Source organism: Ictidomys tridecemlineatus, chromosome 5 (genome assembly GCF_052094955.1).
Source record: "Ictidomys tridecemlineatus isolate mIctTri1 chromosome 5, mIctTri1.hap1, whole genome shotgun sequence".
NCBI classification, from domain to species: domain Eukaryota; kingdom Metazoa; phylum Chordata; class Mammalia; order Rodentia; family Sciuridae; genus Ictidomys; species Ictidomys tridecemlineatus.
In genome coordinates this window covers 83,812,049-83,956,227 of record NC_135481.1, presented here as the reverse complement: position 1 = coordinate 83,956,227, position 144,179 = coordinate 83,812,049, and the positions used below count along the sequence as shown (strand labels likewise).

General features: G+C 37.5%; 1 long non-coding RNA gene across 1 annotated transcript; it reads right to left on the bottom strand.

Moving 5' to 3' along the window:
• Positions 1-43,426: 43,426 nt before the first annotated feature.
• LOC144377852 (uncharacterized) lies at positions 43,427-123,528 on the bottom strand. Its single transcript, XR_013439047.1, has 2 exons — positions 123,218-123,528; positions 43,427-45,907 (listed from the first exon to the last, which is right to left on the bottom strand). It is a non-coding gene; the product is annotated as an uncharacterized LOC144377852 (long non-coding RNA).
• Between the last annotated feature and the right edge of the window lie 20,651 nt (positions 123,529-144,179).

Below are 144,179 nucleotides of genomic sequence, written 5' to 3'. Positions count from 1 at the left end.
AGTACCTCTATCATGCCATAAATGAGCAACAAAGATGAAATATTCAAGAAGAACTTTTTGACATTGTGATTTGATGCATTTATTTTAACAATCATTTTGGCATAAATGTTTTGACGCCAAAATGGCACCATCAATATATAAAATCACTATTTTTTTTGTTGTGTCCTCATCACCAATTAACACGTGAAACTAATATCCCTGACCCTTACTGTTATACCCTTAGCTCTCACTATTGATACATATTTTAAAACACTGAAAGTCAGAGGCTAACATACTATGTAAAAGTCATGTTTCCACGTTGACAATTTCCTTGCATCAAAATGACTATGCCAAAGCAGCCAGGTCTGAATGTCATAATATAATTACAACTTGGAGGTGAGGTGGTGAGCATGGTATGAGAACTGACAAGAGAGTTCTGAGGGGGCAGCCCTAGCATATTCCTGGGTCTCCAGATGTTAGAGAAGACACTCAAGAGAAATCATGATCAGTAGATAATAATTCCCAAGGGAAAAAAATATATTACAAGGTAGATTTGTAAGGCACTTGTCCCTCCATCAAAGAGTGTTTTTCATGAGCTTAAAATGGGTGGATATTTGGACCCCCTTGTAATGGTGTAAGTCACCCAATGCTCCTGTATCCATCACAGGTCACACCTCAGGATGAATGTTCCTCCATTCTCCGGAACTAGAAGCACAGTTGTAATGAGAGGAATGTAAGGAGAGTCCCAAAAGCATGGTCTTCAGTTTTACCAAGAAGGTGTTTTGTATTTCTTCAACATAGTTTCTCACAGACAGCTAAATTATTTTTCACCCTAATTCCATCATATCTATATCTAATGTGATACTTGTTCAGTGTTGACTGAACAGATGAGTTATTTTGCCCTGTAAATCCAAAAAGAGCTGTCGTTATTTGAGAGGTTAGATCTCCTTTCTCTCTGACAGAAATAATAATAATAATAGTAATAATAATAATAATGTGGGTGGGTAGGGAGCGAATTTTGTGTGTCAAAAGTATAATTTTCTTGTTCATGTATTTACTTGTTTATTGCCTATTTCTCCCACCCTGTTGATCACTAGAATGTCATTTCTAGGAGAACTATGATGCTGTGATACTCATTGATGTTGCCTCACTACTTTTAACAGTGACTGATGCAAAGGAGATATTCGGTAAATAATTACTGGATAGGTAATTATTTTTCCACTAGGAAAATAGGGTCTTTTAGGACTATAGTCTCCCTCCCCCAAATAATTTGGTCCATTCCAACACAGCTTTGTGATTAGCTATGTTTTTCTCTGGGCCTTTTACTGCTCAGAATTCCTGCCAGGAAAGAAATGCTAAAGCTCCCGTCTTTTAAATATGTAGATCCCTGACATTTGGTTGCTTCATGAATTTTGCATTGCATAATGACAAGTGTTTAATTTTATAAACTGCTCCTGTAATAGATCGTTTTCAAGGAGAGGCATAATCTGGAAATGCAGTGTAAAGTGCTGTTGCCGAATTAGACAAATGTCTTCCCTGAGCCAGCGATCCTTTCCGTAGTAAATGTTTTCAAGCATTGACGAATTGGAAGCCATGGAAATAGTCTCAACACCCAGATGGCTGCCTGAGTCAGAAATGAGATGGTCCATGGATGCTTCTCTCTTCCAGGCTAGTGTGTAACAACCCTCAGAAAATCTCAGGAGTGAAGTAAACACAAACAATTGACTTGTTCCCTGAGGCCTGAATGGCCTTGCTCAGTCTAATTCTTTCTCCATCACCACAAAAATTAAAAGGAGTGAGGTGGGGAAAAGAAAGTATTATTTCTGGGTTCTAAAAGGAAGAGTCTGATGCTCCACAGTCTACCTCATGCATATGTACAATACCATCAGGCCGTGGAAAGTGTCCCTTGGTAAGATCATATTGTTTTAAGGTTAGAAGTGGAGGAGAAGCCACACTAATGCAGCAAGTTGTGAACAGTATGTGCTTTGTGTCCAGTGTTTCTATTGCTGTTTGTTATCAGCAAACTCACTGACTCTCTCTGCTCCTTGGTTTCCATGTCCAAAAAAATAAAAAATAAAAAAATAAATAAACATGCTTAACAGTTTCCCCTCTTTTACAGAGAAATTTAGATTATGAAAAATTAAGATTAACCTTCAAAAGTAAGGGGTTGTTAAAGCCATACAGCTGTAAAGAAATGAGTCTGGTTTCATAAATTAAATACAAAGATTGTTCATTACAAGTGTGTGAAGCAAGGTCATACTTATTGTGAAGACACAAAGTTCAGTAGAAACATTGAGCAGAAAATGCAGTATGTCCAGGGTTAAAGACCTAAATTCATAAGAAACACAGGCCAAAAGAGTCACTATAACTGGAAAAAAAATGCACCACAAGAGACTTTCACTAATCCAAAAAGTTTGGATTAAATTAGATATCTAATTTTGAAAGTCTTTCATGTATGTAAAATTTTAAAAATTTTATTTAATGTTTCACTAGAATGGGTAAACCATTCTGTTTCCTTGACAGAATATATCAATATGTCTTCCTTTGACTATTATTTATAATGACTATTATATATACTATATATGTAAGTATATATATATGAGTGTGTATATATACACATACATATATATATATATATGTAAGCAGACTGAAAGATATCTATCTATCTATCTATATCTTTTAGTCTCCATTTTCCCCTGACAGCCCATCTGTGCAAACTTTCTTACTTCTAAGAATTATTATTCTCCTGTTATTTTGCTTTTTTTTTAATCCCTTGGCCTAGTACCCAGAGAAACCATTCCAAAGGTAATCTTTAGTTAAATTTTCTGAGATTGTTTTTCCTAGAACTCTCCTTTTTCACTTGACAAAATTTATTTAACTTTTACTATTTTTTCCCCATTTGTCTATTTAAAGGAAAATAGTGGTCATCTTTCTTTTTTGAAGAACTTCCTCTGCAGCTCCACCTAAGGAAAACCTGTTCTATTATTTCTCCTTTCTCCTGCGTGTTCCATCTCTTAATCTTCTCTCCTTTTGTCAACTTAGGGGGCTGTAGCAGGCCTAGATATGCAGTAACATGGTTGGAGATCTCCTTTGTGCCAGATACTATATCAGATAAAATTTGCATGCATTATTTTCTTTAGATATACTTCACAGCAACCTCAAAAGATTTTATTACTGCTATTTTATATGAGGTAAAATTATGCTTAGACATATTAGGTGACTTGTCCAAGGTCATATAGAAAATAAGTGGGTAGCTCCAGCTTTAACCCAGTTTTGATTCCAACTTGCATGTTTTTCTGCTGTATCTCACTTGTTTCTTAAAATAAATAAATAAACCCTTGCAACCCTGCTGCTGCTTTAAGCTCTAATTTTGTCTTTCACTGACAAACTTCAACTAAATACTGCAAGTGTTTATTAAACACCAGTTATGTGCAAGTGACCAAGGTATATGCTTCCCCCAAGGGAAGACAGAGATGAAAAACAAAATCTTTATCTGTCAGAAGCTTCAACCTAGTAACCTGATAAGGGTATCAAATACGTACAAAAGACAGAAAGCTTAATCAACTTACTGGAATTTTCTGTGAACACAGTAACAGGAAATAAGTCTAAGCGAGAAGTAGAACAGAGAATTTCATAAAATATTAGTTATAGTGTCCTTCTCGAAGGCTACAAGCCACTTTCCCAACGGACCCTCAGCTCCATTCTACCCAACCCTTCCTTTCCTTTCTGTCCTCTCACTCCCAACCTGTACTATATCATGTGGCCTCAGAATCAGTCTTCCCATCTCAACGCCTTTCCATTTTCCCACTTTTCCTACGAAAGATTCTTTTTTCTGGGTACCCTTCTAGTTTGGTTAGTTTTTACATCACTGTGACCAAAAAACCTGACGAGAACAACATAGAGGAGTGTAAGTTTATTTTGGCTCACAATTTCAGAGGTTTAGGCCAGAAGTCAGTTGATTCCATAGCTCTGGGCCCAAGGTGAGGCAGATCATCATGGTGGAAGTCATGGCAGAGGAAAGCAGCTCAGGACATGGCAACAGGAAGTAGAAAGAGAGTTCCACTCACCAGGGATAAAAAATAAACTCCAAAGGCTTGCCCAATGATTAACCTTTTCCAGCCATCCTCACCTGCCTACAGTTACCTCCCAGTTAATCCATGAGATTAAGGCTTTCATAATCCAATCATTTCATCTCTAAACTTTCTTACATTGACTCACACATGAAATTATGGGGGACACCACATATCCAAACAATAATATCTTCATTATGCTCAACTCAGATTCGTTACTCCTTGAATAAATGCTTTCTGTGGCACTCTGATGCCTGCTGAGTAGGAGTATATTCATTAATTTCATTAATTAATTATCAGGCCCAACCTATGGAGTTGTTATGAAGATCAAATGGAATAATATATGGACAAAAGATGTGAAAGTCATAAATCATTCTAGAGATAAACAGTGCTTAATATTATTATATACCCTACATTTGGGCCAGTGTCTATTCCCTAAACTTAACCTTGGCCTCAGCTCTTGTCACTCCTCTTCCTATAATTTAGAACTCTTTCCTTATTTCTAATTCTAAAATTCTATTCTATGTGTCTCTCAAGGCCAGTCCATAAAAGCCAGTTATAAGAAGAGATTTTCCATTGTCTCAGTGAAAAATGTCCTCTGGCTTCTCTAAGCATTCCCAGAGTTTTACTTCCAACTTTTCCAATGTGTGCGTCACAGCAAGTTAATGGCGGAATGTATGCTATTGCTTCCTTGGTGGATTATACATTATTTTTAAGGCAAGGACTACTCCATTCCTCTTGATAAGATTTATATGCCTAGCATAGATTTTTATGAAAATTAGGCACTCAAATATCAGTTGAATGAAAGAATAAATTTGGAATTCATGTTATTCTACTGGAATAATTTCACCGGAATCAAAGGGAGGAATTTCCTACCCACACCTCAATGGGATGCAAAGCAAGGCATGAGGAGACAGAACATGGTATGTGTCTGTACAAAATAGCCCCATTTTGGTCATCATGATGGGAAGAAGGAAAACCAAAATCAGCCAACCCCAATCCTGTGTTGGCCCTTTGAATCTTTATCTTACAGTATCAACGAGCCACTGAAAAATTCTAAATAGAAATCATCAGATTTGCCACCTTTATCTCAAAAATTCCAAATTCAGAAGTAGGGGCTATTTTGAAAATCAAAATAAGTAGATGAAAATCAGAGCAAAAAAAAAAAAAAAGCGCACATTTTTCTATTACTCTCCTCAGTTCTCTCTCTCCCTCTGTGCTGTTTATCTCAAGTAACTAGGGGAGCTAGTTTAAGCAAAATCTTGTCATAAACAGTTAAATCAAATGATGCTACTAAGGAGAAAGTTGGGCCCAAAGAGATCTGTGACTATGCTGAAAGCCAAGGGCTTCCTTTGTCTGATGTACACCACAAAACTCCGTCCAGCCTGGCTGTGACTCAAACACCAGGCAAGAAGCCAGAGGATATCTGAGCTGTGACTCATGTAAAGAAAGGACAGTGCCAAAGGCCTGCAGCCAGCCCCAGGTGTGTAGACAGAGCGCTATCTACGGGTTCTACCATTCCTGCTGCCATAACTGTCATGTTTGGAGAGCAGATGCCTCCTTTCCCCACACTGTCAGATGCAGTTCACAGGAAGGCTGGAAGGTGGGTCTCTTCAGCCTGGGGTCTTTCTGTTGTAGCTAGACCTTCTTGATTGATTTCAGCTTTTATTATCATATCATCTTCTCAGAAAATTTAAAAGGTTTCTCATCTGTCCCAATCCCAATCACTCTACGTTCTGGGGGACCCCTAGCAAATCCCTCATCTATGGGAAGTGTGATGTTTTCCACCTCTGCAGAAGTTGGTAAGATAGTCAGGGGTGGTGTGCAGTTCTCATTTTCTGTTCATATTTTTTAAGTAAAATTAGATTTTAAAAATATACAAGCCTTCATACCTGGGAACAGAGTCAGCATAAGGAAATAGAACTTTTATCCAAGGACCTTTTTGTTTACCTGGGCTTCCTTCCATTTTCCACATTGCAGCAAAAAAATCAACTCCCAATCAGCTTCTTACCAAAAACCTAGTGAAGGGCAGGAATTCTGCCATAGAGAATGTCAGGGAAAATTTCTGAACCCACAGTGGCAATTTGACAGTGTTATTCCTGCCTTCCAAACAGATCACAACTGCATGGACTTATTGCAAAAGATTTAGATGTATGCTAGGCATAGAAGGGATGAAATGAAAGCATTTTATTGAATCTCAGCTCAGTGGTTCTAGAAATGATACGCTTTCTAGCTTTCAACTATCTAAGAATCCTGTTCCTTAAAATTTCCTGATCTAGATTGCTGGTCACTGGATGATATAAACTTCTTGGGACCTCTGACATTTCTGAAAAACCTGGTAGCAATTGTTTTGCATAGATCAATCCTTAGAGAATGTCCATGACTATCTAGCACTTCTATGAGTCACCAATTATTCTCCCTATGTGGACCTGTTTTAGCCTAATGAGGTTTCAAGGGCCTGGCTCTGCCCCTTCCTCCTAGTTGAGGATTTTCTTCAGTGGAAGACTGAGCCATGAGCCATGGAGTCCCCCTTGAGTTTCAACTGGGCCTTCACTGAAAGATTTATAGAGTTGGAATTACCTCCAAATATCCCATTTCATTCCTTAAGAATTCTGGTACCCAACATGGGTACGACAGAAGATTATAATTCACTCGCTTGAGTTGAGATAGCTTTTCTTCTTAATCACCTGAGTAAACATCTTGCCACAAAGTCTGAAGCCCAGTCGCTGATGATGGGTCTGCACAACCTGGCAGCACTGATTGAAGTTGGACTATCTGAACTGTAGGTAAAATAACCCAGGCATCCCTGGGAATCCACCCAATGCTCTCCCTATCTACTTATGTATACTGACTACTCATATTTTGTGAAAATGTTATGAGATAGCCTCAAAAATACATACAGTAAATTATGCTAAAATAATAAGAGGAAATTGCAGAGGATAGAGGGCTAGGGAAAAAAAAGTAGAACATTTAAATAAAGCCAAGGGAAAGGTTAGCATAGAGAAATGCAATAGAAAATTTGCACATCTCCTAGAGATGAACTATAAATATGGCTAAGAGTCTGTGAGCAGCCAGATGGGGAAAACATAACGTGATTCATACTGTCCACCATAAAAAACAACACGGTTGTCATAAAGAAGCCATATCTGTCTTAGTACTGAAATCAGAGAAATATGTCCAAAGAGGCTTCAAGTGACTTTGTCCTCCACCCTCCCTCCAGCCAACGGTTGGCACAACAGCAGGCACAGCTCAATAAAAGCAGATGTCCAGATTTAATCTTGAATTAGAAAAATGAATTAGTAAATAAAATTCAGGAAAATAAAACTACCTGAGAGGGTAAAAATAATACACAAACCACCTAGCTCCTGTCATTGAAATTGATCCTATTGGTGAATAAAAATATATAAAGAAATGAGTCATCTGGAAATCCTTCAGGCCATTCTGTGTGGCCACTCTCTTTCAGCTGAGCATTCAGTAAGAGTTGGGCAACAGAAAGTTTGAGAACATCATGTCTTCAGCAAGAAGCTGAGAAGACAATACTCGCTCATTAACAGCAGAGCCATAAACTTTAGCTATCAACTAAGCAGAGGCAGGGGAGGAACAGCTTGCTTAATTTAAAATTAAAAAAGAAGAATCTTTTCTAGGATATGTGATAGACTAGATGACCATAAGGAGGTGAGCCAAACAAGAGTGGGAACTGGTACCAACATAATTGTGAATTATCTCTCTGTCTCCTTAAACCAGTTCTTTAGATCCAAAATGCTTAGTTAATCCCAGCTCCAATAAAGGAGCTAATGCTTTTCATTTCCCATGGCTATGTTTTAAGAATGACTGTATTTTAATTATAGGCAGGATGGTATTTCGGGACATTGAGAAAGATATCTATAGCTCTTACATCTATTCAGAGGAATTTCAAAGTATCTTAGCTTCCTTTAATATAAAAGTATTGAAGGTGCTATGTAAATGTAGGGTTTTATTACAATTTAATGACATTTCTCTCAAACAAAAACTGCTAAAATCTGCAAGTTACAGAATGAAGTACACACATTGCCTATTATTTGGGGGTAATTAATTAACAGCACATAAACAAGGTACTCAGTCACAGGAAGATAGCTAATAATAATAAACATGTGGGCCTAGATATTCATTTACAGTAGCTGTCTTAGCTCCCCATAGCAGACAATACTGAACTGACTCCCCTCCTACCCTCTTTCCTCCCTCCACACCTACAACACACACACATACTTTCACACCCCCTTAAGACTTGAGTTTAGGGCTGGGGATGTGGCTCAAGCGGTAGCGTGCTCGCCTGGCATGCATGTGGCCCAGGTTCGATCCTCAGCACCACATACAAACAAAGATGTTGTGTCTGCCGAAAACTAAAAAATAAATAAATATTAAAATTCATAAAAAAAAAAGACATTGAGTGCAGACGACTGGGGTTGACATTCCCTCTGACTTAGGGAAGCTATGGATACAATCTACATCAAGCATGAATTCAACCCTACTCAAAAGGTGCTTCATCTGTGAATCTGCTTAAACAGTCACAAATGGCTGCCTGTGGCCATTCTCTACCATCCCTCCTAATGATGAGAGAGGAGGCCAGACAGTAAATTTAAAAAATAACTGAAACTTTTTTTAATGTATGAACTTGTATTTGACTTTGGAATGCAGGAGCTTTAGACATTAGAATTGTTTTATCCTAGGCAAAGTATGTAATTGGGAGAGACAAACTGGAATTATAGTAAACAGAGCAAATTGCTCAGCCTTCGATGAACCATTTGCAATAATCTACATAATGTATAATCAACCTTGGTGGAAAATGTAGAGCCTCCTCTGTTTCAAAACCGTGCAGTTATACAAAGACCTGCAATCATATAGGTATAAATGAAAGATGGTTATATATGGCTCCATTTGAGTTTGCATCTGAAATTGTCTTTCTCCAAATCCAATTTTCCAAATGTGCTTATATCTAGTAACTTTTTTTCTCCCTTATTTTGTTCAGTCTTCCTTTATTTTGAATGTGTCTATAGTAAGTGGAACTGGTTTAGTGGTCATCATATTAATCCAAGAATAAGAAACAAAAAAAATGATTCATTTCCCATTCTACAATTTTAAATACAAATTAACAACAAAATGAAAAAACTCCTCTAAATCTCCCTTATGGATTTCGATGGTTCAGAAAAATGCAGAGCACTTGAAAGCAATAAAAGAAATAACCTAAGAAAATTAAGCAAAATGAATTTGCAATTAGTTTGTGAAATTGCGATAAATGCATTTTGAAAGCAAAGAGTAAAATGTAACTTTCTTCAGTATAATTTGAAATTGCCTTTTGTGCTTAATATAGTTCACTTATAATTAGATGAAGATTTTGTTCTGGTTTGAAACATTCAAAGTTCCATCTTGAGATTGCTATGTACTATGTACACAGAACTTTTCAGCAAGAAAGTCTGCCGCTGCTGCCGCCGCGTTTGCTTTGACAGCCTTTATCCTAGTTTTATAGAAATGAAAGAGTGAAAGAACACAGCTGGTTGGAACAATGGAGCATGTTCAACATTAGGCCAAACACTTTAGATATTGCAAAATATTGCAGGCTATATTTATAGCTCTTAGCAGGTTTTTGAAATTCATGCTGATACTGCCTTACTCCTGCTTATTGGACCAAATTGCCATTTAATGATTAACTCATCTTTTGGTTAAGTTTTTTTTTTTTCTTTCAAAGGCAATGGCACTTAGACTAACCTCTTGGCAGTATCAAAACAGCAATGACTTGAAATCCTTTCTAAAGTATTTCAAGATGTCTTTGAAATTCCTCCTAGTTACTGCAAGTTTAATACTCTTACATTGATCTGCCTTATTTTTTCTGTAAAGAAAAGGAATATCCTCCTTCTGATGACCTCTCACAGTCATGAAACTATGCACTGACTCATATGCCAGCACCTTCCAGAAAACCTCCCAAGGGAAATCAGAGAACAGGGCTTCAGGTAATTGCTTATGTTTAAACTTTCTCCTTCCATAGCAGTTATTTTTAATAGAAATCTCTTGTTTTTTAATAGAATTCTGTGACTTTGGGGAGTGCTAGCAGGGGCTCATATTCTTTCACATTAATAACATGAGGAACAGTAAAAAAGAAGTGGGCAGTGGTTATAAAATTTATGACAATAAGCTGAACCAGGCAAAGTTTTGCAGGACAATGGGATTTCTGCAGGTTTTTTAAATGCCCACAGGCTTCATAAGCTAGCTCCAATGCTACTCTATAATCTAATACAAAGTGAATGTCTCCTAGATTCCCATGGCACCTGTTTGTTAACCCATTATCATTGATTACCACTGCTGTTAGTAAAATCTTTGAATATATGCACTTTGCCTCCTGATCTAGTAATGATTATGATGAGAGTGACCATTTAGTAAACACCTGCTATGTGCCAAGCAATACATTAAGTATTTTATGTATATTTTCTAGAAAAAATTATTAAAAGAAAGTGTTTTGGTCTGTTTTGGTTATATATTGGTACATAAATATACATGATAAATATCTCCAAAACTTAGTAACTTGTTATCTTCACACAATCTTGGGTGTTGAGTGGGTGGTTCTTATGCTGGTCTCATGGAGGATCTCCCAGTGACTGAGTCACCTGACAACTTGACTGGGACCAGAGGGTCCAAAATAGTCTCATTCATATGTATGGAAGATGGGGCCAGCTGTCAGCTGAGGGTTTTCTGACTTGAAGCTGGTATTCCTTCTGTTGCACAGTGTAGCTTCTTATTAGCAGAAGAAAGTCTCTCATGGCTGCATCCCATCAATCTTGGACATTGGCTACCATCATAGCTATTAAGAGATCTTTGTCAATTGAAGGATTGAGGGGAACTGACAAACTGCTATAGAATTGTGAGGAAAATATTTACAGACATTTTTCAGTTGACCCCAAACTGATCCAGCTGGTTCTTCCTAGAATAGTAGGGCTTGGTAAAGTCATACTTCCTACCTTAGAGGAGTAGTCTGCTCTTTCAGAACCAAAGAGCTACCAGAACTCAGAGGCCACCCAGTAGAGCACTCTGTATTCCTCTGACTCATCTACTTCTAAGAATCACTTCTGAGTGCTAAAAAAGAAAGAAAGAAAGAAAAAAAAGTCTCTTGCTTCCTTCTTCTTAAATAAGAATCTCACAGGGTAGGGCCAGGATCTGAAACTAATTTCCTTCTAGGTCACTAGAATCCATGGAAACTTTGGAACAGCTGGGAACCAACTCTACAAGAGACAGAGATTCAAGTTTGCAATTTAATATACCCACCCAAAGCATGAGTTGGAAACAAGTTGTAGTTCTGATTATGTGAACCACAAAGAGTTGCTGGTCCACCAAATATTGCTCTTGGGAGTCACAGGAGCAAACCAAACAGGCTCTACCACCCCTACGCTGGATGGTTGATGGTAGAAATGAGCCAGCAGTGGTGTTCTAATAAGAGCTGTCACTGATGTGCGAAACAGGAGAAAACCATCAAATTGTCTTCTCCACTCAAAGTACTCAAATCTCAGAAATAAGGAACAACTACCTCAGGTCCTGAGCTCACACAGTGGCTAGGACACCATGCTGTTATGCAATACAACAGGACTTCTTTGAACCTTTCAAAATCAGGAGATGATGCTTTGTAATATGAATTGAAGGTTTACATTTGAACAAAAAATATTTATTATATCGGTTTTCCTGTTTTATTTCTATGAAGACTTTGAGAATAACTGTGTCCTTTGCCTTTTTATTTCACATTGTAACAACTACATAGAAGGTTCCCTCTACTATTTTTTTTCTGATAGTTTAAAAGATTATTACTTTCAACCATAGCATTTTCATTTCATTCCTCTGTAATTCTTAACTAATTCTGCCTAGGGCACAGTCATTTCAGTAGCTGTCTAGCTCCCAACCCACCCCCATTCCTCTCATTCCCAACTACAACACCTTGAGGGCAGGAGCTGTGTCTTTTTTTCCATCTCCGAATCCTCCAAACTAACTGGCAGGGTGACTGTGACGTAAGAAGTACTCAATAAATGATTTTGATTTCAAGCCTTCTGAAAGTGTTCATAAAAGCAACTCTGTCAGAAAAAAGCTCAGAGTGTATGTGGAGAGCTGGTGGCAAAGGTGAATAAAACTTAAATACTTTATATGAGCACACCGAGGCTCATGAGTGGAATGAGATTTGTTACCAACATGCAACAAGAGAGAGTACCTAAAAGGAGAACTCACTTCTTTGGGGATAATAATCAGAATCACAAAGCTTCATTCTAAATTGCTTTCTATTTTTCATTTGGATGAATCTGTCTTTCCTCCTGGTCTGCAAGCCCCTCATGAGCCAAAATATTCCTGATGATATCTGATGTTATACATCAGAACATATTAAACAATATTTGGTAAGTTAAAGAAGGGAACATGCATGACAAATAGGCAAGGGAATCTTGTTTGTCATACTTTATAAGTAAATTACAAGATACCAGAATGTTGATACCTTAGGACGGGGTTCTGGACTACCATCTGTAAGACTGAAAGAAGAGTAAAAATATGCATATTTGTGGCTCTTTAGATCTACAGTGTATTTAACAAATTAATAGTAGTTTTTAGCACTTAACTTATTCCAAAACTTAATTTATTCCCAAACTTAGGTCTTTAAACATTACCAGGGTTTGCCCATCAGTATTGATGCTGTGGTTCACCTAAGAGAATCATTGCATCATTCACGCACTGACCGAGGGAATAACTTAGTAGAATTATTTTTCCTGTTAGATTTAAATGAGGGAAACTGTGCATATCATTTATGCTGATTTTATATACAAATCATAATCATATATTAATCCCACAACATGAAATAGAGGCATATTTTCAAGAAAATAAATGTCTTTGTAGAAATTCAAGAAAGAAACTACTCCTGTGTGATTATCCACATTAATATAGAATTCAACGCTACTGTCAGAAAAGGACACCATTCTTCAAAGCTCAAAATAAAGGATAGTCATATTAATACTAATAGGCCTTCACAATGCCATTTCCTTTGCTTCATTTTTTTCCCTCATTCTCTGCCTTCATGACAAAGATTAAATGCCACTTTCTTTGTGAAATATTATCTGACTTTTACTCTCTACTCAAAAATAAGCCAATGTTTCCTCCATGGTCCCACATTGTGTTTTTCATATTTTACTCTAGAACACCATTCATGAATTTATCCCTTTATTCTGCAGGCGTGATGTGGCCTGCTGTTCATCAGGTGTCATGCTTGGCATCAGGCTTCCAGCTGGGAGCATGTTGCTGGCTCCTCCTCCTGGTGGTACGGTGATTTCTCTCTGTCTCCCCTGTACCACAAGCTCCTGAGGTGTGAAGACGTGTCTGTTCAATCAACTGATCAAGTGAAGGGCAGCAGTGACAAGATGTGCTGGGAAGCCCACAGCCCTGTCTACAAGGTCTCTTCCTTCTCTTATCAAATTCCTTTTTCTCCCCAAGCTCCAAGTCCATATTCCTACTACTGCCTAACTTCTTTCTTGCAACCATTCCTGAAATACTTTCATTCACCAGGCAGAAAATCGAATCCACTATTTTTCTCTACCAACTCTTTGGTTTCCCTAAGATAAAAAGCCAGGGTCTTCTTCAAATTCCCTCCTTCTCTAACCTTTCACAACAACTAAAACCTGGTGAGTCTCCTCTTACCTTATCATTGTGTCCAGCCCTTCTCTCCATCCTCACTGTACCATTTTAGTTGCCTTTTCATTTTCTGCCTGGACTCTGCCCACAGCATCTTAACTGGTAGCACCAACTGAAGGCTATCCCCACAATCTTTTGTTTTCTACTTTATGCCAGAGTTGTCTCTCTAAACTACAAATCAGATCATTTCTTTCTCACCACCCCTCCCCTTGTTAAAAGTCTCTGATGGCTTTTCCTCACCTTAACAATAAGGTGCTGAGATCCAAGCCACTTTCTTGCAGCATGTAAGACTCTTCATGAGCTGGCCTTGCTTTTTACTGAGCTTTCTAAACTCACACACAGCTCACTCCCTCAGCTCAAGAACACTAAAGGTAACCAGTGTTGCCATTAGGAAAACATAATTATAAAATGCAGAAATCATCTCACATGTTATGTACCATGCTGCCTGGGGAACTTTTATCAATCTCCATCCAAAAGAAAATGATTCTGTTCCTTGTAGACATGGATATTCCAATTACTGTAATAGAATAAGGAAATAAATGAATATCATAAATTGCCTTGGGGCATCTTTTGAAAACTTTCCTTCTTTTCCAAGGCACTCAGCTCTTATACAGAATGTTTCTATGTTGTCTAGAACTGAATCAAGGAATTTGAAAACCAGAGAAAGTACTAAAATAATCTAATCCAATTTCCTTATTTCATAAATGAGAAAACTCAAGACCAGAACATTGAAACATTTTTCCAAGCTCATATATCTAGTAAGTGTCCTTCCCTTTCACCCATCTCCAACAAAAATAAAGAGGAATAGATTTGATCAAATTAAACAATAGATCCTTATGTATTTTTCTGAAGAGCAAACTCATCTGTATGCTAGGGCTTCTCTTCCAATGTGGTTTCACTGCTAAAACTCACTTCTTATTTTGCATTTTCAATTAGACACAAGGTGAAATGTCTCTTTATGGAAATCTTGACTCACTTTTACCTGTCGCTGTGGGTGTATTAAAGTATATGAAGTTATAAAAAGATATGAAATATGAATATAATCTAGTTTAATTATTTCTATCTTCCAAAGACTATGATTGCAGTTGGATGTCAGTGAAATCTCCAGTGGTTGAAGTTCATGCTTAGAAAAATAGTGAGCAGAATAAAAGGTACAGAACAGGGAGTTGAGTGAGGACTACCAAAAAAGAACATTTATCTCACCAGGAAAAAAAAAATTTTTTTTCCATGATGGAAAAATTGCAGCTTCATATAGCAGCAGTGAGTCAAAGATGATGACAACATTCAACAAAGTTAAACCAATACAAGTTCAGTCAATATATACAGAGATCATTGAACTACTTTTTAAGTGAGAAAGCACTTAAAATAATTTTTATTCGATAACCTTACTTAGACTTCCTGTCTGTTCTTTTCTGTTAGCCAGAGAATAAATCTTTTGGTAAACAAATCACAATTGCACTTGAGACAAACTGGCTGCCCAAGTGCAATTCTTTGAACAGGCTGTGTTAGCAGCCCTCTCTAATTTTTAGTATCATCTGCTTCATGATAGTAACTTCCCTGAATTTTAAACCTCCTCATTTGTATCCATCATTTTTATCTTGCCCATACATTTTGATCCCTGGCTATGCCAGGCCAGGCATCAGGAAAAATCAAGATTTTTCCAAAAGTCTGAAGGAGCTGACATTATGGTCACTACCTTCTACATCTCTCAGACTATGAAAGAGTTGGTTTGATCCTGAAAGGAACAAAACACTTTTTGTCTATTTCTCCTGGCCAAACTCTTCCCCCATTCCAAACACTTCTCCTGGACTAATGTTTCTTAAACATCAACCTCAATATCAAAAGTGTGTTTTCTAGGTTCTACTTCCTGTGATATTTCCACTTCCTCTGGAAATATACTTAAAGTACTGTGTGCCTTCCCTTTCTTCTCCTTCACTTTCATCTTCTGGCCCTAAGAGCTTCTTCACACAAACACAAACTCTTACCATCTTCCCTACCTCCATGTCCAATGTGTAGGTCTGAAGAGATGGCTATCTATGCCATCTCATAGAAGATACATGTTGTGCAAGTCTCTACTCACACCATTGTTCTCAGGTCTTGACCTAGGAAGAAACCTGGCATGCAGATCTATGTCCAAAGCATAAATATGTGTGTATGGGGCGAGGGAAGTATTGCTTTGCTATAATCTGAGCTGCAAACTTTGGAGAGAGCCTTCTATCAGGATGTATTACTGACCCAAAGAGACAACTGATTGGAGTAAAAAATGAAATTTATCTATGACTATTAAAATGACTTGAAACTCCACATATTTACAATTGACCTACCACCTCCTTTGTCATCACCAAGGCAAAATGACAGTACATTTCTATCTTCCTTACATGTCCCCTCTCTAAAATTGCTCATTGACGGATTACTTTGGACTTCTTTTTCACTTCAAACCTTCCCTCCTTCTTGTTTCATTTCAGCATTTCATGTGTATATAGACAAATGTTGAAGGGTTGGTGGTGAGTAATATAACTTTTCTAGACTCTTTGCCTTTTCCTGGAGGATCTCAGCAGGTAGGACATCTAGGCTGTCCCATTCTGCACTCATCCATAGCCCAAGTCCTCTTAACTGGAGCTGGGTGAAATGTAAACAGGATCTGGATTCTGATACTGTGGCCTCCAGCCATTCTGGGGGTGTCAGGAAATGGAAAATAAAGACTCCAAACACCACTAAAGTCTCATCTCTCCTGAATGACTTCTAGATCTAGATTACAAATCTAGATCCCTAGGCTAATTTTCTAAATTTGCTTTTTGCCCTGAAGAATTTTAGAAATCAAAGCAATGGCAGTGCACTGATCCCATTTTCTTATAGAAACTTCTCAGGCTTATAATTAACCACAATATTAAAGTACATATATTAAATTAAATGTATAACCCATATTTTAATAAAGAAGAAAAATAAACCTGCTTTTTAATCTCATATCTGAGATGGAGAAAACAGTATTTGCCTCATAAGGTAATTGTGGGAGTTAAATAAGATAATATATTTAAAGTGCTAAGATTTAGCATTGTGTATACCTATGAAGGTATTTGCTAATGTGCTAATGTCATATATTATTATTGAATCAAGGGTTTGATAGCATTTAGTGTCTGTATGTACCACTAATAATGGATTTCAATGGCTTATTCCTAAAACACAGAATGAACACACTGATGCCTTTTTTATGGTATCAAAATAGCTAGGTGATTGACCTAATTTTTCATTTTTCAATGAGTTGATGTGGCATTATGTAGACCCAGCCTAAGTGGACCATTTATTCCAAAATAGCTGAATGATGAGCCCACACACTTGACCTGCTTTCAGTCTCTGTAACAAGAGTGACAGCAGAAAGTTTAGAGTTGAGTCCATTTGGCATTTAGGCACTCATGAACATTAAAGATCTACAACTGAGTCACACCATCACTTCTTAGCTTGCAAGTGAGTCTGTGGGATTCGTAGCTCTGCTCCCAGTGGGGTAGAAACAAAAATTGCCTGGAAATTAAAGAGCAGCATTCTAGTAGTTCAGAGCCAATATATGGGATAATGCCACAATTTGTCTACAGGATTGCTCTCTAAGGAGAATTTATTCACAATGTAAGTTCTCTGCGAAGCAAAAACTATTAATATTAATAAAAATGTTAAAGACTGGCATAATAATAACCATATTCTCAGTGGTACCAAAAAATCTTTGGCAGCAAATAGGTCTGGCTTCTATAATTAGTAGCTATATGATCTTGAGAAGGTACTTACCCTTTCTTCTTCCCTCCTTTCCTCCCTCCCTCCCTTCCTTCTTTCCTTTCCATTTCTGTCTTTTTCTTTCTCCCCAAAGAGGTCAAGTTAAATCTAGGTGGCAAATAGGCTTCCTCTCTCTTAACAACTCTGATCAACTGCGAGTGTCTTCCTGAAGACTTAAACTGGGAAGGTTGAGTAGGGATTCATCAGGAAAGATTTCTATAATCGATTAATGATGTCTGACATTGGAGAGGAAATTAGAGTTATTCCAAAATCTATTTGCTAGATTTATCCTAGATTAAAGAGTTTCTAAATCTCTTCCAACCAAAAAAATTCTGTTAGCCATTCTTAAAAAGAGCCACTACAAGAGAGAAGCCCTGCTTTGCACTATGCTAACAGAAGTACTTTAAATGTGTTGTATACACACATTTTGTGCTTCAAGGGTTGGGAAGGAAAAAAAATGCCCAAATTATGGGGGATAGACTCTTATAATAGAAAGACAAGTGTTTCATGTCTTTAGTAGGAGGAGTACCTAGATTACCTGTGATGTGGTATGCTTGGGCAGGTGGGTACCTTGGTATATGGGTTTGGAAGAGTGGATTTCTAAGAGCCATGATTTTAGGGAATCAAAAAACAACAACCTATTATTCTGGTATTATTTAGAATGATCCTGGGCATCTTTACCTAAGATTAATCATGCTTCCTCCATTCTCACTTCATTTTCTCTCCCAGATAACCATCCTGTATCCAAGGGCCATAGAGGTTGGTAAAGTGATTTGGTCAGTAAGGATCACCCTGGCTATTGTCTATGTAGGGCTTTTTAATAGCCATACTGTATACCAATGAGAATTAAAGGTAGAAATGTAAGAACCAAACCCCATGTTTATCCTAATTAGATAGGAAATCCAGATCTATAATTCTACTAGGGTGTATAAACTCCCAGGAATAGACACAAAAAGAAAGTGCATATCTTTTGGAAGAGATATGGATATCTTTGTCCCCAGAATTTCAGAACCAATTTTTATAGGTTATATTGAAACAGTAACTTAGAGGTAGATCCTGGTTATCTTATAATACTGTTTCAATACTTACCATAGAATTAGCTTCGAAATGATTCTTAATATGCTTCTATTGCATCTGGTCGATATCCCTTCCCTAAGTCCCTGTTTCTGTCACCATAGATAAAGGCTTAGTTGAGGTTACAACTCAGAAAGGTTGGTGTCAGTAATTAGTTGACTCCCAGATCTAAATACCTCATTCATTCCATCACCAAATCTCCTCCCTACCATTCACATATTATCTTTCAGATCTCAGTGTATCAATCAAAATCCAATCTGCTGGGTCAGAACTGTTGTATGGAAGTGCAGAAGGAGGTGTATAGCCTAGTGCTAACCACGGTTACTTTTTATTAGTTGATAAAAATCTAATAGTTGACACAAAATCTGAAGGCCAGAAGAGAGAGGATTTAATGTGAGACATTGGGATAGGGAGAGGTTCAAAACTGGAAAATAGGAGAACTATACAGAAGATAGCAAACATGCTCTGCCTAGAGGAGAAATTATTGACACCTGAGAGGTGGTAAAACCAGAAAATAGAGCTTCAATTTCATTCACTTGTGGGTTGGGATTTCTCAGACCTATTTGTCAGGGTAGTGATACTGTGTGAAGAGACTTAAAAGAAATTGCTTAGCAGTGTTTTAATTTTAATTCAATTCAACAAATATTTACTAAGTCTCCATGCTCCATGCACATTGTTGAAGATGTTACTGGAAAAAGAGGAGAGGATGACAATAAAGGAAGTGAATGAATTTCAAACAAAAATATTAATTTCTACTTACAGGTGCTGCCAACCAGAATTTACCATGATGATATCAACCTCTTTCCTCCCTTAGTATCTACTCCACACAAAATTAGCACCTTTTCTGCATTTAAAGCAAATCAATTTTGTGCCTTATCAGTCTCCCCTTACCCCCCCTTCCTCTTTCTCTTTCTCTCTTCCTTTTCCTTTCCTACCTCCCTCTCCCCCTTGCCTCCCCACCCTCAGCTAAAATTATTGAATTATTGTAACTTCTACTAATAATGGGAAGTGTTTTCAAGAAATTCAGCCTCCCTTCCTTCTTCCTTGCCACCTGCCCTTACTCTATCTCCTCCTCCTTTCATTTTTACTCCTATCAGAGTTGGGTGACTGCTCAGGTCTCTCCTTTAAGGATTTACTTAATTCATAAGAACTAATATGCTGACTCTCCATGGGTATTGCATTCTTACAGATGCCAAAATCTTAGGCAAAATCAATAGAGCTATAATGGCACATTTGAAATCACTGGAAAGCTGACAGAAAAAGTCCTTGTGATCTCAGAGGAAGTTTCCCCAAATCCCCTAAAATATAGCTGGATCTCCAGTTCCATTATTGAGAGTACTTCTCTGTTATCCAAGAGGTGCATGCTGGAATTTCCTGGTGCTAACTTGGAGACTAGCCTATGCTTTTCCCAAGCGCTGTTCTCTCATCAGAACTAGAGCTGCTGGTCCCCAGGATTCTCCAGGAGTGGCAGTAATTCTTCTGCACACTCAAAAAACTTTAATGCCTGGAAGGCTTGGGAATGAAGGAGTTAATACTCCTAAGTGCCCATCAGGGCCAAGCTAATGGTCTTAACAGAAACCTGAGCAGGAGACTAACCACCTGCATTCAGACTGACTACTTTTCTGTGGAATCCTGGGTGGTCCGCCTAAGCAGGTTTTCCCTGTGCTCTGGGGGGGAGGGGGTGCTGAGGCACTGAGAACAATTCAGTTCAATAATGAGCAAAAGAATGATTAATAGTGCTTCCTGCCCTCAGGTAGAGGTGGGGTGTACAGCAGGGTGCTGGAAGAAAAGCAAACAGCTGGATATTAGGTTGCAATGTGAACAAAAACCACTTACATTTTAGATTTGATATCATTCTGGTGACTGAGGGATGGAATAGAAGCCCACTCTGCACCAGCAAGGCAAAGAGTAAGTTGTTGTTCCATTTTTATTAATTTTTTGTTATTTTATTCACTTATTAAAGAACTTTTTTAACCCTCAGCATTGTCTTCTATATTATCTGAAAAGGTACATTAACTATTTCATAGCACATTTATAATTATTTTAAAGAGAAACAGAACTGCATATGTGAATACGTGGACTTTTAAATGACTGCACATTTATTTATTTTTAAAATATTTTATTAGTTATTAATGGACCTTTATTTATTTCTTTGTATGTGGTGCTGAGAATCGAACCCAGTGCCTCACACATGATAGACAAGTGCTCTACCACTGAGCCACAACCCCAGCCCCATGCACATTTTATATATATGCAGAATACACATGTATGCATATATATAATGTAGAGGTTATAAAAAAACAAACTAATTCATGCTTTTAAGTGAATTTTCACAGGCAACGTAAGGGTTTGGAATGATGTAAACAGTATTGGTGCTTTGGGAAGAACTGAGGGTGGGGTGAGATGGAGGCCTTGATAAATAAGATTCAAAATCATTTTTCTAGTTCCTTTCTGATGCTTCCAAATGAATTAAGGTTGTTTATGATATTACAGTTTGTGGTTTAAGCAGTCACAAAAGAAATTAAATGAGAAACAAAGTCAATAATCCAGAAGTAAAATTTACATAGGAAATCCCATTTAAAACAGAGAAGTCTCAATATATACAGGGAGTGTGTATGTATTGTGTTTGTGTTTGTTATCTATGCGTATTTGTACACACATACACACAACACACATGCAGAGGTGTCACTTTACTCAGGAGTACATCCTTGGTAGATCATTACTGGATCCAAAGCTAGCTCTGCTGCTATCTGGCTAGTGAAGTAATGAGGCAATTCACATCAACTCTAAATCTTCATTTATGCATCAATATAATGGAAGAGATATCCTCATGATCCCTTACAACTTTAGGAACCTAAACATTTGGTAGAGGAGGTCATTACTAACCAATCATGAGAAGTTCCCCTGTTTAATCGGATCCATGACTCCACCCTTGTATTAACATTGTGGACGTTGGATTCATGGAGAATTTATAGCTGTGCAGAGAAGAGATCGGTATGTGGTGAGTAGGAAGGAACCACCCCCAAGGAGAACAGAAGAAGTTCCATGACCACAATGACCAAGTACAGGCCTTGTGACTCAGGAGAAACATCTTTGGGGTACATAATGGACTGGGGAGAAGGATCTTTCTCCAACCTGACTCAAAATGGTGGAAGAAAGAATAGAATTTGAAGTCTGATGGGTTCATGTTCAAGTCCCATCAATACCAGCCAGTAACTATGTGTCCTTTGGCCAGTTACTGTACTGCTCATCCAGAAAAATGATGATCATAAAGCCCATCTCAGTAAGCTCTTTTAAGGCTTAAAGGAGAATGTAGATGGTATTTTCAAATAGTGCTCAGCACATAGTAAGAATTCAAAGAGATAGTGCATATGTTTGTATGTTTCTGATATATACCTATTTATGAGTATAAATGTATATTTCTCATATTAAATATTTATTATTAATGCTCTGACAAATTTAATTCGTAGAAATTCATGGGGGAAAATACCATTGTTACTTGGCAGTGGGAAAATAGAAACCAATTATTCATGAAGGATAGGGGTGTCATTTTCCATAGAAAAGAAGATTTGGAATCTGGGGAAAAAAAAAACACTGAGAAGAAATAGGACACTATACTTTAGATAACATGGTCAATCAATGAGAATTATTCCATGAAACGTCCTTTTTTATGTCACGTCTACTGCTAATAAAATGCATGGTTGGAGTTACCTCTCCAACCTCAATGATAAATTCTCAGAGATTAAGGACACTATGCATCCATGTATTTGCCAAATATTTTTTTTATGATTTCTCCAGATGAAAGCTCCAAAAAAGGCCTTGTCTATCTTATCCAGTGCCCAAAACCTGGTACAGTGACTGACACATGGCGGTGCTCAACAAATACCACACTATATAGACTTTTATGTACTTGTTCCATAATCTCTTATCTGTCCCCTCCTGCTAAGATGTAAGCTCCCCAGGCAGTGAATATTGCTTTGCTTATTGGGGGATCCTGTATGCCTAGAAGGGTGCCCAGCACATTGTGGGTGCTCCATAAATGTTTGTAGAATGATGACTGAAGGAGGTAGAGAGTTTTTCAATTCCCACAACTTAGAAACATTAAAGTCTCAATCATCCAGGCTGCTCCAGGAGTTTCTTAACCTTTAGTTTGAAACAGAGGTTTCAAGGAAAATGACTTCCACTGCCCCTTAAATGCAGAGCATTCAGCTAAATAACCAGACCTTTCAGAGGTTTCTGAGAAGATGAAGACAAGGGGGAAAAATTCAGTTCCATATCCATGGTTGCAAAGGCTGCTCTGCATTCATACAAACTCACGCTCTCCTACACTGGTTTGTCAAATCCTTTATTTAAATATCTCATTATCTAAGACAATTTTGTACTTACTGTCATGAAGGCTTATGAAACCTGCAAACCTGTCTCGCTGGAACAGGTACAATTTAAGCCACTGATTGTTCCGGAGAGAAAGAAAAGGTGAAGAATGGCACCATTGTAAAGATTAGAGCAGGAAGGTAGACAGCCCTCGGAGCTAACCTCTGTTCTCTGGGGTGTTTGTTTAGGCTCCTCAGACAAAGCATGTAGCCTAAAGAAAGAGGGAGAAAAATTGTAAGTCTTCATGTATAATTTTTGTTGTTATATCTAAACTGATAGTTGAGGGCTAGGAGCTGAAACAATATTTTATAGAAGTATCATGTTGAAGTTTTTGCAGGTTTCAAAATATTTAAATATGTAAATTTCAATGGAGAGATGTTCAGATTTTTTGATAGTCTAATGATTTTAAGCATCTCATTTCTAGTCACACACTGACAAAAGATGTTCAGATTGCAGTGTGAGATGGTTTCTATGGTTACAGTTGTTTCCTAGCATTTTAGTGACATCTTTTGTGAGCATTGGCTGCTTCACTTATTTGTCACTAATGTATGTGTAGAACTATAGTTAATAGCCTTGGGCGGACAAAATTTTTTTTTTTCTGAATGGCTGTATTGTTTTTTAGCAGCATTTTTCAATAAGGTGACAATGCATTAGAATACTAATGGTATGTATGGTATTTTAAGATGTCAAGTTTTCAATAAAATGATAATGAAAATTTTGCATTTCATTTAATAGTTAAATATTCATGAATTTTCACAGCATGATGAACTGAGTGAAAAATAAAGAAACTGTATAATGTATAATACTAAACATCATAAATTAAGTTTCTTTTCATAGAAGCTATTCAAGAGTGTTTAATATATGGTTCTTCATGGATTTAGACCAATGTGAGCTAAATTAAAGGCATCTAAAAAGGAAACTTGTTTAAACCAATTTAACATATTTTAACACAGCATGTTTACAATGTAACAATATAAAGGAAAATGACACATTACAAACAATATATACATTATATAAAAATTATGATGACTAAGTGGGGGATATAATACCCAGGCAAGAATATCTTGATGAAAGGCTGTGAAATAGATGATGGACACAAGGGAGTAGACCCAGATGACACAGCCATAAGTAGCAGGATAAAGATAAACTGAATTTAAAGGTTCTATGCAATGATGATCTGTTTTAGGCCTTAAGCTAAATAAATGCTGGAGGACCTGGGGGTAAAGACCATGGCTCCTTTCTGGTCCTAAACCTGTCTAGTCCTGAAGCAAATGTTCAAAGTAAGGAAAAAATTTCCCCCCAATATTAGAGGATAAAAGACCTTTCCTCCAAAATGTATACCAAAATTCCTTATAATAAATGATTGCATGGGCACATGTAAGTACATCTTATGTATTCTGCTCTTCTATGTAGCGTATAGTAGGGTTAGTATCATACATGAGTATTTTACTTCATTACTCACATATTTGCTTTTCTCTATGTGTATATGTATATAAATATATATGTATATAATGTTTCTACTTAATGTATACATAAAGGAAAAATTACAGGCAATTACAAGTAATGGTCTTAGAAAACAGCCTTAGAAAAAATTAAGAATTGTACAAAAAAAGGGGAGGATTGTCCAACATGAGTAATAAAACATCACTAATAGAAAGCCCAACAACATGCGAAATCCTAAACAAATATCCTAAAAATAAAAAAATTAAATATGTGTATTAATCTCTTATCTAGGGGTTAAGTCTCCACATTGCCAAACTAACCATAATAAAACTCTAATATAATACTTTAAAAAGCCAACTTGTTTTATAGTAGCATGCACTCCTACTACTTGTTATAAAGGAAGCTTCCATGACTAAGTACTTCCATATGCTGTATATGAAGTTGGGCTATCAGAGAGGAAGTGACTAATGGAATTCTAATCACTTATGTGATATGAAAGACTGAGAAACAAGATATTACTTGAATCTTTATCAGAGAGATATTGTTAGTCACTGGCTAACCCATAACCTACTAGGTGACAATTGTTCAGCTCTACCCTGCCGACTGGCCAGGTCTATTCCATTGACCCATTCTACAAAGACTCTTGGATGGAATTGAGAGAATCCTTACACTGAATTGGCTTTGACTGAAAGGCAAATTGAGAGTAGAACCAATAAAAGCAGACAGAAAATTGTAGCCTGATAGGGGCTTCTGGTCTACCCAAGAATATGAATTTAGGATGTGAACCTTTAAATTCCTACAAGTTAAGAGCATCAACACAATACCATTCTGCCTATATTAGGACTACCTTGTTATTACGTGTCTTCTCATAGTTATTACTGTCACTGATTTCCTTAATGTCTACCATGCATGTATAACACAAACTCAAACACATAGCTAAGGATCAAAGATAATTCTTTAAAAATTTTTATACATTTGAATACTAATGCAACCCTATTATTTAGCCAATTTAGTCTTATCCTTGATGTGTACTAAGCAGGTGAACATTTTATATATTAAGGAACTGAATCACCAATGAAAATATCATAACAGACAAAAGTAAAAAATGGAAATTTTGTATATTTCTTTAATTTTAATATACTATTCAGCCCAGTTCTTTTTAACATAATGATTTCTATTTGTTAACTAACAATTGAGTAAATGCTATTATTCAATGTCTTTGCTCTACCATCCTTGACTTTATAACCTAGTGGAGGCAACCTGACTTTTTAACCCTTCAGTTTCCTCATCTGTAAATGGGATAATAGGAGTACTTTGGGGAAGCTGACCTTTCCAGATGTTGTGTTGACTAAATGAGATCATGTTAAAAATATAACTTAGCATTGAGGTTGACAGTAAGCAGACAATAAATATTAGCTATCTTCATCATGATTCCAATGAATGGCAGCTAACTCAGAGGCAGCTAAGTTCAGGGCCAACAGAGAGAGGACAAATGAGACATTGAAGACTTTCTGAACCTGGATGTAATTAAAGTGAATATAAGAATGCACAGTGTATTTTATGGCCTATTTTAAACTGTATAAAATGCATTCTGAACTAAAAGTAAGCTGAATAAATTAGCCAGCTTTCTGTTTATCAGCTCTCTCACCCATGAAAGTAGGCTGGCATTACTAATCATATTCTGGTCTAAATTGTGATGTCTGCATGATTTTATGAAACTTTAAAAAGATGCTTTAAAAAGAATTTATAAAACAAAAGGACAAATTTGTATGATTCTGTTTATATAGAGTACATAGAATAGTCAAATTCATAGAAAGTAGAATAGTGATTTATGAGGGCAGATAATGGAGAGTGATTATTCAACGAATATGGGATTTTAGTTTGGGGAAATGAAATTATTCTGAGGGTTTATAGTAATAATTGTTGCATAACACGTAAATGTGCTTAATGACATATAACTACACTTAAAATGGTTAAAACAATAAGTGTTGTAATATGTATATGTTACCACAATAAAAGATAAATGGATGGTCTGGGGTTGTAGCTCAGAGGTACAGCACTTGTGAGGCACAGGGTTTGATTCTCAGCACCACATATAAATAAATAAATAAAATAAAGGTCTATCAACAGCTAAAAGACATTTTTTTTAAAAAAATGACTGGGGGGACAAAAATATATAGTATTAATTCAATATATCAATGTTATTTGACTAAGTGTCCATAATTTTGGACACTTAGTAAGAGATAGTAAAAATAACTCCCTCTCATCTGATATCCCAAAACTAGTCCATAATTTTGGACACTTAGTCAAATAACATTATAAATTTTAGTCTTGGTATGCATGATGCCCCAGACTCTAAGACTTTGATTTTAAGTATGGTTTTATCAAAACTTCCCTCATTAATTTTAGATAAACACTTTTGTCTTCAGACTGGGAAATAAAACAATTACATCACATCACAATCAAGAGTGTTCACTTCGATGCCTCAGGAAACCTAATGAAACCACTGTGATTGGTGCTGCTAGCAAGGCAATCTTCTTCTGCAGAATACATCTGTCTTGTACCAGAATGAGCAAAGAGAACATTATCAAGACAAATCGTGGCTAATGCATTCTCTTTTATGCATTTCTGGGCTGATGAACAGGCCCATTAACTATCATCCCAAATGGATTGGGAATGCTACTGAACAGGAAAAAGACGACGTTTCCCTCCCACATAAACACACAAACATCACCCAATGTAAATGCTGCTCTGGAATTTTCTGCCTTACTCTGGGCTGCTGTTTGTAGATTTGGAAGAAAAGAAATTAATAACCTGTCTTAAATTAATAACAGAGTCTTCAAACAAGCAAATGGCTCTTCCTTATTAACAGGATTGGGCTAGCAGCAAATTGGATCTTTAGTTTCAAGGCCTCATCCCTTTGCCCAAAAGTTATCCTGATTTTGAAATGCCATACTCCTGTTTTACCAAGAAACAACAACAATCTACTACCACCACTGTTATTATGGCATTTCAATCAACTAGTTTTGCAGTTTGAGAAAACACTTTGTTGAAACCCAAAGGAAAATCTGCTCCGTTTCCATTCAGACATATGGCAAAAAAAAAAAAAAAAAAAAAAAAAAACCTTAATAACCAGTAATCAGAGTCTGCCTTCTTTGGGTGGAAATCCACTGAGGACAAAACAATTTATGCTGCATTGGATGAAATAGTTCATCGATGTTCTTCTCCAAGAGATAGTAAAAATAACTCCCTCTCATCTGATATCCCAAAACTAGGAGGGAAAGAGTTCAGATAATGTTGTGATCGATAAAGTCACAAAAGCAGAGTCATGTAGGAAATACATCTTGAAATTACTATCTTGCTCTTTTATCACAGAACCAGCCAAAGGGCCATTATGAAGGGTAGTATTACAACAAGTTTTAGTTCAGAGAATCATTGAAATTAAAGACAACAAAGATATAATATATATCTACCTAGAGTAGTGATTGCAGTGATCAACAACCTGAAGTGTTTTTCCCTTTCAGAAAATAGACCTCTGATTATTGCTCACAGCTTAAATAATTCAGAATAGTGAATCATCAAAATTTATCTTTTAATATATTTTGAGCTGACATTTGAATATGGATATATATTTTATAGAAAGTCAATTTGAGCAAATTAATGAGGCTTCATTAAAGTCCAAACTCAGGTGAATTGGGGAAATATCCTCTTTCTTCATTTTATATCAGAAAATCATAATCTTCCATTCCCAGACTAATTTCCCAGGCTTTATCCACCCCCGATGTAATAGCACTCCTCTGTTCAAACTTCTCTTTAGCTACAGAGGGTGTTTCAATATAACCCCTCTGGTGTAAAGTGAGTAGTGGGAGTTCTCAAGGCAATACAAGAAAAAGTAGGTAATGTTTGGTTTCACTGGCAATACATTATTCCCAGACTTGGTTCCACATTAGAATGACACAGAAATATTTTGAAAACCTACACAGGTTATACCCCAAACAAATTAAATTAAGATATTTACTAGAAACCAAACATAGGATTTTTAAATATCACCATGTGATTCCAAAATGCATCAAAGTTCAAGGAATTTTGCAATGTATATTTGAAATCAACTGTTATTAATTATATACCAATAAACCATATATTCATACCAATAATCAAGAGTTGGCTTTGTTTTGAATTCTTGGCATTATTCAACCTAACTGTGGGAAAGTCAGTCTAAAGTCAAGATAAGTAATAAAAAGCATCTCTTCTTTTTCTTCTTCTCCTTTTAATTATTAACTCAGTGCCAACTGGTCAGACTGCACATTTTCTCATCAAATATTTTATCTTAAAGAATTTACTTTTTACTACTATTTTTCCAATACTACCAGTATAGACACTATCCATGGAGAGTTGTATTCACTCCCTACATGGCATGGAATTTTTTTCCTAGGAAATCTGCTCTCTAAATATTGTTTACTTTCCCAAAATGGTTTAAGTTCTGTTATATAAAAGAGAAAAACTCAAATCACAGCCATTGCCATCTTTTAATTTTTGCCTCCAGACTCCAAAAATTTCATCACCATCTGGAAATATTGTGTAGGTAAGGCAAATATCATTCATTCAAAACTCTTGTTCTCTATAGTTCCATTAATTACTTACTTCAACATAGTATTTTAAACCCTATTTCCATCACCCGCTAATTTTTGTAGGAAAGTTAATTTCTATATTTTGATTGGAAATTTTGAGAAATTACCAGATAGTCCACACTTATTTTGACTATATTCTCTAGAATACTGCTTAGCTAGCCTATCTACTGTTCTTAAAGGCAACTGTGCCTTCTAATGTATATATACACAATTATTCTGGCTTCTTCTCTCACGCTCCCCGAGCTATGATGCCTCTTGGAAACAATGCACTTTATTAAAATAGTTTTGTCTTATTGAATCTAGATGGCTTTATTACTTAATTGTTTCCTTCTTCTCTGTTCATTTTTTTCATACCTAATAATTAACATACTCACAAATTCAAATAGAAAAAAAAAAGAGAAATTAAATAGCCCCTTCAAAAATTCCTTTGGCATCATAAGAGCTAGTCAACAACAGACACTAATTTTTTAAAACATTAAGTCAACTGAGATAATACTTGCTTACATTATGATTTCTAAGTACCTTTCTTGGAATCTCCTTAAGAGACTTTGGAAGTCCCCTTGAAGCTCAGAATATTATAATCTCTAAATCCTTATATGATGTTTTATTCATGAGCTTGAGAAGCCCCACCTCCCCCACTCCCCTGCCACACAAATCCCACCTGAAAAATGTAAGTGTTCTTCCTGAGTTCATCTTGGGAAAGTTTGTCAAATCAGCAGGACAGGAGAAGCCTGGGGAGAGAGTAAAAGATGAGGAAATGGCAGTAGCAGCAACATACGACTACTTTTCCCAGAAAAACTAAGCATTGTCCACTTAGATAGCCTATTATGAGCCCAACTTAAATTAACAAGAAGTCATATATTTACCAAAGGTGTACTATATACTTAGCATTGTGCAAGTCCTTAAAAATAATGTAGAAGAAAATAGTTCAAGAATTGCTTCTGGAATTTGTGATCTGGTTGAGGAGTGAAGATACTATTGATTATAAAACGCTGTGCTACCTTTTAAATCACTGTGAAAAAACATGCAATTGGTCAAATTCTGATTCAATTCATCTTGATGGATTCTGATGTAAATGCACACACACACAAAAAAAGTACACATTGGGTTCAATGCAATAAAGTACGTACCCGAAACAACTAGGAAATGATACACCATAGTGCTAACTCCAGGACAGGTTGTACACGTAGGGATGTGGCAGAGCATTGCTGTAGTAGATGCCACTGGAACCACCTGGATGGTTTTCGAACTGATAGAAGCTAAGTAGGCAAACAATTAAAAGCATTTGTAAAGTCCCTGGAGTTGCATATAATAATGTTCAAGTGGCAAATTTCTTCTCATTCACTTTTATGAGAAAGGTATATTGAATACTAACACCCAAATCTGGCCACTGTCATGTCCTTCTAATTCTACATCCAAAATATCTTCTGCATCCATGCCCTCTTCTACTTTCACACTTGCCATGACCTTATTTCTTCATTTTCCCTAACAAATCTTTCTAGGTGCCACCTAGATTGATGTTTCTTATTCATAGCTGGGAGCACATTGTGCAGATGGCAAGAAGGGCTAATCAGTGGTGGGATGCCACGTAAGTTGGCACTCAAGGCTTTACATTATCTGACCTGACTATACTTTGTCTCCTATTTTTCCATTGCAACAGAAACTCTCTTAACATGTTTCTATTTAACTCATCAGATCAGTGCTCTCTGCTCCCTGCAAAGCGTGGTCTCTGTGAAACATGGCTGATTAAACACTCCAGACCACCAAGTTATACAGTATGTCTGTGCTTCCCCCCCCTGACCAATTAACTCTATCCTTGCCCAAGCCTATTAATGCCCATCTCTCACTTGTTCTTACAATTATGTGATTTGATTAAATATGAAAATTGATAAAACATGAGCACAGAAATTGCTTCTATGAAAACTTAAGTTATAGGCTTGATTTTTAAAAAGCCAATAGAAATGATATAAAAATAGGAATGGATAGTACCACTGTAACAAATTGAGAAAACAAATCATAGAAATCCAGAAGGATACTACACTCAGATTGTTCTCATCTCCAATTTTGCTTCACTTTAAATAAACCAAACTGGTCTATGTAAAACCAGTCATAAAAAAATGGTGTAAAATGGTATGTTATACTCAGACTCCAATCAGCAGACTCATACTTCAAGAAAATGGTTTGATTCTCGACAGAAGATTGGCAAATAAATGTATGCTTGTATATTTTATGTTAAAATAAAAGATCTATACGTGTCATTTCTTAATGATTCCTTCACTTTTACCAAGTTTTCAATTTATGGAGTAGCTTTTGGTTCCAACTCAACAGATAGAAAATCTTTGCTTCTGCTCTAGGCACCAATCACACTTTAACCTCTAGGCTCACACTGTTCCTCCTTCATGAAATTAACTTTCCCTACATCTCCTACTAATTAATCCTCTAGGATCCAGGTAAACACCCCATCTCTGTGAAATATTCCCTAGAGCTCTTCTGCCAGAAATTGGACTCAGAATCACCTGAGGTTCTGAAGCCAGCCTTAGCATTTCTTGTGGGATCCCAATCCAATGCAATAGCCCCTATTTCCTCATCTTCAAAGTGGGGATAGTAACTACCATGTAGGCTGCTGATGGAATTAATATGTAAAACACTAAGCATAGTTCCCTGTAATGTAAGTGGGTTCAACAACTGATGCACAATTTTTCCAGTATCTCATCCCAGTATCCTTCTTTCAGATGCTGACAGAACTTTGCTTTTCCATCATGATATGTGTCATTCTCTATCCCATATTTCTACACTTTCAGTATGTATGTGCTGTTCTCCCTCTGTTATATGATCCTTGACAGTTTAGCTGTGCAGTCAATACTATTTTTTAATTTTTTATATTGTTATTATTATTATTTATTATCTCTTACCCTGCTTTTAGGTAAATAAATGACTAAATGAAAAGTCAAATGTTTGATGAACTTTTGCTCTGGTCAGATAAATAAATAGAGGCCTAGCAAAGAATAAGGAAAGAAAAACAATTTAGGGTATTCTACATGATCTGAATTTGTCTTGCTATAACTCATTTAATAGAACAGACAAAATGCTTAATTACTGTAGCTTAAAGGTAAATGTTTCTATACCTCCTTCATCTTTTGTTTTTGTGTTGATTCTGCCTTTCTCCTAAAAAATGTTGATGGGCTAGATTACACCTGACAGCAGTTGTGGAAGCCCCTGAAGAAATTCTATCTTTGCAGAGCAACATTCTCTGGGAGAGGAGGAAAATTTTGCCTGTTTTTCCCTCCAAAAGATTGAAATTCTGCATTCTTTTTAGTTGACAATTGACTGGAACATTTTGCAAATAAGTGCCAGGCCTCGATGAGGTGTAAAATACTGACTGTATTAGCTAGTTATTTAGAGAGATGTGAAGATGCTCTTGCCAACATACATTCAATTTAGGCTTTGGATGCTTTGCATGATCTCCCAGGCAGCACTTGTTTGAAAATGTTGAAATTTAATTTAAAAGTTTTGCACATTTGCTTTTTTGTTCTTATTTTTAAAAGCAGCAATGACTCTTTAGTTCCTCAGAGCAGAGACACTAAGGTTATATTTTTTATATGTGTCTATGTCTATATATTCATATGTAAAATGTGAAAAATATTTTTACCATGCTTTTCTATTCTTTTGCCCTCTTCTAATTTTTGTCATTGAACTTAAGCTTCTCATTCTCGGAATGTTAAGGATAGAACACAGTGTTATTTTTATAGAGGTGATCTTTACAGGCCCATACTGTTGGATTATCTATGTGGATTCATACATAATTTTATATTCACAGACTACAACATTGCTACTGGAAACTGAAATGTTTACCTATACTTGAGTCATGTGATAGAACTCACTTAAAGCATATATAATCAAGATTCTCCTTCAACCAGGGAATAAGAATCTATGTCCCTTAGTAAAGTTCAGCCTGTATTCTCACAAACTCATAGTTAAAATACTAAAACAGCTTACATTTATATATGTAGAACATTTTCAGTATTTCTACTATCCTAGTGGAAGGTTCAGATGGGCATGTTTAGCAAACTCTTTGGTTAGGCTTAACTAGAGCTTTTTTGTACATCACACAAGTTTTGAGCTTTGCAGCTATAGGAGAGCCATTCACGTGGACTATTTCATGATGACTTTTTAATTTATTTTTTAAATATTGGGGATTGAATAGCCAAAGCAATCCTTAGCAAGAAGAGTGAAACAGGAGGCATCAGAACACCAGACCTTAAACTATACTTCAAAGCTAGAGTAACAAAAATGGCATGGTATTGGCACCAAAATAGACATGTAGACCAATGATACAGAATAGAAGACACAGAAACAAACCCACATAAATACAGTTATCTCATACTAGACAAAGGCACCAAAAACATGCATTGGAGAAAATATAGTCTCTTCGACAAATGGTGCTGGGAAAACTAGAAATCCATATGCAGTAAAATGAAATTAAACCTCTAGCTCTCACCATGCTCAAAACTGTGGTATATATACACAATGGATTATTACTCATTAAAAGAGAATAAAATTATGGCATTTAGCTCACCATCTCTAGCAGTCAGAGAAATGCAAATCAAAACCACCCTAAGATACCATCTCACTCCAGTAAGATTGGCAGCCATTATGAAGTCAAACAACAAGTGCTGGCGAGGATGTGGGGAAAAGGGTACTCTTGAACATTGCTGGTGGGACTGCAAACTGGTGCAGCCAATTTGGAAAGCAGTATGGAGATTCCTGGGAAAGCTGGGAATGGAACCACCATTCGACCCAGCTATTGCCCTTCTCGGACTATTCCCTGAAGACCTTAAAAGAGCGTACTACAGGGATACTGCCACATCGATGTTCATAGCAGCACAATTCACAATTGCTAGACTGTGGAACCAACCCAGATGCCCTTCAATAGATGAATGGATAAAAAAATGTGGCATTTATACACCATGGAGTATTATGCAGCACTAAAAATGACAAAATCATGGAATTTGCAGGGAAATGGATGGCACTAGAGCAGATTATGCTTAGTGAAGCTAGCCAATCCCTAAAAAACAAATACCAAATGTCTTCTTTGATATAATGAGAGCAACTAAGAACAGAACAGGGAGGAAGAGCAGGAAGAAAAGATCAACATTAAACAGATATATTAGGTGGGAGGGAAAGGGAGAGAAAAGGGAAATTGCATGGAAATGAAGGGAGACCCTCATTGTTATACAAAATTACACATAAGAGGTTGTGAGGGGAATGGGAAAATAAACAAGGAGAGAAATGAATTACAGTAGATGGGGTAAAGAGAGAAGATGGGAGGGGAGGGGAGGGGGGATAGTAGAGGATAGGAAAGGTAGCAGAATACAACAGTTACTAATTGGGCATTATGTAAAAATGTGGATGTGTAACCGATGTGATTCTCCAATCTGTATTTGAGGTAAAATTGGGAGTTCATAACCAACTTGAATCTAATGTATGAAATGTGATATGTCAAGAGCTTTGTAATGTTTTGAACAACCAATAAAAAAATTTTAAAAAAATTAAAACTATGGCATTTACAGGTAAATGAATGGAGTTGGAGAATGTCATGCTAAGCGAAGTAAGCCAATCCCCAAAACCAAAGGCCAAATGTTCTCTCAAGTAAGTCGATGCTGATCCATAATGGAGGGAAGGAATGGACAAAATGGAGAAACTTTGATTGGGAAAAGGAGAAGGTGTGGTGGAGAGGGGGTGTGGGGACAGGAAATATGGTGGAATGAGATGGGCATCATTACCCTAGGTAATGTATGACTGCATATATGGTGCAATGTTACATCCTGTACAACCAGAGAAATGAAAAGTTGTTCTGCAATTGGGTACAATCAATCAAAATGCATTCTGCTGTCATATACACTTAATTAAAATTAATTAATAAATTAATTTTTTTAAAAAAGGAATACTGGAAATTGAATCAGGGCATTCTACCACTGAGCTACATCCCCAGCCCTTTTATTTTATTTTATTATAAATTTTGAGACAGATTCTCACTAAGTTGCCCAGGCTGGTCCCAAATGTGCAATCCTCCTGCCTCAGCCTCCTGAGTAGCTGGCTCATGATGACCTTTTCTAAGACAATGACTAAATAGTTTCATATGCTAAGGGTTCAAGCACATTTGACAATCTTGTGGGATGGTCCAACAAAAACCTGATTTGAGCATGGGAGGAAAAGAGAATACAGAAGAACTCATCCTAAAGGGAAAGGGAGCCAAGTGATTAATCACCAGTCAACACAGTCAAAATTTAAGGAGTTGTGGTTACTGAACAAACCTACTAAGCTCAACTACCCTGGTGACTTGAGAAGAATCCCCAAGAAAGAGTTCTGTAGCTCCCTGATAGAGTCAAGCAATGTCCTTGTGGGCTTTCCCTAACAGTGTCAAGAGGTGAAAACCACTGTCCATCTAACTTCAATGAAGATTTCTGGTTTCCTATGGACTCGTGGGGACTCATAACTAGTTGATCTGATCATCCAGAAGCCTTGATGTAGGGAGGAACACAGGTCCTGGGTAAAGACAAACGTCTGCCAAAGGAGTAACAGGAAGGGCAGCAATATCATTAGGGGTCTGGGTATAATATTCAAAAGAAGGAGCATTCAGTAAAAACTGAGGTCCAGGCTGATTCACAAGCAAGTAAGACTTCCTGGGAGACTTCCAGAAATGCTTGGAGGAAAGGAAGTTTACAAAGGACTGTAATTCCTGTGTGAGAAAGAAATGAGACCTCATAATTTAAATGGTTCTCAGGGTCACCCAAACACACAAATCAGGATTAGAAGTCATTGGGAATTTTAGAATCATGTATGACCCTAAAAAGTCTGTAAAACCATAACTGAATGATGCGCCCTGCATCTGACAGAAGATTGGAAAGAGAGGGACACCTCTAAGGGTGTACCATAATGTTCTCAACATTGTAAGCCTCATCTGAGAAAATACTCATGTGCTTTGAGACATAAATCATTTTTTTTAAAAAGCACATATCTTTTCCTGATAAAATTATTTCATTAAGTGTTCTTTTTGCTGTGGCAATGACTAAATACTGTCTGATGTAGTTCACTACTCTATCCACTTTACACCAGAGTTGGAGATCCTAAAGAAAAACTTTGGAACTGTTTTTAATATTGCACATTTCAATCTGCTAGAAAGATTAATACTGCAAATTAGTTCCAATGTTTGAGTTTTAATACCTATGCCTTCTATTGTTCATGTACAATAGTGTGGGCTTTGAAACTAACAGGCCTGGGTGGAAATCCCTGAGAGGAAGAAAGACTCAAAAACTGGTCAAAGACGAGTTTGGGGAATATAAAATCAGCACATGGGGGTAACTGTAAGGTGAGAAAGATGCGGTTAGACACTGAGATCTATTTAGTCTTGGAAAAGTTACAAAAGTTAGAAAAAAGAAAAGTGCTGGTTGATGATAATGCTGATAATGATGATGATAATGATGATAATGATGATATGGATTTGGTAGGGTCAAAGGAGAACATGACCAAGGAGGAGAGTGCCAGGTAAATAGCTCAGCACCTCTAGGTACTAACCAGCACCATGACTTTGAACAAATTATTTAATAACCAAAGGCATTGCTTTCTCATCTTTAGGATGTTCCTGTTGTCCATATTAAGGTTGTTTCAAGGACAAATCAAGGAAGATGTAATCAGCAAGATGCTTAAATAAGGATGCAGAGGGAGCTGGGGTTGTGGCTCAGCAGTAGAGCGCTCTCCTAGCACATGGGAGGCGCTGGGTTCAATCCTCAGCACCACATAACAATAAGGCATTGTGTCCAACTACAACTAAAAAAATATATTAAAAAAGTAATAAGGTTGTAGATCTCCTTGACTGCCCTTTCCAACCAAATTATCCTGGTAAGTGGTTACCGGCTTTCAGATAGAATCATGTAAAGGGGAAGACAAAGACAAACCCATATGTCAAGGTTGTTGGTCTTAGGGAGCTTTGTGTGAAGTTTTGGGATTCAATAAGTGAAAGTTTGCATTTTAATTCAATGTAGTTCTTATTATAAAACATTTTAAAAATAACACATTTTATGGCACATATTTCCGAGGGTTTTCTAAAATAGCTAACACATAATAGAAAAGAAGTATTCTGCTTTGTATTTGAGGATGAAAGGGGAAACACTATAGCTTTGAAGAAAGTAATGGCCTAGCTCTCAGAAAAATCTAAAAATCTAAATTCTAGTCTATTAATATCATAGGCCTCTATATAAGGACCTCCGTGTTCCCACCTGCCATTTGAGGATAAGGAGCTAGATGGTTTCTGATACCCTGCCCAATTTGAATGATCAGTAATTTCTTAAAAAAAAAAAAGTACCTGTGCTATTCCCATGTTTCCAGATGGAGATGACATTGAATGGCATTCTCTTTTAAGCCAGCACTGCTGTCAACTCTGTTTGGTAGCACTGGTTTTCCTAATATCTACGGGACGTGACAAGCAAAGAAGGAATGGAGCAATAATGTGCTTTGAAAACTGAGCATGATATACATTACCATCTCAAACAGGAAAATTTCTGTTTACACTTTGCATGCAATTTGCAGGATGTAAATGTCAAAGCAAAAGCTTGATAAAGTTAGCACACAAGTAGTCGGGTTAAACTGAGAAGTAGACACAAACCTGGCCACTACTAATGAATGACGATCCATACACGGACTGGATGTGAGCTTTGCAGATGGGAAATGGCTGCGGACCATCTAGAATTCAGGGACAGTACATGAGGTCCGCACTTAGCTCTGAAGACTAACTAAATGTCTGTCATAATCTACGTTGCTTCCAGTGCACTCAGAGAAACACAGTTTCCTGACCTGAGCAAGTTCTTATCTCTAAAGGTTGCAGAGATGGCACATTAGAATTTTCTATGAATAGTTCAAATGCTTTAAGGTGCCTAAATAATTTTAGTCCATTTTGTCATAATCATCACCTTGACAGTGAAATGTCCCTGTGTGAGATCCCATAATGTTAACCTGTCCCCAATATTGTATAGCATTTTAAAATTGCATTCCACACAGTGTCCTTCTCCTCATTCATTTTTTCCACTCCTTTTAGTCCGTTTTGGAAACACAGTAAAATCCCAGAGTTTAAAGAACTCTTGCTTAGTTTCCATGTCTACCCAACTTACTTTCTATACACCATGCCTTTCAGAGAAGAAAATCCAGAAATGTTTCCCTGATAATTTCCCCCAAGGTCTAATCAGTTTGGTATCAGGAAAAGCCTTATATATTATCTGATTCTAGCTTACCATAAAAAAGGACAGTTATCTTTTGGTTCTCAATATTCTATTATCAATAAAGACTCTCAAAAGTAGGATCTGGCAGTTCTTGGTTTCCATGTGTCCCTTTTGTAAATCTGAGCATTTGCATACACCATTCTCTCCAACCAGAAGTTTCACTATCCATTCTTTCTGAAGATTTAATTTTAAAATGTCCTGCTCCTGGAAGCCTCCCCTGGCCAACATCACCACCCTTCACACACACACACACACACACACACACACAGGCACACACATGGGCACACTTTTACATAGACTGAGATACTCTTTATCTTGGCTTCCATAGCACGCTTTACTTTGTGCTTACTGCTTGCCCCAGCATGTTGTAATGGGCTTATTTCCCTATCCTCACCTAGATAATAACTGTCTTGAAGACAGGGACCATCTGACTCATGTCTGTGCTGTCACCTAGCACAGTACCTGGCCTTCAGAAAAATAGGCAAAATATTTAGTGAATGAATAAATGTATCTACCTCAATCACTAGCCTCCTCCCACAACTTCTCTGAAGCATTCTTTTTTGCTTCCATATTAAAATTATGAAAATTTAACCAGCTCTTGATGACAATCTGGAAGTCTCACTAGGACCTCTCAGACAGCATTTCTCTTGTGTTTCAGAATGTGTCTGCTTTGCATGACAGTCCAGATGTCAGCCTTTCCACATTTCCCCAGAATTACCTTGAGTCTAATATGTCCCTCCTGTGCAGCTCCTTCTATGTGGGCAGGCAGCTCTGTTGTTTAGCTAACTGTCGGCATTCCACTGCTGTATTCATAAAGGATTGTCAGCACGGTGCGGTATTATTATGCGAGATCATTTGCTCTTGTAAAGACACATTAAACCTAGCAGTTGCTTTGTCTCTTGTCAAGGGAATTGTGTGCTGTTACATTAGAGATGAGAGTTTGCAACATCAACCTGCTACTGCTGTTTTTGCTACCCACTTTGGAAGAATCAACAATTTATGCTTGTTTCCTTGTTTTTCTTCTTTGGTAACAGCTTAGCCACTATCCGAACAGGAATCTCATCAGTGCCAGGAAGACAGTATCCCTTGGGGCAGGGGTCATTTTGTGCAAGGTTCTCTACTGAGAGCTTGAGTTCCATGCTTCTGCCTCCATCCAGTGGCTAGGGTGCAGCTCTTCTGGGCTGGGCCAGTACCTCTCCATCTGGGCTTCCAAACTGGCATCAATATTTCCCATGGTCTCATATTCCCAGGTTTCATACGGGATGCCTTCTCCAGCGTCAGCTTATCATTTGAAGTATCAACTATTTGTTAGACTGACCAGACTAAATCATTCCCTAAACCCATGCCACAGAATCCCCCTGCTAAAACTACACAGTGGGTCCTGTTTCTCCTGTTCTGTTCGTTGCCAGATCTTCCATATTCTGAAACATGATGCAGGACAGGATTCAGTGTACAGAATAATTAAAAATAGGGTTACTTAAGAAAAACCGAATCCAATTTGCTGCCTCTGTTTCCCCAAGCTTTTCTTCCCTCCTTGACTCTTTGTTTCCAAAAATCTCTATCTGAAAATGAAGTAACTCACACCTGAAAAACTAAGGAGAAGAATGAGCTTAAAGAGCGAGAGGGTTTTAGAGAAAGTTGGGCCTTTGCAAGTAGAAGAAGGTGTTAATGTTAGCTTACTCAGTGGCCAGGCCTACTTTTTTCCAGGCTCAATTTGGTGGCCTCTATTATTATTAAGAAATAGCACATTTTCAACACCACATTTTGCCTCAGCAGGCCCCTTTCAACAATATATTATGGTTCTGTTATAGAACAGCTAAATTGCATTAATCACTTTCCTCAAGATGTAGTTCGTGGTGGATAATACATTTTTAAGTTTGCTTTGCTGCAAGAGCCTTCTGACAAAAGAGTAGCCTGTTAAAGTCATCCCTTTCTCTTCTGGGCCCAACACGTTTCATCTCTTTAATGATCAGTGCTCTCTATTATCGTATTCCTTGCTGCTTTTTAGTTTTGCTCTTAGTCTCAGTTTCTTTAAGGATTCAGCCCGTATAATAATCAAATTGTCTGACTAGTCACGCTTCTGTCTGTATTTTTAATAAATCCAACAAATATTGTGATATAGTTATTTGAGTCATTTTTTTTTACGGATAAGAAAATTTTGTCTAGCTGGGCATGGTGGCTCATGCCTGTAATCCCAGTGACTCAGGATACTGAGGTAGGAGGATCGAAAGTTCAAGGCCAGCTTCAGGAATTTAGTGAGGCCCTAAGCAAAAAGCAACTTAGCAAGACCCTCTGTCTTAAAATAAAAAATAAAAAGGACTAGCGACATAACTCAGTGGTAATGTTTCCCTGGGTTCAATCCTCAGTACCAAAAGCAAACAAAAAAAAAAAAAAAAAAGAAAGAAAGAAAGCCAATCAGCCTTGGCAGCAGGTGGTTTACAGAAAGAATAAGTATGAAGTATGAGTCTGTTTTCAGAATGAAGTTAAATGAATCTTACTTTCATCACTCCTCCAGAATATGGCTCAATTAGAAGAATCTTAAGTAATATGCATTCATTTCTATAAATTAGGAGCGTCTATAAGTGATTATATGCATTTTGTAATGCTGAAGCATAAATTCATCATTTCAAATATATATAGTTACATGTTGTGGCTTTAATCGAGTTTATATTTTCTGCAAGATTTTTGAAATTTTTAAATTTTTTATTTAACAAAATTATTTGGACCATCTATCCTTTTTTAAAAGTTATTCTTGTTAATTATTCCTTTTAGCCCTCTGCTTTTTTCCACCCAAATATCACATTTTTAAAGTCTTCTTTTCTCTTTTCCCAGAACTATTTTTTTATGAGAAAAAGTCAACTTTAAATAATTTATTCCCTTCCTTCTCTTATCAATTAGCTTGTCCAAATCCTGATCTGCATTGAATGATTGGAACTTGTCCCCCAAAGACCCATGTGAGAAAGACGTGACCCCCAGGTGGTACTACTGGGAGGTGGCGTAACCTTTAAGAGGTGGGACCTACTAAAGGTCTTTGGATGATAGAGGGTGTACCATTGAAGAGGCTTGGGGGAACCAAACCCACTCATCATTCTTTTCTCTCTTTGTCTTTCACAAAGTGAGAGGTTTTATTCTGGCACACATTCTTGCCATGAGGTCTTTTCTTGTCAGGAGCCCAAGAACAAAGCAACAGAACCAAATGACCACAAATCGCAACCTCCAAAAGTGTGAGCCTTTCCTCTTTTTAAGTTGATTATCTCAGGTATTTTGTTATAGTGACACAAAACAAAACAAAACAAAACCTGACTAACATAGTTTTCTCCATAAAAAAAAGATACAATAATATATTTTAGTAGTATATGGAGAGACAGAGTGAGGGACATAAATAAGAATATAAACCAAAACACTAATAGTGATTATCTCTGAGAAATGGGATAAGGAGGCACTTTTATTATTTCCACTATCATGAATTGCTGTAATAATTTAATGTTTTACAGTGAGCTTGCAATTACTTTTGGAATCAATAAAAAGATTATTTTTGAAAGAGTAAAAATAAGTTAAATAAGTAATGCAATCCTTCATATTGAAACTTCAAGTCAAACAAAAGAAAATAAGGGGTGTGCATTCTTGCTGACTCCTAGCAAAAAGGAGGTCTCAGGATACAATGCTCCATTGTAAAAGGTATTTACTCCACCTTAGTCCTGCTTGCCTGTTTCCCTCTATAGAATATATAGGGTATGAAAAGAAAAACCCAGCGGTAATAGGCCTATATAAAATATATATGAATATATATGTATGAATATTTTTATGAGTCAAAAGATCTAAAATTTATTGTTAGATATCCATCTTCTATTTTCACATTCATAATTTTCAATTAGCTCATTTTCATTCTCAGATTCTCAGAACCTGGTTTATAGAAAGTGAATAAATCAATAAATATTTGTTGAATGAATGACGGGCTGGCTGTCACTCAAGTAGCTTCCTAGTAGCTGAACTCACATACTCTCCATTGCCAAAGCTGGTCAGCTGAGACCCAGGATTGGCAAGGTAACAAGAAATGAAATGAGAAGGATTCCTGGAAAAAATATAAGAGAGATCAGAGGGTTGGAGAACTTCAAAGCTAAAGGACAACCATGAAACTACCAAGCTATCATCTGTTTCTATGAGAAAACTTAGTCTCAGAGAAGGTGAGTTACTCTAGAAGGTTGCTGGTTAGAGGCAGAATCAGGACTTAAACCCAGATATTTCCCCCTCTCTTCCTTTCTTATGGAAATGAGATAGTAAGAGGGGAAAAGGTCTACTGTAGTAAAACTATTTTGCCTCTGTAAATGTATATCTTCTTAATTAATATTGTTTTTTTCTTCCAGTGAATATTGTCAACATAAACAGTAGAAACTGGGAGCCTCTCAAGGATGCTATGAGTGTGATCCTTTAAAAATGGATCTGCCTCTCAACCTTTCTTCTGACAGCATGATCAAAAACAAGTATAAATCAAGGCTGTGAGGTGTCTTTGCATTAACTTTTCTTTAAAAGAAGAAGAAGGAGGAAGAGAAGGAAGACATAAGAGAAAATACTTTCTCAAACTACAAACTAGACAAGAATACTATTATGAAATTGGAGGGATGATCCCCTTCTTGAAACAAGTTCTTTAATAATCTTTTTCTGCCCATTGGACCAAATCCCTTCTTAGTCATTATTTTAAAGCACTTTTTCTGCCTTAGTTATAACAGCACTTATCATAGGAGAGGTAAAATGTCAAAGCAAAAGAAAGGTAAATGGCTGGAAATGAACAATCCAAGCACAGGTTGACATGTAGGCAATGCCAACCAAGGAGGATAAAGTGAGATCTGAGTAGTGGTAGAGATTTTACTTAGTTGAATTTACTTAGTGTGGTGGCAAATGTGAGGCTGTCATAATCCATGAGATTTTTGTGAAATCATATTAAACAGCTGATGTTTTGTGAGACCTAATATTTTTCCTGTAGATCCTTGTCCATCTGATTTAAGGAGACAAAAAAGAGTGATTGGTTCAACAGTGTACCTTTTACTTAATCCAGGCCCAGTTAAGTTTTTCCCCCATAACTATGTTACAAAGGGCAACCCCACACTGGCAGTTGGTTGTTAATTACATTTGATGTGCAGTAACACAAGAGAGCTAATTAACTTGCATCAAAAAAGCTTTATTTACTGTGACAAATTAAACAAACTCATAAAGTGTTCAGCCACAATGGCTCTCAATTATCATGCAGTCCAAGTAATGTGGTGCAAACACATTCTCAGACCTCTCTCAGGTATCACTTCAGTCTTTCGGCCCTCTGCACATTACGATTATAAATGGATCTTTTTAATGAATAAAACTGAATGTCAACTGCTCTTTGTTTTGCTTTCTTTTGTGTGTATATGTGTATGCATATGTGTGTGTATGTGTGTTCTCAAAGGGACAACTGGAGATGTTGGTCATATTCAATTTCTTCTTTCTTTATTTTTATTTATTTATTTTGGGTTGTCAGGATCAAACCCAAGGTCTTATGCATGCTAAGCACACATTATACTACTGAGCCCTAACCCCAACCCATAGTCAATATTACAATCCTTCCTCACTTCACAATTTAACAGAGTATTCCTAGACTTTTATCAGAGAGCTCTCATAGAGGAAAAAAATCATAACTCAAGGCCCATGCTCTGTGTGAAGCATGATTGTCTAAAACTGGTCATCTTCAGATTCTTCTTAGTCATCTGTTGTTTCTTTAATAGACACATTACCACTTCATGATGACTCAGATATTAGCAGTATAAGATAGTGACTTTTGCTTATGATAGGTTAAGAGGATAAGTTTTGTCTCTCAACCAATAAAAAGCCACAGAAGAATTGGCAGGAGCCGGGGGAGGGGTGTCTTTGGAACAAGTTTGATTTGTTTGGGGTTTTTGTTTGTGTTTAGTAAAGCCAGTTATAGTTTCCACCATTCTTTGCAGGACAGCATCTAAAATTAACTTACTTATGGAAAGTATTAGAAAAATATATTCCCTCTGTTTATACTTCATTTTCCAATAAAAAGATTTGAGATTAGTAGTACACTAAATGGAAAAAAAAAACAATGGACTCAAAATCAGATAAAGAATAATAATAGCAACTAGCTCATACTGCTAAATGGCAGAATCAGGATTATCTAACTCAAAAACTTGTTCTCAAGTACTGTCGACAGCTTAGATATAAGGCATTCTCAAAAGCTCATGTATGAGATAATGCAAGAATAGTCAAAGGTGAATTGATTAGATTATGAGAGCTGTGACCTACCAATGGCTTAATCCACTGGTATGGATTATCTAGTTGGTGACTAGAGGAAGTAGGTCTAGGTCCCAGAGGTATAACTTTGGGGTTTGTATTTGGTCCATGGTAAGTGGAGAGCTCCCTCCCCCTTCCTAGTTGCCATGTCCTAACTGTTTTCCTATGACACACACTTCTGCCATGATATTCTTCCTCACTTGGGACACAGAGCTAAGGTGTCAGCTAAACATGAACTGAAGCTCTGAAACCACGAGTCCAAATAAACTTCTCCTCCTCTAAATTGTTGTTGTCAGGTATTTTGGTCACAGTGATGTAAAGCTGACTAATACAGAAATTGGTACCAAGAAGTGGGGCCGTTGTTGCCACTAACCATGTGGTTCAGAAGCCTTTGGAGCTGGTGTGTGAGAGGGATTTTGAAAAGTTTAGAGATGCAAGCTGGAAAATCTTTACAGTGTTGTAAGTGGAGTTTCATGGGCAATTCTGGTGGGGGCTCAGAAGACCACAATGCCAATGAGACTAAGAATAGTAAAGACTGGCTCATGAGGTTTTAGAGGAGAAGGCAAACTCTATTGGAAATTGGACTAAAGGCCATTCATGTTACATTCTGGCAAAGAAGCTGTCTATATTTTGCCCATGTCCTGAGACTTTCTGTGAGGCTGAATTAAAAGGTAATGGACTTAATAATCTGGTGGAGGAAATTTCACGGCAGCACAGCATTCAGGTGGTGGCATGGATATTGCTGGTAGCTTTTAGCTAAGTTTACTGTGATCATCAGGAACAGAAAAACTTGAGAATTTTGCAATTTGGCCCAGAAAGTTGCAAGTAAAACTGGGGTTTTCAAAGACATTATAGCCACTAAAGAGATGTCAAGTACTTTGTACAGAGGCAATAGGAAAGACAGCTTGAGGGTATTTTAGGAATTGGCAAGGCCACACGAATCTCAGGCTCAAAGGGTAAAAGTAAATATTCCTTTGAGAAGAGACCCTAGGAGAACCTCCTTGCACAGAGGGGGCCTAGGAAGTTTTTTCGTCATGCTCAGCCACACTGCCACTCGGAGGCTGCTGCAGCTGTGGTCCCAGGAGGCTAGGCTCTTGCTTGAGATTGCAGCAGATTTTGGTGGTAATCACATGATGCTGATTCTGCAGGAATGCAGGATGCTGGAGTTAGGATTCATGGAGGCTTCCACCAAGATTTCAAAAGAAGGCTTGGGAGACCAGGCAAAATGTAGCAGGGTTGGAATCCCTGCAGGCGTCCTCTTGAGAGAGCTTGAATGAAGATGTAAGAAGGAAGCCAAAGCTGCAATGGAGCCCTCTAAGTGAAGCCAGGAACATGGAATATCCACCAAGGAAAACTGCAGGAATGAAGCAGAAATGAGTCAACAGAGAAGCCATGTGGGCTGCAACCAAGAAATGTCATAGGGGTGGAGATACCCAATCCCTTCTGAGAGAATTTCATGATGCCATGTGCCCCAGATGCTGGACATGAAACTACAAGACATGTTTGCCCATTCCAATTTCAGTTTTCCTTCTGTCCATCCCTTCTTTCTATTCCCCTAGTTCTCCTTTTTGGAATGAAAATGTATACTCTGTGCCATTATGTATTGGAGATATATATATCTTTTGATCTTGGCTCACATCTAAGAGTTTGCCTTGAATATCAGATAAGATTTTGGGCTGAGATTTTTGGCAAATGTTTTAACTGTTAAGACTATGTGAACTCTTAACATGGGCTAAATGTATTTTGCATTGTGAGATGGGCATAAACTTTCGGGGGCCAGGGTCGGAGTGTTATGGTTTGAACACAAGGTGTCCTCCAAAAGCTCATGTGTGAGACAACGTAAGAATATTCAGAGGTGAAATGATTTGACTTTGTAATCTAACCAATGGATTAATCCACTGATATGGATTAATTGGGTAGTAACTGTAGGCAGGTAGAGTGTGACTGGAGAAGCAGGTCACTGGGGATATGGATTTATATTTTTGTTCCTGGGGAATGGAGCTCTCTGTGTTTCCTGGCTGTCATGAACTGAGCAGTTTCCTCTATCATACCCTTCTGCCATGAGGGTCTTCCTATGGCATCAGCTGACCATGGATTGAATTTCTGAAACTGTGAGCCAAAATAGTCTTTTCCTCATAAGTTGTTCTTGCCAGCTATTTTGTTCACAGCAAGGAAAAGTTGGCTAAAACAGTGCCTTTTAGGAAATTACTGAACCCTCACTTACTGCTCAGTAAAATGTGATAACATTTGAGACAATGTTTAAAAGAGGACCCACAATGACTTTCAAATGAAAATTTAAGTTGTTCGTATTTTTTTTTTTTAATACTGAGGATTGAACTCAGGGGCACTCAGCCACATCTCCAGCCCTATTTTGTATTATATTTACAGACAGGGTCTCACTGAGTTGCTTAGTGCCTAGTTTTTGCTGAGGCTAGCTTTGAACTTGCAATCCTCCTGCCTCAGCCTCCTGAGCCACTGGGATTACTGGTGTGTGCCACTGCGCCCAGCTATTGATGTCTTTATAATAGTTATTGGTTGGCCCCGCCAATACCCTAAATTCATAATAAAAGCTTTTATAATCATTGGCCTTCAGAGTTATATGCCCTTAGGCCAATAAATGACTAAAGAATAGAATATTTTTTAAAAATCGAGTTTCCTTATCTATGTTATGACTTGGGTGACTATTGTCTCTGGAAAAGCTAGTTACTCTGAACTAGCTTTTCCAGAGACAATAGGAAAGAAGAGGACTGAGAGAAAGGAACATGTTCTAAAGGAACAGCCTGTTTTCAATAATCCTATTATTATTTCCAAAAGTTATACACCCTTGAATCCATTGTAGATTCCTCCAAGGGAAATAAAGGCAAAAAAAGTTGCCTTAGAGTCGATCTCTTTTAAAACTGCACCACAGGCTACAGCAACCACTACAAATTTAGCCAGGGGCATGCTTGGTCATATCCTGTTTAACTTTAGTTCACAAGGAAACCATGCTTCCCAGAGATGGTTGGGAAATCACTCTTAAGACAAGATGTCTCATTTCCCCATCTCTTGACTGTTGACATTGATTAATTAGCTAAAGTCTGCAGCTGAGGTCCAGAGTCATTGTATTCTTGAACAACTTTTATCCTCTTTCTGCCTAATCAGTGTTTTTGTCTTCTGGACAGACATCAAGTTCAAGCAAAAAATAAAAATAAAAATCACCAATAATGCATTGTATTTGGCAATAGGTCACAGCAGGGTCTGGTAAAGAAATCACAGTAGGGAACGCAACTGAGTGTGGGCATAACAAAATGTCCTTTATTTATAGGAGCATAACCTGTAATATGCAATTTCAACATTGAGGTACACCAGAGTGAGTTGAAAGGGCTGCTGATTCTCTAATGAAAACTTTGAGTGATTCCAAAGGTCTAGGGTCTTTTGCACTGGATGATTATTATGTGCTAACAAGGCAGTATGATTATTCCATCTCAGAATATTCATACAAATCAGTGGCACACTTCTACCTTTGCCAACATTTCCTGTCCAGGGCACTGTAGTTCACAACTGTCACATAGGTCTCCTAATTGAAAGGATAACAAAAGACTCAACAATTTTGTTTTTCACCTCCTGGCTTCTTTATAAACTACAAGTCACTTATATGTCCCCCAAAGACCTACGATTCACAGGAAGAATCAATTTGCCCCCACCTCCCCCAACAGGACAATTATGAGATAATATAAAAACAAAGACTCAAAACAGAAATAAAACCTGAAATAAATCACTTGTACAAATGGAGAGATACAACTAGTCATATTGAAACTTATAGCCTAGTCTACAAGGAACAATCTTATCACTTGCTATCCATCAGGAAAGATAGGCACATAAGAGGCTGACCAATTTATTATAAACAGGCCTTTTTATGCTAGACTGATTGCAGAGATGTTACTATAACGGAGAATTCTGAAGAGGACATTAAAATACAGCTACAATGCCAAATGGAGTAGTTGATTTTTTCGAGCTTTATTCAGACTGAACATGACACTCCCTTCTGCGTCTGGAAGTCCATGGGTGGCCATTAAATCAAACTGAGCATCTTACAAGCCTATTCATATTGACCAGAGTATGGTGGCTCATTTAACCAATTCTGCAAGTGCATATTGCCGGGAGCTGGAGGAGATGTAAAGGCCCTTCTAACACTGTTCAGAGCTCTCCTTGATTATAATGCTCCCTGTGGGACCACAGGAGTTACTTACCACCCCCACCCCTCCATTTCAAATGTTAAGAAATTCTGAACCAAGCAAATGACAGTGCATTTCTTTCTGTTCACATCCCTTCACTGAGATTCAAAGAAGTCAGTCAAATCAATACCAGCTTGTAATTTCCTCCTGTATTTTAGGGGTGAAAATTGCAAAGCAACCCCCAAATTTTTATGATTCTGCCCTGCTTCTCAGCACAAAATTTGCTATGACTCTATTGTGGAGATGTGCCTTGAGCAACAGTGGACATTCTAACTTCTCAAGAAACTGAGAACTGCATGACTGCAGCTTTCTAACGATAGGAGTGTATAAGGCTTTCGATTATTGATGAAGCAGGAAATGTCAGTGTTCTTTTCCTTACAAAATCCCAAATGAGTTGTTGGTCCTCATAGCCTGAAACTTCCTTGAAGATAAGAATAGGATTCCCATCATTCTCATTTTCCCATCCTAATGGCCAAAATATGTATTACTCTACAATTACAGCTATAATCAAATGGATTTCAAGTGAGGTCTCTGAAGTAGAAAGGAAAATGGAATGGCCTGTTTGTGTTAAGCATAACAAAGTGTAGGAGGAGTACAGTCTCCATCAAAGAACCACAATGAGAAAATATATCTACTCAATGTTTGCTGCCACTGCCGAACGGATCCTGGGAGACGTCTCTCAATGTTGTCAGTGATAGCCATGATTTAATGATTTAGTCATGATTCAATGAAAATAATTTGAATTCATTGATTATCAATTTGAATTAAATAATAAATTGATTATCCTGAAGAATTTTATTTAGATTCGAAAAAAGGAGATGGAACTATAATGTTACAATTCATTTTCTTGGGAGGTTCTAGAACTGATTCTGAAAGTGGTTGCAAAACCTACTTAAGAAACAAAATTAGGCACCCACACAGATGTCTGCTTCTTTGCAAAATATTTATTAAGGTCTTACATGCTTATTAAAAGTTGGCCAGTGGCCAAATTGCAGAATATGATAAATAGCCACTAGTCCATACAAGAGACATTGATTGAGCACCTACTACGTGCAACCAGACATTATGTTGGAGGGGAATCTAATGGGGATAAAACACAATGCCTGAGAGGATTATAAAACAGCAAGGAGAAGGACATGTGGACATGGGGACATGCAATATCATAATGTGGTTGATATGGGGGACTGTGGCACAAAGTGCATGGGCAAGGAGAATATAGCATGGAGGTATTTAATAATAATGGCAAAAACACAGTGTCTTCTGTGTTTCAGGATCATGCTACAGTTAAGTTAGCTCTTTTAATGCATTCTGGAGTAAGCTGCAACACCTCTGAACACAATTGTTTTGCTTTGTGCCTAAGCAGAGACAAATGCTCCCCCACCCTCTTTCCCCAGGGTGTGCCACACAAAAGCACTCACTTATCTGGCAGTCGTCAGGGGCCAGATAAGACTACAAGGTTGTTCTTCAAACCTTTGGCAAAGCCTCAGCCTCTCAGGCCAATTGCAGGGCTTTGGCCCTGGGCTGCGGTCGGCGGGCGCGTCCGGGAGTGCCCCCTGGTGGCCCGAAGGCGGCCGCTCTGATTACACTCAGCTGCGCCGTCTCCAACCCTGAGGCTGGCCGCTTCCCAGCCCAGAAATAGGGAGGAGAAAACCCTTCCTGCTCAGTGCTACCCAGAGGGGTGGGGATGAATATTTGGTTTCTTGGCTGCCCTGGGAATCTGAGGCCGTCCACTGACTTCCCCTGAGAGTGCGAGGCCTTGTGGCCTTTGACTCAGACCTTGGCCTAACCAGGAGAATTCATTCGGGTCCCAACCAAAGCTTGTTTGCAGAGTTAAATGAATAAATGTGTTTAAACTGAGGTGCCGACTTCTTACCAGTCTGTGTTACTAAAATAACCAGAGAAAAATTCCGAAGAATAATGATAATGGGGTTTCTAGCTGGCAACGTTTTGGTCCGCCCTAGCATTTAAATGAGACTAAGTTCCCCTGTTTGAGTGCCCCCTGACAATGTATTTTCTCTCAGCTCCATGACTGTTTTATCACTCCATACTCACTTGACCTAATCGGCACCATCCTGCACTCTGAAATGTTTATACTGTTAAATGAATTCTTAATCTAACTTTTACAGCATTCAATTTCAGTTTCATCAGCCATCCACAGTGTAATATCTAATGTTTTAAAATAATCTAGACAGTTAAAAAAGGAGGGGGGGGAAGCAGGGAGGGAGAAGAATCCCCATGTTATGAAGCAAATGATTAATTAAAGCAAATTAGATTCTGGCAGCTCTTGCTATCATTATCATGTGTTCCACAACTAGTCTAATAAATCTTTGTTGAGAATGTGTGCTTTCACAAGGTTCAAGAGTCACCTGGGAAAGGACATTATTGACTAATATTTTTGTATTGCTGTTACTTTTATTTTCTATTACCCTATGGAATCACAACTAATATTTTTCAAACAGAGTTGCATTCATTCACGACGCCAACTTTGCTCACTCTTGAAGGGTAGGTTTGAGAGAGGACAGCAAACCCAACAAGTTCTCTATGTATTACTAGGAGTAAATTACAATAGCGGATACAGCTAATGTGTCGGAAAACGCTTGCAAATCTAAAGAAGCGCTGCACTATGTGCGCCTGCTGCATAATGTTGTCATGGCTGGGACACAGTCCCCGGGTCTCAGCAGCTGCAAACCTTCTCTAAACCGTGCAGCAGCGCAGTCAGAACAGCTCGGCTCGCCTCTGTTTCAGAGGCTTGCCTTCTATCCTAGTATCTGGCACTTCCTCATTGAGACAAGTAACAATGCCGAAGCAAATAGCTCTCTAAATCCAACCAAATGCTGCTGCCATGCAAACTAGACAGTCTTTGGGTTGTTTCTGAAGGCACAGAAGGGAGAAATTGACAGCTATTTCAAGAAAGGGACCACATACTTGCCTTTATTTAGACTGTTCAAAAGTGCTGTCACTTAATCAACCTTTAATAATTTCTAATTTCAACTGTTGCATTTTTGACTTGGTGCTAGTTATTGCCTACTTCGAATTTTTTTAAGTATATTTCCTACAACTTTCCCATTGCTTTACCTCTAGCTTAGCCCCAAATCCTGGCAAATGCCAGTGTAAACTGTAAGCTCAGTTCTCCATGATCTTCAGTCATTGCATGTCACGTTGTCTTAAAACTTATCAAGGCAAGGCACAGATTTTATTTTAAGTCTGAGATATTTTGACAGGAAAAAAACAGTTTTATAACAATAACACAAATACCAGGAATATATTTATCTTTGAGGTTTGTTAAATAAGGAGGAGGGCAAAAACATAATCCCTCAAAGTGAAATTTTACATTGTAATAAATCATCACGTGCCATTAAATGTATGTGATAGGTTTGAAATAGGGTACCCCATCAAATTCTAAGCTATGGTTGAGTGGGTGAATAGGCTTCACACAACTAAGGTTTCTCTGCATGTTTAACTCTTATCCCCTGCCATCGCCCTATTAATTTTGACTGCTGAGAGAATTAGGTATGGCCACCATAAAAACAAAACAAAACAAAAACTAAACATATATTTAGATATGTACAATAGGTATTCCATTTTGGCCCTCGTAACTGCATTTTTATAAAGTGAGTTTCGATTATCCATCAAAGTAATTTCCTCTACCCACTCCCTCATCATCCTCCCACCCTATGCATTGGAACACATTTCTCTTTTCCTTGGGCTCCTTGTCAGCTTTCTGCAGCAGATTCTGGTTCCTCGGCAGAATGGAAAACAGCCTCGAGTGCTGCTCAGTATGGAAACACATCCCCACGGCCCGGGTATTTTTCCAGACAGTTTTAAAAGGTTCCGGTATTGCATGAGTTAAAAAAAATTCCCCCTGGAAAAGCTAATTATTGCATGCAGATACTTCTTTGTGTGATCAAGGAGGGGACAATTTAATAGGCTCTGTAATACAACCAAGAACAAAATTGCTTTAAAGGAAGTCTCTTGTTGAGTGACAACTCTGTTGCCTGAGCCAATTAGGTCCCAATAAAGAGTGTTGAATTGGCTCCTGCTTTCTCATTAATTATGTTCTGTCACAGACATGGGGCTTGATTTAGCAATTTTGTATTACATTAAGATACTGAAAGGCCGGGAACAAATGGCTCACTCTGATAATAGGCATTCTCTACACGGTGTGACATTTACTATCCAGCTGTCCGTAAGGCAGCCTAGCACTTCAGTTCAGGGGTTTATTTGTCATTGCTTCAAAGGGACACTCAGCTTTTCACAAAAAAAGAAACAGAGAGGCTAATAGATAGGACAAAATGTACTGCTGATATGCTTTATTAGAGATAGGATGCTAGGGTTTTGCTAACAAGCTCATCCGTTGGGACTCAGCCGAGTTTGCTGCCAATCATCCTACACACAAAGGCGCACTAGTTAACAAGGAGAAACGAATTACAGACACTTATTCTGCCGGTGGGATCACAAATACACCAATCTGTGAAAGAGGCACAAACTCCAGAGACAAACTACATATTTGTCAATAACCTCCTAGAAAGAACCCTAGTAATTCTTTGAAGACCTTTGATTTAGCTTCCCTCTAAAATACATGTATAGGAAATGTTTTAGTTACCATGACATTCTTTCTTTGTTATTTGTACAAATTTTCATCACATTAAAAACAGAAAACTGAGGAGGTCTGCAAATGTTTTAGTAGGTATCTATACACTACTTTTCATATCCCACCACAGGGAGCGGCTGCTTTGGTTATTTCATTAAGAACAACAGAAAATTAAATCTTTAAACTTTAGGTTTGAGCCGTAATCCAACAATGCCACAGGAAACAATCTATAACTCTGAATTCATCACGTGTAAGAAGTAAGAGAATAGAGTTATGAACCAATTGAAAACCAGGTTTCTTTGGTTAAATAATTATGACTTTTAAAATCATAAACAGATGTGTGCATACACATATGTATGTGAACTATATATGTGAATTTATAATACATAAACATCAACCTAAATCAGCGTGTCTTTATGTTAAATATAGCAAAACATTTTATGCATCGTATTTGGGAACTTGACCATAGCATGGATCAACATTTTGTCACTTCTATTATTTAAACATTCTCCTGCGAATATATCACAGAGAAGAGTCTGTTGTTGATTACAAAAAACAATAACCTTCAACTCAAGCATACCTACTGACCACATGAGATTAATCAAATCTGAATATGTCATTTTCAGTTTAATTACAAAACAGCTCTCCAAAATAGTTCCTAGAGACACTACACTGTTTGTCTGATTGCAAGCTGCATCCATTCACTTAATTTATTCTTCCCACCATCTTGGATGAGAGCACCTTGAGGCTCAACTATGGGAGAGATGAAAGGATAAAAAGGATTTATCAGACGTCTTTTCCTCAGAAGTTCAAACAGTGTGAAGATCCATTGGGCTCAGTTTGAATCTCAGAGGGAACAATCCATCTCTCTCTCTCTCCAGCTTTTTTTCTGGTTCATGAGGCTCAAAGCATCCTATCCCACCTGGCAAAGGTACCACAAGGAGTTGCATATGGTAAAAGAAAGCTTCTTTTCTAAAAGGATTCTCCCACATGGATCCTCTACTTACCTCTATTTGTTTTAAATTTCTCAAAATCTGAGATCCAAAATAATTCCCTTATCTTTGTTGACCTACTAATCCCTCCAGTGAAAGGAAGCCATGAAGCAGAGATGTAGAACGGCTGTTTGCTCCAGTTGCATGTGTAATATACCCCTTTTTTTTTGTTTTAGCCTTCATCAGCAGAAAGGAATGGGAAAAAAATAATTTATTTGAAGAAGCAACTCTTACCTAATATAATCCCTAAACAGGTTTTCCAACTTCTAAGTATCAAAATAAAATTTTGATAAGGCACATTCCAAATCATCAACTTTATTTTAAACGATGTCTTAAAAATGGAAGAGGAGGGAAAAACAAAGATCACTTAAAACTAGTGTTGATCTTTCCGTCTCTTCACTCCCCCAAGGAAACATCATATGCAAGAAAGCACTTGCACGTAATTTCTCCACACCAATAATGGTCATGAATTACATATTTTTAAAAGCACGTATTGAACACAGATCTGGCTGAAAGAGCTTTCAATCTGGGGGAACCATGAAATTCTTTTTCCTCTCTCTCTCTCTCTCTCTCTCTCTCTCAAATTTGCTATGTTTCTATTTTAAAAAGGCTTTGCAATAAATAATATACATAATAGACACAAGAATCATTTTATCCTTACTTAGCAGGAGCTTTATCTTCGCTATTCAGGTGCTCCATAAGGTTGAAATCTTTCAAAAAGCCTCAGCCCCCCCTTAGGCTGAAGCAAAGGTATTTATATAGACATTAAGTATTTATGCAGCAATTTATACTTTCAAAGCCCTTTGTAACCATTCATTAGTTCATCCAAATAACTTCCTTCTGAAGCAGGTGAGTGCTTTGTTTCCCAGGCACGGAGAGCCAGGTTCAGGGAGGTGACTGACATGCTGCACAGAGGCCTTAGGTCAGACATAAAGGAGGATTGCATCACGAAACAGGTTCCCTAAGGGTTTTGTGGAACCTTCTCCTCTGTGAGTCTTTAAAAATAGGTTGGACCCCTACTGAAATGCTTCAGTTATGATTTTTTGTGTGTGTGTGATTTATCTGCAAGCACAGGAAATAAGTGGGTGATCCTGCTCTCATAGCACTAGCTTTCTATACTATTGGGATATTTACACCCACAGAAAATCTCAGGAGCAAGCTGGAATTTGGAGGATAAAATTCACATCTCTACCTAAGGGATCAAGTCTCTCTAAAGTGAAATAGTATGCAGGAACATTTGGAGGAACTGTTTTTAAAAATGTTTTCTTAGAAAATGATTCCCATGGTCATCCCAAGGCAAAGGTGGAGTGCAGACCTCATGTGCGTGATTATGTTTTTTTCAAAAGACTCTACTCTGTCACGCCCATTATTTTGCTACATCTACCTTTTTCTCTCATCACCACTGTGGTAACTTGATTCCAAAGATGGCCTCCATTCATTCCCTTCCTCTTCTTCCACTCAGCCTACACATGTGGTTTCTCACATCTGGGCTGCCTGTGCCTGCTTTGACTGCTAGATATGGAGAAAGTGATGCTATGCCAATTCTAGGTCTAGCCTTTATAAGAACTGACAGTTTCCTCCTCCTCTCTCTTGGAATGCTTACTCTTGGAGGACTCTGTCCTGGAACCCTGAGCTGCATGTGTAAAGCCCAGACTCCTCTGCTGCAGAGAGACCACAGGCCACATGGAAAAGCACTGAGGCACCAGATGTGGAAGTGAAGGAACCACTTTGGATATTCATCCTTGTCAAGCCTTCATGGAACTCTATCCCTGGCTACTGTTGGATAATGATTACATGAAAGGCCCCCAAGTTTCTCTCTCATTGAGCTCAGAACTATTTATTAGTAGAGTAAATTGTCACTGTAAGTCACTGTTTTGTATGGCTGGAACTGAATAACCAGAATAAACTCTTTCAATGTTGTTTTCTCCATTCCTTATGTCTTCATACAGCTATGAGAGAAAGATAGAGGCTGGGAAAAGCTAGGTTAAGCCAGAAGGACGGAGCTACTGTTTTAGTCAGCTATTTTGCTGCTGTGACTAAAGGCCTCAACCAGCACAGTGGTAGAGGAGCAAAAATTTATTTGAGGGCTCATGGTTTCAGAGGTGTTAGTCCATATCAGGCTGACTCCATTTCTCAGGCAAGTCTGAACATCATGGGGGGAGAATGTGGCATAGGGAAGCAGCACATCATGGTGATCAAGAAGCAGAGAGAAACAGTCTACTCTGCAGTTACGAATGCATACACCAAAGACATGCACCAATTCCCACCTCCTCCATCCACACCCTACTACTTTAGTTAATCCCATCCAGGATTAACTCACTGATTAGGCTAAAACTCTGACCCAATCATTTCTCCTCCAAACCTTTTTGCATTGTCTTACATATGAGCTTTTGAGAGATACCACATCTAAACCATATCAGATACTAAGAATTGGTAGCATGGTATAAAGGATTCATTCAGTCTTGTAAAACCTTGGGAAAGCAATGTAGCCTCTTTAAATATCAGTTTCCTCATCTGAAAAATGGGACTATTGATATCACATCAGAGGACTGAGGGATTTAATGAGCCAAAAGATGTTAAACAGGCAGGTCCTTAATAGCTGGAGCTATTTGTATTTATATTACAATTGTTCTTATTATTATTAATATTACTCAATCATTCAAGACTCTCTTATAAATATCTGTTCAATCCATGAACTGTTATCCTTTCTTATAACTGCCTTCAGATTCATTACTGTGAACATCTAGGAGATATGTATGATCCCTCCCTTACATCATATCTAACTGAACTAGGGGGAGGCAATTTACCTGAACCAGACCAATCAGATTTTTTAATCCTTTCAAGTGATAAATGAGATTACAAGAAGACAAGTTTGTCTCTGCATGTAGCTATGATAAGAGTGGCTAGGGGTAGGGGGGAAAAGATGCCCAAGCTCCACCCTGTGGACCAAGAACAGAGTCATGCTGGACAGAGAGAGCCAGAGAGGAAAAGAGCAAGAGAAAGAGAGAGTTTTCTAGAACACTGATGGCTTTCTGGTTTCTGTTTCTAGACTTTTCAGAGATCCACTTGTAATCCTTTTCTAGGGTATAGTAAGCTGGACTTTTATCCTTATATATATTTCCTTAGACTCTTGAACTAAATTAAGTTGGTTTCTGTTGTTCTTCTTCCAAAGAAGCCCAAATGAAAGGAAAAAGTTTGAAGGAGAAAGCTTTATATGGGAAGCCATCAGTGGCTTTCCTGCAAGGCTCCCCAATGCAGTCAGGATCCAGCCTGGATCCACTGAGGTAGTGCTTAAACGTCACCCGTCTCATTATGTCACTAAGGCTCTTGTTTACCATTACCAGAATAGTTTGATATTGGGTTTTGTTTGGGTTTCTTTTTTAAGTAAAAAATTTATTGAGATATAATTTACATTTCATATAATTCACTCATTTAAATATATGATTTAACAGTTTTTAATGTATTTACAGAGTTATGCATTAATCATCACAATTTATTTTAGAATATTCAATCACCCTTAAAATATTCAATGACCCACTAACAGTCACTTTCCATTTTCTTCACCCCCACATCCCACTCCCCACCTCTAGGCAACCATTAATCTATTTTCTATCTCTATAGATTTGCCTACTCTGAATACTTCACATAAATGGAATTACATAATCTATAGTTTTTGTGACTGATTACAATTTCACTTAGCATAATGTTTTCATGGTTTAACTGTGTTGTAACATATAGCAATACTTCACTCACTGAGGTTGATGTATAATATTTCATTGTAAGATACATTACATTTTATTTATTCATTCATCAGTTGGTGGATGTTTGGGTTGTTTTCTCTGTGTGATTATTATGAATAATGCTGCTATGGACATTCATAAACAAATTTTTATATAGGAATAAATTCATTTCTCCTGGGTACGCACGCATCTGGGAAGAATGTTAGATTATATGTTAACTATTTAATAGTTGCCAAAATGTATGCATCATTTTATATTCTCACCAGCAGTATTTGAGGGTCCTGCTATCTACACATATTTCCCAGTACTTTTTACATTTTTTAAATTATCTGTATCTATTGTATGTAAAATTGTATCTCATTGTAGTTTAGTTAGTTTGCTTGTTTTGTACCAGGGACTGAGATTGAACCAAGGGGCACTTAACCACTGAGCAACATCCCCAGATCTTTTTTATATTTTATTTAGATACAGGGTCTTGCTACATTGCTGAGGCTAACTTTAAACTCATGATCCTCTTGCCTGAGCTTCCCACAGGGATTACAGGCATGTGCTTCCACCACACCTGTCTCATTGTAGTTTTTATTTGTATTTCCCTGCTGACTAATCATGCTGAGAATCATTTCATGTGCTGATTGGCTGTTTGTATTTCTTCTTTGGAAAAGTATCTGTTCAGATCCTTTACCCATTTTTTAATTGGGTTGTTTTGTTGTTGAGTTGTAAGAATTCCTTACATATTCTAGATACAAATCCTTTAGATATATGATTTGCAAATATTTTCTCTCAGTGAGTTTTCTTTTCACTTTCTTGATGGTGTCCAATGAAGGAACGGTGTTTTTTAATTATGATGAAGTCCACTATCTATTTTTTATTCAGTAGCTCATGTTTTTGGTGTCATATCTAAGAATCATTGCCAAAACCAAAGTCACAAAATTTGACCACTAAGCTTTCTTCTAAGAGTTTTACAGTTCAGCTCAACATTCATGGCTTTAATCTACTTTTAGTTAATTTTTTTAGGTGTGAGGTAGGGGTACAACTTCATTTTTTTACATGTACATATTCACTTAAAGTTCATAGAAATACAATTTTTTAATCAATCATTTGTTCTACAACCTTTGTTGAGTTTGTTTACCATTAAATTGCTTAGGATTTCCATCTACAAGATGATATCATCTGCAAATCAAGATAGATTCATTCATTCCTTTTTAGTCCAGGCTTCTTTTATTTCAAATTTATTTTCTTGCCTGATTGCCTTGGCTAGACACCCTAGTACAATGCTGACTAGAAGTGGTAACAGCAGAGATCCTTATCTTATTCCTGAACTTAGAGTAAATAATTAAGAATTTCACCATTAAATATAATATCAACTGCTGAATTCCAATGTCTTTTTGATCATTATGTATACTGGTAACAATAAATATGGGATCTTTAAAATCTTGATAACAAATCTTCATGTTTACAAGTGAACGTACTTTATTCTGGCTAATATCTGATACTGGGTAGTTTATAAACAACAGAAATATATTACCCACAGCTCTGAAAGTTGGAAAGTCCACCAATAAGGTACCAAAAGTTCAGTGTTTGGTGAGAGCCGATTTCTCATAGATGAACCCTTCTATGTGTCTTCATATGGCAAAAGCAGAAGGTGACTCTCTGGGGTCCTTATTAGAATCTTAATCTCATTAATAAGGTCAGAGTGCTCATAGCATTATCACCTCCCAAAGGTGTCTAATATCATGACCTTTGTGGTTAGGTTTCAACATATGAATTTTGAGGGGACACATTCAGACTATAGTGACAAATATGATTAAATATCATTCATTTTTATAGAGACTTAAAAAAATTAGCATCTCATGTTCCATGATACTTACATAGATGTAGTAGAAGCAGATTACATTGGATCACAGACAGAAATATACAGAAGTGAGTCTCATCATACAAGCTAGGCTGGTCCCTTAACTCTTGAACCTTTTCTGAATCTCATAAGTTGATGATACCAGCCCTCATTTCTTCGGATTCTTTGTGAGAACCATATGAGTAAATATGAAATTCTTTTAGAAAATACAATATATCATGCAAAGATAAGAAGGTGTTATTTATTTTTCAAAATTTATTAAAGGTTTTCTCGTGTATTGATAATATGATGGGGAAAATCAACACCTTTCCACCTTTTATATATATAATTGATGATCCTGCATTGATTAACATAGAAATATTTCTTAAATATCTTATCTAGAAAAGGAAAAGTATTCCTTAAAACTAAGTTCCTTCTATTTTTTTTTTCTTTTCTTTTTTTTGATACCGGGGATTGAACTCAGGGGCACTCAACCACTGAGCTGCATCCCCAGCCTTATTTTATATTGTTTTATTTAGAGACAGGGTCTCACTGAGTTTCTCAGCTCCTCACTTTTGCTGAGGCTGGCTTTGAAAGGTTCATGCATTTTAAATTAAGAATTATCGTTCAGGCTGGACCTCTAAACATTTTTCTGTATATTTTTTCTGTATGTTTTCCCTACTCAGTGGAAATATTGTGAAATGATTCACTAATTTTTCCTTATATGTTTTTTAGACTTGTGTTGTTTCTGGAAATGTGTCAATTAAAATCTTTGTCCCTCAGTTTCAACAGTTACAAACTGAAACAATTAAAGAACATAACCATAAAATCTTTTCCAGTGATAAAATTCATAATTTGCAGATTCTATGAAGAGTCTCAGTAAGATTTTTAAGCTAATGTGAAATTTTTCTAAATACTAATTCAAGTAACTGATTTATTTTAATTCTTAATAATTTCAAATATTATTTTTGAATTCTTTGCTAAATGGTGTTTTTAAATTCTCTAGAAATTAGTGTAATATTTTCCCTGATGTTAAATAGATTGCTTGCTTTTTAATATTTACTCATGTCCATCATAAAAATTTTTTTCACTTAAAATTATTTAGAGAATACTAATTAATGAAAAACAATATTTTTAAGATTAATTCCTAAATGCCTCTGAGTGTAATTATTTGAATTGACCATAATGCATGGAGTAATACTGTCAGATAACCCTATAATAGGATGACAATAATTATTTAAAAATGTGAATCTATCCTGAGATACCAACATTACTTTCTCTGAGGACACTCATTATTTTCAGCTCAGATCTTATTTCTCTAATGTGTTCACATAGCTGCATACTTTTCTTTCATAGTATTAAGTATCCAATGTCATATTTCTTTTGGTAAATAATTAATCTTTGTCTACCCACTAGATTAAGGGTTATTGCTTTCCCATTGCCTAGGATGACTGAATCAATGAATTAATAAAATGATCTATGATTACTGGAGTGAATTTTTGTTATATTCCATTTATTTTCATTTTTTTAAATCAATAACAAGTACCTGTAAGCTCCTTGATGATAAAGGCTAACTCTTTCATTTCTTCTTGGGCTCAACAGAGTGCCTAGCACTTAAGAATTCCCTGGAGAAAGGAAAGGAAGATGAGAGAACATGGCTTTAGCTGAAAAATCTGTGTCAGCCCAAGTGCACTGGAATAAGGCCAGTTAAGGTTGGATAGGGTCAGCCAGGGAGTCCTGGGAGTCCTGAGTCCCTGCCACAAAAGGATTCATCTGGCCTCCAAATTCAGATTCAACAAGAGCTTGCCCTTCTGATTCTGTCCAGTTTCCCTTGCTCCTGTCTTGAATTCTGGGATGCAGCCCCACTGGGATCAGGACTTGTTGGTCACATCTATCCCCAGACTCTGGTTCTTCTCGCCTCTCTACTTTAGATTCTACCTGATTGCTACTTAGCCACATTCCCATCAACTCTTTCCCAGGTTTTCTGGACTTGAGGTTTCTGCTGCCCCCTCAAGCAGTAATTACCGCTAGAGTCACCCCAGAGAAATCCACCTGCTGAAACCTAATTGACCATTCTGATTTGCTCAAGATAGGGTCTCAATGCTTCCAACTTGTTTGCATGTATAAAAATCATATTTAACCCCATTCTACATTTATTTTTAAAATCAGTTTAAGCAAAATAATAAGGGTTTGAAGGAGGCCCACTGTGACATTGTGTGCACTGAATAGGCTAGATTTACAAGGCAAACACTGAAGATATTTATGGCTGCCTGAGACTGATCTAGCAATCCAAATGGTGCACAGGCAACAGGCAGTTAAAATAACTTACATTCGTGGACACGTTTTTGCTTGTCATCCTAATAAGTTAAAATACATTTTAAACACATTTTATTTGTCAAAAGGTTTTTTTTATTTAAAATGGCAGAATCCATATGATTGAAACACAAATTGCAAAGGTTTACATTATCATTTAAAGCAAATCAAGGATTCACAAAATATTAACAGCAATTTAAGTTGGGGAATAAACATTTGGGGTTGAAGGAGGTAGAGTGGGGAATCATTTCTTATTTTGTATCTATGTTCTAAATATGTACATCTACAACTTTTGCTTTTCTTAAATGTTAGTAGGGAGATCTAAATATATTGTAGGACATGTTTTTAATGTCATCTTTATATTTTTGTATTTAAGAAACTAACATTCCTTCTAATAAATAAATAAGGCACTAGTTTTTTCTAGATTAAGAAAATAGTACTTAAAGGAATAGTAAAGTAAAAAATAAGTAAACATTTGTATTCACTGATCAAGTATTGGAGACTTGGTTCATAAGTTCTCCCATTAAAATCCTGAAAAACAGGCCTAGGCCTCAGGCAACGTAGCAGTCGCACTGAGAGGTACCTGCCTTGTCTTCTGGTTCCTCTTACTTTGAGAACCAGTTACCCATCAGATAGCATTGAACAGGTGCTCATTATGAGCTATTTATACAGTTATAACTCTATAGTCATTCTTGTCCCCAAGTCTAATGGGGGAGAAAAAAATGCATGGAAAACAAATAATTTAAATATTCTATGTACAACTGCCAAGGGTACAATTAGGAAGGAAGAGCTATCTTTAGGGGGAGAGAATAGAAGTCATTTCATTGAAAAGACAATGTTGCTGAACATCTCATGAGGCTGGAAATTAAACTACTTAACCAGGAAGTAGTTGGAAATGTGCTAACACAAGACACTTAAAATCCTCCCTGCACCTGCCCCAAGCTCTGCTTCCAACCTCATCTCTTCTGAACCTATCTATAAATAGTACCTTCCCACCCAGTGAAAATCCAGGCAGCACCAAATACACCACACATATCCATGAGGTTCTTTGGCTGGTGCCCTTTCCTATGGGTGGACTCTCCTTTGTTTTTAGTCTGTCAAAATCCTAGTTATCTTTAACTCATTTTGTCTAAATGCCACTCTACCTGATGCAGTCTGTTGGAGTTTCTCCCTTCTTCCTCTAACATTTTTTTTTTTGCATTTATTTCATACCAGGAATTTTAATCCTTTACATATATTAACTCACTTAGTTCTCAAAATAACCATTAAGTACCCATATTGCTTCCATTTCACAGAGGAAGTAACTGACACCTAACAAGGTTAAATGACTTGCTCCAGGCTGTACAGTCAGAATGGCCTCAATTTGTTGAGAATCAATTGTTTCACACAATTCATTTATTTACTACTGGTAACAACTCTGTGAGGGAGTTATTGCTTTATCCACTTTAGAAGTGAGGAGATGAAGGAGGGGTACAGAGGTTAATCAACAAGTTCCCATTGTAGTAAGTGGGTGGAGGCAGGATTCAAACCCAGATGGCACAACGTCCTTCACCCTGTGGTTCCCCAGCACTCTCACGGCTCCATGACATGCCTCTGCCACTGCCTAATCAGGTTCAAAGACCTCTTAGAAAAAAGACCACCCAGTACATGGAGAAGCACTCAGGCCCTGTTCTCATGGTTTTTGCCAATATGTCACCTTGCCTCCCTCAAAATCCAAAAAGGGTCTGATAACCAGTTGCTGTAATGTTGACCTGCCATTCTTGCTTCCTTGACCTGCAAGGCTGCCCTCTGGATGTTCTTCACAGCAGGATAAAGTCTTATGAAAAAGAAGACAAATTGCATTGCAAATTCACTGATTCTGTCATCCAGTACAAACTAATTTTTTTTTCTTACTAAGGATTAAACCCAGGGGGCGCTTAACCACTGAGCCACATCCCCCAACCTTTTGTATATTTTATTTAGAGTCAGGGTCTCATTGAGTTGCAGAGGCTGGCTTTGAACTTGCTATCCTCCTGCCTCAGCCTCCTGAGCCATGAGGATTACAGCAGTGCCCCACTGTACTTGGCAAGCTAATTTTTTAAATCTCTTCTTCCTTAAGCATAACACCTTATTTTTTAAAAAAGAATGCTCCTTTATTTTTCCATAGAAAAGGTAAGTTTTATTAAAATCATTTTATAAATGAAAGCAGATAAATAGAATAGCAGTGTTAAACTCTCAGAAGTTCTTTAACTCTCTTTTCATCAGAATTTGCATGAATTTATGCCACCTTATGGTGCACAAAAGTGGTATTTCCCTAATTACTAATGAGATTGCTTGCCATCTTATTATGACTATGAACTTTTTCAAAATGAACTATGAAAAAGTGATAACCATTGAACCTTAGCTTCTCAAATACTATCTAACATCACATTGCAATCACAAAAACAATTTGAATGAATTGTTAGAAGAATAAAATAAAATCTTTTATTCTCAGTGCTCAGGATTGCACAAGGAAGGCAAATGATAAATGTAAAAACTTAATAGTATCTAAATTTTGAAAAGCACCTCACAATTTACAAAATACTTTCATAAATGTTATTTCAATTTAATTATTACAACAACCCCATAAGGTAGGAAGATAGGATTCATATTCCAATATTACTCCTGTGGATGTGTTTATACAGAGACTGCCTGCCAAAGTCTTGGCTGGGCACAAGATCAGGAGGCACTCACAGCTTGTAGATTCAAACAGCAATCCTCTATTCCCGAACTCACACCGGCCTCTACACAAACAGGTTCTGGGGCAATCCAAAATCTGCCCGCACAATTTACCTACTAAATACTTTCTCTCCACAAGAACTCAGCGGGAACTCAGGCAGCAGGCACGCCCTACTCCCAGCAGCAATAATCTTCAACCTCCAACTTCCCTAAAACTCCTATTGTCTTAAACCAGGAACGCCCTAAACCCAAGGACCGGGATACTTCCTTAAACCTGCAGGATACACCCTAATCCTGGATCCACCCTGGTCATTGAGCAGGGTCACCTTTCTCAAACACACATGCAAGGTCACAGCAAATTTCCAAGGCAAGTCCATTTGACATGGGGTACACTGGCAAGGATTTCGATGTGTCTTTCCTACTTGGCAATGGCCCTCAGCAACTGCCCATATTTACATAGCTAGCAAAGAGTCAAAGACAACTGAAATTGCTTTAAGTCCAGTTTGTTCCCTCATATTGCTTATCCTTTTAATAGGCATGAAGGATTTTAAGAATCATAAGTTCAACACATTATAGGTATAAATAAATAAATAAATAAGTGAGTCCCATAGAAGAACAGTAACTAATCTAAGGTTATTGACCAGTTACAGGTAAGTCCTAGAAACCAAAGTCCCTGCCTTTGAAGCATTTTTTCCATTATGCAATATTAACCTCATTTGAGGGCAACCTGTTATGAGAGAAGGTGGAGAATGCCGCTAATTTGGCTATTTGATGCCTTAAGTTTCTGTTCCAGGAAGAGTGTTTGGGTGTGACCATATGTTGCACACATAGTCCTAGAACCTCTTGTTGAGCTTCTACTAATGAAGCTAAACATGCAAGTATGTGAGGAAAGAATTATTCATCACTGTAATCAGCGTGGTCCCATCTACCATTCCCATGAAATTCTAGGTCCCAGAAGCACCTCCACAGCCCTACTACACTGCAGAGGGAGCCATCATTTGCAGAGACATGATAACAAGGAGGAAGCCAGGGCTGGGAGGAGGTTAAAAAAAAAAAAAAAAAGCAATTGATCTTGGCTTGGTGGTGCACAGCTATAATCCCAGCAGCCCTGGAGGCTAAGGCAGGAGGATTGCAAGTTCAAAGCCAGCCTCAGCAAAAGCCAGGTACAAAGCAACTCAGTGAGACCCTGTCTCTAAATAAAATACAAACAAAATAGGGCTGGGGATGTGGCTCATTGGTCCTCAGAGTTCAATCCCAGGGACCCCTCCAAAAAAAAAAAAAAAAAAAAAGAAAAGAAAAGAAAAAAGAAAAAGAAAAAAAGCAATTGTTTTGGTTGCGCTTACAAAGATCTCACGTCACCACAAAGCTGAACACCCACACGAGTCCTGCTCCTCAGCAAATGTTCCTGGGCTCACCACCCCCACCACACTCCTCTGCTCCCCAGTTAAATTTACACTCCTGCCCAGCGCTGTGGGAATGAGACCGTAGCCTATCCTGTCTGACCAGATGGGTTGAGAGTCTCTGTCAACACCAATACTATTCTGTACCACTGACTAAAATACTTTTAACATTATTCCTTAGGGATTTTTTTATTATAAAAGTAAAATTCTGAAAAACTTAATAAAGTGTTTCTTCCAAGTTATTGGCCTTTGTGAAAAAGAACCTGAGCCACTATTCTGTGTAGCAGTTCAGAAAATGAGGTTTGGGATTGGACAACTCTGGATTTAAGCCCTAGATATTCCATTTATTCAGTGTGGAATCTTAGATAAGTTACTGGACTTCGCAAAACCTTATTATCAATAAAAACATAATACATACCTCTTAAAGTTATGACTGCACATGTAGAGCTATTGGTATAGTATCTAGCAGTGGATGAACACTGATTAAGCATAACTGAATTTCTTTTTTTTTTGACAAAAAGTGCCAGGACTCGCAAAGGTATGATCTTCACTTCCTAGAATATGATGACTAAGTCTAAATATGCACTTTGGGTAGTTAACTGGCATTGATTAATTTTTCCCATTTGAGAAATACTGACTGAAAGCCTGCCATGTACTAAATCTTATATTTGTTACCATGATGATTAAAACCCCTTTCACTTCAAGGGATTCAGAGACTAATGGAGAAATTGCTAAAAAAATTTTCTCATTCATTACCTCTGTGCCCTTGTAAATGTCTGCCGCTTTTGATGCAGCAAAATTCCTGAAGGCAGAAACTATGTCTTCCTTGCTCAGCAGCACAGTACCTGCTTAACACACTATCTAGCATGTAGTCAGAACTCAATAAATATGTGTTAAATGTTACTTGAATGAAATAGAATCGTTGTCTCTAGGAAACATTGGTATTTATGATTTAAAATTTTAAATGATATTTTGGATTCACATACCTTTTTTTATATTCAAGGTATGCTTACACTATCTCATTTACTCAAACAATACCTCTTTAGGAAAGACAAGATTTGAGACTAGTATTATTATTTTATATATATGAACATACTCCTATATAAAGTTAACTAATAATACTAAATTAGTAGCAAAACAAATACTGCTAAGTGCCTGATGTAGAATTAAGATAAAACTTGATTGTAGGGTGTTAAAGTATTCAAATAGTCTGATGGAATCAGATGGCATTTTTAAGTATGACATCCATATTTACTGTGACCTAATTTGATTCTGCTGACTTAATTGACCAGGAAGATTCCTTTACCCCTTCAGAATTACCTGGGTATTGCACTGGAATCTACAGGCACCACTGAAAAAGACAGGTGAATTATTCAATAAATAACTGTTCTGGCCTTAAACTGCCCCTCAATTCTATAAATTCTATAGAGGTCATGGCCTTTAAGTTCTTTTCCCGCTACCTGCCCCGACTTCCCTACTACAAAAGATAAGGTGCGATTTCTGCCAAAAAAATTGTGAGTTAAAATTGGGATAATATTAAATTTTAAAGCTGTGAGTCCATAACATGACTCCTAGGAAGGGGGCTCACCTTCTGTAATGAATATTGTTTGGCACACTATAACCATAGTATCACATATATATACTTTGCTGTGCAAAAGGTGTTTTTAAAAAAAGTATGAGAAATTAAAATCCATTCACAAAAGAATATAATTCCACTAGGTATCCACCGCCTCTAGCAATTGATTTCAAGTAGATGCTGCCTGATTGCTGCTCACCTTATTTATATGCAGAAATCTCAACTTCGACTCATGTTAGTAGCAATCTTATTAGCATGAATGCATTCTCCATTAGTGACTGCTACCACTGCTCACTGTGCATCTAAGGCACTTCACATAGCATGGGACTAAGAAAATGACCTCACTGATTCCAGTAACATCCCAAATATTTGCCACTTCCATCATAGCTTGTGCAACAAATAGACATTCATATTGTGGTTACATGGGAAAATGGTTCCAGGAAGAAAATCCTCAACTGAATGTTAATTTTGATAATAAGAGAAATGCAAGAAAACCATGGAGAGACAGGATAAAGATCTGATTGGGTCAAATTCCACTTAGTAAAGACTTATTCTTTAGTAATTAGGTATCCAATTATGAAAAACTCTAATTTCTGGTTCACTGCTGTTTATTATTATTGGCCCAGACTGAGGGCTTAAATTGAACCTGGAGACTTGGGGGCCAGTATCAGGTTTTTAGTGGATTTGTATAAGTTCAATATATTAGTGCAGATACCTAAGTTATAAAAATGAATTTTTATATATTTGTGTTTAAACAAGTGTTTCACTGGGTCCCTCTTTTTAAAAAGTGTGATTCAAGGGAATAGAGGGTTGGAACAAGAGTGTGGATAAGCATAATAAGCAAAGAATGTAATATCTTGAAGTGAAGAACAAGTCAAAGGCTTAATCTATCTGAGAGCTGGAAGGGTTTCCAGAATGCTTTATTTGAATTGCATATAAAGGTGTGAAGTTTAGCAAGGTTTTTTTAAAAAAATAAGTCCCCTTGTTATGTTATTCATCATTTTGAGCTACTAAATAGCACTGGTATGGAATTAAAAATCAAAAGGTGTTGAAGTAAATATAAAGTAATACTAAGAAGCTGTCTTTCTTAAACAGACTATACGCTACCCCAAATAATTTTGATTTTTTAAAATTGCAATAAACATTTTAGTTTATCTGACTTGATTTCTGGGTGCAGAAATCAATCCTTTGTGAGCCCAATTGTGTTAACTGATTTCCAATAAACATGAATCGAATATTGGATATCTCTTTTCTAGGTATTACAAGATGCAGGATCGTGACCCCATTCAGTGTAAGAATTGAGCCTTATTTATTTAGTTAAGGAATGATAATAGAGATAAACTAAATTACCATGCATGGCATATATATATATATATATATATATAGGAGGAGAAATGTAGAAAAACAAATTACTATGCTGTTCAAAGGAGGGAAAATCACCACTATTTGTGAAGACCAAAATAGGTGCCCTGATGGATACAGAGGATATTGATGGGCACTGGAGCATGGTTAGAAATCTGACAAGAAGCAGAAGACCATGATGACGAAAAGCATGGACTCTGCCTAGATTCCAATTCTGACTCTTCTATCAATTAGCTGTGTGATTCAGGGCAACTTAGTTATACTCTCTTCACCCTGACTTCTTTGTCATAAAAAGGCACTGAAAATAATACATACCTCTTAGGATTGTTGTAATAAATGGATTAATATACATAACATGCTTAGATTATTGTCTGAAACATAAAAGTCCTATAAAAGAGTTAGTGTTTATTATTCTGTGTAGGGCAAAGTCATGATTAAAAGGAAAGGTGTATAGGGGCTGGGGATGTAGCTCAAGCAGTAGCGCGCTCGCCTGGCATGCGTGTGGCCCGGGTTCGATCCTCAGCACCACATACCAACAAAGATGTTGTGTCCGCCGAGAACTAAAAAATAAATATTAGAAAATTCTCTCTTTCTCTCTCTTTAAAAAAAAATAGCTGTATGGCTTTAGGCAAATCTTTAAAAAAAAAAAAAAAGGAAAGGTGTATAAATAATGAATAATTGGCTGGAGTGGTGAGCATAAACAAAGGAGTAATAAAAGAAAAAAACTAGAATGATAAATTGATAGTCTATTATAGAAAGCACAAGATACCAAAGATGAATTTATTCTAAATTACGTAAAAAGTAGGAAGTCAGTTTTTGTTTTTGTTTTTACCAGGAAGCCAGGTTAAATTAGAGGTGCACCTCAGGAAGATGAATCTGGCAAAGGATAGATTGCTGGTGGTGTAGACAAAATGTGCAGAAGGCTATTGCAGAAAGTAAACATGCCAGTTTATAAGTTTTCATTCCAAGTCCCAGACCAAAATGGAGTTCCTAATGTTGAGGGACCTCACAGCAGTAACAAGAAACTTAGGTAGGAAAGCAACAGATGGAAAAAAAGAAGACATTGTCTCATCAGTCCATGATACACATCAGCGAGAATTTTTAAAGGTTACAGTTGACTCTGCTTTGTGTCTAGGATATTATGATGTCACTACAACAAACAAAATGCTGGATAAAAAAATAAAATAAAAAACCTTTATGGAGTGACATCGAGCAGTTTGTCTTTGGACAGGATGAATTTAAAGTGTCTAGAAGACATCCTACAGAGACTTAAAACTATGTGTCTGGAGATAACAATCTGGAATTATCCAACTTGAGTAATAGTTAAAGAAACAGGAACAAATAAGACCTCCAGGGAAGAGGAAGAGCAAAAGAGAAAAGACCCCCAGAATGCCACCTCAGGAAATCCCATTGTGTAAGGAGCATAAACAACTGGAAGGTAGGCAGGAAACAACGGGGTGAGAAGTGAGCAAGTTCATGCCTGATGGACATGAGTTTCTTTGTCATCCTATTTCCTTTGGAAATGATCCCACCCCCACTGAAATCTCCTAGCTTTAGAAGAAAAATAAATTTTCTTCCTTAAGTTGCTATGTTTTTCATTACTTTCTATCACTGTGGAGGAGTCAGAGATACCCTCCTGAATTCAAGACTTAACTGGGTCTCAAGTTTCAATTCTGAGCCTATAAAAACGAATGCATAGAATCATCTCTTATGTTTATACATAAGGAATATAGATTATTGTATCTGGCCTAAGTTTCAAAGGAGGAGGAGGAGGAGGATGTCATCTACAGAAATAATGTCTCTGGCATCTCTTTTTACTGTTACAGTATCTCCCAAATTTTAATACTCTGACTTTTTTATATATAGGATATTCCCATATTCCCAAAATAGACCCTGTAAAAAGGGAAGATGAAATTGATAAAAATCCTTTCTTCAAGAGAAATCGAATTGTGTATATCACCTCCAGACTGGCATTGGTAACCCTGTATTTTCTCTCCCTCTCTGTCCCTTCAGCTATTCCACTTTCTTCCTGATGCTGAGATTGAGTCCCTGCCTGGGCTTCCTACTAACCACACTCCAGATCCCACCAAGTCCTCCCAGGCATTTGTTTCCATTGTATCATTACCTAATCTCTGAAGCATTCATCATACAGCCCCAGAATTAATGCTGAAATAACCATAACACTTATATTTTCTCTTTCCGTTTTTTTTCCCTTTTCACCATCAGAAAAAGACCTTTCATTTAATATGTCCCTTACATCATCTTATAAAGTTTTGCTCACACTTTACTACTGCTGATCAATTCCTATTTGTGTGATGTTAAAAGTTACTTTTCTGTTTATCCTTTATATTTCATTCACCTAGAATTTATCAAGCATCTACTATAGAAACATTATTGTTTTCATCTCTACTTATTCTCTTTTGTCCCTCCTCTTTCACTTTAAAATAGCCACTTTATTGCTACTCTTAGTACAGGCAGTTTATATTTGGCCCATAAACATGGACTCTTAAACCATGGGCACAAATAAACCTTTCTTCCTTGTAAGATGTTTATGTCAGGGCTGGGGTTGTGGCTCAGTGGCAGAGTGCTTGCCTCGCACATGTGAGGCACTGGGTTAGATCCTCAGCACCACATAAAAATAAATAAAACAAAGATATGAAAAAAATGTTTATGTCAGGTGTTTCTTACAACAATGGAAAGGTGACTAGCATAAATAATTTGCCATATGATACCATTTATATAAAGTTCAAAGACAAGAAAAACCCTAAAATAAATAAACTGTGGATAAGTAAATATGCATTAAAATTATTTCAAAGCAATTCAGGATAATTGCTATTTGGGTGAAGGACGGATAGCAGCCAGGGGTTTCCAAAAAACAAGTGATGGAGAAGGAGCTTCAAAAATATTAGTAATATTTCATTGCTTAAATTTAATGGTGGACTCTTAGGTATCTAGTTTATAATTGTGTTTATAATTTATACATGTATTATATATTTTTATGTAGTAAATACTTCTACAACATGCTTTTAGACACTATCCCCTAAATATGCTCACTCTTTTTTTTTAATGTTTATTTTTTAGTTGTAGTTAGATACAATATCTTAAGTTTATTTATTTATTTTTATGTGGTGCTAAGGATTGAACCCAGAGCCTCGCTGGTGCTAGGTGAGCGCTCCACCTCTGAGCCACAACCCCAGCCCTTATGCTGACTCTTTCACATTTATTTTTCATGTTTATAATTTAAAAACCTATCACCAGCAGGTTGACCCCGATATTGTTAAGTTTTAACAAGTCTTACTATGATTCATTATATGAATCCCTCTTCTAGATTTATACAACTCTAGTAGAAGATAGCTTTAAGTTTAAATGAATATCTTTTCTTCTTAGTTCCACCTTCCTTCAGTGACGTTTATATTTTCAAGGTGACTCAATTTTGAATACTGAAAAGGAGACTCAGAAAATGACATTCACACCATTGACTCAAATGTACATGTAAACATCCCCAAAGCATGTGTCCATTAGTTCCAAAATCCCTCCAATAAATATAACAGAGGAATGCTTTGATGACAACCACAGCTGCAGGTGTTGAACTCCTGGGTTTGTTTCATTTGTGTTCAATTATTTCTAATGAAATATCTCTCTGTGTTTGGCCTTAACTAAGGTGTAGGATCACTTGAGCTGTGCTGGCAGGTCCCAACTTGTGAGTACAAGTGGCCTCTTTAGCCCACAGGCGTGCTGCCTTACACCTGCTTCAGGCAGACAGGGAAAGACTAGAACCTGTGTATATTATACCGTTGTGTCTATCAACATCAGTCAATACCAAGCTGTGGGAACAATTGTAAAAAATGTATGATCGGGTCCTGCTATGAATTAGCTTTTCATCCCATTCAATCATGTTACCAAGTGCCTACCACATACAAGGCACTCAACCAGGTGTTGGGAGTGATTAAAAGGATGAGACCCAGTTCCCATTTGGAGGAATTATTCCCAAGGTGTATGTTAGAGCAGTGGTTCTCAAATTGTTAGCATAGTTGTTTGTCATTGAAAAAACTGACTTTAAAGAAAATTTTTCCATGTGTGTAGCAAATATTTTTTAAAATATTATTAGTATTATTAAATATTGCAATAATGATAATTACTGACACTGAGTCTTTATTACACACCAGGCAGTGGCAACTGCTTTACATGCATTGCCTTCAATGGATCCTTATAGAAACCCAACTAGTTTGGTATTATTGTCTCCACTTTACAGATGAGGAAACTAAGGATTAGAGATGCTAAGGAACTTGCCCTAGACCTGGGATTCTCAGTGTAAACACTCAGCACTTGGGGATGGGTAATTCTTTGTTGCGAGGATTACTCTATACTTTGTAGGATGTTTAGCAGCCTCCCTGTACCACTTAGAAGCCAGGAGCAATGCCCCTCGGCTGTAAATCAAAAATGCCTCATACATTGTCAACTATCTCTACAGCCCCAGACACAAAGCTTAGGAAGTGCCTAGCTATTTAGCATCTTTGTCTACCAGGATGTTGTATGTGTTTTTACCTCAGAAGCACAGAATGCTAAAGCCAGAAAGAAAGTTAGAGATTATCTGAATGAGTTTACTTGCTCTCTGATAAGGAACACATGGTCTGTAGAGCTATTACAGCCCAAAATATTACAGAACTCGGCCAGGAACCAGGAGGAATTCAGATCGATACCAACTTCTACAATGCACAAACTTTCCCTCTTTTTGATGCCCCACTTATTCTCAGGAAATATTCCCAGCCCATGTGCGCTCATGACAAGTGTGTTTTACTCTCTGCCAGCAAATGCTCAAAAAGCAAATGGCCTGGCTCCTTCTCATTGCATGCCACAGAATGGATTTAAAAAAAATGTATTGGGATCCCTGGGGAAGTTTTGTAAAAAGGCAGGTCCAAACAGAACAAATTGATGGGAGACAAGACACTCACATATAAACCTGCCTGGGTCTGCCTTTCAAAAAGACAGCTCTGTCGGTAAAAACACAGAGTTTGCCCAATATGAGGAAATCTTGTAATCATATACAATTACAAAACCTATAAATGTTAGCAAGTTGAATCACTCATCCAAGTAGTTTTCCTTGTCCAGAGTGCAAATTGCAATAATTGGATGGAGACATCTGCACTATTTTAACCTGTCATGTTAAATATCTGTATTTTATAACTCATCTTGATAGCTAATTTTCATGGAAATATGTGTTAATTGAGCAAAAAAAAGAGACATCTTTAAGATGGTTATCATAAGATAATCACACCCTAGGGCATTGTGAGGCAAGAGATACTACTCTGGATCTGTGATTCTCCACAGATATGATTATCACATGAGCACTGCCACACCTCCTAAGTGCTACCTCTCCGGGCTGCCTCCTTCTGACTCAGGTGGCTGGTGTCAAGTCCCCCTGCTTCTCACAACATCACCTGCATCTCTTCCCTGGAGGTTTTGTGACTTCTCGAAAACAATGCCTGGGGGCAAGACACAGTCAGAAAAATGATGCCCTTAAGAACAAGATGATCCAACTTCTTTTTTGGAACACACACACACACACACACACACACACACACACACACGCAGAAGCTCATCTTATTTCTCTGATCATCCTTTCCAAATCTCAAAGGATCCTCTTACTTTACATGCCTTCATCCCCCCATAGTGTTCAACAAATCATTGCAACTAGGTACCTTTTGCTTATAAAGTCTATCCCCTTATAAATGAAATCCTGTTTGACTTTTTTATCTAGCCTATCACCCATGCTTCTAGCTGAGTATCAGGAGATTGATTTCACCCTATGAACTCTCTTGCTTAATACATTTTTCTTGTTCTAATAACATGAGGCAAAAGACGATTTAATGGATTAAATCAAAGATATCAATTTACAATGTTGAAAATGACCCTCATTCAGTTCTGACAATTAGCTTCTGCCACCAGCCAATTTATACACAATAGATTTCGAGGTGTTATCAGGTTATGTGGTTATATATTCTCAGGAGTAGCAATGACAAAAACTCTAGCCTCAGGAGTTCTAAAATTAACATATAAGCCATAGCAATATTTCTTAAAGGTGATGCTGAGAAGTCAATACAGAATGAAAACTACATTTTCTTAATTTGTTAGTTAAGCATTTCATTTTTTTCAAACGAAGAGTTGCTATTATTGTAATGTTTACTTTTGAATACATAAACTGTGAAATAATGGCAAAACACTTGAAAAGTAGCCAGAAGATAAGAGGGAAAAACTCCCCATTGACTGTATCCCAGATTTAAAGAAAAAGAATGTGAAGCATTTTAAGGTTGTTCTTAAAACTCCAGTTAGAAAAGGGAAGGAGATTGTCAATCCTCAGTAATGTATAAAGATTTGAGATCCTGGGTGCATTTCTGCGTTGAGTGCATGAAGTCGGCTTTGTTTCGGGTTTCCTTGGCAACACTTCTCCAAGTGTGTACAGGAAGAGCAGGACCTAAATGGAGTCTGGTCTGAAGAGGGCCTTAAAAAGGGTCTCAGTTTCCTATTTTTATTCCTTCAGAAGTGCGTGTGTGTAATGAAGGATGTGCAGGAAAGGAGAACACACCATTTTCCACAGGCAAGGCTACCTATGTGAGAGGGAGATAACAATGTTTTTTGAAAGCCTATGTTGTTTTTCTGGCTCTAAGACATCTGAGGAGGCATGGACTCCTTAGAAAGTTCTTTTTAAAGGCCATTTTCATCTCAGACAGCTGCCTCAATAGCCCAAGATAAGTGAAAACTGTTTGCTTTTGGTGACGCTCTAAGCAATTTCTGTTCCTAGGAAATTTTCATGATGTCATCCTCAAGAGTAAATGCTATTAGAATTACTAACAATTGACTTTCTCATTTATAAAAACAATACATTGTTTAATTCGTTGTCTATATCTGTGGCCTCCTCTGCCCAACCTGTCATTCAGATCTCACTCTACCTCTGCTAGATTGCTGCCATTATTAATCATGGCTTGCCCAGAATCAGACCAGGTGACCTCTGCTCAGATCTTGTCCTATACCACCTCCCTTGTTGTCTCTCTTAAGGGATTCTTCCTACTAGGCTTCACTTTATTCTGTTTCTTTATTTTTGCTAGCAAGACCTAGGACTTGGGAAAGGCCTTTGGGTTCAAAATTTAAGGGAGTGTCAAAAAAACATGATAATTAAAGTAAAAGGTATTTTAATAAGTTATTTTAAATTAAAATTAAATACTAAAAAAATCAACGAGGAACCAAATCTTAAAATGATAAGTAAAACCGGATCCATGCTGACTTGATCCAGTCACTATTCATGACAAGGCTTTCAATTCCTGCTTTTTTTACTCCATCTGCCAAGTCCAACTCCTAAATTTCACATCATTAGTCATGTTACTTCTATTTCAAGAGTCCTTACTTAGTATTTATATCACCTTCAGGTCATCATCCTCCATTCATACATGCACACATACTCTTTTCTCATTCAGTTATTGTTTGTTAGAGGTTTTCTTAAATATTTTTCCCAAATGTGGTGTAAAGATAACACATTCTCTGAATTTTTGTATACATGCAAATATTTTTTTTTATTTTGCCCAAGTAAATGTAAATGAAGGATATCTTGGCTGGACGTGGAATTCATGTGTTGCCCTCTTTTTGTCTCCATGACTTAGATAGATTGTCTCCTACTTGTAGTGTTGTAAAAGAGAGATCTGATTTTGCCAGTTTGAGTCTATTCTTTTTTGAAAACAGTTTGTTCCTTCTTTCTGTGAGTCTCTATCATTTTCCTCTTATCCTTTGAGCCAGGGAGATTAGCCTCTGGTTAGGACTAGGTTGTTTTTTTACCCCTGTACCCCCACCCCACACAAAATTATTCCCAAAACTCAATAAGTCCTTTCAATGTCTGGTTCAAATCTTTCTTTAATACAGGGGAATTGTCTTCTATTATTTGTTTCATTATTGTTTCCCGCTATTTATTCCTATTTCTCCTTATGGAATTCCCACTATTTGTATCTTGGATGACCTATATCTGTCCTCTAAAATTACTTATATTTTTCCCTCTTATTTTCTTTCCCTAAGATTTTCTATTCTGAGATGGGATTTCCCTACCTGATTTTCAGGCCACTGATTCATAATTAACTGATGAGGCTCTTCTTCCATTCATGTATTAATTTTTTTTTCAGTCAAAAATTATAAACTTTTGCCAGGCGTGGTGGTGCACCCTTGTAATCCCAGTTGCTCGAGAGGTTGAGACAGGAAGATTGCAAGTTTGAGGCCAGCCTGGGCAAGTTAGCAAGATCCTGTCCCAAATTTAAAAAAGAAAAAGCAAGAGCTGGGGATACAGCTCATCCATAGATGGGCTTGCCTACCAAGTGTGAGGTCCTGAATTTGATCCCCAGTACCACCAAAACAAAAGGGAATTTTTCAGTTCTAAGACTTTGAGAAATCTTTACAATATTTGAACTTGAAATTCTCCTATTAATTTTTGTCCACACTTTTTTGTCTCCATTTTTTTTAGGAGCTACATATTCTGAATGTTATCATTGCTAGGTCCTCTGGATTTCTTTGCCAACTTCTAACTCATTTTAAAACATCAGATGTAGAGTTCGGATGCCCTTAAGAAAAGGAACTCTGCTTCCACAGACCACCTCCAGCAAGCGATTTGTGATTTGCTGCCTGGGCATTAGAAGGAACACCTTCAACTCCCCTAAAATAAAGGTACGATAGTTAATCTTTTGTGTCAACTTGACAGGGCTAAGGGATGTCCAGAGAGCTGGCCAAACATTTCTAGATGTGTCTTTGAGGATGTTCCCAGAAGAGATCAGCATTTGAATCAGTAGACCTAGTAAGGAAACTATGCCCTTACCAATGTAGATCAGCACCCTCCAATTCCTTGAAGACCTAGATAGAATGTAAAGATGGAAGAAGGGAAAATCCCCCCCTACCCCCGCTTCCCTCCCTCCCTCTTTGAGATGGGACATCCATTTCTTCTCCTGCTCTTAGACATCAGAGCTTCTGGTCTGGGGACTTTCAGTCTTACTTATACCAGCACACCACCTCTACCCCAACCCTGACCCCATCTTGCAGTTCTCAGGCCTTTGGCCTCAGACTGAATACAACCACCAGCTTTTTGATTCTCCAGCTTTTAGATTTGTAGATAGCATACTGCAGAACTTCTCAAGCCCCTATAATCATGTGAGTCAATTCTCATTAGAAATCTCCTTTCATGTATGTGTATTCTTATATTCATCCTCCTGTTGGTTCTATTTCTTCAGATAACGCTGACATACACAAGGCTAAGGTGCTGCTGACCTCCAGGGTGGGGTGCCCGCCTTCACCTGCCCAGCTATCCTTGACCTCCAAGTCAGGCCACTTCCTTGGGAGGCTGCTCTTCCTTAGGAGATAAGTGAGGATGACCCAAGGAGATCCACAGTCTAAATGTTCTCCAGGATAGATGGCATTATGGTGCTCACTCATAAGTGTTCTACTGTAATCTTAGGGCATTTTTCAGATTCAGAAGTGATATAAGGTTATTATATTAGGACTTACTCAAAAGTAAGAGTGCATAGGTCAAAAATTTCCACTTGAGAAGAATTGATTTCTACATTATATAATATGAATCAAAATAATTTCCTATTGAACATCTGATTTGGGGCAAAATATTTAGCTTTTCTGGTCTCATTTTCCTGTTTGGTAAAGAAAATGACTAGAATTACTGGCCTTTTACGTATGGTTCTATAATATGCTTCAGAAATAGAAATTGTGAGTTCAACATGAATTTTCTGAGGACAGTGAAAGAAGAACAAAGTCCAAATTCCATTTCAGAGATGTGGGAGCTGACCTATGAGGTGCCGTGTTCTGGATTCTTTTGTTTACCATCTGCTTCCTAGTGCACCAGGCTGTTTTGTTGGACATACATTGATTACTCCTCTAAATTCAGTGAAGCAGACATGACAGACAATGATTCCAAAAGTACCAGGACTGCATTTGTCAAGAAAGAAATGGGTTAATGTCAGGAAGCCCCTGACTCTTTTGAATTCCAGTATCTAAATGGCTATTGTTCCTCTCAGCATAGAATTTTCTAGAAGACAAAACACATACTAAAACTCTAAAAAGAAAATATCCATTAAAGATACAAAGAGACTGGGGCTCCACTAATGTAATATGAAAATTCGACTTGCAAGTAAGATGCCAGAGTTGGATTGATTGCTGTGTACAACAGTGACATGAATATAAAGACTCCCTAAGGTTAAATTGGGCTCCTGCATTGAAATTCTAATTAGAAATATGAGTGCCCCAACTCTGTGAAAGTACATGTGTGTTTAATTATTCTCCCTTTTCACCTTATCTCTTCCATTATTTTATACCCTTTTCCTTCCTCCTTTCTTGCTGTTTTCAAGAAAACCCATGCTCCTCGCTTAATCTGAGTGTAGGGCCTTTCTTTAAGTTGGCATTAATTGACAAGCAGTGTTTAATTATTATTTTTCATGTTTGAAGAGGGCTAATATTAACTCTCCATGGGCCTGAAGGCGACCCCAGCCCCCTTGTTTCTGGTGAGACTGCTCGGCTGTCATCACTGGCATTTCTTCAGGCAGATAGACGGGCCATATATTCTTCTTCGTCTTAATGGTATGTACCTATATTTGTGCTAATTGAGACTGCTGGATGCCTCACTTGTCCCTTACCATTGCATTTGTAAAATTGGCACTTTAGACAACTAAAGATTAAGTCATCTTTATGTGACTCAAAGAGTGAATGGAAAAATATAGCCTAGAGGACTGTGAACCTGGAGTCTCCTTAAGGCCAGGAATATGCCTGCTCAGACTAGCATCCTGATATTGCTGCTATAAATAAATAAATATAAATAAATATTTTGTTGAGTGATAACTGATCTCTAAAAAGATTTGTAAAAACGTATGCTGAGGCATCAGTGCTCTGCATGAGGAGTGGGGAACCTCGCTTATGGCCATAATCATGGTGATCTGGGTTCCCCTAAATTGATCAGTCACTCCAGATTCTAGCTAGTCCACCAGCATCACAGTCTGGTTTCCAAATCAAAGCTGCAGAAGCCCCTGTTGGTATTAAGTATGAGACAACATGCTTTTCAAGAAGAGATCTTATTCAGTCCTCTCTATCACTGTAAGTTGAGTCTGAACCTCAGGAATGAAATTATGCAAGGGATGGTCTGACTCAGAAACCAAAAGACAAAGAAGCTCATGGACTGACATATCCACCTTCTCCTAAATGCTTCTTCTGTTACAGAGGGACCTGAATTGCTGGGCAGAAATGAAAGTTATATTATCAGTAAGTCAAAGGTCAAATCCAACAAGGACAACTAAAGTAGAAGTGCATCTAGGATTAAGGTATAAAAGGAACAAGTCAAAACTCTAGGTCCAAGATCAATACGTGTTAAGCCCAGAAAATTCAGGGAAAGTAGGTCAAAAATTACTTAGGTTTCGAGGTTGGGGTTTCCAGGCACAATCATATCCCCAGCTTCTCAACATCTTAAGTGGTCTTTAGAAGTAGTATGGCAAGTGGAAAGAGCACATGGTCCAGAGTAAAACAGCCTTCATGACCTTAGGCAGAACATATCTTTCAAGTTATTATAATGAAAACCTTTCATACAGGATTATTGTGGAGCATTAAATGAGGTTGCAACTACAAGAGCACTTTGGAAATTGTAAGTTGCTTTATAAATTTTAATTGGTATTAACTTGGGACACACATTTCCTTGCAAGTAGTGGAAAAATTCAATTGATATTGTGGTTCAACTACAAACGGATTTAATCGAATTTTTTTCCCCCACTGGTTAGTTCTGCAATCTGTGGGATGTTGAAAAAGAAACAACAAACTTTGAAAAAACAAGTCATTCATAAATCAGGAACTTCCCACGTATGCATTGTGATTGAAAGCCTTTGAACTATTAATGCCCACAAGGGCAGAAACTTGGAAGGGATCCTATGTAGAACATTGTTCTTTTGATCTAGACCTATTAACTTGCCTTAGTCGTCATCCAGCAAATAAATCACAGACTCAAATTTATCTCTGCCAGGCTCAGCAAATACCAGCTTGCGCAGTAATAGTATTAAAGGAAGCAATCATAAGTTAGGAAAAGAAAAAGAAACCATCAGTACCTCTCAAAATGTGGTCCCAGCCCCAAAGCATCAATATTACCCAGAAGCTTGTTAGTTTCCAAATTACTGAGCCCCACTTAGACCTACTGAACCAGAAATTCTGGGGAATGAGACCCAGCAATCTGTTCTTTGATAATCCCTCCAGGTGATTCTGATAATCCATGGAAGTTTGAGAGACTCTATGTTAGATTGAGGACAAAAGTAGCAACATAAGCACAGTGTTTTTTTATTGGTAGATTATAGAGGGAGGGATTTTTTAAAATTTTTCTTTTTCATATTTTTATTAGTTCATTATGGTTGTACATAATGGTGGGATTCGTTGTTATATATTCATGCATGCACACAATATAACAATATAATATATTCCCCAGTATTTCCCCTTTCCCTCCACTCCTCCCTTTTCCTGATCCCTTTCCTTCACTTTACAGATCTCTTCAATTTTCATGAGATGCCCCCCAACTTTTCCATTTTCCTCTCTAGCCTCCATTTATGTGAGAAAACTAAGACCCTTAACTTTCTGAGTTTGGCTTATTTCACTTAACATAATGTTTTCAAGTTCTGTTCATTTTCCTGAAAATGAAACAATGTCATTCTTCTCTAGAGTTGAATAAAATTCCATTGTATATATTTACCATATTTTCTTTATCCATTCATCTACCGATGGATACTTATGCTGGTCCCATAGTTTGGCTATTGTGAATTGTGCTGCTATAAACATAGATATGCATGTATCGCTATAATGACTCTAATTCTTTAGGATAACTACTGAGAAGTGATATAGTTGGGTCATATGGTGGTTGCATTCCTATCAAGGGATCTTAACTAGCTCAAACATATTTTAATACAGCTGAAATTTCAGTACAGTATTATTACAATTAAATCATTAGTGACATTTTAAACATATTATTTAATGAAGTTCATTTTTCCATCCTTAGACTGAATCAACAAGCACCTTGGTCAAATCTAATCCTCATAATAGTTGAGCCATTCAAACACTTATAAAATTTGAGTGTATTTTTATTTACTAAGGACTCTAATCAAGGTGGAAGCTCTTACAATTAGTCTTAGAAATAGAAATGTAAATTAACTCAGTTCATTAATTTTAGCAAAATCCTTTCTTGTTTGGATTTTCATAGTATTTAAGTCTAGCTATTATGTTGATATCATGCCTTGTAACGTTCATGATGTGCTTCACTGATATAGATAATAAAATCTCAAGTATAGTAGGGCAAGAACAGAATAAATTTTCAGAAAAAAATGTGTATTGTTTCTAAAGTTTCTAAAATTTTAGGAGGAAAATCTTTTGACAGATGATGAGAGTTAAACTGTACATTTTTCTCCTCTTACCCATTTTACTGATGTTCATATTTTGCCAAGGCCAATGTCTCGGCTTGGCACCAGAATCACGAGGCACTCACAGCTTTGTAGGTTCAAACAGCAATTCTTTATTCCAGCTCTCACACCACCTCCACACAGGTCCAGGGGCAAACGCGTTCTCCTGTCTCCCGCACCAACCACCTACTCCACGAGGCTCTCTCCAAATCCCCTTTTAATCTCACGAGAACTCAACGGGAACAAGCAGCAGGAACACCCTAATCCCAGCAATAATCTTCAACTTCCAACTTCCCTAAAACCCATTATCTTAAACTGGCAACGCCTTAAACTCAAGGAGCCGGTTACTTCCTCAAACCTGATCAGCTCTAAACCCGGATCTGCCTAGGTCCTTGAGCAAGGTCACCTCATTAAAGCATGCATGCAATGTTCCATCAAATGTCCTCTAAGCAGCATGGGGTACGCTTGGCAAGGAAATTTCGATGCGTCATTCCTACTTGGTAATGGCCCTCAGCAATATTTTATTGACCAATAACTAATACATAAAAGGACTTGTAAGTCATATGCTTATGCATTGATGCCCTAGATTTGGGGTATCAGAGGGAAGGTAAACATTCCTAAAAACCAGTCAACCATTGTTTCACAAGTTCTATGACTTTTTAGTGTTATGTAAAAGTGAAGTTTGATGACACACATTACAACAATATGTTTAGTTTGCATCATGTTTAGGAATGAGAATAAGAGTACCTTGGTGGAAGGGCCATCAGGGCTCACCATTCTAAGATTCGCCCAGCCTCCATTACACTCCAGGTTGCTGGAAATGATGCTAAGGTAGTTCAAAGGAAGCACTGTACATATATTTTCAGAATGAGTTGGATATTCCTGAAAGTTCCTCATGCATGGTTACCAATAATAAATTTGATCTTCTATCACAGACCATAGTTTTGAAGTTCAAAATAAAAGCAGACCAGAGCAACCTTTCCTTTAAGTTGTTCTCCCTGTCCTCCTTGGCAATATTTGGAACCAGCCTCAGAGCTTCCTTCTGCCTTTCTACTGCTCTGCACCCAGTAGCATCCACCTGGGGAGGAAAGGAGAACTCAGCCACACCTTCCAACCTGTCTGTAATTTTGCCTCCAGTACAACTACATCAGAATTTATAGCCCTTTTCTTTCCCTCATTTTTAAAATGTTGCTGTACACAGCTTGGCATGATACTTCCTGCATTGGAGAAAGTTCTGATTTCCCCTAAATTAAAGCTAAAAAACACAGAATAATATCTCTAGCCTTAGGGAGTCTACTGATGAGAAAAATGGTGATCTAGTATCTAGCATGTAAATCTTGGAGTTGTGGGACTGAGAAAAAGGAAGTGAGCTGATAAATTCATGAGACTACTATATATCACAAATTGTGTAGGTATAAAACTTAACATATCTAAATATTTTTAAATAACCCTTTATAATAGCATTTTATAATTACAGTGGGACCCTCTGGTGTGTGAATGGTGTATTCATGTTTAGTTGCATTGACTGCACTCAGCTTTTAGCCATGTGCCTAGCAACACACTGGGTATGAATTAATGTGCAATAATTCATGGCCTGTTGTGCCTTATTAAATATAGCATTGATTCAGTTTTAGAACTGCAACATAATGACTCAAATATTTTTCAGAATGCTAAGTGCCCCATACGATTTTTATTTGAGAGCCTGTTTTCACATTTGCAACTTTCACTTCTAATAGTAATATTTTACTACTGCAGAGCTAAAAAAAATGCAATTGCCCACCAAAATAAAATAAAATAAAATGCCAAGAGAAATTACCTCCTGAGTGATCCTGTTACCCCTGATAAATCTGAGTCTCAAAAATATCTGCTCAAAGTGGAGAAAAGAAAGTTGGGGGAGGGGGGTATCGTTTTTCAGGGCATTTGAAAAATTATTTTTACAAACTTTCAATTTCTTTGTTCTCCATTATTCTGTGGTTCAGAGCAAAATAATAACATGTCATGTTTAGAAGGGACGATGCCTGGCAGTTAGCCCAAAGAGCTGTGGTCTAGTTCTTGTGGTAACTCAGTCTGTAATTGCCAATAAGTCACATAATCACTCAGTGCCTAGATTTCCTGACCTGTGAAAGGTTTAATATTATCTCCTTTCCTATTTCAGGAGTTGTTGTTTTAAGAATCAAATATAAATCTGTGAAGATGCTATATAGATATAAATTAGTAGGCAACATGCCTAACCCCACATCAAGTACACCTTTATTTAGTAAATTAAAAAGCTTCACATCCACTCTCAGTGAAAACATCCAGCAATGCTGTAGGTGAACAGATGTCATGACTTCCCTTTTACAACTAGCTTTGGTCCGAGGATGCTCCTTCTCTCAGGGGAAGACCAACAAGAGGCAGCAAAAGACCTAAGCTGAGTAGATAATGGTAACAAATGGCATACAATTAAAGTGCCCTCACATCCATTGGAGGAAGAAACAAAGACAATCTGGCAAACACAACTTAGTGGCCAAGTTAAAACCCAAATTCCAGTCTATTGATGTTCAGCCAGATCAAAGTACCTTTCTTTTTTAGTTGTTTTTATAAATAAAAATTCAAAGTGTATCACTCTCTAATTATTCACTCATGATCAAATTAATCACTATTACTTTAATTGTACACATTTATGGGGTAGAGTGTGATGTTTCAATAAATGTGTACAATGCATACTGATCAAATCAGAGAACTTGTTGAGAAAGTTGAGCAACTACCTTGCTTTATGATTTCTTCTTGAGCTAACAAGAAGCCTCTCAATACAACTTTGTATGGTACTGGACACAATTAAATCACTATCTTACAAATGGTAGTATTCAGTCAGTCAAAATCTCAGGCTACAATATTTTATAATTGTCTATTTTTTAATGTCTTCATGTTCTGAATTGGTTTTAAAAAGACTTTCAGTTTGTTTAAAATATATTAGAATATCTTGGTTTTATTAATTGAAGGAGGTCATGGAACTTCCCTTGTGTTATTAGTTAGCTGCTGTTCTGTTGGCAATATGCCCTGCTTCTTCCAGAATTCCTACATTCTGTAAGGATGAGCTGTGGAAAACCAATGACAAAGCCTATGTCTTGGCTCCAGCTCATGCTTTTGACTCTGCCATTTCAAGCATGAAATCACCTCTGGTACTAATACTTGAATCAAAAATTTTGGCCCAAAACAATTTAATTATTTTTTGTGACATGATAAAACTTGAGAAAAAATAGTTTGAGGTCTCAACTCTGATCAGATTTATTGAGACATGTTATACATTGAGGACCAGGGGATCTTGATGCATTCATTCCTAATATGTGGACAAGGAACACAGTAATATGGAGTTTCTTCAAAGTAGGTCAGTATGTAACTGCAGACTCATCGTTACTTGGAAAAGTGATCAAATCTAAGTATGTTCTTCAATTTCAAATAGAGATAATATACCTCAAAAAGTACCAGGATTCAATGGCATGCTCTATATAAGCCACTAAGAACAGAGCTTTATTCAAAAATGCTAGTTAATATAAGGTTAGAGAAACTATTGTGGTCCAGATTTCAGATAAAGTATGACTTTAATAAATATTATATATAGGACAAACATACCTCATATCTCATCTTTACTACCATGTTAGAATCTAAGATTACAGGATTTTAGTAATTATATGAATGCTATTAGCATTCTCTTATGTTACCACTGTACATAATTTTTAATGCATTAAGAATGCACCTACATTATAGTTCTCATTTCTACCTTCTGGGATTCTGCATCTGTTCAAGGGTTAGGACAGTGTTATATATCTATTCAGATGAAATCTAATAAAAAGCAGTTGAATTGCATTGAAGATGACTACTCTGGATCAGATACCTGCTGCAAGATTTCTGGTTGGGACACCAAAGAGGAAGGCAACCACCAACCAGGTCCTGCTCATCATATCAACAGATAGATGCTTTAAGTGATTCAATTATTACTTTTTTGTATGAGTATTACCAGGGGTACAAGTGCAGACTGTCTATGAAGATTAATGTGAGGAAAGTTATACAAGCTAGCCAGTTCACCCATAAGTGAATGATGAATGTTATGCTGAATTAGATTTTTTAGAATTCCATAGATTAAGTCAAAGATATAGTTCAGTGATAGAGCACTTGCCTAGCATGCATGATCCCTAGCATTACATATACCAAAAAAAAAAAAAAAATTCCAAAAGATTCTTCTGCACATTGGAAGACAAAGGGTTAGACTCTTCATGATTCTGAAACATCAATGACTTTTTCACTCTTCAATGCAAAATAAAAGCCCATTTAGACTTTCTTTTGCAATTATCACCTATTTGAATTCTGGTAACACTTATTTAGTTAGCAATCTAGCTCTTTTCCCTGTTTTAAAAAAAATAAATAACTGAGTGTTTTTTTCTTTCATATATTAATATGAGACAGTCATGATTTTGATCTTTAATATGACAATAAAACCTTGTTTGGCTGCAACTCTCCCTCTGAGGCTTGATTTTCTCTCTCCTGTATCTAAGAAAAGAAGTCAGGCAGACCTCTTGGAACCAGGAGTGAGGTAGCAGGCCTTGCTTCCCCAAGGGTAGGTAAAAAGACCATCTCTACCTCCTCCCACAGTGGGGAACAATGGGGTAGGCAAGTGTAGGAGGGGTGCTGCCAAGCCCTGAATGAGAGCATGTTCCCTGTTTGTCCTCTATATAGAACTTCTGTTACTTCTCAAAATGTATCTACACAGACATTTTTTTGTGGACCATGCTTAGTGATTACCAGGAAAAAAGCAAGATGGATCAAGCTGTCAGTATTTTGTCTCCATATTAGAGAAACCCTTATGCATATGACATGGAAATTCAGCTGTTATCACCCTATCTTCTTAAAGAATCTCTGCCCTTTTCTTCAAAGCACTGGAGCACACATTAGGCAGAGCATCTAGTAGCATTGCTAAAGTACTCTGACAGGTATGGGTATACTTTCCTTTTTCCCCATATCACATGCTCAGGTGTACATGCCCATACACATATATACACACAAACATACATCCACATGCATCCACAAAGACACATATGTACACACACCTTGCATACCACTTACACCCTCAGAGATTGCTATTCATTGAAAAGATTTTCCAGTCTTCTCTGTTGTCAAGCAGTGGTACACAACTGTAGTTCCAGATCTTGGGAGGCTGAGGGAGGAGGATTGCTTGAGCCCAGGAGTTCAAGGACCACCTAAACAACATAGCTAGAACCCGGTTAAAAAGAAAACAAACTGATAGATTTTTCTTTCACTTGTACTGCCGCCGTCCCCATTCTCCTGACCTTCAGGTAGACCTCCAAATTAATACCATTTCACGCTGCTTCTTTTGGAGCTTGTCCCATGGGGTCCTGTTGTAGAGGCAATGGGACATAATGATAAGGCATATGGGCATGGAGTAAGACAATTAGATCTAGTGAGACCACTAGTTTAATCACCTACAAGCTATTTATTTTAAAACAAATTTATTAGTCCTTTTGATGTCATAGTTTCCTCATCTGGAATAATAATAATAATGCCTCTGTTGTTGGGTTATTTTAAATAGTGCCTATGTTGTCAGGTATTAAATAAATCAATGTATTAAATAAATCAATATTCGCTAAGTATTTAGAAAGTGCCTGGCGTAGAGCAAATTTTCAATACATGTGAGCTCCTGACAATGTTCTATTACCCATTATCCCCATATTTTACCTGATGTGAGTCTGCTCTTGAGTTTTTGCAAATCTTAATTTAAAACTCTGAATTCCAGATTTATTTTACTTGTGTGATTTGTTCTTAACACCTTGCCTTCAGGTCCATAAGTTGTGTAGATTTCTTATGATGGAATAACAGAATGAAAAGGAAAATAAGTAAAACTTCTCCCAAAGCTTAATTTTCATAAAATTATAATCTTGAGGGTTAAATAGTACCTGCTACATAATGGGCTCTCAATATCTGCTAAAACAAACAAATGTTCTCTCTGTTCTCATGAACACAAGGTGGCTAATTCCAGAAGGGGGAAAGGATTCTCTTTTATCCTTCTGTCCCCAGGCCTGTTTCTCCAGCATTATTCTCAAGGAACATTCTGAACAGTCAAATGTGACTTTTCTCTCCAATTAGGCTCAGGGACATGAAACTCTTCAGATTATTCAAGTGTTTCATGGGCTGTGGAGCCAAATTCATTCAGCCAGCTACAGAGAGAGACGGGATCTCCTTGCTCCTTAGAACACTTTCTTCTCTGGGACTCTAACCACCATATTCTCCTACTATTTTTCCAGCCACTTCTTTTCAGTTTCTCTTCTAGATCGGCTTCCTCTGAATGATGGTGCACCCAAGACCTTGGTCCTTGGCTCGCTTCCTCCAATATCCCTGTATGCTTCCAGGATGACTAACTCCCATGCATGCTCCCAGTCAGTCAGCTCCTCCAGAACAGGCTTCTCCTCTGAGATCTGAACCAGTATGCTCAACTGCCCTCTTGCCCCCTCCATTTATATACCTAACACCCATTCCAAGTTCAACACATCCAAACATCCTCATTTCCTACTCAAACCTGTTCCTCCCCCTAAGACTCTCTCCTCAATAAACAGCAACACCAGTCCCCCAGCTTTCGAACCCAAAGCTAAGGCCTTATTGCTGATGTCTCCCTCACACCTACTCCACATCCACATCAATTGGCAAGTTCTATCACCTCCACCTGTTCCAAATCCAAATTCCTGTCACTTCTTCTCATACCAGTCTAGACCAAGTCTCCATCATATCTCATCTCAACTGCTACAGTCATTTCCTCAGTGGATACTTCTGTCTTCCCTTATCTCTTATCCCAGAAGTTCATTCAATGCCGTCACCAGAATGGTATTTTTAAAACAAAAACAAGATCAGTTAAATACCTGTTAAAACTAAGTCTCGTACCTCACTCTACTCTCAGCTGCTGTTCCTCTTGCCAAGCTCACACCCACCTAAAGGTCTCTATATTTGCTCCTTTTTTTCTGCTTGGGACCCTCATTATCTAGGTTTGCTCCTTTACATTCTTAAGTCTCTGCTCAGATAATCATTTTTTAGAAAGGCCTTTCTAGGCTCACCTATTTTTTTTTTTTTAAATTTAACCTCTATTATTTACCAGCTCCATTTACTGCTTTATTTTTCTTCATAGCATTTAATGTGACCCAAATTCTTTATGATTTTCCTACTCAAATGGAAGCCCCATGAGGGCAGAGATTTTTACCTGTCTTGTGTCACTGCTTATTCTTGGCAACTAAAACAGTAACTGGAATATAATCAATATTAAGTAAGTATTCATTGAATTAATGAAAAAAATAATGACTTTTCTAAATACTCAATGAGTGTCCATTCTGTGCTAAGTTCTGGGAAGATATCAAAAACATAACAAACTTGGCCAATGTCCTCATACCTAGAGAGAAATGCAAACATTCACATACATAAAACATTAATAGATTCGATAATGTTACAAAGCTATGGAGGTAAGTTTTATGTGTTGTTCTGGCTGGGCCACTGTACTCAGATATTATTGTGGGTATATTCACACATTATTCTGGATGCTTCTAGTCTGTTTTTTAAATGAGGTTATCATTTAACTCTGTGGACTTTCAGTACAGCAGATTGCCTTTCATAAAGTGGCTGGGCCTCATTCAATCAGTTAAAGGCCTTCATAGAACAAAGATTATACTCCTTCAAGTTAGAAGGAATTCAACCCTAGGATTCGAACACTGAAACATCTTCTTTTCCCTGGGTCTCCAGCCTGACAGCTCACCTTGCAGAATTTAGACTTTCTAGCTTTGCAATCACATAATAAATATTTTTCTCTCTTTCTACATGCATTCATTCTCTCTCTCTCTCTCTCTCTCTCTCTCTCTCTCTCTCTCTCTCTCTCTCTCCTTCTTCCCTCCCTCCCTCCCTCTACATACACCCTTCCTTTCTGGTTGTGTTCCTCTATAGAACTCTGAATACAAAATACAATGGTATGATGGAGGGTTCTATTGGGTACACATATCAGGGGGTCCTCCTAACTTTCTTTGGGAAGTTCAGCGCTGGCTGGTTGATGGTCCTCACACGAGAGGTGGAACCTAGATGTTTTATTTGGCAGGCCTCTGATAACTGAAGTCAAGCATGCTGTCACACAATCTCTCTCAGCAGAGGTCGCGCTCAGCCTGATCCAAAGGAAAACACTATACATATTCATTCGTTCCTCCTGTTGGCAAAGTTCATGCCCCCCCTCTCTACCCAGAGATAGAATCAGTGAAGTCTGACACAACTCCAGGCTGCAGACACCCAAGAAAATAACAAAGTCCCTAGGAGGAGAGACCTAATGCAGCCTCAGAGTCGTCCAGTCAGCAGTCACTCTGCTCTGAAACCTGTCAGATGGCAGTGCTGCTCAAGGCTGTTGTTTTGACATTAGCTTGACACGTTCACATGTCGCCCTCATTGTGTGAACTCCTACTCAGTGTTTTGTAATAACAGCAAAGGCATCAATATTTAAAAACAATCAAATGTATGTTTGGTTTAAATAGGCAGTTGAGCCACAGTCACTTGCAAAGAGTCTTCTATGTGTATTTGTCGGTTATATGTATTTTTAATCAGCCACTCATATTGTAATCTCCTTGATCTAGAGTTCTACTTTCCTCTAAAAAATACCATAGTCCAAGTTACTTGCCCACTCTCTATCCTGCTGTCCTCATCACTTTAAAGATGATATGAGATTTTTAGATATGCACTTGTAGATGAGTGCTCTCAAAACCACTCAGAAGATGCAAATACCTTAACAGACATCTCCTCTGTGGAGGCTGAACTCATTTTTTTTTTTAAATCAACTCTCTTCTTTTGACAAATGCAGATAGGAATTCACAACAGGTACTGTTATGGTTTGGATGTGAGGTATTCCCCAAAAGCTCATGTGTGAGACAATGCAAGAAGGGTTAGAAGACAAATGATTGGGTTGTGAAAGCCTTAACCCAATTGGTGAATTAATTCCATGATGAGAATTAACTGAGTGGTAACCAAAGGAGGGTTGTGTGTGGCTGGAGGAGGTAGGGCAATGGGGGTGTGCCTTTGGGGGTATATATTTTGTATCTGGCAAGTGAAATTCTCTCTGCTCTCTGATCATCATACGAGTTGCTTCCCTCTGCCACGTGCTTCTACCATTATGTTCTGCCTCCCCTTAAGCCCTGAGGAATGGAGCCAGCTGTTAGACCTCTGAAACCTTGAGCCCCTGAATAAACTTTTCCTCCTTAAAATTGTTCCTGTTGGGTCTTTTTTGTCACAGCAGCAAAAAAGCTGACTAAAACAGATGCATGGAGTGGCTGATATGGCCCCCATGTCCCACTGCTTATTTCTTTCATGCCCCTACCTTTCATTACAGTAGTAACGTCATCAGAAAAGATTGATAAATGAGGACTCATCTGAAAGGTGTCACACGGAGGGCTTAAGGGTGTAGTTCATAAAAATTGTCACAGACTGAGTTTACCAGCCCAGTTCACTAATTTTGGACAAAATCAGTTTAACCTAATATTCTTTCTGTGGTGTCAAGGCTAGAAACTTAAATGAAATTGGTTTGAAAGAAAGTCTTTCTCTCTTGAAAAGCTACTCTTACTGATTGTTTCAGCTCTTTGGGTGTAACTTCTTAATTAGAATATACCTCAGGAATAAGCATGTCCCTGCCATTCATCCTAAAATTGCCTAGAAGACTCCCCAAAGGTACTATATGCCTCTCCAGTTATCCTCAACCCTATTAGATCCCAGGAAGTTTTTCTCATCCTGCACTGTGAAATTTGAGTGTTTCTCAAAAATTGAGTCAAGATAGTCACAGGCATCTGTGAGTTATATTTAGTTCTTTAAAAGCCTAATTGAAAACATACATCTAACTAAAATAAACATAAATATGCACACCAGGTTTTCTTTCATTTTTGCTTTGCTTAATTTTTATGGCATTATATCAAATCAGTAATCCTGGTTATCATATGTCAATCAGAAACTCTGATTGGCAGTTATCTCTAGCTTATCTTAATGAATAGGCAAAACAAAGCAAGTGCTATTTGATGGATGGTTTTTGGTAAATAAAATTGTGGAAGTGTGAGGTCCCTGAGGGGAGACAACTGATTTTTAAGAAGCCCTTGTGATAGCAAAATGAGGAACCCTTGCCCTTGACTGTACTTATGTTTCCGACTGTCCATACATACAACTCCTCCTCCCCCCAGGTTCACTTCATTAAATGACAGAGTGAGGCCAAGCGACTCACAGTAAGGCATATACCGGGTTGAACAAGTCGTTTCTGGACCCCTCTTCCCCACCTCTCCTAACCCTCAAAACAAGGGTAGAGCAGAAGTGACCCGCAGATCAGATTTCCCAGAATGACTATGGTCAAAACATGGGAATCCTTTATAGAAACATCGAATGAGATAAAAGATATTAAGCCACAGACATGAGAAGTAGAAATGTCTGACTTTTCTTTGAGAGGAGATTGTTCATAATCAGCAAATGAGTGGTAATTGTTCTCTGACAGGGATTTTCATCTCAATGTTTTAAAGGCAGTCTTAATTCAAACTCATTGTTAGAAATGCCACACACTGAAGTCACACACAGTGGCCGACTCACATGAGAATGCTTGAACTTCCGATTTTTCTTTCAGTATTTGGTCCACTGTAGCTACTGTTACCCATCTCGTTCCAGCCTGGTCTTTACAGCGAGCATGAGCAGGGCTGTCTTAGAGTACCACAGCAACATCGTCCAAGTTGGTTTCAGTCCTGTCAACGGTTTGCAACTCCATCACGAACTCTTCTACTTTAGTGACTAGGTCCTCTAGGTCCTCTTCTATCCAAACGTGCTCCTAGAAAAATGTCCTTAAAACTCATTCATGAGAAGGTACAAATTATGACTGAATTGTTTGTTCATCCTGGTGCTATTCTGGACCAGAGCCAGAAGGTAGATGCATCTGGCAAGTGGGAACTGGATGATCCTCTTCACTCTGACAATGTTTATTTGCATGAGTAAAATCCATGCTGTGGGCTTTATAGAAGGTCCCTGGGGAGGGATCAGATGCAGGGAAGCCTCCATCACCTGCCTATCCTCACCTGCCTTCCCATCACATACACACAAAACCCAGCCTGGGAGGCTGATTTCCAGCCCATATAACAGAGAGGTTAATGTAAGAAACAAGAGGACCTGTGTTTTAGAAAGACTGTGATAGAGAACTATTATGCCGACTCTTTCTTAGACCACAGCCTGCAGGGTCAATCCAGACAGCATCCAGGGGAGGGGAGTTGGACTGGCCTGGCAGCATTCACATAGGAGCTACCAGAACAGAGACAACATCAAGGTCCTTTGACCAGGAGAACAAAACATGAGAGGAGGCTCAATTTAGGTCACATATGAGACAACACCTGGACTAAGGGCTCCAGAAATAACTAAAGAAGAGTTTGGGGATGATGGTAGAGTGAAGATTGAGTCCACCAAAGCCTAATTTAAAATGACACCCCATGAAATTACCCCCATAATTATACAATTTGGGAGAAGTGTTTGAAGCCACTTTGGCCCACCTTACAGCTTAAATTTACCCCATGTGGGCTAATGCCATTTTAGAATAACCCCTTCACTAATTATGCCTTCTAAATAAAGGATATTATTACTGGCGTCATCACCATTGGTTAGCATGTACAGTTGCACCCTATTTTTTGATATTTTCTTTATATTTTTCAGCTACTAGATGGCATGGCAATAAGTACCTTTGAAATTGACATATCACTTTCCTTTGGCAGCAATTTAGTTGCCTGGTAGCAAAGCTTGAATTTAAATAAAATAACTATGACTGTACATTGGCCCTGCCCATTAATGCCAAATGAATGCACTGCTATAACAGTCAATAGCAAATTCATTATGGAGCGTTACTTGAGCTCTTACAAATGAGCCACTCGAGTCAGATCATTCCTCAATCTCTGCCTGCCTTTGCAAGTCATCTACCTAGGAAGGTGATGCTTCGGAACCGTGTTAAGAATGTTAATCACAGATATTCTGTGCGCATTGTGCAGACAGGGAAAAAAGGGGGCTCCTGCTTCCCCAGACTTGTGCTCAACCCCTGCGGTTTTCCTCACCTTAGAGGAGGTACTCAGGACTTCCACTCATTTTTCCATATTATAACCATCTTTTTCACAGCTGGGGTGAAGCGAAGGAGAGAGAGTGTTAGATAGCTACAGGGAAAGTTATAATTTAAGGGTCAGAATCATTTTAATGACGATATGCTGAGATTTGGGGTTCTTTTCCTCTACTATGTCTGGGCTATGCTACTGCCACTGCCTTCTCTAGTCCATCTTGCCAGGAAAATCTAGCCATCCGATAGCTTGGCGCCACTAAAATGGAGCCATTCACTCTGGTCTTAAAGCGATCATCAGTTGTTTAAAAATTGTTGAACGCTAGCAGGGATTATTTCATTTAATCCTTTCAGCAGCACCAAGAAAAACAGGCAATGTTATTAGCCCCTACTTTACACGGGAAAAAATGGGAGCTTGGATAAAAAATAAATAATAAATAATGGAGTTTGAATAACCACACCTGTCTTCTCTCACGAGCAATAAGTAGATATTCACACCTGTGTCTATGTGCCTCCAAGCCTGAGTGTTAACACTACCCTACCCTTGCTGCCTGGTGGCCCCAATGAGGGCAAGGGAAGGAGGAAATCCATGAGGAGCATCATGATAATAAATTGTGGTGCAAATACAAAACTATCCTCCATACTGAAAGTCTGTTTGGGATGCTTTCAGTTGACATTTTTAAAGTACTGTCCCAGGATTTGTGCCTGACTGGTGGATTAACTCCAAAAACTCGAAGCATCAGTTGGCATCCCTATAATATAACATTTCTCAGTCTTTCAAGAGTAGTTGATTTTAACTATTCCTTCCTCCTCCTGCCTCTGTATGGACTTGGAAAGGTAGTGATTTATTAGTTAAAGCAAAAGGAAATATAAAAATCATGACAATGATTGTCAAATACAGATTCTGCTATTCCATTAGCCTCATCTACCCCTACTAGGTGAGGATCATGGCATTTGTACCAAAGAGAATGCCATATCTAGTCCACATGCTGGTACCAGGCTGCAACTGTTACTGGTGTGCAACAAAATAGTATAGAAATGGAAAGCAGTGGTTTATAAACTTCAAATGCAACCTGACAGCGTAACTATGTTGAACTTCAGAATAAGAGATTTAAGTATTTCTTTGTTTGGATTGAACCCAGGGGTGCTTAACCACTAAGCCATATCCCCAGACTGTTTTTCCTTTTCTATTTTGAGGTAGGATCTTGCTAAATTGATTAGGGCCTCTCTATGTTGCTGAGGCTGGCTTCAAATTTGTAATCCTCCTGCCTGAGCCTCCTGAGCCTCTGGGATTGCAGTGTGCACCACTGCTCCCAGTGGGAGATTAAAGTATTTCTAGGAACCAATTTGTACTGTATTTTACAAAAATATCAACCAATAGCAGACTGGAAATTTAAATAAATTGGGTCCTTCAACACACACAGTTTGAGAAACACTGGAATTTATTTTACCATTACAAGAATCAAATGTTTCACTAGAGAGGTTAGGCAATTTGACCAAAGACACACAGCCTAAAGAACATGGAACATAGTCATCTTTTCTTAAATGTGAGATTGGAATTTCTTTCTTAAACATGAGGTGGATTTCTTTCTTCTGCTGCAGCCTTAAGGGTCTGTGATAAAATCCTTGTCATTTAAAAGATATTAAAGATTCTCCAAAGGATAATGATACTTATTCAGGAATACCAAAGCACTGTAAAGGCAAACTATGGATGTATTCAAAGGAGCTTGAGGCCAACAAACAAACAAAAAGTAAAATTGAGGATTTAAAGGAAAAATGAGGAGGATTACATCAGATATTTTGAAACAATCATCTTTGGCCGTGATTATTAATAACCAGGATGACATTAGTGAGGGTGGACAGTTGCTGGGCAGATGTCCTCGTAGAAGCACTTTTTGTATAAGGTGGTGGTGGTGTCTAGGCAGGTTGTGGTACTGACAGTGTTTTGTAATAGCTACTATCAGGCAATCATTTGCAGGAACCCTTTCTTCATAATGTCCTGGCTTTGTTTTTGTGAGGGTTGACACAAGAGACTCCATTTTGATTTCGACAACTTTCACATTCCTTTCACAACCTCTGGGTTTCAATTTGGCTGCTCTCAACAAAGAGCCAGGACCACGCTTCCCATTATTGACCTTCAGCATCTTCTCCACAGGTCCCTTCTCACCATCCTGCCTGTCTCTCCTTCCATCAGGCAGGTCCCATTCAAGCAGGCCTATTTGGAGCACCAACCCCAAGCAATTACCATAGGGTCTGGGTTATTAGGCTACACAGCAATTTCAGTCCTGCTCCTTGAATGGGATGATTTGTGGCAATTGCATTCTAAAATTCACTTGTCAATGAAAGGACACCAAAGGAGATCTCTGCAGGGGCTACATCGACATTTTACAAGGCATGAGGCAGCGGCTGGGCTGTGGTGACATTTCCCTGTCTACTGCCTCACCAAGAGCAATTTGCTGAGGGGAGGAAACAACAACAACTTTTCCTAACTAAAGAGATACACAGAAGAGGAGTCTCTGCCTGTTGTTTTTAAATATTCAGATTCTCACCCCACCTCACTTTGACAAAGGAAAGTACCAGGATGACCAATGTTATCAAATATGAGTAGAGCTACTTTGTAAGATCATGGTCACTGTCCTCTAGATTTGAAAGTCATTAAAGGGAATCTGCCTAGTCAACCAGGAGAAACTTTGCTACCAACACAAATCAATCTTGTCTATATTCAGAACCCCTACTCCCAGACACTGGGCAAAGCACAGAGAACTGAGCTGTCAGCCTATAAACATGTCTGTCTTCTGTCTACTCAAGTTGACAGGACTAGCACTAAATGCCTAAAAGGCTGTTTTTCTGCTTCCCCACCCCCCCACCCCCTTGTTTTTATCAACAAGAGGAAGAGATAAAGCCAAAGGAACAACTGGGCCCTGGATCCCAACTGTGTTTCTGGGAGCCCTGGGGTTTCTGAGATGGTATCATAAGATACTAAGAGGTAGAAGAGAGAAAGAAGAAAGAATTAGAAGGGGGAAGGATGGGCTTCTCCCTTCCATCTTTTACCAGAGAAGCCTTGTTTTTATCTGTTTCTTGTTTTAATCTTCCCTGCAAAATTCAATTTGAGGCAAGAATTCTGCTCCTTTTTTTTTTTTTTTAAAAAAAACTACTTGTTTAACTACAATTTTATTCCTAAACATTTTGATTTGAAATCAGCAAGTTACAAGCTTATTTTTAAATTGAACTGGATTTTTTATTTTATTTTATTTTTATTTTTACAACTCCAAACTTTTATTTCAGAAATATTTGGCTGTAGAAATGAGTCAGACATCTCATTTTAACTGAGACACTTTTGCCAAACAAAATGAAAAGAAAATATGAATATTCTCCCCTCTAGAAAGAGAGATGTTGCTATCAGGTCTGATTTGCTTTTCTTGTAAGATTTTCTTAAAGACTTACTGGGGGAAATGTAATACTGGAAATGAAGAAGAGAGCAATGCTCTGTCCCTATTAAATTATTTATATTTTAAAGGATGAATTTGAATTTTTCACAACTGAAATTATTCTTTAAGGTCTTAGTTTGTAGAGACAGCAAAACCTCTAACCTTGGAAGCAAGATTCTCTTGGGCTCCATAGTTAGCCAGGACCTTATGTTGATAGCACAAGGAATCCTACCAAATCCTCTCAGAGATGCAAGTAGGACCAGCTTTACCTATGGTATCTAGATTTGCAAACTAGAAACAAATAAATCTAGATGTGATGCAGCCATACCCACCTTGAAATATTCCCAAGTGGCAACCTGAAATTTTGACAGTTTTAAATTGCTAATATTAGCACCATATTAAAGTTGTTTTCTTTGTAGAATAATATGGCCCTAATTAAAAGGGTATTATTCTAAGATTCCTTTCTAAAATAACCTTAATTACCACTCTAAGTTATTTATGTGTGTTATTTCTAATATTTGTGGGAATCTGGTAAGACTACCCACTTTACAGAGAGGAATTCAAGACTCAAAGTTAAATGACTTTCTTAGGACTATTATAGCCAAATATATAGTAGAACTTAGCTCCAGTTCCTGTTACGGCTGTTGGCCGGTGACGAGTCCTTGCTTCCCCAATATTGAAGAATAGCACCAGAGAAGCACGCCGAGGCAAGGCCAGAGTAGAAATTAGAAGTTTATTAAAGGACAGCAGAAAAGACTTCTCCCAGAGGAAGAAGGGGACCCAAGAGGTGGAATCCGTTTGGCAGGCAAATGTGTTCCCCTTTTTATAGGTTTGGTGATGGAATGCAAGGGGGTAGGGTTAGGACACAGGTGGGCCAAACGGGCAGGAAGGACTTAATTATCACTTTTTGGGATGGGCTATCTCCAAATCTGTTGGGAGCTGTTTCCTGGGCTCCATTAACATTCCTTTGGGGTGGACTTTGGCCTAGGGCCTTTTCGGGACTTCCTTAATATTCCATGAGTTGTCCTGCGTTTCCCGGAATCATTGTCAGCATGGCCTCCATTTTAGATGTCACTTGATATTATATTAGACCCGATTTACCTAACTACACTGGCTTCAACACCTGTGATGGTTTGAATGCATCTCCTCCAAACTTCAGGGATGCTAGGGAAATAATGTTAAAAGATGGGGCCTTTAAGAGGTGATTAGGATATGAGAGCTCCTTCTTCATTAATAGGATTAAGGCCCCTACAAAAGAGGCTTCCTGAAGCATTTGTCTAGTTGGCTGGCTTGCCTTTCCACCTTCTTCCATGTGACGCAACAACACTCCTTCCCTCCAGAGGATTCAGCATCAAGGTGCCATCTTAGAAACAAAAAGCAGCCTTCCCTTGATAACCAAACCTGCTGGTGCTTTGATCTTAGACTTCCCAGCCTTATAAGAAATAAGTATTTATCCTTTATTAATACCCAGTCCTATGTATTTTGTTATAACAGCACAAAATAGAGTAAGACACATTGCGTACCATGAGAACAGAATCCATATTTCTACTTTGAGCTATGAGGAAGGGTATGAGAATATTGTTATAGTAAGAGCTCACTTTAAGCTAAGCACAGGGCAAAGATCTTTTCATACACCACCCTTTTAAATTCTCACAACACCACAAGGTTGATAGCATCTTTATTTCACATATGAGCCAAGTAGTTGAGGCCTAACATGGTTAAACCCAAGTCATACATCTTGAAATGTATGAAGCCAGATCTAAAGCCCACTTCCACCTGATTTGGAAACACAAAGAAGACCAATGCATACTTCCCATGAATTCTTCTTGAGAGATGACACATCTAGTCTTCTGATGCTGTTATTGTAAAATAATTTTAGAGTTCACCTTTTGAAATTATGGTCTGAAAATCAGTTTGAGAAGCGCATGGGAACAATAAAAAAAAAAAAATGGTTCCCTTAAACCCACTTACAGTCTTACAACATTCCTGGCGGCTTTGGGATTTTTCCACAAGACAAATTTACCCTGAAAGGTTAAAAGTTGGACCTCACTGATAATTTTTAAAGGAATGTGCCCCTAATTTTAAAGCAACTGCAAGAATGTTTTGAGTAATTACCATCGGATTAAATTTACAGTTTGTGCGCCTATCATGAAGGAGCAACTCTCATTTAGGGTCATAAGTTCTCTATGTCTTTTTAAAAATTTCAGTATCCCACAGCTCATTTCTCTCTCAGTCCCATTGTTCACCCAGCCCTCCACTCCATTCCACACTGTCTCCATCCCCAGATGTATTTTCCAAGCCTCCTCTGATGTGATGTTTCACTGGAGAAAGTCAGACATTGATGTAGAAAAGTAACATTAAGCTAAAGGAAGGAATCAGAGCAGGCCTGCATTGGGAGAATTGCTACTTCCCCAGAAATCTCTCCATGAAATAGAGCATTTTCCTTCCTTTTCTCATAGATGATAGTTCTAACCTAATAATTTGGACCCACGTCCCCTTGAAAACAATAGGTCACTTTCAGTATTAACTCCATTTTATGGGAACCTTCTCAGAGGGAGCAGACAAAGCCTGTGTACCTGTGGACACTGAGCACTTCGATGAAAATTAGTGCAATTTTGAAATTCCAAATCAGTCCAAGGATATCATTTTTGAGCTAAAAATCCTACAAAGTTGGGGAGAGATTGGCATTTAAACAGATGTCAGCAGTGTTTTGGGAAATGTAAATTGAGGTACAGATGGTGACTGCTAGGGAATCAAGAGCATCTGTGTTCTATGAAAAAAAAACTATATTTGTGAAAAATGTTAAATAATAACTCAAATTCCCAACTCGATTTTGAAAGAAGAAAATATCCTCGTTGGATGGCACTGTTTGATAAGTTTCTTATCAAATCAGAGATTACTCAAATTGCTGGATCCTGCATCCAAATTAGATTCAAGATGGAGAATTAGACCTTATATCTTCAGTAAGCCAAAATGAGAACTCTAGAAGAATAACTACTTGACCCTGCAAAAAAATTTCTGATGCTTTTATTTCAGCCGATTTTGTACCTTTGTGTAAGTTATAAAGAAAATATTCGTTACCTGTTATACAGTGGTATAGAACAATGGCTCTGGAGACAGAGAGCCTAAGTCAAAATTCCAGCACTGCCCCTTTATAGCTGAGTGATCTTAAGACATGTCACTTAATTTTTCTAGACCTAAGTTTCATTTGTAAAATGAAGGTGAAAATCATAGCATGTGCCAATGTAGGATTGTTGTGATTACCTATAAAGTACTTAGAGCCTATGGTCAATGTTAGCAATTATGATTATAGGATTTCTTCCTAATCCAAGAACTCTCCACAGGGCTGGGAATTCCTGGTGTACTCTCTCCGGGTCCCATATGTCCACCCCTGTCTTGACCTAGGATGAACAATGACCTAGAAGTCTACATCTCAAGAACTGGTAAATTCTTAGTTTGTACAGATCATCAGCGCTCTAACAAAGGACTTTTGTTCTCCTTTCTAATAGGCCTCCAGATCTTTCCCATCAAAATAATCAGTCACCCAAATATAAATGCTTAAAAGTGATTTGGTTTTGCTACTGTTTTTTTTTTATTGTGGTTTTAAAAAAGTAACATGTACCATAAAATTTACCATAGTAATAATTTTTGAGATTTGTAACTTTGATGTTAGTCCCTTTTGCAAAACGCAGAAATTTTTTCAGATCACCAGAATAATTCAAAAAGTTACATTTCTATTAATGTGATTAGTGTTCTAGGAAAGTGAATGTGATAAAACACTTTTCCACTAAAAAATATAACTTACAACCAGGAAAAGACTGAATCAACATCTACACTGTGTGTTTGTTTGTTTGTTTGTTTGTTTGTTTGTTTGCCTGCCCCTAAGGATTCTCATGCTCAGCTGCTCATATTAATCCAGTGTTTCAATGAGATTTCCCCTTCAGGGAAAATCAAGAAACCAAAAGGTTAATCAATTCAGTCATGTGAGGGAAGTAGGAACCACATAAAATCCAGACTCCCAAGTTAGTTTAATGTGCTCTACACCCTGCCTGATTGGAATGAGTTTATGCATTAGATCCCATATACAAATGGATGCATTTAGCTTCGTTCACAGCACATCCGCAAACTCATTTACTGGATCCATAAGCACTTGTAAACATTGCTAATGGAGTTTGCTAAATGAATATTATAAACGTAATCCAAATGAGCTCTCCATGGAAATTGCAAATCATATGAAAAATATAGTGCATTTGGTTATAGCACATTTCAGGAACGGTATATTTTAGTTAATTGTGTTAGTATATTATACATGGGTAAATGTCAGTACTAGCACCTAGACGGAAATTAGCATTTTCTGTTTGCTTAATACCTTTCAACTGAAGATACTGAGTATTACACAATCTATCAGTAAAAGTTTCTTCATTGCTAAAGCAAATCTTCCCAGTTTATACCATTTCCCTGGGAGGAGGAAACTAATGCCCTTGAGAAGCCATGCAAATTCTTTGGCCCTGTTAGACTCAACAGGTTCCCTGAAACAGTTTCCAAAATGGCACCCTGGTGGCCTGAAAATAGATGCCACAACTTTTCTTTCAAAAGAGCCTAATTCACAGTGAGATTTGACTCAAAAGTTATGCTCTTTACTTGATATTATAAAACTATAGACTTGGTTTTAAATGTAAGATGGACTTTTTTCCCTCAAATATTGCCATATTTTTAACTGTTTGTTCTATAATTTGCTTTTTTTCCAAAAGAAAAAGTCATCTCTTACCCAAAGGAGAAGCGGCCATAATCTGAGACTTCCAAAAGATTTTTTTTTTTTTCCTTTTGGCAATGACTTATTTCAAGTATTAGAAAAGTAAAAATTCTACACAAAAATAGAAGTCTGATAATTATGGGAGTTCAATTCTCTTACAATGTAAAGTTATTTTATATGTTGTTTCACAAAGTGAGAGACAGATGGACAATGGCCAGACCATATATAAAAATGGAACTCTGACCCCCACAACCTGCAACAACCTGCCCGTAAAATTAACCCATCACCACCAACCACCTATAAGTTGGACTTGTAGGAAATCAGACTGCTGTCTCTACTAACTCAGGCATCCAAATGGTAATCTTTGGGATAGTCATCCCTAAATGGTCGGGACTTAGTAATTGCCATCTTCTCTAATTCCATCTTTGTTTTCAAGTTAGCACCTACCAAAAAAAACTCCCAATATGTACACTAAACCAATCACATGAGATGCCCTGCTTCTAGTTAGTTCACCTACACCTTCCCATTTGGGAAAGCCTTTTCTTTTCTACACTATAAATCTTTCCCACTCTTCTTCCCATCTTGAGTCTCTGCCAAAACACCAAGCAACAGTGGCTGACTGCCTTGCCAAGGAAAGCTTTGAGTACATGGACTTTACTTTTTCTTATTTGGTTGGTCTCCATTTATTTCTTCAAGATCAAACCAGATGATGTTTTAGACACAAAAACAAATGCTGAAATACATTTCATGTAGTTTATGGAAAGTACCGTTAAGGTTTAGATTCTGGTAGAGATTATCCCCTAAGGCAATAAAGGGTCTATGTTATTCTGGAAGAAACTATTCCCAAGGTGCCACTTGTGTATATACACAGACTTCCCAGGAAAAGAACGTATGAGCCAAACTATTATAAATAATCATGAAACTGATTTCTCAGTAACTTGTTTCTTGAATTGATTCTTGGAGAAATATAGCCCAATTTGATTATTACTCTCACTACCAAGTACAGATGCTCCTCAACTTAAAGTGGGGTTCTATCCTGACAAACCTATCATAAGTTCAAAATATCATAGGTCAAAAGTAGAGTTAATCCATCTATTCTACTAAACATAGCTTAGCAAAACAGTAACACTATTGTTATGGTTTGGATATGAGGTATCCCCCCAAATCTCCTGCATTAATGCAGGAATGTTCAGAGGTGAGATGATTTGATCTTAGAGCTGTAACCTAATCAGACCATTCTAGTTTGAATGGACTGGTAGTAACTGGAGACGGGTGGGTGTGACTGGAGGAGAAGGGTCACTGGGGGCATGCCCTGAAAGGTTGCATTTTCTCTGCTGACGGGTTTCCCACTATCTCAGCTTCTTGACCCTACCATGAGCTGAGCAGCTTTCCTTTGCTGGGCCCTTCCCCCATGATATGCTACCTCATCTCAGACCCAAAACAATGGAGTGATACCTCTGAAATGCTGAGTCGCAACTAAGCATTCTCTCCTCTAAATTATTCTTGTATTTTGGTCACAGAGACACAAAAGCTGAGATGTTTGCCTTGATCTGTGGCTGGCTGGGAGCTGTCATGGATCACTGCTGCTGCCTGCCATCTGAAGAGAGCATTGTGCCACATATCACTAGCTCAGGAAAAGATTTTAAAAAAATCAAAAATTGAAGCACAGGTTCTACTGACTACATATTGCTTTTGTACCCTAAAGTTCAAAAACTATAAAACAAACCACTGTAAGTCAGGGATTATATATAGTAACTAAATTCAGGGTTTTTGTTTTTGAGGTTTTGTTTTGTTTTGTTGTTATTTGTTTTGTCTCACTATGTTGTCCAGGCTGACCTTGACCTTGAACTCCTGGACTGAAGGGATTCTCCTGCCTCAGCCCCTGAATAACTGGTACTACAGGCATGTGCCAACACACTGTTCTCAGTTCTTTTTGAATTCATCTTGGATGTTATTTCCCAGTTCCTCCTTCAAAGAAAATTCTGAGAGTCGGGGCTGTGTGTGTACAAACCAAAATAAAAATGGAAATAGAAAACCCATCTTGCCCCAACCCCCAGAAAGATGAGCCCCACTGCTTAACTTCTCCTTCTCAGTCTCATGGTGTTATTTCCTCTTTACCCCAATTTTATCTTTGTTAATTTGGATGGCGTTCTCAGGCTAAACAAAGATTAAGTAAAACAAACACTATGGTTAGTAAATTATTATATCTACCAGAAATTAAGTTTTAGGAAATTAGGACACATTTTACTTATTTAGTTACATTGAAAAACTGTGTGTGTGTGTGTGTGTGTGTGTGTGTGTGTGTGTGTGTGTTTGGGTTTATTTTTAATGACTCTGAAAGTGTTTTAAGAATTGTGCAGTGACCTGGAATTATTATAAATATCAATTGTCATTTTATAGGTGCAGAAGTGTGCATCAAAAGTTTTCAAAGACATTCTCTTTTTTCTTTTCTTTCTTTTTTTTTTTTTTTTAAGATACCACCAACTTCTACTACTTTCAACAGGACTCAAGACATTATTGGGGGATGAAAATGTCTTGATTACCCAAGTCTAGAGGCTACTGTACAAAATGTGAGTGCTTATTTTCTCCTTAATGGGAATAACTCAGATGCTATTGAGAGTCATAAATGCCTGTCTTTTACATCACTATAGGATTTTTGCAACAGGAAATTTTTAAATGGGATATAAAATATTCCCTTTGTAATGAAGCTTGTCCTATATTTCCAATTAGTTTAGCTGAACTTCAGTGCATTTTTCTGTTTCTTCCATTCCATTTTTTATGATGAGGAGACAAAAACTCAACGTAATACTCTAGACAAGGATATGCTGTCAATTTATATAATGGCACCTTAATATTTTCCACATTATTCTCACTCCTCTTCCAGAGACTTATTTTTAGCCCTGTTGCACATTGAGCAAAGCTCATGATCTTTTTCTTGGAAGGTGATGGCTAATTCAATGCCCATCACTGTGTATGATTAGCTTAAATTGTTCTTTCAGATGTGCATCACCTCTCACTTACCTGTTTCAGATTTCATCTTCATCAGATTGTCCAATTACCTAGTTTTGTTAAGTCTTGGTGGAGTCCCTTGTGGTCCTTATTGGGCTGAAAATTTAGGGTCATTGAGTAATATCACTTCTTTATTCACCTCATCCTATAAATGGTTAATAAACATATTCAACAACAACGATCTTTTCTGGTACAGTTCTCCAGGGCATTCTATTAACCTCATTCTGCATCCACAACTGGACCCGACCCCCATTCTCTTAGAGCTCTTCCCTTGTCTTCTTAGTCCCTGGACTGGCTTTTACCTCTGAGGCTGCAATAATAAAGTTTCCTTATGGGCTGCTTGGAAGAAAATTTACCAGAATGCCTGTATGGGTCACAAAAGCTTATAAGATCTCCTAGCAGTGTTCCTATGATCAAAATCTAAGTAGCAACCAGTGTACACAATACTGTAGCCTGAGTTATGTTGATGAGCCATTTTGTATTCTGTTCCCCTCCCTCTTTCTTCCCTCTCTCCCTCTCTTTTTTCTTCCTTCTTGTTTTTTTTTCCTGATAATAAAATGCTTGTTTTCTCTTAGTTATTTGTAAGTCTTCCTGGTTCCTCTGATTGAAGGTTTGTGGTATTTAGACCTATCATGTGCCTACCTCCTTACCTATTTAGAATAGTAAGTAGATTTGACCTGAAACTCTCAGGACTTTGAGCTAGTTTCTGATTTATATAAAATGCATTATTTACCTTCTTTTATGGAAACCACACAACCTAAAGAAAATAATAAAATTTTCATTGTCATCTTGAAAAAAGGAAAGATTTTTCACTGTTGAATATTTCAATATAAGGGATCAATCCAAAATTTAATCTTCTGACATTGACCAAGCGAGGGAGTAAAATGTGTCTTTAAGAGTTGGTTATTCACCCCCATGGCATATTTTGACTTATATATAACTTTTCAGCAGAATACTTAACTACAGAGAACCAGGGGGCATCTCTCTCTCTCTCTTTCTCCCCCTCTCTCTCTCTCTCTCTCTCTCTCTCTCTCTCTCTCTCTCTCTCTCTCTCGATATAAACTCTTAATTAAAGTTCAGTGTGTATTAAAACCTTGGATCCTAACTGTTCAGAATTCTGCATTATACCATACCTAGACTAACCCTCTCCAGAGTTCTCCCAGATAAATTCCAAAGTGCATCCTTGAAGTACTAAGATAAGTGGCATCTCATTTAATCACACTGCTTAAAGTTTGAAAACACATACACACACATACAAAAAAAATGGCAATAGATTCCCTTTATTCCTCAGATTTTAGCTGCAGTTAAAATAACCAAGAGAAGAAAGAAGTTATCCAGACAGGACATCCATTTCAAAATGTATTATATTTCAACGATGCTAAAATGGCTCACAATAAACCACTAAATGACACAAACTCTCTCCTCAACAAGGGACATTTTCTTTGTCTCCCTAGTTTGTTGTGAAGAAAAAAAAATTGATAGAAGGTTGCCTTTTAAAGTTAGAAAAATAATGCAGGGCAAGTACAGATTGAAATAATAATACTTCACTGGGAGAATGTACACCCCACAGTTTTCAAATCCCCTTCCAAAATTGAAATGAAGAGCTTAGTTCTATACCCAGATCATTTGTAGATTCAAGTTAATATGTGCCTGCTACTTCAAGGTATGATGGATTGTGAAGTCTTCCCTAATATTTGGTATATTTAGGAAGGGTTTTGGGGAAATAGTTATTCACTTGCATTACTGACACTGGCATAATTCAAGTAATGTGGGGTTATGCAAAGCAGGGGAAAAAATCAAATCAAGCCAAGACAATAGACACCAAAAAGATGAACTGCTCAGAGGTAACTTAAGAGAAGATACCAGGTCTTCTCTTAGTCCTTTCACTGCCCAATTGTTTCAGAAATTTGCTTCAATAGCTTTTTTACTGAGTTGGATGAGCCTATTTCCTGGTTTGGCCATTCATTTGTTCATTTAACAGATTATTGACTGTCACTGTATGGCATCATTCATGATACAGCTGATTATAAAGGTTAAAACAAGTGCCAAAATTAGTAAAGTCTATCCCTAGGGTCCCACCTTGTCTGGGTTTCCTCTTCATAACTTTGTTTTGATTTTTCTATGAGTTCCAGATATCCTGAAGATTGTTACCACACAAAGAACAGCAGGCAAATGCTGTATTTCCTCTTGTTGAGTTTTCCTTTGCCTTCTCCACTTCCTTTATGCAGCATGTAGTCCTGCTAACTGAAGCACTCTTAATGCAAAATGCAACAGCCTGGAGAACATGTTTTGGCTTTGGCGAACCCCCAAAAGCCTGAGCAGTCATTGAAGATAGTCACACAAAAACCCGGCTGATGTCACCCATTCTTGGCATCAGGATCCCTGAAATTATCAGTGCTAGTGGGTTTCTATTTTCAAATATATTTAGTGAAATGAAAAGTGTTTCAACATCAGTAAGTTATTCTTTAATTACTGGATTCCATTGGGTTTCAGGTATCATGTCAGAGATGGGAGGAAAAGGGCAAGAAGAAAACTTCTAAGTTAATATTTTCATGTTGCTGGAGGGCAAGGAAGTAGGAAGTGCATTAATTTTCCCTCTGTTTTAGGAGAAATCCTTCATTTCATTTTTGTTTCTTAATTTGAATTGACAGCATAAAAATTGTCTCAATTCTTGCTTCCCATGAATTTCTTTTTGTGAAATTCATATTGTCATACTAAGACCTTTAAATCTTTTTCTGTTACTCAGTCTTATATTGCAATCGAATTTATGCACTTATTCCTATCCATAACAGATTATCTAATTGCATTTTTGAGAATATGTGAAACTACAATATTTTAATTTTAAAATGTTTCCAATGTTCTCCAAACATTAAGATGTATCACTACCCCCAAAGTTCCAACTAAAATGTTCTTTCCGTGGAAACCACTATTATTTCCTTCCTGACAACTCTCTCAAAGTCCAAGAGGGCTTATAAATTGTGTTTTTCTCAGTTATCTCTTTCTTAATCTCTGGACGTTTTAATGATCTCTCTTAAAAATCTCAACTCAATGGTACCTCCCCAAAATGAGGAATGAAGAGAAAGAAGAAAATCAAGAATGAAAGAAAAGTTTGGAAAACTTGTTTCTGACAGCTCCGATGAGCAGCTAGGAATAACTGATTTTGTGATTTTGGATTTGCTGGAGTTCATTAATAAGAATGGCTGGAGTCCCAGGAATAAGCCAGCGGGCCTCTGGCCCTCTGATCCTCCATTATTGAATTTACATGGAGAGTGCTGAAGCAATATTGCCAAACATTTGCTCACCACCTCCCTCCCAGTCTTCTTTCACTGCTCCAATTTGGCCTCAAAATAGGTGGGGGAAAATGGAAAATGAGGGGTGAAACACGTTAAATAAACCTTAGCCACATAAAAGGATTCTGGTTGTGATACTTTGAAATCCAATATTCATTCTTTCATAAATCTATTTTCAAATAAGCTGTAAACCAGTAGAGAAACATCCTACCTATTTCTCAGTACTTAGCACAAATTCTGGCACAGTCCAGTCTCAGGGGAAAAAAATGATACAAAAAACCATATGCAGCTTTAAATACACTATGGAATTGTAATAATGTAAACCATGTCAACAGAGTCTCCATGCTAACTGATATAGAATTGTATCGTCCTTTTTCTTAAGTGCCATTTAGAGCTGAAACAAAATTCTTCCCTCCAACCACAGAAAATGTGAATGATGGTGAACTTAAGTCGGTTGCCCTGTGGTGGTGTTGGAGCCCCACACCACTCCTATCTCAGACATTTGGACCAAGACCACAGGTAGCCCGGTTACCTAGAAATCACACCTTAAGGTGTTGAGTCTCATGAAGCAGGCTGGCTTGCTGTATTCCTGTTATTTATCATCCAAATGTCCTTGTTTTTATTATCCATGGAATTCTTCTCATGAACAGCAAAGTGGAGAGCAATGAAGGTTATTTTTAGCAGGTCACATCGAATGAGCTAAATGCTGAGCAGTTAAGCAGCAAGTACCAACCATGATATGAAAATAAGAACAAAAATATATGCAGAACAGTATGTTTCATAAATGACCCCATTCTAAAAACCCTTACCCTATAAAGTTGGACTTAAAAACAGCATACTACAGGGACACAGCCGTATCAGTGTTTATAGCAGCACAATTCACAATAACTAAACTGTGGAACCAACTTAGATGCCCTTCAATAGATAAATGGATTAAAAAAATGTGGCATATATACACAATGGAATATTACTCAGCAATAAAAGAGAATAAAATCATGGCATTTGCAGGTAAATGGATAGAGTTAGAGAAGATAATGCTAAGGGAAGTTAGCCAATCCCAGAAAACCAAATGCCGAATGTTTTCTCTGATACAAGGAGGCTAATTCATAGAGGGGTAGGGAGGGGGAGCATGGGAGAAATAGACGAACTCTAGATAGGTCAGAGGGGTGGGAGGGGAAGGGAGGGGGTATGGGGTTAGAAATGATGGTGGAATGTGATGGACATCATTACTCAAAGTACATACATAAAGACACAAATTGGTGTGAATATACTTTGTATACAACCAGAGGTGTGAAAAATTGTGCTGTATATGTGTAATAAGAATTGTAATTCATTCTGCTGTCATATATAAATAAAAAATTAATAATAAAAAAGAATAAATGAAACTGTTTGGGAAGTTTTCCTTTATTCCAAACACTTTCACAAACATGCAAATTGTCCTGTTTTAAAGTTAGATCACTTTCTAAAGTAGCCAAAGGTCTCCATGTGGGACTGATGGTGAGTGAGCACACGAAATAAGTCATTGGTGGATATTTGGTAAAGTCTGGGGTAGCTGAGCTATTAAGTTAGTTTATTTCAAAAATATTCCTAAAATATCCATTCTATCCCAAAATAAATTAAAGAAATATTTTCAGAATAATAATCGTATAAAATATACATAGAATTGAATGAATTTGACTAGGGAAAAACTATATGTCATTAATTATACCCATCAGCCCAAACACTCATCTACAGAACCAGAATCTTCTGAGCCAATTTTCAAAGAATGCAAGAGTCATTCATTAAAGCTTCAATAGATCATCAGATAGTCATTTCCTTTCAGGTTTTCAGGAATTAATCTCTACCATATTCTTCTCCTGAAGGATTGTGCTTTAAAATTAAAACAAACAAATTTGGTACAACAGGAGTCAATCCTGTGAAAATTATCTCCAAGCTCAAAATTTTTGCTCTCTTGCTTTGGTTATAAAGGTGCTGACCCAGTGCCCTGATATGGTCATCATTTTGTGAAAATCCAATTTAGAACTTAGTTACTTGATATTTTTAAGAAATTGAGTACAGAGTCTGAATAGTTAATATTTCTATTCAAAGTATGAACACAAACATGTTTTCCTGACAGTTTATCCACTGGGAGATATTTTTTAGACATGGGTGGCTACTGTTCTTGCTCCAGGTGCTCTAGAGCAAGAGTTTGTGTGATTTAAAAAAAAAAAAACCCTCAAGAAACAGTATTAATTGAAAAGCCAGGTGCCAAGAACCTGACAAAATTACCCTGCACTTCAGAGCATTTTCCCACATTTTGTCTTCCATGAGCTGTCCTGGCCCAGGCTGAGTCCCTCAGCCACCTCTGTTGTCTGTTGTTCTCCTTACATATTACACCATCCACAAGCCCAAATCATGGTCCCCCTAAGCCTAGATCAACTTAAAAGAGACACAGAGAGAGAGAAGGAGAGAGAGTTGAGAATTAAGAATTTAAAAATCCACCAAGTAGTAATAGAGTATCATTTCCTTCTGCGGATGGATTCCAGCTTAAATAGATTTTTGTGGTTTGCTTGTGCTTTCCGAATTAGAAGATGAAATATAAGAACACAAAACGTCTAACAAGTGTCCATTTAAAATACCAAGTTGTGAGAAAACTACCCAGAGGAATAAAAGCAAGTGTAAAAGCTAGGGTCTGTCATTTTATAAGGGGGACTCTAAACTCTGATGAAACAGAAAATCTTTAATCAAACAAAAAAAAATGTAGTTTCTTAACTCTGAAAGTAAAATAAACTTTTCAGTCCCTAAACAATTCCCCTCTGATGACAAGATTAGGTTTTGGGGACATGCCAAACAGGGCCTCAGGCACACGTCTAGGTGGACAAAACAGAGAGAAGACATACAGCGGGAAAGCCCGTCGTGATGGATATCTTAATGAGGGTTGTACTGTGCCTGTTTAATACAATAATCCCACAAGGAAATAAAAATGCTTCAGGAAGGATGATAAATATAAGTAATTTTAAAGGACCATAGCACTTTCAACAGCATGCTATAGGAATTCCAAGTGTTTCAATATATTTATTGTCTGAGAAAGAAAGTGCTGGCTCTGTGTGCTTGATATCCTAATGTTCTCCCACAGGTCTCCAGGGTAAGAAATATTTCTCACAACAGTTGTCCTGCCCAAGGCCTGTCAGAAGCAGGATGAGGACCAGAACAAGGGCAAGGACTAGATTTTGTTCTCCTATGATTTAATATTGCACTTTAGATAATAAATGCCCAGACAGAGTAATTGATTTCTCCATCACAGGAGAAACTGAAGAAAACCTTAGTGAGAATATGTGCAAGTACTAATGCAGGAGAGTAAGACTGAAAGCACTAAATGTGGATGTGTCTATCAGGGTATAGCAAACTGCAGTCCACCATCCCAATTCATCATTTGATACTGAATGGATGATAGTCTCAATTTTATTGTTTCAAACCCATTACCCTATTACCATCTTTAAAAAATATATTTAGTTGTAGATGGACACCATATCTTTATTTATTCATTTATTTTTATGTGGTTCTGAGGATCGAACCCAGTGCCTCACAGGTGCTAGGCAAGTGCTCCACCACTGAGCCACAACCCCAGCCCCCTATTACCTTCTTAATGACCAAGCAGACACAAAACCAATTAGATGAATTCAAGTCAAAATCCTTTCTAATCCTCCCTGGATTTGGAGAAAAGCAGGGCCACTTTAAGACCACTTTCACCATCTCAAGCTTGGAAACACTGGGCCATGATTCATGTGTACCAGCAAGGAAAACCACACTGTCTGGGGATAGAGTCAAATAATGCCGACATCTTTAAAACATGCCTCTTTGAGCAAGGTGTGCATTGGGAGAATGAACTTACCAGCATTACATATTGTACTTGATATGGCCTTTACTGAGTCCTCTTATTCTAATCAATTTTCTTTTTGAAGATATTAAATGATATAATTTTCAAACAAATTCTTTCTTATCTCTAAAAAAAGTCAGAGTTACTGTTCACCCAGTTCACACCAATACACAAAGCCAGTTGTTCACAGGCGTCATCCACTCTAATGGATCAGAATTTATTCCAGAGCTGACCAGCTGGTGGAAATTTTGAATATCACCTCTCTCCACTTAAGTCAATAGCTAGGCTTACTTTTTATAATATTTGTCTTCATTGAACCATTGTTTCCATCTGATAGGAAAGTCATAATTTATCTTTAAGTAGCTGGATTTAAATTCCCATTCCATGTCTTAACTAGTTGTGAAAATATGTATAGTTTCTGAAGACCAGTTCCCTCCTCTGTAAAACAGAGGTATAGCATATGGCATTATAATAATTGTCTCATGGGTTTGTTGAGAAGATTAATTTATTGAGAGTGCTTTGATCAGTGCTGGCTCATAGTAAAATACTCAATTATTGTTAACTATTATTATTAGGCATTTAAACGTCCTCTAGCTGCCATCAATCTTCCCACAATATTTTCAACATTATCCCGAACTCATAATTTCTAAATCTTTCTTACACTGATATGATTATTTCAGGTGTGAAATAAAAATTGGGCCCAAGTGCATACCTACCATTTGCCATTTTCTGCATAGGATTTGAATTGAATTGAGTACAAAAAGTCCTTGGAATGAATTTTGGAGATCACAAAGATGATCAAATTGAAAAGGTAACACACTCAAAAAGGAATGGATCCTGCTCCAGCAATATGCACTTTCTTGGTTTACTAATGATATCCAAATAAAACATTATAAATGATATTTGGATCTGCCTATTTTGGTTAGTTTTCTATATTGATATCTCCCAGTTTTATTTGAAAAATAATATTGATTTAGATTTAAAAAATGATCTGTGATCATCATAGAGAAAGCACAAAGGAGAAACTTTAAAAATCACCCATTATCCCACTTTCCCAAAATAATCATTCTTAATAATTTAGTTGAGCTCTTTCACCTTATAGTATTCTGGAAAATAAAAATGCTATTTAATTAGGAACATCATTATCAATTGTATAATAACATTATTTTAAATTATTGATAATCTTAACAAATTTTTATTTTATGTTACAATTACAGTCAAGAAGACCTGAATCTAAAATAATAAATTAATTACATAAACTTTAGGAGCAATTAATGTATCACAAAATGCATGCATGCAATGAAATACAGGTAATATGTAGCACATAAAAAGGCAGACTTTAGAACTATTCATCCCAAGAACTGATTGTGTGCTTTGTCAAACTCTGTACCTTTGGTCAAGATAAGTAAGTTCTCTATGCCTTGAATTTCTAATTTATAAAGTGGAAATAATCATCTGTATGTTGTAAGCCTTTGTGGGGCATTAGAAGAGATATATGAAAAGCAATTAGAGGCATTCCTGACCTGACCCATCAGTGACACTTAGTAAAGTTCAACTCTCACTTTTACTTCCTTTCTCTCTGCTATTGGGTTAGAAGCACATTTTGTCTTCAACAGTAGGTAACAGGGATCTGGGGTTATAGCTCAGCAATAGAGCACTTGCCTTGCACATGTGAAGCATTGGGTTTGATCCTTAGCGCCACATAAAAATAAATAATATAAATAAAGATATTGTGTCCATCTTTTTTTAAAAATGTAGGTAACATTTATTTTCTTATTCACTTACTCATTTAGTTAATAATAGTGAGTTTTATGAATATTGAACTCAAGTCAAGCATGGGTGGTCTCCATCAAAGGTCTACTTATGCTAACTTTGCTTCATTTCACACTCATTTATAACAGGCCATGATATGATAGTATGCATTTAAACTTGAGCAACTCACAAGGATGAAACTGATGATTTTGGCTTCTGTTACATTTATTGATCCAAGCCTTCAACATAAAATCCAGCAATAGTCAATGCCTCACTGAGTGTGCCAGCTTCTTGGAATAGAGACATTAGGTAATTAGGAGAAACAATTATTTATTCAAAATCTCACATGGGGCTGCAACCCAATATCAGGTAGTATTGATTTGGTTCACAGGTCATATTGGATAACCATGGTTTAAATATATATGTGTGTGTGTGACTGTGTGTGTGTTTCTGTTTGCTGGGAATGGCTAGTTAGTATCTATCATGCTCCTGCATTAGACAATTCTTCTTTCACCTCCTAAGATTGTGAGAACCTGAGACCTCCTTCTCTGTTACATACTGGTTGGTATCCAGTCAGTTTGTGTGTCAGAGCTAACACTTTGATTGTTCCCTGCCTAAAATTACTCAAATTAGGAATATAAAGACTTTCTACAACTACACATATTTTATCAGAAATATTACAATTATTCTGACAATTTTTATCCTATTTGCTGTTATACAAGTCCCTATAACACAGAAAATTCTAGACGGATAACACTTTCTGATTGTAAACTTACCCTGTTAGTTTTATATACAAAATACCTCCTTCTGAGTGGAATCTATAGGTGCAACTATGAGAAAAAAAATGTATGACTTCCCCTGTCTTTACATGGGAAGAATGAGAACTTAGAAAAGTCATCTGTGTACTCAACTTTCCCCTAAAATTATTTTTTGCTCTTATCAAGTATCTTTCCCCATCCACAGTAATAGCAGCTGTGGTTAAATCTTGTTCTTTCTGCCTCACATGAGTTTGCTGTGAAATATATGTATATGTTTACAAGCACACACTTACATATGTATATTCTTTTAAATACATACATGCATATATATATATATATATACATGAATATTCAATGCCTGTGGGTTACATGTACATAAATTTTATATAAGAAACATTAACTTGCAAAGGTCAGTTTTAAATGATGGCAAAATTCATTTTTTAATTAAGTCACTGTGTGTTGTTTGCTGCACAAATCCGTTCTCACATGCATCCCTTCCTCCCCTCAATCCCATGCACCATCCATAGCTAGTTCCCTTCCTTCCCACTGTGCCATCCTTTATCAACCAGAGCAGTCAAATCAACCCTTAGAGTGTTCTTAAAAGCACCATATGCCCAACAGAAGAGCACTTGAATTACTCTGTATATCAGAACCTGCTGTACATCACAACAGATTATTAACAGAGACCAAAATCTAGGGCACTGTGTGATCTTATAACCCATCAGAAACTACTAGCCAAGAGCACTCTTTCATCCCTTTATTGTATCTCCCAGAATCTCATTTCTACCAACTAAATTAGTCAGGCACCTACAGGCTGCTTGGATGCAAATGACTTGTAAGGTTTATCATTATATATATATATTTTAATAGAGAATACTCAAGGTAGCTTCTCTATAATGAAGACAAAAAAAAATGAAACCAAAGAAACTTTTCTAAGTAACTTACATGAGTGCCTTTCTTTATGAAGTTTTTCCATAAAGAAAGGGGGAAAGTGATAGGGTCAAGAAAATTAGTATTAAGAGCTTAAGTAATTAGCATGCAAATTATTTTTTTTCTTTTTATTACATCATATTTCTGATAATTTTCTTGGGTGTTTTTTTTTTGTCTTTTGTATTCAAGGCCTTGTTCTGCCTTGTGACAATTTCTCAGATCACTTCCATTATGTTTTCTGACCTACCCCAAATTAAAAACTATATCCTTTATTCATGGAGTCTTAGATCCTAAAGAAAGATGTATTTCATTCTCATATCAAACAGTTTATAAAACAGGTGGCTCCCTCCACCCCTTTATCTGCTTCCAGAAGGAATCTATTTTGAAAGAATTTAGGAATGACAAACCATTTCCAATGCACTTGTCCTATAAGGCCAAGTGTGTGATAGACTACATTAGATGGGAAACTATTAAGAAGTGGTTGGGTCTTCTGAGATGTGGCAAGGTAGAGGAAACCTTAGACGAAGCTTTGACCCCCAAGGGGCAAAGGCAGGGCTGGAGATGATGATTCAAAGCAGCCTTAGAGGGAATGGCTATGTGTGGGCACAAACATGGGAGTGACCCCAGGACAATGAGAGAGGCTATGAAAGATTACACCTACATAGCCATGCTCTTTATAGACTCACATTTTTCCTAGAAAAAAAATCCATAAAAATGAATAGTTAATTTAAAATGCCTATTAAGCTATATCATGTAAACTAGACATTACACTGTAAAATGAAGTGAAACTCACATAACCAAGGTGCAAAAGTCATACAACTATCCTTCTTCCTGTTGTATAAAATTACAAATCTGAAATTAAATTTAAATATTATGTCAAATTTCATTACTGTGATTATTTCAGGCATTTTATATTTGCTAAACATATTAAGGATTTGGTTACAAATTATTGGTACTAATATTCCTCTAAGAAGATGAATATTGACTTTCTTTTGTGAAGTAGAGAACAATTTTTGTTATGAATTCAAAGCGTAGGTTTCAGGGTGCATAAATGACATGTTTTGGTCTGGAGCAGGTCATTATGCAGTCTGATCCTGCCATTGTGGGGTACCAGATTAGTACATAAAGAAAAGTTGGGTATCTTACCCACACAGCCAGAGAAGAGCTATTGAAGAGTCAAAGTACTTTCAATGCTGTTCTTGTATACTCTGAATCAGGTTCTTTCTCAGGAGAATGTGAATGTAGCTGTAGATTTCAGATTAAGAGCACATTTTATGCCTCAATCTTTAATATTTGGATAATATATTCATATGAACTTGCATTTGATTTTAACTCTTATGAAATTACATTAACTGAACGCTAGCATAGTAAGCTGCCACAGGAAACATACAGAGCTCATTCTTATTAATTCAGGTAAGAAACAGATTAAAAACAGGACGTGCCCTCCTTTCTTGTGAGAAGGAAAGGCAGGGTCAGCAGATGCAAAGATTTAAGTAACCCAGCAATAACAAGTTGCTCAAAATCTAAAATTAAGTTCCCGAGCAAAGTGAACCACTGAAGAGAGAATACATTCTCTCCTAGGAAGCCAGAATTATCATTCTTTGTGTTCTCTAAGTCAAAGTCAGATTGAACCCACTGAAGTCAAGATACCTTCTAAGGAAGGCCCGTTTCTTCCATCTTCTTATTCTGCACGAAAGTTCTGCACATCCCTTCAGGGAGGCTCCCGCAAGGTCAAGAACAGCCAAGAAGTTGTGCCATGGACTTGTCTTCAGTAAACATGTTGACTTCATTATGCTTTCCTGCATTGAAACTCTCTCTCAGGCTTTCTTAAAGCTAGGATTCTAGATGCAAATTAGATTTCCCCAATTAAGTGTAAATAACAGTGCTGTATAGCATGAGGCTTTTCTGCTTGTGTTCAGGGTCAGTTTCCAGCTTTCTAAGTGTCAAGAGACAGTGGCAACAGTGGTGGCAGCAGCCATATTCTGTAAACCTCTGTCCAATCAACTGCTTCCTGAATGTTAAGAGGCAGGGATGGTAGCAGGGATGGTAGTGGCTGCTTCCTGATCTCAGTGTTCTGATCCCTCCCTGGATTGCAGCTACAGCAATGTGTTCTGGGAAATACAGAATTTCCCACTGTAGCCTCCTGATTCCTACCATTCCTGGTTGCAAGAGCTAACAGTTGCCCTGGGGGCTCAGTTGTGTAGTGTTCTGGGAGTCATTCCTGAAAGTCAGGACTGACACCTGCTCTCCTTTTTAGCAATTTTACAAACCCTTAATTCCCTCTCTTACATCCCTTTCTGCTGAAAATATCTAAAGCATGTTCTATTTTATAACCAAATGCCTATTTTCAGTAATTCACAATGGCTGCCTAGAACAAAGTGTTAAAAACATGGAGACTTTGTCCACTCAGTGGAAAAGATTTTCTGTGCCTGTCTTGGGAGAAGGGATTACACATTTGCCACCTTAATATACATCTGCCTCATGTAACAAATTGCCAAGTATGTTCATGAATAAACATAAAATTGAGAAGATAGGTAAAATTTCAAAAATTCACTTTTATTCAGAGTAGCGAGGCAGACCAAAATTAAACAAAGATTCAGACAGAGATAGATTTATTCACAGGAATGCTAATTGAACCATATGCGAGTTACAATTTATCATACTCGAAATAGCAAAAGTTACTTCAATACAGTCCCACTAGTCTAAACCCAACCCTCTATGATAAAATACTCCAGCCATTTTTTTTTCTTCGAACTTGCTAAATTGCACACTGCTGGAAATGATTTTAAAGAATTCATTTTGAAGAAATTTGGAATCAAAAATCAAACTATTAGAAGAGAACATAACAACAACCAAAAATCCATTCTATTCCTGTTCCTTTATGACTATTTACATTGGTAAGTGAGAATGGTGAGGTGTTTTTCCCCATTCTGAAAGGCAATCTTTTTTTTTCCCCCTTGGGAGTGTTAATACTTCAGTCATTTAAGCTTTCTAATTTGATGCTTTTGGGTGAAGAAGGAAACCTTAAATGAGGAAAGGAAATGCTGAGAGGAAATTACTTGAACAGAACGTAATAGTTTTGTGATATGAAGCTGTGATCATATTTTTTTCACAGTATGAGTCAGTCATATAAATGTTTAGTTTATTTAGTTTCTTAATTTGATATGAAATTAAACTGGGCAAACTTGTCAGCAAAATGTTATTTTTCATGAGCTACACTGCACTGATTTCATTATTAATATGGCACCTCATATTTGTAAGCGAAGCAGTCTTAAGTGGGCTTTGGTCAGCATAAAGCTCATTTTTAAAAGTATGTTTCTAAATGAATTACTGGCCCATGCTCTAATTTCAATAAACCTGCCTCCTACATAGGGATTTGAAGATCATAGTTATAGTTACTATTAGTGTCAACACAATGTAAGTAGGGTTCATTATGAAACTCTCTAGAGATTTCTAACGTGATTACATTCTCTTTGTAATCCACAAAAAAGAGCTCTTCAAAAGATAACAATTCAATGAGATGAGATGGGAACCATCTGGTTCACCCCTAAAGCATATTCTTATTTTTTGTGGTTTGTCATCACTGTTCTCTCCTATTAGCACCAGAGAACGAAATTCAAGAAGGTTGGTTTTATATTTTGTCCTCAGAAAAACAGAAAAAGGGTTGAACACTAGCTATTTGGACAGTCCCTGCCTAATGTCTGACAAAAGTCCCATGAAACCCAATTCCCCAAACGATCTTTCTTATGCAGTCAAGTATGTTCCCTAATGGTGTCATGCTCTGAGCATATACCCAAAAATAATTTTTTAGAATTTTACAACCATCTTTTTTTATGCTTTTATTACCTACATATATTATTCTCCTCAAGAAGGCAGTCTAGGCAGTACCTGGAAGACTTTCATGATCAAGAACATCTCCTGGCTTGGGTTACAGCAAATAGAAAGCCATCCATCACCAAAACAAATGCCAACAAAACCAGTTTAGCTCATGACAGCAAATACACAAACACTGCCCTGATCAGCTTCTTATCAGTTCAAAAAATAAGAAAATACAAAGTCCCCGTATGTGCCTACTCTTGAGACGGGTAGCATGTTGGGTCCCCACAGTTTAGGTTAATGTCTGTTGAAATGGGTACAGTAAACATAAAGCATGGGATCCATGTGTACCAGACAGAGAAAATGATACACATCTAAGTCATAGACTTGATTCCTCACCCCTTAATTACCTTCTTCCTCAGAAAAGTGAATTTACTTTTTTCAAATACAAATCTATGTCTTCTTCTATGAGAACATTTCTCACAGACTCTCCCTGACTCTCTGCCTTGCCTCTACTGAGTCTTCTCCCTCAAATATCTAGTCTAGCTCCCATCCCATCCAGAAGCATGCTGTTGATGGCTTGCTGCAGCCTGAATCAGTGGAAAATGTCTAGGCTTTGAATACAGAGGACCTGGGTTGGAATTTCAACTCTGTCACATAATAGAACAACCTACTTTACTTCTCTGAGACTCTGCTTCCTCATCCCTGTAATAAGGTTAATAATATCTGTCTTATAGAAGCTATAGTAGGCAAAATCAGAGCCTCCCTAAATGTCTACTCCCTAATTCCTGGAAACCGTGAAGATATTAGTTAACATGGCCAAAGAGACTTTGCAGTATACCTACTTTGAGGTGGGGACAGTGTCATCTTGGGCCCAATCTAATACATTAGTCTTTAAAAGGGGAGATCCTTTCCAGGCTGTGGTTATGAAGAAAGGTGGCAAAGCAACAAGAAACAGAGATGGCTGTGTGAGAAGAACTCCGCCTTACCATTGCTGGCCTTCAGGATGGAAGAAGGTACCAAGAGCTAAGGAACAGGGAAAGGCAAGGAAACAAATTCTTTCCTACAGTCTCCAGGAAGAACAATGGCCCTGATTACAATGTGATGTTATTCCAGTGAGACCTGCATCCGACTTCAGACCAGCAGAATTATAAAATTAAAATTCTGTGTCACTTAAAGCTACACTTGGGGTAATTTGCTACAGCCGCAATAAAAAACCAGTACACAGGTATAGTAGGAAAGTGTAAGAAGAGGGCCTACCATGGTACCTGGCACAACAGCTTAAGCCCTAAACAAATAGAAGTTTCCTCCAATTTATCTAAGAAACAAATTCATTCACTCTCAAAGAAGAAGGTGGCCCGGGGGAGGGGAAGAAGAAGAACCAGATTCACAGAACTCATATCCTAATCAAAGGACAACATTATTTTATATACTTGGGGTAATTATCTCTTTCTACACACACCAGGCTCAAGTAGGCATTTGTTCTTCTCAACCCTGTACCAAAGGCCTCTATATCAACAAGACCTACCCTGCTTGCTTAGGGTGATTTTTTTCTATAAAACTTTAAATAGAGAAACTTATTTATGTTGAATTTTGTATTCAGGATGCAGATGAAAACTGAACATTCCTGATAGGCTTGGTCTTAGCATGCCTGTCTCTGCTCATACAATCATACAAAACCCAAAGTCTGACCAAAACTATCACTACGACCTCTAATGGACACAAAACAGAAAGGCTCAATTCAACCTCTTTAGAAGGTTGGATGGAAGACAGGGACCAGCAGACTCAGGGAGCTGGGGAAGGGGCTATACGGGTGGGTGGAATAGGGAGTAAGAATGAATTGACTGCCCTTCCCCTTCAGGGTCTCATAGAGAAAAACATTGAAAAAATATCTATATTGGTAAGTTCACATTCATAACATGAGTGTAAGTTCACATTCATGTACATGAGCCAGAGCATAAATTCCAGCTGTTTTTCCAAAAGAACTACAGAACTTACAAGGGAAGGGTCTGTTTATACCATTGAAGCAGCCGGGTCTGGCCTCATCCTCTTCTGTTGTTTTAGTCAGCTATTTTGCTGCTGTGACTAAAAGGATCTGACCAGCACAATTCTAGAGGAGAAAAAGTTTATTTGAGGGCTCATGGTTTCAGAGGTCTTCATTCATAGAAGGCCGGCTGCATTCCTCAGTTCTCAAGGTGAAGCTGAACATCATGGCCCATGAGTGTGGTGTAGGGAAACAGCTCACATCATAATCAGAGAGCAGAGAGATAGAGACTCCACTCTTCAGATATCAAAATATATAGCCCATAGACACACCCCCAAAGAACGATTTCCTCCAGCCATAACCCACCTACCTCCAGTTACCACTCAGTCAATCCCATCAGGGATTAATTCAGAAATTAGGTCAAGGCAGTGATCCAATCATTTCTCCTCTAAACCTTCTGGCATTGTGAGCTTTTGGGGGACACCTCACATCCAAACCATAACATTTGCCTATCCTTGAGCACTTGCTAATTTACTTAATGAACTCAAGGTACTCAGGCCACCACAGAGGTGACCACAGTTCTCTGACTAGTCCCAGAAGAAAATGCTTCGGGGTTCAAGGAAGACCTTCATTTTTCTGCCCTTGCTGGATGCTGGGGGAATGCTCCAGATCCACTCCTCCTGGGAGGAGTAAGGCTTTTTCTGCTTCTATAGGCCAAAATTAAAATCTGCTTCCCAGAGATAAGAATTTCACCAAGATGGGAAGCCACAGAGAGTCAGTCCCCCTGAAGAGCACTCAGAGATGCACATTCTCACCTGATGGTGACATCTGCAGTTCACTCTGCTTCCAGTTGTCCCCTGCTGCTATATTTGGATGTCTGTGAATACAGATAGGACCTATTAGAGAAGTGCAGACTTTTATTAGAGCAAAGTCCTTGGTGAGAGAGATTAGGGTCCTCAGCAGGGGATTTGCCAGCCTCTCTAAGCGACTTGGGCCCCATGATCGCAGGATCCCTCTGTCCAGGAAAATCAAGCCTCACCGTCAGAGAAGGAATCCAGTCACTCCACTGTGGAATGATTCTGGGCATCTGTTCTGTTGGTGGAACTCTCCTTGTTGCTTCCCTTTCTTCTCTGTGTGTAAATGTCTGTGTGATTTTTTTTTTTTAATGTTTTTATTGATGTCAAGACGTTGGTACAAAAACAAGGCTAACACTGTCTGATTTAGGCTCCTGGTTTCTCACATCTCTGGGTCTCTTTGAGCAGCTGGCATAGCTAGAGGACTGTTTATTCCATGGCTTATTTCCCCCTTTATCTTTGATGTCCTAGGATGTCAAAGGTTGTAAATTTAATATTGATTTTATAAAGTAGTTTTACTCTAACATGTCAGTTACGATTAACTTCAACCTGGAAGAAGCTCAGCCACTGATCTGGATTTGCACGCGATGTGGCTCCCCAGCTCTCAGACTCTCTGAGTGAATGCTTTATTTATTAGTGTCTGCAGTGGTTTGTAAGGGCCAGGAAAGCCCCCAGCCCCCAGCTCTCTCTCTGCTCTGAGCCTCCAGCACCTGGGCCCTTACATTAAGCTTGAAAACCTAAGTAGATCAGAGAGACGTATCATTTGCTGGCATGTCAACAGACAGAAGAGTTTATAGATCACATTATACCCCAGTGGGTAGAACCAGAGAGAGGGGAATGAGAAGTCTTTCTTGAGTTTCAACTTCTCCCTCCCTTCAGTCCCCCAGTGCCCTTGTGTTCCACCGGCAGGGCGGGGGCCACTGCTCCAATAACAGTGATAAAAGCTGACATTTATTGAACACTTTCTATGGATTGGCCACTTAATAAGCATTAGGCAGAGTACTGAGGGCTTTCATTTAATCCTCAAATAAGTCCTATGAAGAGGATATTTATTATTACCATTATTTTCTGCAGCTACTGCTGTTGTTGTTGCTGCCATTTCACAGATGAAACCAAGGAACACCCAAGATCACATTGCTATAGATGTTGGAGCTGAAATTCAACCCCCAGGCAGTTGGACTCCCAGAGCCCACACTTGAGTCTCCAATACCATAATGGGTGCTTTCTCAGAAAATTGGAAGTTGACATTCTCTTTTTGTACCAATCATTCTGAGATGACATCTTTGACTTAAAATAACACACTCTGTTATAAATTTGTAATTTTTTTTTTTATGCAACTGATCTTGAAGCACAATAGCAAGACTTCATCCCAACGTCTAGTCTCTTTCTTAAGAAGAGGAAGGCAGCTGTTGTTTTTAATCCTGTACCGCCAATCCTTTCTCCTTCCTCACACCTTGGAACAATTCCTCTGTGGATGAGGAAGCTCAGGGTGCTCAAAGCTTTGTGGCAGAAAGCTCTTCCTGAAACCATGTGGTTCCTGTTCTCCAGCTGCTCACTGCAGGTGTTACAAAGGGACACAGGACCTTCCAGGTTGAAGAAATGGGTCACAGCCTCCTCATCTTGGGAAATCTCAGCTCCCTCTAGTTTAACATCACAGAGGCTGACACAGCAGGAGGCTGACTGTGGAGCCCCGGAGAATTTAATCTCCTTGGTTAAGTATAGGGCCTTAATGCTGGCCTTTGTACCTAAATCATTCACCCACCCTCCAGGCTGACAGACCAGGCAAGGGGTCTGGGACCCCTTTTCTTAACATTTCCTTCTTCCCTTTTCCAGTATCTCAATAATGGGAGCAAAAGATAGAAATAGCAGATTAAAGATGATATCCAGTTCTTGGCATGCCTCTGTCAAAAGGTGGGAATCTCTGTTCTCTCCCTTTAAATCGACATGGGCTCCGTAACAATTCTGACCAACAGACTACAGTGGAAGTAATGTTGAGTCCATCTATAGGCACAGACCATAAGACAAGGGCAGCATCCACTTCTATTTACATGCCACATCTAAGAAGTCCAACAACCCTGATGGAGAGACCACCGCACAAGGCCCTCGGACTCCATGTGAGTACAGCTGTCTTGAACCATCCAGAACGGACTAAATGCCAGCTGAATACCACCAAGTGTTGCCAATTAAAGCACATGGAACAGAGTTGCCTGAATTTCTGGCCCACAAGATTCTAAGATCTTTTGAAAAGGCTTCATGGTAGCGAGCTACACAGCAGCAGGTACAGGTAACTGGAATAAAGCACTTCAGCTTTTATGGTTCCTGGACCTCAGGTATGCACTCATAGGGTAATGCTATTCTGTCTAACCCACCTCAATGCATTTAAGCATAGGGAAGAGCATGCTGCCTTCTCCAAATAACTCTTAATTTATGACTTGAGACCGTTTGGGCAAGACAATCACAAGTGTGCTGTCCTGTGGAGCAACTCTTCCCGATTGATTACACATTGTTAATCAAAGATTAATCCTTTGCTATATTAGTGTCTCATAATTCATGGAGCTGTTGGAACCCAGGCCTAAGCTAAGTGCTGAGCCCATGCTTTGTTTTTTTTTTTTTTTTTTCCAGTTTCTTCTGTTAGAACATTATTTCCAACAGCCAGAAGGTAAATCTCTTCACTTCAGAAGAAACACATAGAAAGCCCTGCTCCTGGGTGGATGGAAACACATTCTTTATTGTAGGCCTAATAATTAGGGTGAAAGACACAGAGGTGGTGGCTCTTTTAGTTATTAGCTTCCAGATATAATTTTATTTTTCTGTTTAATTATATGTGTTTGAATGTATATTCTAGTTTAAATCGCTGTGAGAAGACAGGATATTTTGGAAACATAATGTACAGTTTGGGAGAATTTAGTTGATGTGTCAATCCATAATAGGCTTTCATGGAAATGAGATAAATAAAAAACAACCCAAGAGAGAAAGATAAGGGAGTCTTGAGACCACTTTAACAGAAGACACCAAGGGTTTAGATGTTAGGAGTCTGATTGCCAGGCTTGCCACATATTGGGTATGTGATGTGACACAAATGACTTCAACAACCTTCATTTAAAAGCATAGACTGGATATCCTTTAAGCAGTGGGCATTGTGCTAAACCATGGGAATACAAAGAGAACACAGTACAAGTAGTCATCCCTTATAATCTCTCTGGGCCTCATTTTCCTTCTGCATGAAATTCCTACCCCATGTGATGGTTGTGAAGACTGGGGATGTTCTGCTTAAAGCACCTGGTATAGTGCTACCTTGTTATCCTTGTTGCTGTCACAGCAAATGACCCTTATATGAAAATCACAGAACCCCAAGACAAGCAAAGCCAGAGGAGAGCAAGTGTTATTCTCTTTATCTGATACTTCATTTCCAGTTTTTACTTCAGCCATCGTTGCTTCAACCAGCCTAATAAAGGAGACTATGCACACACCTGCCTAAATGACACCAGCGTCCCACACCTTCCACCCAGGCTTCCCTGCACCCTACACCCCCACCAGGGCTGGCAAGATTCCTACCTTTGTTTACACAAGCACAGCTGCAGGACTGAGCTCAGTGGCAGAGTGTTTGCCTAGCAAACACCAAACCCTGGGTTCAATCCCCAGTACCGAAAACACACACACACACACACACACACACACACACACACACACGTGCAACCTGCTGTCATCAAGTGTTACCACCCTGGAACAAGTGATGACCAATCTGGGACATGAGCCAGAGGATAAATGCTCTCTCCCCATGTACCCTGGCCAAAGATTTCTAAGACTCCTCAATGCCCCTCAAACAGGGTGAACATAGTGGCACACAGCAGGGACCAACTCAGCTAAGGATGTTTGTCTTCTCTGTTTCACGTTCCTTAGTCCCTCACTCCCTGCACAGGGATGGCATCACTAATGAACCTATGCCTACAAGCCTTTGCCTTGGCCTTGCTGTAGGAGGAGAAAAATATAAAAGGTTAAAACACTTGGGCTGAGGATGTGGCTCAAGCAGTAGCGTCCTCGCCTGGCATGCACGGGGCACTGGGTTCGATCCTCAGCACCACATAAAAGTAAAATTAAGATGTTGTGTCCACCAAAAACTAAAAAATAAATATTTAAAAAATTCTCTCTCTCTCTCTCTCTCTCTCTCTCTCTCTCTCTCTCTCTCTCCTTAAAAAAAAAAAACACTATAGAACGGTAGTAAGTTGGCAGAATTTTGTTATTGGATGAGTATATAAAATTGACCATCCAATGAAATATGCAACCATTGAAAAGAGTAAATTAATCCAACTGACATAAAAAAATCCAGTGTTGGGTGAGAAGCAAAGATAGGGAATAATGTATATAATAGGATCCCATTTTGTAAAAAAACAACTTCCAAAACATCCTATATGTGATATAAATAAAGTTAGCTATAAATTTATATATGAGCATTTATATTTTTAGTTATACATAAGGTTAAAAATGATACATTACTAGTTTGTTAAAAATGCAGGTGTGGGGCTGAGGATGTGGCTCAAGCAGTAGCATGCTTGCCTGGCATGCTCGGGGCGCTGGGTTTGATCCTCAGCACCACATAAAAATAAAATAAAGATGTTGTGTTCATTGAAAACTAAAAAATAAATTTTAAAAAATTCTCTCTCTCTCTCTCTCTCTCTCTTAAAAAATGCAGATGTGGGTAAAAAATGGAGGAGAGAGATTTAGTAAAAGAAAAAGAGATCTTCAAAAAGAAATTCCATATATATGACATAATTATATTAGTTCATTCATGTAAAATTATACATACATAAATAACAGAGGAATGAAAAAATAGTCACCAACATGCTAATGGTAATTACCACTGGGATCCTGGATTCCAGGTAGGCATTTACTTTCTTTCTCCTGCATTTCTTGTTTAATTTTTATAAGAAGCATTGATTAATTAGATAATCAGAAAAAAGTAACATTAAGGCAAAAAAATATAAAAACAACACAAAAAAATGAAGAACCAAAAAAGTAAGTGGTTAAGAGTCATACTCTAGATATAGTTGACCATGTTTAAATCTTAACTCTATCACTTATGACTGTGCCGACTTGGGCAAGTTATTTCATTTTTTGGGCTACCATTTTCCCTTGTGTAAAGTGAAGATAATTGTAATATGGAATCTACTTTATTAGGCTGTTAAAAAATTAAATGAGAAACATGGATAAAGCCTTCAAAATGTTGCCTGTCACATAGTAAATGCTCTATAAAGTTAGATATTATAAGTTCTTTATAATTGATTGTAAAAAGGGGAAGACCTAATGGGAATATACATTATAGCCTTTAATTGGGCAGAGAGAAGATACACTCACTTCACTGTAGTCATTATCTGGTCAGCCATTCGTACACTTCTGTTCTGCTCCTCAGGTAAGGCAGTTTCTACCTTGAGTAAGAAAGAAAGAAAAGCACAAGGAAGAAAGAGAGGAAAAGAAGCTGTCTTGCCTGGCCTGAAAAATCCTCTTCCCAACTTTCTGGTCACCCTGATTCTTCAAGAAGCATGCAAGTTCATGTTGGTGATGTATTTTTTCTTAATTGAGATGCAACTGTTAGTATAGTATATTTTGTTGACATTCATGTCACATTTCCTAGATACCAGATTTTAAAAAATACTTTTAATTAGTTATAATTGAGAATGTACACACAATTCTGAAACTGTGTCTGCGTCAAAGTGTGCTTCCGAGTATGATACATGTGACTTTAGTGCCAATTCTTATTAACTGTGCAGTGCAGTGTGCTGACACCCACGACGTTATTTCCCAAATCCAGTCATGAAAATACTTCTAATTAGCCATAAATGAGAATGTACACACAACATTTCCAGTAGCCACCATGGTTCTATCAAAGTCCAAATCACAGGAAACTTAAACTGTTGGCAATGAGCTGCCGTGCTCCAATTCCAGCAACTCCCATTTCTGAACTGCTTAGAAAGTTGACTCTTTAGATCTTTCTGGGTAAATAGATCTGAGGTAGATTTATTTCAACTCAAGCCCTTTATTCGATATACGTGTGCTCCTAAACCCAGCTAAAATGCATACCATAGCCATTTCAAAGGCAGTGATAAAATTACTTGGTTAAATATTTTGGCTAGATATCCTGTTGTCAGAGGACAAGTCTTTGTATTCGGCAACTTCTGCATTTGCACGTGGCATTTAGGGCAGTATTAAATGGCACCACATCTGCCAACCTCCATGAGATCCACGCCCCACAGGAAGGCCCTAGGAACCTCTCGCCACTGTGGGCCACACCAGCAGATGACATCAGACCTCAGTGACTGCCTTCAAATCCCCAGACTTTTAACTTTCTTCAAGAATGCTGGCTATAAGCCTCTTAAGATGATCACAGATCACAAAGTGCCTCCTCCTTCCATTCAAAGTGCAGAGTTTATAAAATCACCTTTTTATAATTCAGAAATTCTCCAAGGTCCAGGCTGTGATGCATTCTGATCTGCTCTTAGGTTTCTGTCTAAGTCTTCACTAGTTTTGTAGTGGGCTTTGTCTTTCATTGCTCTGTGTGACTAGCATCCCTTTCCAAGTCATAAGGCCACAATTTGTGCCTGGGACATCACAGTGAAAGGGGCTTTATGTTGGGGGAGGGGAAATGGTTCTGTGAAACTTTGCTTACTCTCACTACCTTTAAAAACTCATTAAATGGGATTCTGCCTTTTACTTGCCGAAGTGTTTAAAACCCTTTTTAATGAAAAATTCTAATCCTATATAATCACACCATAAGTACTTTCTTTCTGTTCAAAAAGGAAACAGTGTTAAATTTTAATGCATACCTCTGGCAGGCTATAATAAAAGTGTTCAGTCAGTTTTAAATCCGATTAGTTGTAACTGTTACAGATTAGAGAAAAATCCCAAGTGACTGGAGCAAGTCCTCAACTCAAGGGACCTACCATAGGGGTGTGATCATGCCAGGCCCAAAGGGAACATCAAAACTCATGAATTCTGTTGATGCAAAATTTGTTCAGCTGCTAATAAAAGTAAGGGCCTGCACCAGGTATTGCAGGGAGGTAAAGACAAGCCTGCAAATAGGAGGCAGATTGTGTGGAGTACAATTCTAGATGAAGTAGAGGGTGAGCCAGGGCAGGAAGATTCAGAAAGGACAAAATCACATTCCAGGGTAAGAATCCTGGAGATGTCTTGGAGAGTGTACCTACCAACAGAGCAGAATTCCATAGATGAGGAGATGAGGGGATTCACCTGCTAAGGGGGGACAGACACAGTAAAAAGTTCTCCCAGAAATAGGAAAAATTTATTTGTTGGAATTTAGGGAAGGGGAGGGGAACTCCTTTGTTAAGGGTTGCTATTATAATCCATACCAAATGAGGCACTTAACATCTGCTCTCATTTAATCCCATACCATCCCAGTGAGGTGAGCAGACTTCCTCAATTTTATAAATTAGAAAACTGAACCTTGGAGGACTTGTGCAATGTGCCTAAGTTCAAACAGCAAGCATAGGGTGGTACTCAGAAGAATATAGGGCTGAGACTCTCAATATTTACTCTGAGGAATTCCCTGAATCATACTTTTCTAAATACTTTCTTGACCACCTGCATTAGAAATGATACTTCTGATTCCTGAATTCACAGCATTCTTATTGTCTGTTAGCCCTTGAAAATCATCAATCCCTTACATTACTTCTAATGCAAATATTTAAAACCTCAGTGCTCTTCATTGGTAGGGTCAGCTATGTAAAGCAAGAATGTCAAGAGCACCTAAAAGGTGAATCTATACACCTGAGACTCTTTATATTCATGAGATTACCTTCCCCCACATCACTCTGCCTTCTAGCATAATCTCATATATATAGAGGGAGTTAGAGGGCTAAACCTCAAGAGCATGTACCAGAACACACGAAGGCACCAGCAATGAACACTTAAAAATATTTTCTCAGCATTCTATCTCCTACCTGCCCTAAGTGAGAATCATTAAGCTAGCTGTACTCAAAATCAGGCTAGTTGACATCAGGTCCCAACTCTGCCACTTACTAGCTGTGTGAATCTAAACAATGTACCCTCTCTGAGACCAATTTTACCATCCACAAATTGGAAATCAACATATCTGCTTCAACTACATTTTAGGATTATCAGGAGGATCCAATGAATGAATCTCTAAAGTCTTCTCTAATGGTATGATATTACATCTGGATTTAAAAGCAGGACCATGCATCTTGTTTTTATATACATATCTCAATGATTGCACATAACAGATATTTTAAAATCCATGTCAAATATTCACAGGCAGACCTCTCACAACTTTGGGGAAATAATGTCCAACCATGATGTCAGGAAAAGTAATGTGACATCCTCCCCTGAGGATAGCACTTCCCTCCTTTCCCAGCCCCAATCCCGCCCTGGATACACTTTAAAAACAATACCTGTTCAGGAGTACATGACATGGTGTGGTAGGGCTGTGTGGATCTTGAAATAAGAAGCTTTGAGCTTCTCATTAGGGTCAAAGGAAGGTCATTATCCCCAGCATTTTTTTTTCTCATGGTGCCCATTTTCCACCTCCAAACCAAGAAGCTCACCTTACCCACTCAAAGTCAAGAAGCTGCAACTTCTTCCCTAGTGCAATTAATGCTTACTCAAGACTAAAAGACACTTTTAGCCTTGCCCAAAATAGCCTAATAAGTGAAAAGAAAACATTAATTTCCTCCTTTAAAAAGAACCAGGAAGGGGAAATGAAAGCAAAATACAAACCCCCACAGTAATAGAAAGGACTCCAAAAAAATAAAATAAAAAATAAGAATTCATGAATGCAGGAAGAAATTAAAACAAACCTGCAGACCCTCAGAAATACAATAATCAGGCAGCTCCATGCATTCATCTCTTATTTGATTTTTATTTTGCAGGAAGTATTTTTGTATCTGCTTTGCCTAAATTTGGCCTCTTACCAAAGCTTAATGACTTTATGTTAAGCTTTTCAAAGGATCTAAACTTAAAACTAAAAAACACGAAACAACAACAAAAAACACTGTTAATTTATCGTTCAGGAAAAGGTGTTATAATTTGAATGAAAAACAGCAAGCAGACAGGTAAAAAGGAGCTGGCATAAAGCTTGGGCAATCAGTAATTTTTCTTGTACCTGCAGGCTAAGAAATTGTCTCTGGTGTTGTATGATGTTATTACCATCGCCTATTTTCACTTTTGCACTAGGTTCAAGCATAATTGTATGAAGATTTGAAAGTTCTCCACGGATTTACTATTTTAATAAGCTCATAATGTTAAAACACTATATGTGTTGACAGTGGTACTTACACCATATTAAGCAAACAAATCAAATCATTTTCTTTAAAATGCTAAGTAGCCTAATTTGACCTTTCTACGAGGACTGGTCAGTTCTAAATGAACCATTAGAATCATCTTCTTTCTGAGTTTCTGCTTATATCCTATCCATCAACAAGGGTCCCACAGACCATTTGAGCTTATCACTCCAGATGCTGCCCTCGTCTTATTGAAGGCCATGGGGCAGTGTAGGGCAGCTATGAGCCATACTCATGAATATTCATGGTAACCAAAAATGTACTCAGGTACCAAAAGGTAGATGTGGTGTCTAGTTTGTAAATCTGGTTTAGAAGTAAAATTCAGAGTTAATAGGCTATGCACTGTGGCCATATTAAAATAGCAGGAGACACTGAATCCACACACAAGAAAGAGAGCGAATCCTTGGCATTAGGTAAATCCAATTTCAGAGATAATGGAGGTTAACATGGAGTTCAAAGTCCAATCTTGCAGGTCCCTTTCATTCCGTCCTTTACAAAATACTTCAATAGCATTTTTAAAAATATAGATCCATTGTAAAAAAAAATTTTGAAAAACACACAAGCATGAAAAAATCTGTGGTTCTATCTGAAATTATTATTGTTATTGATTTTATATCTTATTATAGATTTATTCTATGCATATTTTAATAAATTAATCTGGCACATATTGATTTTTAAGTTGCTTTTTTCACTTAATATCTTGCTAAAATCTTTTTATATAGTTAAATATTATCCAAATTCAGTAACAGCTCCATTACAGAACACTATGCTACCTATGGTTGGACATTTAGGTGTCTCCACAATCTAATTAAGATGATGACAAATTTATACTTAGTAATTTCCTTCCAAATGCCAAAGCCTTCCCATTCTCCACTCTTTAAGAGACATCTTCTAAATTCTCTTGACTCTTGTAAATTTGCTGACTCAGACTTTCCCATTGATTTCTGTTTAGTTATAAGGATGCATTACACACACACACATATACACCTTTGTCTCTAAATGAAACCCATAAAATAATTGCATCTGTATCAATTGACATTTTTCTTTGATAATTCTGTTTAAGCATTTCATATATATTTGTTTCTGCAACATCATTCATAAATGATATGAAATAATATAGTTAAGAAGCACTGCACAATTACATCCACTTAATCTAAAGACAATTCCCATTTATTGATTTATTCAACAAATAGTTATTGAACAGCTACTGTATAACTTGTAATGTGTCATATGTCAAATCAAAAATATTTAAACATCTACTCTGGGTATGTATTCAAAGCCAAAGACGCATTATGCCTAATTTTTACTCAAATATCAAAAATGGTACTTAATTTATGTTATATAAAGATGTCATTTTACTTTTGAATATCTGTAGACCATTTTTATTTGTTGACTGATTAATTGATTCTAATGAATCTCTCTTGATAGAAGTAATTATACCGATCTGGGCTAAATTCCCAGGGATTTCTGCAGTTCCCTATACTCCTGTAACCCTTTGATATATTATGCAGGAGGCTCATGATAATAAATGAGATGAGAAAATTAACAGTTATATTAATAATCTGTAAGGGTCCTACCACAAAGCTTTAGGACCTGTCCATCAAGATCCATCTAAAACCTCCTATTCATATTCTCATACAAGTTTTTATTCCTTTATCTAATTATTTCACTTTGTTATATAATTTTCTTTAATGCCTCAGTTCTTCATTGATTCAGTTCTTCATTCCATCCCCAGTCTACAAACACGTTCCAGACTACCATCAGACCAAGCAACGGCCTTCTACTAAATATTTCAAAAAACACTCAGAGTCAACCTCAAAAGCTTCCCTAAATGGTTGGAAGGAAAAGCAGCTTTCCAAAGAGTTCCATCTCAACAGCATGCCATTCTCCATGGAAAGTGTATTTGGATATAGATAGTATTGTTCCATATGTATGAGAATATGTTTTACTTATTCACCTGCCTTTTTTCAGCCTGATTGTGAGGCCTTAAAGACGGAGAACATGTTTCTCTCTGTGCTATAATGATCCCACCCCGACAGAGTCATACTGCTAAACGTTGGTGCCACCTTTCTCCAAGGCAGCTATCAGTAATTACATCTTAACTAGTTAGATCTAACTGAGAGTTGGTAGAGATCTAACTGAGATTGTTAGAGTTGGCAGTGACATTGAGATTAGAGGTTATCTTGTCCATCCTCCTCTTTTTTTTTTAAAGCTCACATTTATTATTTCCTATATGCCACACACTTTGCTAAACTCTTTACATTTAGTATCTCAAATGACCCTTACAAAAACTCATAGGGTAAGAATTTTATCACTATTCTTGGGTGCCTACCAAAACCTTACTTCTGTCTTTCACAATAAAGTGCACATAAATAAATGAATAATAATAGCTTAACTAGGATCAGAACTAGAGAATGGCAGGAGAAGCATGAGGGAACAAAATGTAAGGAGGTGCTCACTCTCAGAGATGCACAAAAGCCTTCTTGAATTCCCTACTCTAGCGCTCATTCTTGCCAGGCCATGGCCCAAGGATTATTGGCACCAAGTAGGGCTCTAAATGTGTTCATACAGAAAATACTTGCAACAATCCTGTGAAATAGATGATATTATAGCCTCTTTTTAAACAAGGAGACAGACTAATGTGCCTAAAATCTCCAAGTAAGTGCCGAGATGGGATTTAAATCCAATCCCCCTGAAGAAAGGTAGAGAAGTAACCAAATTAATTCAGCGCTGAGTCCAGAACTTTAATTTTCTTGTTCTTGCTCCAGTACAATCTGCCCCACCACCCTCTCTCCCACCCCCCAGCAATGAGTATCAAGTTTACTTTGGTGGATCTTGAAACCAAATGTGAGAAATTGTTGATTTTTCTACAACTGTGCAGATGATTTTTTAAAGCATGTAATAAAAGATAACTGAATCAAACATATATAAAAGGTGACTGTCTATATAACTTCTGACATTACCTACAAATTATTTAATCTCTACACTTGGCATATGGAATATAAAATTTGACTCATAGAAGTTGAATCAGTCTGGGGGTTGAAAGGTTGGGAGGGGAATTAATGAGTACTAAGTTGTAATTAGAAGCAATAAGTTTTACTGTGCTATTTTATCATATAGTGACTATAAATAACAATTATGTACTGTATATCTCAAAAAGCTAGAAAAGGGGGATTTTTGAATGTTTTTGCTGTGAAGAGATGAGGAGACAGAAATATATAACCTGATATAAAGACACATAATATAGATAATTTTTATGTTTTATGTATGGGTTAATTTTTTTGAGTCAATACAATAAAATTTCTACATTTGAGTCAAAGTCAAATTATTAAACCATCAAGAAAAAAAGAAATATATGAACTATAAGTACAATTATATGCTATCAGACTATTCACTTTCTACCAAAAGTTACAGACCTGGGTATCTCCTCAGATCCTTTTCTGACTGAGTTTCTAGGGTATTTTTTTTTTCAGTCTGGGTCTAGTAATATTTTAGCAGATCTCATGTCCCAGAGCAGTAGAGATTGTCTTCATAAGAGATCTAATGCTTCACAGAATGTTAAGTTGCTGCTATATATTCCATGGAACATTTTTATTCCATCTCAAAGCTTCCTGCTCTCAGCAAGAACATCCTTTCCTGACTTTATAATAGCTTGGTAATTTCTACATTGCAAGAAGTTCCTGGAGGAAGTTTATAATACTTGATTCTCAGCAAAAAATCTAGGGCTCAGATAAATTCTACACCTTTAATTGCCATAGGTACTGGCTTAGTTTCTTTTTTATTCTTTTATTTGTTTTTTAAAAATTTATTTTAATTAGGTATATATGATAGCAGAATGCATTTTGATTCATTGTACAGAATTGCAGCACAACTTCACATTTCTCTGGTTGTACACAATATAGTGTCATACCATATATGCAGTCATACATGTACCTAGGATAATGATGTCCATCTCATTCCACCATCTTTCCTGCCTCCATGTCCACTCGTCACCTCTCCCTCCCCTTTAGCCCATCAAAGTTCCTCCACTTTTCCCATACCCCCCCCCCATTATGGATCACTTATCAGAGAGAATATTTGACATTTGGTTTTGGGGGATTGGCTTACTTCACTTAGCCTGATATTCTCCAACTCCATCATTTACTTGCAAATGCCATAATTTTATTCTCTTTTAATGTTGAGCAATATTCCAATGGGTATATATACCCCAGTTTATTTATCTACTCATCTACTGAAGAGCATGTAGGTTACAGTTTAGCTACTGTGAATTGAGCTGCTATAAACATTGATGTGGCTGCATTTCTATAGTATTCTAATTTTAAGTCCTTTGGGTATAGACTGAGGAATGAGATAGCTGGGTCAAATGGTGGTTCCATTCCAAATTTTCTAAGGAATCTCCATACTGTTTTCCAGATTGGTTGCACCAATTTACAGTCCCACCAACAATGAAAGAGTGTGCCTTTTCCCCCACATCCTTGCCAATATTTACTGTTGTCTGTATTGATAACTGCCATTATGACTGGCGTGAGATGAAATCTTAGCGTAGTTTTGATTTGCATTTCTCTAATTACTAGAGACGTTGAACATTTTTTCATATATTTGTTGATCAAATGTATATCTTCTTCTGAGAAGTGTCTCTTCAGCTCCTTGACCCATTTATTGATTGGGTTGTTTGGAGTTTTTTTTTTTTTTGGGGGGGGGTGGTGGTATGGTATTAAGTTTTTTGAGTTCCTTATATATCCTGAAAATTAATGCTCTACTTTCAGAAATAAATACAAATTTTATACACAGGCCAAAATCCAAGTTGACTAACTTCCAATGGACCAACTTCCCTTAAATTAAGTGCCCACCATTAATCTAATCTAACTTAGCAGTTTAGGGCAGCTTCATATCAAATGGCACACATTAAGAAAGTTATAAATACATAAAGGCAGAAAGAATTTTTAATACTTTAATGTTACCTCAAAAGCAGTTTGGGGGTAGGGAAATCTATTTCCATAAGTTAGTAATAAAATCTTTTTAAAAAATTTAGTATTGTCTTCTAAACAACAACAACAATAAAAACTAGAACAACAAGAAAAATTGGAGCAATCAGGAAAATGTTCTTATCAAGAAAATGTTAAAGTGGGCTTCAGTAGCAGCATGAATAGGTTCCTCTGATATGAACATGTGAAGATGACTTTGTTGTGAATTTGTTTAATATAGTCGCTGCTCCAACATTCATTTTTAGGCCTGACTTCAGTGGTTGAACTCCAGTCGTACCTGGTCACCTTCAACCTAATTAACACTTGCCCTGTCTATATGGTTGTTTGCAATATAGCCCATCTGTTCTTCATCCAACTAACTCAAAACCCAACATCTTCCAGGGGTACTGAACCATGATAAAACTTCATGGTCAAAACCAGAGTCAGGTAAGTAAACTCCCCCTTCACATGTGTCTTCTAAACCATCAGATCCACAACACCCAAGGAAAAGCCTGAGGGAATACATCAGGGACCTTTCACAAGCATAGTCTACAGATTCTTCCTTTCTCATTCTTACCGTCAGTTTGAGCTCTCTGCCACTTCCAGACTTCCTCCAGCCTGCTGTCCACATTCCTAACATCTCTGGAACATGTGAATAATAAATTCATTCTATTTCATGTACTTTGTATTTCACCAGAAATTCACCATTGTATTTCACCAGAACCGACACACTTGACCCCCACACATAACATGCTCTGGTCAGGGTTCTCCTAGAGAGTGGCTATCTTGGTTTATAGCCGTTCTTAAGAGACCTCAAGATCAGATCAGAAAGAAGTTTTTGTAACAACAGAAATCACAACCGATCTCTATTTTAAAGAGTATGTTCAAGAAGTTCATGGAAACATCTGATAAAACTACCCAGTTGCATTGATTATTTGAAATGATTTTAGTTGAATACGTCTGTGTTTGTTTCATGCCTTCTTTTATATTAACAGTTTCTGACGTCTCAGTGCTTTGCTATTTAACAATAGTTTTATATATATATATGTAAAAGATTAGTTTTATGCAGTACCTAATAGACAAAGAGGACACTATCAAATGTTGGGAAATATAAAAATCTTTTATATATATATATATCTTTTTATATTCTTATTTTTAAATCTACCTGATATTTTCAGGATATAAATAATTTGAGCCAATGTAGTGAAATGGAACAAATAGGGAGCTAGACAGGACTGGTTTTGAACAGTGCCCCTGTGTGGACATGGGGAATCATTTATTTGCTTTAACCTGAATTACCTCATTTTGCAAATTTGTATGAGGATGAGCCATAAAGTATATAGAGAACATATAATGGCAGCACTTGTAAACTCTTCAGTATATGGCAGCTTTTATTATTTTATCAGACATACTTTTTGTAAGAAAAGATGTGTAGAAACTATGACAAATTGATATAACATTCACAAATCTAATATAAGATGTGGCCACCAGAGACACATATTGAAGAGTCATGTATCCATCAGAAAAGGGCTAAATTAATGCTGACATAACAAATTAAGCCCAAATTTCAGTGGTCTAACAGGGCAAAGGTTTGTTTCCCATTCACTATACAAATCTATATCCAGCTAGCAGGATCTGGGCTTCTGTTACTCATGGTCTGGAGCTGGTAGAGGACTGGAGGTGGTAGAGGAGAGCAATAGTTGCCCCTTCAGGAACATGTGGTATCCTTAGTCACCAACACGGTAAGAGGGTACCAGAGAGTCTCACATTGGTAAGCACATATTAGTACTGGAAATGATACATGTCACTTCCACCTGCAACCAACTGCAAACACTGGTCGCCATGGTTTCTTCTAGATAAAAGTAATCCTCCCATGTGCTTGGAAGAAGGGAGAATTAGATATGGAGAGAACCATTAGACCCGCTACCACAAGGCATGTTTCTTCATCCAGAAGGCTGACAGAAAGTCCTTGAACTCTGCAAATGACTGAGTGGCTATCTCCCTGAACTGGTTTATTCTCTTTGTTGAAGTAATAAACCACAGAATTGGCTTTATACTTCCGTGTTGTTTCTTTTTCTAAGAATTGCATTTTGTCCTTATGCTGACTTAGCACAGGCTGATCTGGTCAGTTAGGTGTGGGCAAAAGCATTATATATAATCACTGCTCATGTTGCCCTGAATATGCCAAAACAAAAGAAGCTGTCAGCCAGAAAGAAACTTTGCACAATAAAGTGTTAAGTGAAATAGTACCAGGCAAAATAAGGTAATGCTCTTTTGCTGTCTAGCACCACATAAGATGCTAACTGAAAGAGTAAATAAAAACACTCAATGTGCAGTTAGCTTTCATAATTTACCTTCTGCAAGGTTGATTTAGAGTATGCAGAATATGCCACATTATTTAGGCTGTAAAAAGGAGCTGCCTTACACTACCTGCCATGTACAATTATAATAATCTGTCAGACAAATATAATTACAGAGTGTGATGTCTGTTTGAGTGTGAAGGCTTTGATTGTGTGGTATTGTCTGCTTTACACTGTGGCACAGCATAAACAATTGTACTCTGTGGTACCTCTCAGGACTAATGCTCAAAGTCAGGAACGCCCCAGCAAATAGCACAGATGGTTGGGTTTGGGTTTGAGGTTGTTGGCTTTGTTCACTCTCCCTCCCCCACCCCAGCCAGGGCATTTTCTAGCACAAACTTGACCACAATAAGCCTTCTGTAATTCAATGTGGTAGGTCTCTACGACATTGTTAATAAATCTTAAATGGGAATGGGAACACATGCCGGCCAGGGTCGTTAACAAGTACCATCCATTTTAATGATGAAAAAAATGGGTTGATAAGGGAATGTATGGATCATATTAAGGATTAAAAAAATAAACAGGTGACACTCCATGGACTTAAAGGATAAAGCTGTTATTTAATGGAGTAAATTGTGGTTGTAATTTGTTAATAGATTCTCACACCAGTTGACAAAATAGAAAGAGTAACTATCACGAGAGCCTTTCCTAATAATATTTAATAATAATAGTATATAGTATTAGAGGATTTTTTACTTTAAATTATTTAATGATCTACTTACCATTTCATTTGTATTAAATTTTATTTTTCAATGAGTGATGATAGTCTTATCACGATTACTCTCATACCCAGAGATTTTACTGAGGGGCTTCTCTATAAGGAACACCTTCTGCTCTGTAAAATGAGTCTTGTCTAGATTAGATTTAAGAGCTATTTACTTACTAAATTCTGCTCTGTCGTAACTCATGTGGTAGAGAAGTTTAGTGTTGTAATCCAAAATACTGCACCTAAATTTATATTCGGCCCAAAGTAACAATCTGGATTTGGCATCTTGTTTTCTTTCAATTTACAAATCTATGGCATCCTGATGATATATGAACCAACTTAGAAAGATAATAAAACTCCATATTAAGAACCAAGGTTTCTCTCATTTCTGGAAGGGTTTTAGTATTCTATCTCTTCTAGGCAAATGGGAAAAGAATTCCAGAGATTAATTCTTACACTGCCAACACCACTATACTAGAGACATGAAACAATTTTCTGCATTAATCCATTGAGGAGTATTATTTTCAGAATGTTTCAATGTTTGAGTCTTCCAATATAGGTTCTAACAGGATAACAAACCTATCATACAATAATTACAGAATCTGGAAATTTTTGCATTAGGGAGCTAGTTTTGGGATGCCGCCAACATTAAGAAAGGCTAGCAGAGACAGAAAGAAAAATAGAAGCCTCATTTGAACCCAATCTTATCTTTGAACTTTTCAGTTACAAAAGAAAGAAAGATAGAAATGAAGAAAAGAAATTTGCTTATTTTTTTCATGTCAGCTTGGGTCAGATTCTCTGTTTATTGCAAAACAATGCATCCTGATACAATTATGATTATCACCATTGAACAGATGTGATTTGAACAAACACAGGGTGCTTCAAAAACATTGGCATAGCCTAGTACAAAAACATATATACCACTTCCACCAATAAGAAGGATAAACACTCCTAATTTCCATTTGCCTCTAAAAGGAAACAGATTCTTAAAGAAATGGTTGATTCCAGGTGTTTTTTTAGGAAATGCACAAGTTGAGCATAGAACATATAGTTATGCCAAAAGGCAAGAACATTTTCCAAAGGTAATATGCCAAAGAACTCAAGAGCCAATTTGAAAAGGCTCCTGCTAGCCAAAGGTGATGCTTGAGTACTAAAAATAATTTCTATGTATTAAAATTAATGAAATATGAAAATCCACACATTCATAATACTACTGGAGGAAACAAACATCATTGATCTTAGAGACTGTTAGGCAAGATCCTAAATAGAAATATTTAACCTGCCTTTCCTGTGTGGATTCTTCCCCCCAGAGAATTACAGTGGTAAAGGAAAAGTTCCTAAGACATATTTCAGGAAAAAAAAAAAGATAAAGAAAACCCAATGTTTCAAGCCCTTAACAAAATAATGGATGTTGGCAATAAGAATGGATATCTGCTAAATCCCCCTACATCATGTGCCTCTTGATATAAAAACACCATATCACCAATGAGTAATCAAACCTAAAACCAGATAATCAAACCTGAATCACATCAAGCCTCTAAATCTAACTAGTATTTCATAGAAGATAAAAAAGTGCAATCAACAAAATCCAAAATGGGGAAACTGTATAGAGAAAATGACTTCCTTTTAGTCAACAAATAAATTCAAGGAAAAAATATAGAGGGAGAACTTACATATGAAACATTCTTAAGAGCCATAACAACCAAATGTAATCTGAGGGCTTTGTTGATGTTCTGATTTGGACCAGCCAACTATAAAAAAAATGAGACAAATTTTAATGCTTACTGAATATTTGATAATATTAAGAAATCATTGATCTTATAGGTATATTAATGGTACCATGGTTATGACTTTTAAAAGATTGTCTTTTATAGGCTTGTACAAAAGTAGTTACAAATGCAAAGATATGTTATCCTAGATTTGCTTCAAAATAATAGAGCATTGATGTGGAAGAAGATGAAACAAAATTGGCTATAAGCTTGGTGCAGTGGTGCCCACCTGTAATCCAGACTACTCAATTTTGGAGGCTGAGGAAGGAGGATTGCAAATTCAAGGCCAGTTTGGGCAAATAAGATTTTTTTCCCATATTTTTATTGGTGCATTATAATTTCAAAATGAAAAATTTTAAATTAATTTTTATTTGTTTTAATTAGTTATACATAACGGTAGAATGCACTTATATACTTTGAATATCATACATAGATGGGATATAATTTCTCATTTTTCTGAGTATACATATTGTAGAATCATATTGGTTCAAAATGAAATTTTGAAAGGGATGAGGATGTAGTTCAGTGGTAAGGCACTTGCCAAGCATGTGCAAAACCCTGGATTCTATCCCCAGGACTACAAAAAAAAAATGGCATGAGTTTATGGTTGAAGCTGAATAATGAATATACGAGTGTTCATTAGACTATTCTAATAATTTTTATTGTTGTTGTTGATAGAACTTTATTTATTTGTATGTGATGCTGAGAATCAAACCCAATGCCTCACACATGCTAGGCAAGCGAGCTACAACCCCAGTCCCCTCTCTAATAATCTTGTGTTATATTTATGATCTCCCATACTAAAACAATGTAAAGCACATCATTCTAATTTCATTCATAATTCATCCACATGTGCCAGTCCTCCTTGCTTTGACATAAAAAGGCCATCATCCTTCAATCTAATTGCTCCATGTTCTAATCCACCCACATACCTGGCCACCATCATTGATACCTGCATGCCTTCTTCCCAAGGAGCACCATCTCACAAGTGCACACTCATCTCCACAGTATGCCCACTGCTCTCCCCACACAAAGACTTCATTATTAAACACACAGTTTTTTTCTATCCATTGCCTGACTCCTCTCCTCTACATTCACAGGACTTTTTGCTCCAGTTCCCAAAGGTCTCCATTAGAAAGGACCTTGCTCCCTTACTCAGACAGACACACAGCCAGCCAGGCCTATGCCGAAAAGTCCCCTTTCTGTGGGCCTCTATATATAATCTGGCTCAGTCTAAACCTCTTAAGTGAAATGCTGTCCTGGAAATAAAATCTGCTTTCTATGTTCTATTTTATTTCAAACTCAATACAAAGCAATGGTCCCCAAAGAAAAGTTATGCTGGAGTTAGGTTCACACAATTTCCCTGAAATGTAATATGAGATTTAAACACAGATGATATGACTGGTTAATAAATGTCACCATTGAGCGGCTTTGTTCACCTAATAATATCATTCAGATCATTATAAACAAATTGAAGGGGTTCTTATGTGAAACAAACACGGCAGGACTTATTCTTGCGTAACACAAGACAGAGGCAGGGCAGCCAATCCTAACGGCCTGGGAGAAGGGGCAAGGCCGGCGTGCAGCTTTGTGGTATCCCGGGAGGATTTTATTTCCAAATATAAAATTCATGCCATGCTCACAGGCAGAACCTTAGAATAGTCATAATGATCTAATGACAGCATTACCATGGAAGGCTGCTACTAATACCTTGAACTACTGCCGTTCTATACAGATCCAGGGATATGATTTCAAAGCTCATGTGGAATGAAGACGGCCCCAACTGAAAGCAATCCACCCCAATAAAAAGGAGAAG